The sequence below is a fragment of the Ruditapes philippinarum genome, unplaced genomic scaffold (genome assembly GCF_026571515.1).
Source record: "Ruditapes philippinarum isolate M1 unplaced genomic scaffold, ASM2657151v2 ctg685_1_1_1_1, whole genome shotgun sequence".
Taxonomy (NCBI): domain Eukaryota; kingdom Metazoa; phylum Mollusca; class Bivalvia; order Venerida; family Veneridae; genus Ruditapes; species Ruditapes philippinarum.
This window is the reverse complement of record NW_026857381.1, coordinates 58450-202628: the sequence shown is the minus strand read 5'-3', so window position 1 is coordinate 202628 and position 144179 is coordinate 58450. Positions and strand designations below refer to the sequence as shown.

Here is a 144179-nt window from a genome sequence, read left to right as displayed (position 1 = left end):
GCGCGCCTTGTTAGTTTTTATTTACCCTGCAAACAATTGTTGCACGATATATCTTAGAAAGTTTTAAAAGAGACAAAAAGTAAGGACATCATATCTTGATAATTCATTTTAAAACAAACATTCATTTAGTGAGTTCTACCTGCACCAAGCTGTCCTATTCACTACATGTTAACTGTGTAAATATATCTGTGTGAAAAGTGATTCAAGGCAAATGTTAGGTCACTGTTGTCTCATGAAAACTGTAAATTGTACTTTTATGTATATTTGGTAACTCTTAATATATGTTGATGTTTTAAGAACCGTTTTGAGTGGAAGAGTAGCTTTAAAACATGAAATTTGAGTTTCCTACCAAGATAAGCTGGTGCACTTACAACAGAAAGATGTGTATTCAGAAATAAATTGAAAATCGTATTATGTGTTATCAGAGAATGTTCATCATACAGTATATTACCTTTTCAAGCTTCAATTAAACAAAGATGCGATGGATTATTGTAACAAACTCTGTCGGATGACAAGTGTAAATAATGGAATATGTGAGCAGAATTGCGCAACTGCTAGTTGTGAATTTGACGGTGAAGATTGTATAATCGTTGAACCACTTCCTGATTATATTGAACCAGATAAAATCCCAATTAATAGTTGGCAGGCTTCTTTAAGACATACAGGTTTTATTTTCAACAAGGTGCTTGGACCAAAAGACATGATTATGCCGATACCTGGTCCTTATATGCTGGACAGAGACATCGTCTCCGGGATGACGAATAGGTAAATTATGATCTTGTTGTTTTGGTTTAGGCTTTGATTTAAAACCAACTCTGTCGGTGATTTTATATTGTTGTCTGTTCATGACCTATGCTTTTCTATGTTAAAAGTTTTTGTCCAAGATGTTAAGCATTCAACTAAAAACAAAGAAGTGTATTTTTTCGGTTGAATGTTGAATTCCGTATTATTCAATCTTATTTCATTAAATAAAGGCTAATATGCAGTATATTGTGAGTCTATTACGATTTAGGTTGCCAAATTGAATGCTTAGGTGCGGGTAAGATTTTTGTCATTTGTTAGAGTTCGCCCCCTTAGCTAATAAGGAAAGCGTCGGATTTGTAATTCTGTGGTTGTTTCTCAAAATTCGGACGAGACGAAATTATTCGTGAAAGTTGATCTTGGACTTAAGTCAAATCACCATTTGTCTTCTTCGGGCCGCTGATTCAAAAATCATGTGGCATTTCAAGTCGGTCATTTGCGTAACATTTGGTATTTACAGATTAGTTATACTTGAAAGACGGTAAGTTTGACCAGCCGCCGTGATATGACTGACATATGAGCCGCGCCATGACAAAACCAACATAATGGGTTTGCGACCAGCATGGATCCAGACCAGCCTGCGCATCCGCGCAGTCTGATCAGGATCCATGCTGTTCGCTTACAACTCTGTAACAAGTAGAGGAACTGATAGCGAACAGCATGGATTATGATCAGACTGCGCTGATGCGCAGGCTGGTCTGGATCCATGCTGGTCGCACACCTATTATGAAGGTTTTGTCATGACGTGGCTCAAATGTGTTAACATTGGTGTAAAAACCAACCAAACGATTCAGTATGGAGCAGATGAATTGTAATATGTAACCTTTGTTTAATCATTTCTTGAAAAACAATATACATGTAAAGCTACTAAAAATTGAACAAGTAATTTGATTTTTATTGAATTATTTTAAGCTTTGAATACGTAGACATGAGAATTTACAAGTTAAATCGGACGCTTCAATTAATTTCAGTTTTACACGTGAATTGAAAACTACATCTTCTGCAAAAATTGAAAACAACATGACATTTCAACCAGTGTTTGCCTATTACAATTACTTGAGAGATGAAGAACAATCAAGAAATCTTAATATAAAAATGACTACAGAGTAAGAAATGTTGATTATTTTTATTTTAAATCATTTTAAATAAATAACATCGTTCTCTTTTTTACATATTCGTAATACAAAGCATATATATAAGGTTAAATTCATATTGAATTTCACATTTTACTACTAAAAAAGAGAACAATGAATAATCCTACAGAACGCGCCAAACGGTAAAAAACATGCAGCCCCCGTTTGAAACATGTACTCGTACTTACATAGCTTGCTGTATAAAATAATATAAACAGTGATGTTAACAATCAGAATAACTATAGAATATTATCTTTACACAGGTGGTCTGTTCTAGAAATTAGCCATACTGATTTGTCCATTCGTCAGAAGGACCCTGTCGTTAATTTACTTAGAAACATTATCAAAAGGTAAATGTGCATTTTTTGGTACATACGTTGTCAAGATATCAGAAATGTTTTTATTTGTAAAGAAATACCTTTGTTAATAGTTGACTGAAATTTAAATGTATCGTTAAAGAATGAAAAATATACCAAAATTTTACACAAACGTTCCTACGCTTTTTGAAATTGTTCACAATTTTGTTATTGATATATGGATGTGCTATTCTATAGATATGACAATGTGTTGTGAAGTCATGACGTCATCAGTAATGCAGACGTTACATTGTTTCTTTAAAGGAATATCGTAGTGAATTCATCTTGTGGTATAATATATGTTTAGACTTCGATTAATGAAAAATACAGTTCGTGAATCTGTTGGTTTCTTTTGTCACACTTTCTACAGTATTTATTAAACATGAAACGATTTTTCTATAGAAATGGGACATTTTTGGTGTTGTCGAATGATTTTCCTAAGAATGTAGACAGAGAGTCGAGAGAACGTATTTTCACACAGGTACTTGAAGACATATTGCCAAGACCGTCACAGTTTGAAGTGATGAAACATAAAGCAATTCAGGATCATTCTATACCATATCAATATTTTGTGTAATAATCACTTTTTATACGCCCGTTTGAAAAACGGGACGTATTATGGGAACGCCCCTGGCGGGCGGGCGGCATCCAATTTTGTCCGGAGCATATCTCCTACATGTATGGAGGGATTTTAATGAAACTTCATAGAAATGTTCATCACTATGAGGAGCAGTGTCGCGCACATGAACCAGGTCTCTAGGTCAAAGGTCAAGGTCACACTTAGAGCTCATTGAAAAATGCTTGTCCGGAGCAAAACTTGCACATGTATAGAGGGATTTCAATATAACTTGGCACAAATGTTTACCATTGTGAGGCGGAGTGTCGCGCGCAAGATTCAGGTCCTTGCGGCCAAGGTCAAGGTCACACATAGAGGTCAAAGTTCAGATAAAAATATGAAGATGTGTATATGGACCATTTAGTCATCATTTATTGAGGGATTGTAACACAAATGGTCATTATCAAGACTATGGCTGTGATGCATATAATTAAGGTCAATATATATAAGGTCAAGGTCACTAAAGATGATGAAATATCCAGATTTTGTCCTGAGCATATCTCCTACACGCATGGAGGGACTTTAATGAAATTTCATAGAAATGTTCACCATTATGAGAAGCCATGTCACGCACATGAACTAGGTCTCTAGATCAAAGGTCAAGGTCACACTTAGAGCTCATTGAAAAACACTTGTCCGGAGCAAAACTTCCACATGCGTAGAGGGATTTCAATATAACTTGGCACAAATGTTCACCATTGTGAGGCGGAGTGTCGCGCACAAAATTCAGGTCCCTGCAGCCAAGGTCAAGGTCACACATAGAGGTCAAAGTTTAGATAAAAATATGAAGATGTGTATAGGGACGATTTAAACATTATTTATTGAAGGATTGTAACACAAATGGTCATTATCATGACTACGGCTGTGACACATGTACTTTAGGTCAATATATGCAAGGTCAAGGTCACTAAAGATGGTGAAATATCCAGATTTTGTTTGGAGCATATCTCCTACATGTATGGAAGAATTTTTATAATACTTTATGGAAATGTTCACCACCATGATATGTATTGCTCCATGCATGATCCAGGTCTCCAGGTCAAAGGTCAAGGTCACACTTAGAGCTCATTGAAAAACGCTTGTCCGGAGCAAAACTTCTACATTCATAGGGGGATTTCAATATAACTTGGCACAAATGTTCATCATTGTGAGGCTGAGTGCCGTGCATAAAATTCAGGTCCCTGCGACCAAGGTCAAGGTCACACATCCTGTGCATATCTTCCCTACTGATTTGTTTTAAGGTTCATTTAACAACACAGTGCCAAGAATAAAAACTTGCTTGCTAGATAACACTTATCCATAATGCCCCCATCTCCATCTAAAGCTTTCGTAAACGGGCGTATTTTGTGACTATGGCACCCTTGTTGATATTGAGTTTCTACGCAGCAGTAAATGTCTAAGAGACAATGTTAATTTTCTTTATAGAAATAATATATTTGCACAAAGCAAATGTATTAAATACTTGTTTGACTAAATGATTGAACAAAAATGTATAATGATTTAAATCTAAAAGTTTTTCAAATGGAAACGATGTGCATGTATATACATGTATTTATGACTCTAAGCACTTATTTTCTGTTCTCGTTTCACGCGATAACGTTTTGTACTTCTTAAAACGTGCACCAATAAATCAAATAAAAACAAAACAAGAAACGTAAGGTTTAGGTTTTTATTCTTCACAACAGCACGTTTCAAGAGGCGTATGGCAGCTGTGAAAAGTTCCCTCGTACTTCACTTCAGTGTTATTATATTTGTATTGTATTGCCCAGCAGTATAATTGATTCAACCACATTACATGTTCAAAGTTGAATAACCGTTTAATGAGGTGCTAGGAGGTATGAAATAACTGTTAAAATGTCTTGAAAAGGAGATTCGTTTCAATTGAGTCTGTTCATTAGAGATCATAGAAAAATGCTGCATCTCCTATACCTGTTTAATAAGGTTCTTGGGGTATAGGAGATGCAACATTTTTCTATAATCTCTCATTAACAGACTCGGTCAAAACGAATCTCCTTTTCAAGACATTTTAACAGTTATTTCAATGAAATACTTTTTCTGTTCTGGGTTTATTCATTCATTCATATGTTTGATGAATATTAAGATAGACCGTAGTATGAATTACTGATATTTAAGTAGTTCTACTTACAAAGCAATTTGTGTTTCTCATATTTTAGTTTTCATGTCATTTGATTAATAATAGAAAACTTAAAAAATATGTTAAAGACCATACGTATTTTAAACTTAATATTTGGTTTGTATAGATCTTAGTGAATAGGAATAAGTGTGATTAATTATCCAAACAGAACGGGTGAATTTAAATATGTTAGATAAGATAAGGTTTCATTTGAATATGTTAGATTAGATTAGGTTTACTTATTTTGTATACGTGACTATGCTTTTTCTTACCCGTTCTTTTCTTATAACACACGCCAAGGTATGACACAAGTTTTTTTAAATGACGCCCTGTCGCCGCATATGAATGGTGAACATTATAAAACATTATGTGTATTGGAAGATATTTATAAGATAAAATTAAAAACTGCGAGATGTTATTTACATATGATATGATATGAACTAAAGCAATGGAACATATCGATAAGAATGCTTTGTTAATTTTGCCTCTGTGTATCGACTTTATCGGAGGTAGAACATGTTTATTATAAAATAAACAACCTGAATAAACACCAAGTCCGTACGCAGTTCTAAATTGGTAGATTAACACCGGTTACTTTCTTTTTGTGTATAATGACAAAACAACGACTTATGTTGGAAATAATTTCAATATCTCTTTTATTAAAATCACTCAATTCAATGGCATAATGTTGCTCTAGTTAAAAGGAAAAAAAGTATTTTTGAAAATTCATTGAATGAAATTCATGTTTATTCTATTTTTTTTTTACACACTTGCTTGTTTAAGCATATTTTTATTTGTTGTGTGTTCCCTTTTCTACTGCAATTACGAAGAGCATTGCCCAACTGTTTACATATCACAGTTTTCATTGGATCTTGTAAAACACAAACCCTAAATAATGTATTAGCACATTTTTGTAACTTTTTAAATTGTTCCTTACGTTTATCATCGTATAAGTATACATCTCTTTGTGGCTTCTCGAAATAGTTCATCCTTTTTTGGAGAACTGAAATATCATTCCTTTTATCTATTTGCATATAATCTGGAATAAAAAAATATAACTGTTACATATTAACAAAAAAACAGACATCTGTTTTCATTAACTTCAAGAAAATGTACGGTTTTAAAGCAAATAATCTAAAACACTTAACAATTAAAGTAAACCTTTTTCGTAAATATATATGTATATACATTATTTTGTTACATAGGGTGTCCATATATTCTGTTAAAATATTGTTTGAAAGCTAAATAAAATAGGTACGAATTTGATATTTTGATATGTTATCAACCAATATAATTAAAACATTTTCACAAATTTACATATAAAGATATCAACAAACAACAAAAGTATGTCATAAACACCATGGCAACTATCTGACTCGCGGCGCACGTCAGACGTCAAAGACGGCGTCAAATCTAAAGGTGCCTTTCTCAAATACTCTTAATGTATTATGTATTTCTGTCTTTGCACAATTTATATTTTTTGTACTGAAGGGTGTTATGATTTCAATGTCCTGCTATTGCCACAACAACAAGAAGATATATCTTTTTATTCACTCAAACATGCATACAACATGTAACATGAAGATAACTGTCAAATTGTTTAACGAGGCATTTATAAAAATGTAAATACAATATTGAAATCAGACAATAATTATTAAATAATATCAACATATCTATTACATGTTATTTAATTAGAAGCGTATTGTTCTTAGAAACATTTTTTTTACTTCTTTAGAAAGGGCAAATATGAATTTTATAACATTAAATAATGTTTTAAGATAATGTTAGATATTTGTTACCAGAAGAAAGTAGCGATAAATATGACATAATTTGTCATTTAAGTAAAATGTAAACAAAGTAGTATTATGACTTCCATACAAAATGCTTATTCACTATATTTGTATTTATTGCTAAAACAACAACAGATGAAAAAGATGGTCCAGGTAATAAACCAGTGATTAACCTTTTGGACACTATAAAAGTACATCAAAAAATTAGGCCTTTGAGATATGAAAATAAAAGTATATCTGAGGCATAAAGGACGTTTAATGTATAGTAAGAAAGTGATAAGTGAATATCAGTAAAACAAAAACATATCTCAGAACATTACACAATCACTACTGACTTTAAAATGCAAACATAAATATGTGATTTCATTCTTCGTTTCTTATAATTATAATTAAGAATTTACATAGTTTATAAAATGCTGACGAGTCTTTCATTGAAAAAAGTTGTTCTAATTTATACATATAAGGACGTCTATCAAAAGGACACAATTATTTTATAGTATGTAAGCCATTGATTAAATATAATGTGTTATTCACAAAGGAATGTGATATTGACAGAGGCGCGATCAATGGATCAATAAATGTTAACAAACTCGACGCTTTGGGTACGGAAAACGAATACGAGAGACGTTCAATGATGCAAACAAAAGTTATCAATGTACTTTACATGTGGTGTAACTTATAACTATCATTGTGTAGTATCAAGAAAATGCCATAAAGAATCAAACGTATGCACACGCATAGTTAATAGTCATTGAATATGAGCCTCATCCCATTTTTAGATTGGAAAATCCAATTAAGCCAGAAATTATGATACTTCATCCAGTGATATAATAATAGTTGATACCTTACAATCTTTCTTAAAGAATGATCGATCCTCAACAAGGTAAACGGTGAAACTTTTACGAATACCACGCGACGAACCATTAAAGAGTATTTGCAGTGATTATTATTAAACATAAACACGAATATGTCAATCAAATATTGATATTTCTTTGCCAGAGAGATGTAAAAAAATAGTAAACATAAATTTCATACATTCAAACAAATTTATGTTGTCATGAGTTTGATATTTGAAAACAGAATAAAATACTCCGGAACATAATACCATGTTTCTATTTCAATAAGGGATTTTAAAGACCCTGTTACACAATTTTTTCATGGTTTTATTTAATAAATATGATGCTCAAATTAAGATTTGTCAATGTTATAAGTTCCAATAAGCATTATTTATAAAGATATTACCCAATTTAACATTTCATGTAAATAAAGGGAGGTAATTAAAAATTTATTTTCTATAAATTCTAAGTCAAATTTTCAAATAAGAAATGAATGCATGTAATTTATCTGCACAAATTTTTGTAGTACACATTTCACATATTGTTCGATGTTTGAAAATTGTTTTATTTGCATAATTATATACATATATAATTTTTTTGCAAGTGTGGTATACACACAGTTACAATATCATCACAAAACATACAGGATCTTTAACCGTTTAAAAAAAATTCAGGCACCCGCTACTCGCTTTTGCCGAAATATACGAACATATTTCTTTCAAACAGGCTTTTTTCTAATTATTCTTCAATTTAAAAAAAAAGAAGAAATTTTATTTAACTTTAAACAGTTTCAGTAAATTTATGTTTGGTAACTTTATGTTTATCTTTAAAAATATGCAAAAAATGATGACGTTCAACAAACACAAAAATATCAAGTTTCATAATAGCCCGAATCAAAAAAAAATTAGTACAAAATTTCATATCGAAATAAAAAAAAATAATTAGTAAAGAAATTGATTAATTATTAAATGATATGAAAACAGTCAAAATAATTATTCAATAGGCAAAATAAAATTCAACAATAAAATGAAAGATAAATCTACTTACCTTCTTGCGCCAATACGTGAAACGAAAACGACAATAAATGGGCAAAAATGAGCAGCCAATAAACATTTTGATTCATCGTAAGTATTTTACAGAAACTTGTCGTCAACAAAATATGTTACCTAAGAGCAATTTGATTATTTTGTTTTGACTAAAATGGTTGATAAATATAAGTATATATATAGCTTTTTAGCAACACCCATAAAAATGTATACAACACAGCTTCGAAACGGAGGAAGGAATTTTTATGTTATTTGAAATATTGCCACGTAAATATATTTTCTAGCATTACTTAGAATGTTAAATTATTTAGTACATGTAATTGCGTGGTGTAATATCAAATGCTATTTTAAAGTAATTCATTGTCTTATTCAAAGCAGGTGTGACTGAAAATGTATTTTAACGTCATTCATATAGGGAATTATTTCACATAAAAAGTTCTCACTAGTACCCGTATTCTTCCCACTAGATATGTATATAACGCTGTTAGTAATGGCAAAAAAAGATGTCGAGCAATTACCAGCTCAATTAAAATCTATATTTGTATATTCGTGTCTTCCCTTTTATCAATTAAACATGTACTAGGATTGATCAAAAGTTCTCGGCCCGATGTACTTCTGGTATTCAGAGGATCCAACTAATGGTCTTACTTTTCAATATAATCGCCCTCTACATCAATGCACTTTGCCCACTTGTGCTCTAACTTGAAATAGAACTCTCTATTTTGGTCCTTAAAGAACTCATTGACCGCCTCCATGCCATGACACCTTCATTGCTTCCAAAACGTCTACCACAAAGCTTGTGTTTCAGTTTCGGAAACAGGTAGAAGTCAGAGGGGGGCCAAGTCCGGAGAATATGGGGGACGGGGAAGAATTTCAAAGCCGCAGTCAGTTTCAGCAGCCATCGCAACTTGGGATGTTTTAGCTGGCGCATTGTCGTGCAGGAGCAGAACCCATTGAATCACTTTGCCCCTCCTTTTACACGCGATTTCTTGACGCAGACGTCTAAATTCATCTGCATAGAACGTACCGTTTATGTAGTGGCTAAAAGTATATCGGGCCGAAAATATTAAAAAATCTTTTAACTGTTAAAATTGCAAATAATATTTTGAAATTTTTCATTTCTTTACTATTTAAAGAAATATCATGTATCTGAAATAAAAAATTAATATATTACGCACAGAGACTCATTTGCAAAAGCAAAGTCATTGAATTCGATGGCAAAGGAAATATTAACAAAATGATTAGTGTAATTATCATTTACTATAAACTAAACATTTTTCTTGCCCATTTACTAATATGAAAGCATATGGAACATAGAACTTCTTCCAGGATATCCGATACATATTATTATGCTAGGATATCCGCCCGTACATTTTATGCAAGAGAAATGGTCATATATATCTTACTTGTTTTGAATTTCCCGCCAGAAGCCTATAAAATAATCATATATATTAGCAAAAAAAGTGATGGTATTGCTAGTTAAACCTCGGGATCGCGACGACCGTTAGCCACTACGCGAAGCCACCGTTTCATTCCTGGCCAGGTTGTCAAGCAGTTTACCAGTACTATTAATCCTCACTCTTGCATTGAATTGATAACATTATAACATGCCAGAGCAGAGAAACATTGCAAATAACCTTCATAAATCACAAAGGTAGCCTGCAACGTCCGGTAAAATGAGCCTCACATTTACGTTAAGCATCATAGGTTGGGAAAATAGTTTTGAAATTTTTTAATTGATTATGTTGCAGATTCGATTAAGTCGAGCCTGTTCATGAACAGTACTGGAAAGTGCAAGCTAGCGTCCATGCCACGAGCATCGGCTTAATCAGTATTAAACATTGAATATGAAATGGTAGAATTTTGCATTTAGAAACAACCGCAGATATGTTCATACGACGCTTATCATGGAACCTTTAATGTGATGCGTTTGTGCCATTATTTTAATGAAAAGCGGCGTATGGTCCCCAAGTAAAAGCGTGCATGTGCCCTAAACGAGCAAATAATGGGCGGAATTAAATATCATGGAATTTTGAAAAGTGATCAGAGGTCATATAAAGGATAAGTTGTCAAATGCAAATTCAAAAGGCGGACAACATACCTTAGGGTGATTAAACATATTAAAGTAAGAATAGTTACACAAACCGACATGTTATGAAAAAGCCAAATAGGGATAAGTTCCACAACACAAGATTTATGTTGTGTTGAACGATTTTCAAGGGTCGGACATATAACACCTCTGATTATGTATACCGTTGACATTAAACTCATGGGCATATAAATGTGTCAATATTTGTTATATCATCAATTAAAATGCCACAACTTAACAGGGGAGTAATAATTGATTGCCGTGCCTATATCGTTACAAATGATACGTTCTCTAAACATTAGTTTTTAATCAATGATTGTTTTGCCAGTGATAAATGCACGGGGTGCGCCCTGTACTGATATCATATCTAAATAATTCAGCATCAGTAAAATCCACTGATCAAGATATTCACTATAACGTGCTACTTTTCTTAGAAGATCGACATTCCTTAAATTTCAGTATTAGAAAAACTTTGGGGTGCTCTAAATGAGGTATCAGTACGCTTTGGGGTGCTCTAAATGAGGTATCAGTACACTTTCTCGCGCATGCCCGTTTTTTTTTTAATTTCAAATAAAAAAGTGAGCATACTTGAAAAAGAGAAAAACAAAATCGAAAACAGTTAAAAGAACTTATTTTAATTTATCAAATTAACAAATCATGTCTATTTTTTTCTTCAAAACTTGAAAATGCAGTTATTATAAACATGTTGGCCTCCCCCGGTTTCAACGCGATTAATTGGTTGCTTTTGGATTCGTTTGTTTTTCTAAGAAGACCACATATTAAATGGTAGAAGGGCTCAGGTAGAAAGTAATCGCCATTCTGCTTCCTGACCTAAACGGCAAATCTAAAACAATGATCATTTCTTTAAACAATGCCTATGTTGATATATCTCTGAAATATACATTAGAGGATTTCCTAGATCATATTTTGAAATAGAGCTAGAAATTTATATTTCACACTGACAAAGATTCATGAACTTACCTCGACAAATGGATATTTATGTTTAGTTCCTCCAACACTGGTATTCAAGGCTTCGTTTACTTCACTGCCTCGAATGAATTGTAAAATAGAGAAAAACAGAATCCCTAAAGAAAGCCAAACACGACAAAATTGAAATGTTGTAGGCTCGTTTTGACTGAGCCTGTTCATGGACGGTACTGGAAAGTGCAAGTTACCGTCCACGCCTAGCACCGGCTTAAGCAGAATTAAACATTTAACACGAACTGGTACAATTTGGAATTTTGAAAATCCGCAGAAGTAAGCCCATTGCGTGTTACGGTCCGTGTTCTTTGACCTTTGACCTTGAACCAGCGTGTCAAGATTAGAGTCGGACACGCTTTCTCCAAAACGTTCTCTCTTTTCATTAATGAAAGGGTTTTTTTCCTGCTTAAAATCGTGGTCAAAGTCAATCAATTGGAAGTTGCCGAGATAGTTCGGTTGTACACCATTTTCAATGTATCCATTTGACTACTTGTCAGTAGGCCTATTTCATTAAAAACACCACTACGCTTTCACTCAATGTCTGTGAAAGTAACAAATCATCCTGTGTAATGTTTTCACTATTAAACGTAGTGCTCATTTGAAACAAGTCCAAAGCCTGCGATAAAACAAAATCATCATTATCTAAAATGTTCATATTTGTCCCACGACGAGACAAGAATTTGGCGCTAAATAAGGTAAACTGCTAGGGCTTAGCGCAAACGAATGTGATTCGTTCATTTTTGTGTCGCCTTGAAAAGGTGACATATAGGGGTTACTTTTGTCGGCGGCGTCGGCGGCGTCTGTGTCGGCGGCGTCGTTGTCGGCGTCGTTGTCGGCGTCCCCTAAAGCTTGTCCGGAGCATAACTCAGTCACTATAAGTCTGATTGACTTCAAACTTGGTATGCATGCTCCTTTCAATAACCCAAAGTGCAGTGCACAAGGACCGGTACTCTGTATTTCTTATTTTTTGAGTTATTGCCCTTTGTTAATTTTCATACTTTAATTTTGTCCGGGCCATTTCTCTTCAACTAAAAAAGCTATGGACTTGAAACTTCATAGGATGATAGATCTCATTAAGAAGAAGTGCAGTGCACAAGAACCGGTACTCTGCACTTCCTAATTTTTGAGTTATTGCCTTTTGTTTATTTTCATACTTTATTTTTGTCCGGGCCATTTCTCCTAATGTATAAAAGCCATGGACTTGAAACTTCATAGGATGATAAGTCTCATTAAGAAGAAGTGCAGTGTTTAAGAACAGGTACTCTGCATTTCTTATTTTTTGAGTTATTGCCCTTTGTTTATTTTCATACTTTAATTTTGTCCGGGCCATTTCTCCTTAAGTATAAAAGCTATGGACTTGAAACTTCATAGGATGATAGACCTCATTAAGAAGAAATGCAGTGCACAAGAATCGGTACTCTGCATTTCTTAATTTTTGAGTTATGGCCTTTTGTTAATTTTCATACTTAATTTTTGTCCAGGCCATTTCTCCGAAAGTATAAAAGTTATGGACTTGAAACTTCATAGGATGATATATCTCATGAAGAAAAAGTGAAGTGCATAAGAACTGATACTCTGCATTTCTTATTTTTTGAGTTATTGCCCTTTGTTGATTTTCTTACTTTATTTTTGTCCTGGTCATTTCTCCTCAAGTATGAAAGCTATGGACTTGAAACATCATAGAATAATAGATCTTATTGATAAGAAGTGCAGTGCACAGAAACTGCTGCTCTGCACTTATTATTTTTTTAGTTATTGCCCTTTGTTATTTTTCATATTTCATTTTTGTCCTGGCCATTTCTCCTAAACTACATTGTTCACAAAGCGACACATCCGACTCGCGGAGTTCTAGTTTTCTAGGGGTTCACTATATCTCTGACAGCGAAGGAGCAGAGGCACCGAATGGGTGTATTTCTATGTTTATCTCTAAAATTATCATTTGGTTAAATGATGCGATAATACGAGAGAGCGAAAATCTCCAAGAAAAAGTTGTGATGGTCATACGATAAAGCACTTACAGACTATTAACTCGGACTTCACAGGCTGGTATCAGCGCATGGGGCGACAAAAAGGGTCAATCATGAAAATTAATCTCGACGTTCTGTCTCGATTAATTTCCTATGTTTGACCCTTGTTGTCGCCCCGTGCGCTGATACTAGCCGGTAAAGTCCTCGTTAATTTTCTATAACTAATATATGTTTGTATCGGATTTTATGGTCTCCGTCGAAGTATTCTTTCCGTCGTAAAATCTGAAAAATTTGGTACAAAATTGACATTTGACCTATTTTCTCTCTCGCATATGGTAATACAGTGCACATATGGATCAGCAGAAATTCACATATATTTTTACTGATGTTCAATTTTGAAATCCATATGGGGTTCAATCCCCTTGAGATATTTCTATATCTTCTTACATACAGACAGGAACCTTAATTAATGGGCAATTTAGGTGAAGCAATTCATTTTTATTGCATATATAAAGTAAGAACGTTCTTTTTTAAGAGCGACTGTTACTTTGTTCATAACTATATATTCTTTTCATGTGAAACATAGATTTTTACGTTTTAAATTTGAGTTGACTGTGAAAAAAATATATTACAGCGTGTGGTTTAAACTACGTCACAAATGTGCATGATAATGTGCTGAAAGTAATCTACTGAAAGTAACTAAGAGGCAGTTCATTTTTTTATGATTGTTTATAATAACTTGGAAGCAATAATGGATCAACAAAGTAATAGAAATTGAAACTTGTCTATGAATATACGGGAGAACATAGCCTTCTCTTTTTGTTGCCTTTCTACACACCCACTTCAACAGAAGAGACGAAAGTTGCTGTCTTTCAAAGTTCCGCTGTTTTGCCGTATAATTTCTTTTCAAACGGAGTGTTATGTGTCTGTGATAGTTGATTTTCAGTATCACAGGATTATTGTGGTGACAGACACGGCTTGTGTTTATCACGCATATGTGCAATAAGCATGTCTTATTCGAAGCCTTAAAACTATAATATTTCTCAGATCTTTAGAGTAGACGGTAGTCGTCATTGACTGATAAGATTCTTTATTAATGTATTATCAGATTAAGTTTCTTCTCCTGGCTAACGTTATTTTTAGACGTGTTGCCTTCGGTTCCATGTTTTGCCAGCTTGCATGCTCTTTCATTTCCCGGAATCAAACAGTGGGTGAGAATTGTTGAAGTTACAGCTGTAGGTGTCACTAGCCAGGGCTACCGAATGAGTTTAAATGTTTGTATGTCTAAGGGTTTACAGGACGGACAGAATATCTGTCTGGATAACCATCTTGCAACTCTTAAATACCGGTATGATGTCATCAAATTCTGCCCTATAGTTTGTATAATGAACTTTAGTTGGGCAACTAAAATCCTGACTAAAGTTCACATCAACTTATTTCTTTTATGTAGATCTGATAACCACCGTATATGTTTCGCGCTTTTTCAAAATCTGATTTCCCATGCAAATTCAATTTTAGCTATGCGATCAACCCGATTTTTTTATAGACAGGCATTAGAAAAAGTATCAAAATATCGTTATCCGTTTTGCCGATTTGTCATGTGCCCGATTTTCATGTACTGGCTGCAACTTCACAATAAGCTACAAAAATCGACATGTCTTGCCTCGCCCGTCACCTCGACATATTTTTCGGGCTGAAATGAACCTTTGGCTTGATTATATATGCATCATACATATTTAATATGTTCATATACATATCATCTTCGGACAAATGGCAGTAATTTGTCAAAAATAAATGTAAAATTCATAAAAACACCCTACTTTCGGTTTTGCAGCGGCACGGGCTGTAATATTTACATAAAAGTAAGAAATATTACATACATACTTTGTTGGAATAAAGTGAACTTTTTATTTGGAAATTATAAAATGATACTGGTTCCGTAAGTAATAAAACATTTTTACTGTTATTTTGCCTGTTTTCATTTCAATGAACCTCTTTTTTTAATTCTATGCCATAGTGACGATTTACATGTGCGTGTACAGAAAAAACATGATGCATAAATATTGATTAGTAGGAGTAAACTTCAAGATCCCTGCACATGCGTATATTGCACTTTAGCGCTCTTCGAAACTTAGCTCCGCCCACTTGCGTTTTATAATATAAAACGTCCAGTTTATATAAAATCTGTTCTATTAAGATTTGAAACCTGAAAATTTGAAAAATCCTCGTCGGTGATTGGCTTAAAAAAATTGGCGAGCACTAAAGTTAATTTTTAATAGACAAGATGACAATTAACATGAACCTGGAGGCGTGCTGTTTAAATGGTTTATATGATTACACATTCATTTCAGGTGATTATAATGCTCTAACCTCAAATCTGACAGATTATACTGTAAACGATTAGTTTTGACTGATTTTTTTTTCAATCCTGACCAGAAGGCAGCCGGTGCGTGGCTTGGATAGTATACATTTACATGATAACGCCCACTTATTTTTTATAAAAAAAATAATTTTACTAATAAAATATTTTTCACTCAAAATGTTTTTAAAATATCTCATTTTTAATAAAACAACAAATGAAAGTTGTTTTTAAAAATTTCCTCCATTTATACTATAATATAGTAAAGGTAGAAAGGTTCGCCAACAGAACTACCATAAGGCCTTATTTTACCTCCAAGATCTTTATTAATTGTCAACCAATTTTTACCAAATAAAGTGCAATCTACGCAGAAATGATTTCTCTTTCGAAACATATACAATTTTAGATCAGTTGGTACGACAAAAGATGGAAATTTCAAGCGAAAATGCACTTTTGTCTAGGTCGGACATCGCTTGACCGAGCCGAAAGAAGGCGATTTTTCAAGCTGAAAAAGCTAAACTTAATCAAAGTCAATAGGCGTATCCCCACAGAAAAAAATGACATTTTGAGACACTTCTGGCATTGATGATGTAATTTGTTTATTGCAAAGTTAGAAATTTCTTAATAATTATGAAATAAGAGAGGTAGATAATCTTCTGTCAGATGGTCATTGCATGGTAGAATTTTATTTGAATATAGGGAACTTACAACAAGAAAGTTCCAGTTCCATTATATTTATTAATAAAAACCAACATTTAAAACAACAAAAGTGGCAGATTTGAAAATAACATTGATACTGAAAGTATTCACACTATTATAAATGACATTTAACCAAAAAAGAATAGATTTAGTCAAATTCAAATGGATAATATTTACTCAAACATGGCTCAGATCTATCTAGGGAATGCCCACCTTAGCGTTATACGTAATAGTTTAAATAAAATTGAAAATATGAAACCAAATTTCAGGCCATGGTACGGCATTGACCTCATAAGGTTTTTTTTTTGGTAATATTAACTGTTATCTCACATTCTTGTTGTAATGGCTTGAGCAAAATAATGTTTATATTGTTGTTGTTGTTGCTGCTGCTGCTTCTTCTCCTGCAGCTGCTGTTGTTGTTGCTGTTGTTGTTGTGGTGGTTGGAAATGGTTTATATAACCTTTTTAGAATCAACACCAACCAGGACTCAAAGTCGTCTTACTTATTTGGTGCAGTGACGTTATTCTTTTCGCATTTGAATAATTTGCGGGGACTTGAGTATCGCGATATAGGCTAATCATGCGTTTCAATTCTTCTACGATGTCAATATTTTTTTCAGCGATGTCTTCCTGTTCAAACGGATCTTCTAGAATTTACAACATTTATAACATCATTATTATTGTTTGAAATTTCGAATACATATAATTCATTGATAATAAGATTTCATTACTTCAAATTTCGTTGCTGAATATATTTCTACTTGCTCTATTCATTTTAATGTTTTGGAAAACAAAAATTGCAAAGAAAAAGAATCAACATTGTATTACAAAAGTTTAAATGACATTGTGTAAATACTTACTTTCTATGTCAAATAACCGCAGTACTTTCCATCGATTATCTAAGTCAGGTTTTTGGCCATACATAAGCTTGAAATTTCTAAACCTGTAACAATAACGATTATTATAATAGCAGTTATGAAAGCTACTAATATTTTCCCCTGCATTTCTTTATATACCTTCCTATTTAACAATTATATTTAGCATTCTTTATTAAAACACTGTTTCATTTAAAGTCTTATATTTATCTATCTGGTAAATAAGTTGATAAATAATGCGGATTTGGTAACAGCTTTATTAGCCTTTTTTAAAAGACTTCTTTCCCTAAAAAAATTAACGTTTTTTATTCATGCTTAATTGTAATAAACGCCTTTAGCTTATTGGACAACTCTTGAGTCCACGTTCTAGAACTTGTACTTGTGGCCAATTTAGCATGCTTATGACCCCTATAGGGATTGAATGTTAGCTCTCGGGTTGCGGTAAACATGTTAAAATTCTTGACCACCACTCCGCTTTATTAGCAGTTAACAGGTATTTTAAGTTGTTTCAATTCGCATAATTATTATGCTTTCTCATGTTATGTATTGAAATTATGAAAATAATTGTATTCAAGTTATGTGATCGTCTTACTTGCACATTTACCTGTCTACAATATCTTGTCACAACACTAAAGTTGTGAGCTTTTGGTTCATTTGCAATGCCATTTTCTTGACGAAAATATATATATATATATATATATATATATATATATATATATATATATATATATATATATATATATATATATATATATATATATATATATATATATATATATATATATATATATACATACACTAACCTATAGGCCCACCTATCTTGAATGTCGTCTATACAGTACACAAAATCTTCCCGGGAAGATCTCCTCCCTTCACTGATGGTCTTCCATTGGTTCACACCATCCAACGAACGATCTATCATTTAAAACGATGTTAATTTTCTTTATATATTTAGAGATCCAGTTAAGTTCAAACATGACTTACCACAATTTAAAGAAATGGTAAACAAAAATAAAGAATATACATTTAGGCATGTTCACAGGTTATTTCTGTTACCACGGCAATCGTACGACAATACTGATAAAACAATTTAATTAAACAATCTACAATTAATGACACAAAATAATTAGTGGCGTAAAGAACATTCCATATGATAGAAATTAAAGGTCATTAAAAGTTTTAAAAAATCTTGATGTAAAGATTTGTTACCTGGTATACCACCAGCAACATGCAAGAGTGTAGGGAACCAGTCAACTGCATGTATCATTCTGAAGAAAGCGCAAATATAACAAACAACGAAAACTATTCTAAAGCAAGAATAACAAGTTTGAATCGAAATGTACAATGCGGTATCATAAAAACATCTTATCCTTGACATGTGCCAAGTAAGCACACTGTTCCATTGTAAATGAAGGTGGAAGATGTATGCAAATAATTTTGATTTTTTTTCTATCATGCAACTGTCCTGTGGTATATAACTAATGGTAAAGCATGATTATAATTTGTTAATTTTTAAAATGTTAATATATATTTATATTTGATTCTTACCTTTGCTAGATGGAAGTTTTTTATCTATGATTATTGGAATTTTAGAATGAACACAATCTTGGTTTAATTTTCTGAATGAAAGATATACCGTGTAAATTTGTAAAGCAGAAATTTGAAAATAACGAAGACATTGTGCAGTAGAAACGCAGTATGTGTGTAAAATGTGGCTTACAAAAGAGCAAAACGGTAAGTTACCTGACTAGCATATATTGTTTTAATTCAAAATGTAATCAGTAAATTAGCGTAAACGGCTGCTTAGACACAATATTTTTACCTCATTAAAAAACTTTTTCTTCAAAAGACAACCGTGAGGATAACAACGTTCGCTACAAGATAATAGATTATGTTTCGTCGATATTTGTTAACATAAAAACGCATGATTTACGTAATTATTTTCATATTACGGGACATTTACCAAATTTTGGTAAGAAATAATATATACCATAATATTGCATAATAATACACACTTTAGGTCCTTCTATGTAAAATTTGAAAAAAAAAATGCGGGTCGTGTTAGAATATTAATCTAAAATAATTTTGATATTAGATGTAGGAGACAAAAGTGTGGAGTCACATTTTCGAGGCAATGCCAATTTTGAGAATAATGCACATTCGGGCAGCACATATAACATCATTTTAAGTTTCTGAATCACATTTTATTTTCTTTCCTTGAGTGTTATATGACACCAGTAGATCGGCAAAGTATACCGAAAATTTCAGACTAAATATTATTATGCGTTTTTGTACTAATTGATAACGTCGAAGCACATGCTTCAGAGCGGTAGCCAATTTGTAATTTTGACGAATGATTTTTGAAAAGTAAAAACATTCTTTGCAAAATGTGTAATGCGGTTAAAAATATTGTTTTGGCAGCTGAGTCATTTTTTTAATAATAGACTACGTATGAATATTGCGGTGCTATTTTCGGCTATAAATATCGTACATATTCGGCGTTATTAAGGCACGATTCCAGTGTTATTTTCACATGTAGGCTTAATGGGATATGCACAGTGATACTGAAATCATGTAATGTGATATTTTCAATACAATCAATTGAAAATAATACAAAAGTTCAATAGGGATTTCAAGCATAAATAAGAGGGTCATTCAATAAGATCTGATAATGGCTTTATTGTAAGGAAACTATTATAAGTAAATGACACGTACCGTATCTACATTCATTCAAAGTAACTATCCGTGTTTCTATCTGTTCGAAATATCGGCAACTCCCGTTGCTAGACTATTGCATGTAATGCGTTGAAGCTACGTGGCCATGGCAACTTTAAGTTTCTGTAAGTCATTAAATCCGACACCCTTGAGCGGCATTTTGAATTTAGGAAAAAGGTCATAGCCACAGGGACTCATGTCCGGCGAATAACTGGGGTTAGGTAACATTTCCTATTCCTCATATTCCTTGAGTTTTTACGTCACCGGATGTGATTTATGCGGAGTTGCATTGTCATGAATTAACAGAACCCCTGACTTCAAGAGCGCTGGTCGTTTTTTCCTGATAGCTGGAGAATTGTTACTTTAATTCGGGTTTATAGCTACGAAGCCATGTCTCATCTATTCTCACAATGCGGATTAAATACTGTTTGCCTACATCTTTATATCTTTTTGAGCAATTTTCTGCAATCACTAACCAGTCCGTCATTTGGTCCCGCGTGAGAAAATGTGGCATCCATCTTGCAGAAACTCGGCGCATTCGCAAATGACGTGTCAGAATTGCATGAATTGACCCAACAGAAATACCAAGACTTTCATCTAACTCTTCATTTGCGTGTTAAGCGCCTATCTTCATTCAATAGGTTTAAATCTTTCTCAACATGGAACCTGTCTGTAACCTCAACTGGCTGTTCGCTACGGGGGTCGTCGGACACTTCAAATGTTCCATCTGCAAATCGCCTAATCCATCTATAAACTGTATTAAATAAACCAGGAGATTCGCTGCAAGCTTCACATAACTGTCCATAGATTTTCTTTCCCTTTTTCCTTTTAAAAACTATATCTTTATATATGCACACTGTCCATCTAGGCTTACCGCGGCCATGACGCTTGAGCGACGTTCAAATGACGTCATAGATATGTGACGTCATATGTCGCACGAGAACGTGTTCTACGTCAATTAGTAGTTCAATAATTTTGTCACTCATACAAATTTTCATAATTTTAAAATGAAAGACAAAAACGTTATTGGGTCATTATCAGAACTAATTGAAGACCCTCGTATAGGGAATACAATTTTAGTATATAGAATCATGTCTTACTCTGTATTTACATAACCCGATCTTTTTAAGAAGGTTGGACTGTAAACGAATGCTACACCCCTCGTTCCACCTTCCCATAACGATCCTTTATGGCCACGAAGTGGTAAATTGTTTCCAGCAGATTGCTTCCCTCCATTCTGATTATTTTTGCAAAAAGCACAAAGGCGACATTTAGAGCAAAAAGTGACATTAGGCTCAGCTTCGATTGAATAAGATAATATAAAAAATGTGGCTATTATAATAGTGATTGACAAAATAATTGACGATGAACTATTTTATGGATAAATTATACAAAAGAAAACACTACATAAGTTATAAGTAGACTGTCCCAGCCAGTCCTTTAAACAAACGAACGTTTACGATACATTCCTAATGATATCTATAGAAATGTCCGCATGTCACGTGGACTATTGATTATTTTTGCACAGTAAAATAAATTTATCACAATTATGGCAAAATGCAAAGATAGTTTGACTCTTACCTCTGCACTACGGTGGGCATAATGTCACTTTAAGTTAAGAATTTAACGAATACAGTGTCGCTTTTTTAATTTATTTTTTGCGATTTACATATCATAATCATTATGACATAAATTTAGATATAAGTAAACAGCTCATTATTTGCAATTGACAAGACCAAGCTGTTCTTTATCAAAACTGAGTAAGCAACTTTCAACTAAAAAAACAACAAAAATATGTATTTCGGTAGTTTTTTCGCGGAAAAGTGCATTAAATCACTATTTTTAAAAACATCGTCCGGAGAGCTATTTATAACTTGCCAGTGACATCGGGAAAGACATCGTCCGCTTGACTTATTTAAATATAGAGATTAGAGATCGGCAAATTTCATTTTCCACATGAATTCTTTTGATTTTAAAACTACTGTAAAAACCCGCTTTACGACCACCCCGATTTTGAGACCACCCCGTTATTCCGTAATACGACCAGTAAATTCAGTCCCGTTTCGTAAATTATGTACATTTGGAAACCCATAAATACGACCGCGGGCACTTTCACACCTTGATATTGATGTGCATTATATATTGCTGAAATCCTTTTGACACGTGATGTAAACAACAGTTGTCCTGGTTTTACGACATTTAACGACATCCAATTTATGACAGAGGTCATGGTTAATTTGTGTCAAACCCGGTACTAACCAATAATTGCCGATAATTTCTTAATTTCACACCTTTAATGTCATAATTGTAGGTTTACAATAACAAAATATAAGTTTTTAGAGGTGTTGTCGCTATCATTACCTCTTTTGTTTCATAATTCTAAACAAACATAACTGGATGCAATTTTTTTTTTGAAGTTGTTGTCGGCGATAAAACCTGTGGAAATAAATAAAGGTTAATTGGTCGTTTTGTTTTGTAGTCAATTGGCGATTTTCATCAGTCTTTAATTGAGTAACTTGTGTCATTCTTTTAACTAGAATATAAAAATAAGTTTGTGTTCAAAGACATTCGTAATACATTTTGTATCTTTAGAGAAGTTTAAAAAATTCATAAAATCTACTTGAGCTGCACTTTGAAATAATGAATAGGAAACGTAAAGAACTTTGTCTTCAAGAAAAAATGCATTGCCTGGTTTTCAGTTTGACCGAACTCATTAAAAAGACCAACCCGCTATTAAGACCAGATTTGCAAAGTCCCTACAGTGGTCTCATAAGCGAGTTTTTACTGTATATGTAACGATTTATCTAAAAATAACATAATTAGTTTAAAAGTAGAAAGGCTATTAAAGGCCGCTTTTTGAATATCATTTTCTTGTTGTTGTTTTTTTTTTTTTTTTTTTTTTATGTAAGCGATTGAATACAGAAAAACTGTTTTTATTCGCGTCAGACATGTTAGAAAGTTTAAAGATTTAATCGGATATAGATATGTAAACAGAATATAGGCAACAGTTCGTTGGTTTGTTTGTTTATTGTGTGTTTTTTTTGTTTTTTTTTTTTTTTTTTGTTGTTGTTTTTTTTTTTTTTTTTTTTTTTTTTTTTTCACGTCATATAGATGTAATACTTACGTCTGTAGTGAAAACAATAACAGCGTTGTCCATTAGGCCCTTTGCTTCAAGAGCAGCAGTAATATCTCCTATCGCTTTATCTAATGCAGATACCATCCCTATAATATTTATATTGAATTTAAAGTAACAACACCGAAATGAAAATCATACGGTACCTTTTAGTTCTTCTTGTATAGAAAAAAAATTCTAATGTAATTTCTGATGACCTTTCATAAAGCCAATCATCGGTGAGTTTCATAATTTTGAAAGCGATGGTTTTCTTATTCTAACCAGGGAAAACCAATACTGGGTATATTTCGAGAAAAGCATGGCGTTGCTCAAATAGCCGACAGGTATACTGGCAAAATAGTCTTGCCCATTAACAATTGACACTATTATTCTCAAGTAAAGTCTTCAAACAAGTTCTTTCTAACGAAATTCTACGATTGGTTTAACTTCTCGGGAAATCCGAGCTATAAGAAGGCGAAACTTATACGGTCGTCATCAGATCTACAGGAAAGACATAAGTAGATCAGGGGTGCGTTTTATAAAGAATCGCAAGCGTAAAATATAAGATTAAAGTTAAGACTGGAATGAAATTGCACTTAGGAGTGTTTCAAGAAACCCAGAGACACCCCTAGGAGTAGTCATAACTTAAGGTATTACCACCCTTACGGGCACTATAAGGAACTGAAAAAATTATATCAAAGCGTCAAAAAAAAAGGCCTTTAAGAAGATTTATAGATATTATACGTTTACATATAATATATGTTTACGAATGCATTAATGTTCTATAACTAATAGATTGCTTTAAAGTAAACACATTTTATAGCAAAGACAGAAGGAAAAAAATATTCTTATACGTATATTTTGTTTGTCTTGTTATTTGACTTTGAATTTCAAAATGAATATTTATAAAGCATTTTGTTTGTAATGTTTTTGAACACGAAAAATCTTTAAATATGACATTTTTCAAATATAAATCATGCCTGCTCCACCTTTAAGGTCTTTCCTAGGAGATATGTTTTCATTGCCTACTTAAGTTTTTACATACCTTCAATTAGAAGAACGTCTTACCAACACAAACAGAACGTGTAAAGCGCATAACAAAATAATTACTACTATTTCATACTTTTATTGGACCATCTTTTGAATTTTCATCAAAAAAATCTTGAAAGATTTTCCAGCATTCTAGAAATTTTTGAAAGTTTTCTATTCCCGTTTGCGGCTATAACTTTCTTTTTTCCAGACATTGAATCACATTGAATGTGGCCAAAGTTATAAAAATAGATAAAATGTCTACAACATTTATGTGGGTATTTTATCTTTATTCATTTAAATTATTTGTTTAAATGTCATTTAATAATGTAATTGATTTAAGGATTTTAATAAGATTTCGAATGTCATAGTTCACGAAGTTAAAAATATGGTCTAAGAAATAGTGTAGTGTCAAAGTCAACTAATCAAAGGATTATTAGCCGAGAGCATTTTTGGCAGCCTTTTAAAGATAAAACATACGGTTTTATATGATATAAATCAATTCAACTTAAAAGACATAATGTTCTAAGTCACATTGAACATTCTGATTTTAACAATTTTTGAAAAAAAAATACGAGGACTGTTCTATCTCCAAATGTTTTTTTAGTTTTTTAAGCAAGGAAATATTAAAATCCACATATCTTTAACGATATTTAGATGTTCTCTCGACATCACGTTTAGTAGTTTTTAAATTTTCAAAATCCGACAATAAATAAAAAAGTTATGCAATACTAAATCTTTACATGCTTTTTTCTCCAAAACAACAAATTGGCACTTAGAACAAAACGTTTTTCAAGCGATGATAGGTCAGATATATACTTTAAAGTACACATGTATGCAAAATTTAAACATACTTAACCGTACGGAAATCGAGTTATTGCTACTTTTATGAACTGAAGCTAAGGTGTATGATGGCCCTTTTTCAGAAATGAGTAACCTTTAAATAATCTGCAATACCATTCTAATGAAAAACGTTTTCCCAATAATTTTTGGTAAGAAACAAAAAGTACTATTCAGCTAACAATCAACATAAACAAAATTATGGTTTCTACTCAAATTTATAAAATATGTATAAAAATGTTACCCTACCTCATCCATTTTCAACACGTTTTTGAACATTTTCCTACTAATGGGGCCTAATTTAAAAAATACTTAAAATTTACCCAAATGTTTTCAAAGTTTCCCTAAATTTTCAAAAAAGTATATTGTTTGATCTTGTAAAATATTAAATACTTTTACAGTCTAGTTTTGATTTAATTACACTTTGAAAATATCAGGTACCATATTTATAACCAGATTTAGCATTATTTAGCCAATAAATAACAATATAAATTAAATAATAAAACATAAACACTTTTTTCCAAAATGATAGAAAGATACATAAAAAATGTTAAAAGAAAAAAAGAAAGAAAAAAAGATGTCCTATCTGAGGTTTGAACACATGACCCTCAGTTTCAATGCAGTTAACTGTAGTTCTAGCCTATTTGAATACTCTTCAAAGCGGAGGTAAGGCATTAGGATAGTAATACCTTAAGTCTTAAGTTTGCCCTGAACTAAAGTCAGATTGGTAGTATCTTTATCTACACATCTTATGACTCTTGTTTGTTTGTTTGGATTTTACGGCACGTCAACACATACATGGCCATATCGTGCCGAATGCTATAATAGGCTTAAAATATTATGTAAAACTTTGTAAATGATAATAACAAAGAGCCAATCAGATCCTTGAATACAAGTTTATCTCTTTCAAATAATCGGTGATGTTTTTTGATGGAATTGTATTAAAGAGTTCTTTGAGTGAGTTTACATCATAAAATCTGCTACGGGTCTGTGAAAAATCATGACATTTCAGAAGAAAATGCTTGACAGTAAAATTTTCATTACAACCTACACAGAAAGGGGCATTGTCATTCGTGAGGAGATAAGAATGGGTAACTTTAGTGTGTCCAATTCGGCATCGAAGAAGAACTGTTTGATCATGGCGGTTTGACAAAGACAGAGATGGTGACACATCAAGAGATGGGTTTATATCATGAAGTTTATTAAAGACGGCATTGTCCCAATTTGCTTTCCATTCAGATGAAACGAGTTTATATATAGCCGTTCTAAAATCACAAGCAGGTAACAATAAGTCAGTTTTTTTGAAAATTTAATGCTTGTTTAGCTAAAGCATCTACTTTTTCATTTCCTCGTATACCTACATGACTTGGAATCCAATATAATTTAACAGATTTTATTTTAAGTATATCATGAAATCGTAAAAGAAGTTTCTTTATCATGATATTGTCAGATTTTTTATTTTTAATGGATATTAAAACAGAAAGCGAGTCAGAAAATATCACAAATTTATCATGGGTATGCTGTTCTATGTATGACAATGCTAAATCTATAGCTTTTCTTATGACTCTAGCACCACAGAGGTACGTTTCTTTCATGAATGTTGAGATATTTATTTAAGCTGTAAAATGAACTGAGATTAATCAATAAATATTTAATTTTATTTATTTTAAGATTAAATTTTAACTATCAGAAAATGATTAAAATCATTTACTTTAAATACATTTTATATGTTTATATGTTTAGTACTAGGTCAAAACTTGTCTTAGTGAGCGTGGACTGTGAAAATACATTTAAAAACTGCCATCTATTAAGATGCAAAATCAAATCAATTTTTTTAATGTAAGGTTCTAGATGTACAACTTTACCACAAAACGTCCTCCTCTTTTTGCTCATATCGCCCTGATACCACTTTTTGTAGCGTTTTGGAACCTGCCAAAACAGATATAAGTATGGTTATCATATAAATTACTAACACCGCATTTGTCCTAATCTACGTTTTACATGGTAGAAAAAAATAAAAGGTCCTATAGATTTGAAGTACATATTATATATCTTCATCATTCTCAAACTTCTGAAACTTCATATGGCAATTGTGCAGGCCTCGTTGCATAATTTAAGAAACGGCGGCATATGTGTAGTCCCCCATAGCCTCCGTTAAGCAAGATAGATAGCTTCATGGCTTTACGTCCAGAATGACTTAAATATTGGGACCCAACGTTATGCCTTGTTGAATATTATTTTCTAACGGGTAAAATAAAATTGTACCACGTGTATTTGACAAAATCACATCTCACACAAACCATTCCTGTGTCATTTGTCAATAAATTTGTCGGCATTTGTCAGCTTTCTAATTACCGTTAAATATATTTTGTTGCTAGGGTAATACACTTCCACATTAAATTGTGCTATTTAGACAGCCTCCCAATTGGTTTGGATTAAGCTAGGGATAAGATTAATAGTTATTAAACTCGTATTTACCTGGAATGGATCATGCACAGATTGGAAAGCAATGTATAAATACAAAGGTTCAGTTTCAGGATTTGATTCATTGATAATATCAATAACACGGCTAGAAAAAAGTTTCTGAAAAAATAGCATCATATATCTTTTATAAAGTACAATAAAGAAAGCGTCATTATATAGTCTGATACACAGTCTCTTAAAATTTGATAATGCAAGAATATTACATTTTCCACAATTGAAAACGTTTAATGCAGTCAATGCTAAACCTACCGGTTTGTCATTTAACCAACAAAACTAAGGATATGCGTAGAATAATTTTTAAATCAGCACATTCAAAATAAAAAATAATGTTGTTTTCAGTTATGAAAAATTAATTTATCTAAGGATTGTCATATTCTGGGCCTGCGTAAAATTGACTCAAATAACTAAGCAGGGTCAAGGGGTCGTGAGGAACCTGTTTTTTTTTTTTCAACAATTATAAAACACCAGGTCATAGGTTTTCACTTTTCCAGTAACGGACTAAGGTGTATTTGATACAAATACATCTCACATAAACCATTCCTTTCTCTCATTTGTAAACATATTTGTAGCAATGATTAGGTTTGCCTACTTACCGTTGAATATGTTTTGTTGTTAGGGTAATACACTTCCTCATTGAATCTGAAATCGTACCATTCTCCTGAAAATAGAATGATTAATATAGTAGCACAATTAACAGCATTGCAGTTTGATAATACAAATCGTATATTTGAGAAGTAATAGTTTATATATATCTAGATATATCAGACCCTGATTTGACATAATATTAATGGGGAAAATATGATAAGTACAGGTCTTACAGTGTTTAAGTCTTGTCAGCTGATTGTTCTATATTTGATCTTAAACTTTGTTAAGAAAATATAAGGTCCTACACTTTACTTAAGCCAGCGTCATCAGGTTAACGATTTGGATACTGGTGTCTGAACGGCCTGAAATTGCTAAATATTAAATGGTCTCTGGCCGGTGACACTCCGGTGTCAACTCAACGGTAAGGCACCGTGCGGGTCTCTGGATATTTGTCGCGGAGTTATTTAATTGCGGCATGAGGCACACCGCTAGCTCACAGAAGATAAACCTCCGATACTCGGATGGACACCTTTTGGTATAGATTGCATGCCTTGAAACGTTTCACACACTGGGTGCCATATTACCCTCCAATTTCCGAGAGGTTACCGAGGGCGACGTGGCAAATTAACCGCCAAGACCACCGTTAGATGCCTTACGTTAAACGTATGGTCTTATGGTGCCCGGATGAACACAGCAAGGAAAGCGTCGGTGGTAAAAACAGGCCTGACAGCAGGTAGAATAGAAAAAATAAGAATCCTTAACGAAAACCCAACACGATAAATTGAAAATGTTGTAGGCTCGGTTTGATTGAGTCTGCTCATGAACGGTACTGTCAAGTGCAAATTACCGTCAACGCCCCTTAGCACCAGTTTAAGCAGAATTCAACATTTAACATAAACTGGTATAATTTGGAATTTTGAAACATCCACAGATGTGTTCCTATTGACCTGTAAAATAGGCGACCCGGGTTCATTTCTATGATGGTGAAGGTCATTTTCGTTAAAGGAGTTATCGGGGTTTTTTACGAAAGTGAAATACGGGTTAACTGCAGGAACAATGCGGTGGTAAATTCTATGTGGGTTATTTCCGTGATCTGGAATGTATACTACCTCCACCACCACCATTCTGAGAATCATCAGCCAGCTGCTTAGTTCAATCGAACAGAACGTGAAACTAGTAATCTCAATATCGTGGGTTTGATTCCAAGGATGACACTAAAATAACTAATAAGTCTCTCGGAAAAGGCTTTAAATAGAATGCTTAAACAATTAAAATTCTAAAGAAGCAGATGAGGCTTCTTATCTTACATTTTCCTCAAGCTTCTAAACTGACGAATACTCTTTTTTTAGAACTCATGAATAAATGCAACCAGTGACGACTTTAAATTAGCTGACACGCTTATTCGCACGCACACACACACACACGCATGCACACACACACCTGACTCACACAAACATGTTTTCTTTACATTTTCAAGTTAATTTGTATTTACAAGCATTTTAAGAAAACTTTGATTTCAAAATGTAATGCGCCGCAAAGAAAGGGGATGAAGTCGGGGGGGGGTATATATGATAAAAACAGATCAACAAGGAAAGGTGCCGTTCACCTTTTCACCTTTGGGAAGACAAGAACTTTACTCAGAAAGCAAGGAAAAGCACGGCAAAAGAGGGGTTGGGGAGAAGAACGGTATAAAGAGGAAGAGGAAGCAGACATGTCATACGAAAACCGTCCGATAATCGACCGGATAGCCGACCGGATATCGCATGGCTTTTGTCCATTTACTTTACATTCAACTTACGATAGTTGCAAACCGGAGGGAAAACGGATGGTAGTTGGACAATTGGTCGTTCTGTAGTCGGCCGGTTAACTTAAGAATTGTTTATAAGAATAGTATCATTGAAAACACATTTTAATTTTGATTTATGTAACATTTTAAAAGCAGCAGTTGCCAAATCATCACTTAACCCAGGAAAGAAAATAGCAGTAATAATATTTCAGCGAAAAACATATTTATATTTTACGTGCATTGATTATTTTATCATAATAATTATTATTATAAATATATTGTGTTTTTTCTAGTTTTATTTATAAATTGATCCATTGAGTATAAATTAAGTTTTTAATGTTCATTACTACCATAGTCGGTGAAAGTTGGCGTGCGATTTATTGTACGTTTCATTTCCTGTCGTGAAAAAGCTCATTTTTTACGAAAAACTATGATTACTATGCTTTCGTGGTATTCCCCTTCCTGGTTGTGAAAGAGATTGATATAGTTATCAATTTGTGTAAAATAAATGAATTACTCTTATATTTGTCAAATCAATCGATGTCTAGATGGAGACACAACGGTCACACATTAAAACAAGAAAATAAAATATCTGAGTTAAAAAAAAAGATAATATTGATGAAAAAAGTCCTTACCAAACTTATGACTGAAGTATCCTTCGGACCCTCCATAGAAACCATAGAAAGAATCAAATCCACGATACGTTGGTGTATACTTCCAGTTACAGTACCCCAAATGCCATTTGAAATATTTCAAATATATTTCAAATAATATGAGTTAACCTATCAATAAAATTAACAAATTAAAAAAAAAAGAAAATGATAAAGGGAACGCTATCATTAGGAAGCTTTATCAGTTACAGTTTTCATAGTGGGATATCAACACATTTTTCAAACAGCATAGTGCTAGACCTATTGGCAAGTACCTCATCGGCTTGTCAAATATTAATTTGCCTGAAGTCACGCCCAGTTGCCTTTAATTTTGAGAAAATAAGATATATATATAAGAAAGCAGACGACTTTTGAGCAGACAAGAATTTCCCTGCATGCAAAGGGTAAATAATGTAATAAACTTAATATGTTAATAATCTGTTAGATAATCAAGTATTGGTTGATACTTACTTTCCTATAATGTGTGTTGAATATCCTTAAGTCTTCAGTTTTTCAGGCAATGTCTCAAATTGTTCAGGAAGAGCTCTAGCTTCGAAGTTTTTGATAACACTGTGCTGTTTAAGAAATTATAGTGATGTATTACTACGCCTTTATACGCTGTATAGCTGTAACTATAGGGAACGCATTATTCGGGTTATTCATTCACCTGTTACTATCTGATAATAGTGAAATATAGCACTGTAAAATCTTTCTTTAAAAATTCATGTTATTAAAACAATTGCTACACTAGATCTTGAATTTTAAGTATTAGAAAAGTTACCTGCAATCCTGTGTGGAATGGGTATAAACCAGTCATGAAACAATTTCTTGATCTGAAAAAAGTTTAAGTTTATAAATATTAATAATTTGCAATCTAATTCAAACTGTCAATACACTTTTGAAACATAGTGAATATCAACATTTCTAAAGAAAAAAGATTTATGGAGCTGCCACAACTATGGCATGTTAAACGTTGCAATATTCAATAAATTTACTTTTTGGTCTATATCCAATATTTATATTGTATTACACCAATTTTATATGCTATACCATAATATTTATTTTATCCTACTAAAAATATTTGTTCATCAAAAAATATTTGTGTGCAATAATTTTCTATATATATGTTCTATATTTGAAAGCATATTTATTGGATACAGTACTGAAAAATATTTATTCGATAAATTGAATCATGGGATAGAACGCTTAGCATAGTAAGCCCCGCCTATAAGGTAAGCACGAATTTCTGATAAAGCGTTATCATCCTGATAGACTATAGTGTAGTGGAAATGATCAGTATCCCTGTGAAAGTCACTTGTAAATAGTGCATATGCTTAATCCTCCCGATAAATATATATGTATGTCTAAAAATGGAAAAGATTTTAAAGTCTTCAGGACATACGAGGGATGATCAAAAATAAACCGGACTGGGGCTGTCAATTGAAGAATTTTCAAACTATCACTTATTGTTATATATCACAATTAATCGGAAAACTATACCATATCTAATTTGATAACGCAAATAGCTTGTACGTAACAGCGAATTAAAAAACCATGGCAACGCACACCCGGCGCACTGCAAAAATTTACGCTGACAATAAGCGCTCTATGAAGAGTATATTTTACAATATGACACAATTAGATTTCAAAATACGCCGAAAAGTGATGAGCCATATTTGACGTTGTCGGAAGAAATTACTTCATTTAAACCACATTTATCTTTGCAATCACAATTCATATGTCACTTGTAAAAGAAAAACTCGCGTTAAAATTATGCCGTCGGAACGTCACGAAATTCATCAATTAGAAATTGTGTCAATAGTAAGTCGAGAAACTGTCTAAAACATAGAAAGTGATAACGGAAAAAGGGAAAAGGTTAAGGTAGCCATAGCACATTTCTTGATTGAAATAAACCATTAAGAAAGGTGAACTGAGAAATTGAAAAAATGAAAATAAGGAAGAGGCAGAATGGAGAAATATTTTACGGACGTTGGTGACGCGTCAATCGCCAAGAGAGACGTTGAAAAGTGGCAGACGATTGACTGCGGATATTATAAACGATGTTCGACAGTAGCTACGGTACTTTGCAATCAACTATAAGTAAGGAATTTAAAATGATAAATATTAATGCTATTATTATCACACTGGCCATAGCTTTTGCAGAAGCGGTTGGTTCATTGCAGTGGCGATGGAGATTTCGCCGCAGAAGCGGTCGATAAAATATGGCCGTTTGCTGCTGTCGGTAAGTATATGACTAAATTTTACTTTATGTTTTAATGTTTTTCTGGAAACACCTAGTAAGACTGGAGCCCACATATGTACGTTTCTAACTTATTACACGCACACGGTGCAATTCATTGCCATTTTTGCTAACACTTATGTACAGTTTGGTGTGGGGACGCCACTTTTGCCTATTGTAGGTTAAAACAGGTGCAATTGTGTGCAAAACAACCCCTTAATGCACCAACAGTACATCATATGTATACATTGTAATATTTGCACCAAAACAACCATAATTTGGATTTTTTTAGAATTGTTGTTGCCTTTTTTATAAAAGAATTTACAAAAAAATGATTACAATGCAGATGGCGGTGGATTTGATTGCAACGCAGTGCGGTGGTCCAGATACCATTTATGTCTATTGTGAGGGTTTGACTTGACATAACGCATTTTTCAATTTAGAACAACCATTTTCTTACGTTGACATCGTTTACGTTAAATTCTAAAGTTATACGTGCGCCGGATCGTTTTACATGCATATTGCATTAACGATTAACGGCCTAACATTTTCATTTGTTAAGGTTTCTTGTTTGTATTTTTCGTTTCATATAGTGGATTTATTCCGATTTATGTTCCGTGTATTTTTATGTCAATGCATCTTACATGATATCCTTACATAGGTTCATATCGTGGTTAAATTATTAGGCACATAAGAAAAACATTTTTATACGATTGCATGTCCTAAAGACTTTAAAATCTATTTTCATTTTTACATATACATATACATTTATAAGGAGGATTAAACATATGCACAGTGTCATTCACAGGTGATAGAATAAATATAATGGTATAGCATATAAAATTAGAGTTATACAATAAAAATATTGGATATAGAACACAAAAATTTAATTTATTGAATTTTGTAACCTTTAACATGTCATACATAACATAAGAATTACATATTGGCATGCTTACTTATCAATAATACTATATGTGAATAAAGCAGGGAGTGTGAATTTAATTGGAAACATTTTCGTCAGTTGGAAAGGATGTCAAAATAAAGTATATGTAGTATAAGAATAAAGAAATAATCAGATAAACAAACTATTGAAACCTAGTAGCATGCAATAATAACTTAATAAACACACAAAAAGACAGTTGTATGTTAAGTAAGTCAAGTGATCGTATCACATAATGCAAATCGTTATTTGGGTTAAAACGATTAGGCGTTTTTGAAGCCTCAATGCACAAGGAGTCTCGCATATCAAATGCTCGCGTGTAACACCTAAGACTTTGACTGCAGGAAAGTTAAATCAAAAGAATAATAGACAAAACCTGACTTGGCTATATTTGTGTTTTCTCTGTTGTCTGATGTTATCGCATTGTTTAAAATGAAAGGAAATTATAATTATTTACTGCATATTTTTCATTATTTTATGATCTAAAAATAACTGAAATCTCATTGGTGAAAACAGTAGTCAACATAACTATTGATAAAATCATATTCACTGAGTGAAATATCAAATTCACTGGGTGGGGTATCATATACACTGACTGAATTAGATGTTCCCAATAAAAATAGATTGTGACCCATATTCAATTGCTCTTTATGTCATCTTTCTGGATTAAAGTATCATTACCATACTATAATATTTAGAAGTTGCATTGGAAACAGACAAATGTTGTGTTTTGTAATTCTTGACAAGAATTAACTTATCACTAGTCAATAGTTGTATAATAAAGCATTTATCGTACATTTAAGTGATTCATTACTGCAAGATGAACACTGTTCAACTAGACTTCTAACACTTACGGCGTACAAACTTGTTGTACATATGATGAATCAAGAATGACACCTTGTCTTGCTAAATTGTCTAAATTCGGTGTGTGCATTTCCGAATTGTGCCATCCAACATCATTCCAACCTAAAGTAAAATATGAAAATACCATGACTTGAATTCATAATGAACATATTTCCTCAGTCATAGCAAATTGTCTTGGCCTAAAACTAAGTTATTTGTATAGTTCATATTGACTTACTTCTATTCAATTTTACTTTGCCAATTTAAAATCATTTTGATACCGAATAAGTATCTGAGAGGTTAATTTATTTACTTTAATAAAATAAAAATATCAAATTATATAAAACGATATATGTTTTTGCATAATAATCTTTGTTTCTTTACATTTTATATATTTGTAAAAATATTTATATCTACAATAAACACAACGGTGAACCAATTTGCACTTTTTCTTTATTAAAACAGCGTTCCTAGACTATTTTTATCCAGAAAAGTAGAAGAAAAGAAGTAAGTAAAAGTAAAAGAAACTTTGAATGAAAACATTTAAGTGGAAAGTGAGCTAAATTACGACAGATTTTTGCACAACTTCACACACTTCAATTTGGCAACAAAGCGGTTCAAAATCTTTGTCAAAAGATCAAACGATAGAAATAGCTGAAATGAAGATGAAGTGCATTATTTTAAATACTTCATACAAAACGACGTCTTTGCAGATACAACATGTATGAACTGGTTTGACTTCCATGTATGTTTTATTACCAAAGTTCTAGTCACGCTAATCTTGTCTAAAACATCTTCTTTATTTTTGTAAACATCCGAAAATATTGTAACAAACGGACTGTTAATGTGTTGGTTTCTGGAAAGCTACATTTGATCAAAAGGCATTAGACTGCTTGTGATGGTATCTTTGTATTTTTCGCCCTAGAAAGGAAAAGAATATCAGCCACCAGTGGATTCTTGCATAATTTTATTTACAAATATAAGTCGATTTATTGTCCCATCATCTATATTTTTCAAAATTCAATAAATGCCAGCGAGGTTTTAAATGTAAGCCTCGAGTCTATTAAAGGTACCCAAAATAAGTTTGAAATGATTGTCATAAAGTGACATGAAAGTGTCAAATTGAAGAGAGCATGATCACCGCTGTTTGAATTCATCTGAGGGTGTTTAAAAAATGAAAATTATACTATTTACAAATATTTGATTCTGCTTACCACTGCCGTCCATGAACAAGCTCTATAAAAAAAGTGCCTTTAAAATTAATTTTGCTGTCTTTAATTATAAATATTTTAGGTTTCTCTTTCTTTTCATATACTCTGCACGTTTTTTCGGTGATTTATACATTTGGCGTATTGTTCCAGTGGTGGCACAGATACATCAGGAATGAACAATTGTACATATTATGCACCAGTCAGATATAATTTCGACAACCCGTCCTTAAAATAATATAGGAGACTTTTCCTTTGGATAATCAATTATCAATTTCCTCAATAAAGATCCTGCTAGGATAGCAAATTTCCTATTAAGTGACCAATCGCACGTTCTCTCTACAACTTTGTCATATAACACGTTAAATCGTCAGGTTATTCCGTTGTTTCAATGAATTTTACAAAAGTGATTTTTTTTTTTCATTTGTATTTTCATTTGAATCTACTCATTACATCCGTCTTACTGTACTCACAAGCTTCAAAACGAATATAGTCCTTTGGTGAATGAAAAATAGTCTGAGGGCATTGTTTTGATAAAAATAACAAGTCTAGTCACTAATAGAACTCGTCGTTTTAATATACTTTTTAGAGGTTTATTATATTTTTGGCACTTAATTAACAAGAATTTGTAACAGAGTTACCAATGTCACGTCCCCCGCCCGGGAAGTTTTACATGCAGCACAAAATTGTTCTATTTCAAAGATTTAGGTATGGATCTGGACTTTCAGTTAATGCTAGATCTGAACATGCCAGTTTCAATAAATTCATTAAATAAATATAATGACATAACATTAACATTTATATTCTTATCTTGTTATCACTATTTCAGAGCCACAAATGTGACAAATACAAAGTCAATTAAAGTTAAAGGGTACATTTCGTGTCCAGTCATCGATCATCAACACATGACATTTTCATACTCGTAATAGATTATTTGACAAGTGGGACCTTAACGTTTGAGGTAGGGGTCTAGGTGTTGCGCATGACTTGTCGTCTTATTATTGTTATTAAGTTATTTTGAAACCCCTTGATTGATGAAAACGTTATATGCCACACACAAAGTAAAACATTGACCAGACCATGATAAGTTTTAGCACTCAAATGTGGCATTGGCATTGAAGTTAGGAGACTGGCTATTGCATACAACACATGGTCCTATTATTAATACAAATTAAATACACCCTATTAAAGACTCTGTCAACATTTGACCTCTGGGACATTGACCTTTGAGGTAGCAACTAGCTGCTACGCATGATAAATTGTCTTATTATCGTGAATATCTGTGCAAAATTTTTCCAATGTCCCTTGATGTATGAAAAAGTGTTGGCCGGGACACAAAATATACCCTGTAACAGACCATGTTAATCTTTGACCTTCAACTGTGACCTTGACCTTTGAGATAGCAACTGGTTGTTGCGCATGACAAATTGTCTTAAAATTGTGAAAATTTGTGTCATGTATTTTCAAAACCCCTTCATGGATAAGACAGTTAATAGTCCAGACACGACATATACCCTCAAATAGACAATGTTGACCTTTAAACACCAAGTGTGACCTTGACCTTCGAGGTAGTGTTCCGGTTGTTGCACATGACACATCGTCGTGTTATAACAAACATTTATGCCAAGTTATCTAAAATTCATTTGGTAAATGATATAGTTATGAACTGGACACGAACGTGTGACGGACAGACAGACAGACAGACAGATTTTTTGTATATCTCCCTTTTCTTTGAAAAGACGAGGGACATAAAGTACTACAATAAACGGCAGCCACGCCATAAATAAATCTTAAATATCACTTTTTGTAATGCGTGTTTCAAATATTGGTAAGCAGTTTAATTAGATATAACATAAGATAATTACATTTAAATTTAGATATTTTACACACATTTCTGTCAGAGCAAAGATTGCATGATACGATATAACCGAACCTATGTCCGTATATTTTTTTACTTAAAAAGACGTTTGGAATACTCAAATATTAAAATCATTGTAAAATGTCATTGTAAATAATCATTAAATAGTTCCACAGGCCCAAAAGCCTAAAACCTTAGAATTTGAATATCATACAAAGATTAACTGATGTATTTGAAACGGAATGATTTTAAAAAAGGGAAATAAAGAAATATACTCAAAACGAAATTGAAAAAAGATAATAAGTGCAATTTTAACTGATATAAGTTATACGCGTTTAAACTTTTTTCATTCATGTCATTTTGTAAAATAAAAATGGTTTTTGTTAGAGAATAAGGTAATCAAGTTGCTATAAACCATCATCACAAAGAAAAACCCAGTCACGTCATTTTTTAAAAAAAAACAACGTCGGTGGAGTTTATAAAGGATAAAAAAAACAGTTACTTACCAAGGTCGTCAGCGACTATGAAAATGATGTGTGGTGGAATTTTTGCCAAACATTCAGTCATTAAGATATTTAAAATCAAACTTGAAATCCATAATTTCATATTGCAAAACTTGAGTTTGATCTGTCTAAAAGTAAATGAATATACACGTAAGCCAACATTTATGCATAACCATGTCAAAATCAAATAACGTCATAAAGTAATATTATATAGAAAAACATATGTTGTTACACTCTTTACCGCATTATCGCGGCCATGTAACATCTTGGTTTTTCAAATTAACGGCAATGTAATTGTAATTTATGAAGTAAGAAAGATATTTCAATGCAGAACTCGTTGATGTGGAATTGCAAATTAGAAAACGGCCACATACTGCTAATATTCCATTCACTATTTACAATACTGTAGTGTCCCACATATGGAATAATTCTGTGTACCTTAGCCGAAGTATTATGTTTTTAATGTAACTCGCGTAATTTAACAGGTCTATTTATAAAACTAATTTATGTCAATATAAGTGTAAAAAGTTATATGTTTTCATCACTTAATCATCTTTATTTAAATACATGTTATTAATTCAAACTAGTATCTTTGCATCATATCATTGGGTAACCAATGTTAGATGCATTTATTTTAATAAGTTTTTGTTAACATTTAATCTGTCAACCATTACTCGCTAGGTATTATGGGTGATGACGTCGTATGAGCAAAACGTTTCCATTATAAACTTTCTGTTAATATTTCGATTTGATTAAACTTCAATTACTTAAATGTTTTCCTTTAGCTCAAACGACATTCACAATAATAGAAATAAGGAATAACATGACGGTAAACATGGACTTAGACGAAAAAAAATGAGTACGAAACAGATTGTTTTGTGCATTTGATTTTGATATTTCAAAAATTTAAACGTAAAGTTAAAGAATAGACTCAATATTATAATCCTTATGATTCTATTTCCATGTTTCGTAAGAAACGATATGCAGATAAGCCAGTTTCAGTTTGGCCGAGTATCTTTTTAAAAATACTTTTTGCTTATTTTTTTTTGTTGTTGTTTATATGTTATTGTATGTTAAAGTTTAATAATAATAAAATAGATTTACATTTGTCAATTTTACATTCACCTTAAGTAGAAAAACGTTTTAGAAGACCTACATCTATACTACATAAGCAATTATACACAAAGTTGATGCTCGCGGCAAATATATCTGTCTCTTTGCTCATGTCTCAAAGTAATTGTGTACCTGTATTTTGCTTTCCCTAATTCCGTTTGTTCACTTAGGATTGTGCTAAAGTACGGTTGTTGATATATATGATTTTTACAGTGTAAAGTTTTTGGATAATGATAGGAATTTAATTTCATCAAAGAAGTACTCCGGTGCAATGTATTGCATAATAACAACAATCAGTTAATTATTAATTTTAATCTTACGATATCAAAAACATTCGGATTTCTGTGGGTTTTTTTATTTGTTGCAATTTATATTAGAAATTGTTCTTCATAAATTGCAAAAAAAATCCATAGTGTCACGATCATGTCACACAGTCATTGGGTGTATATAAATTTCATTGTAGTTATATAACGGTACGGTAATTTTTCTATATTACAGCATAATACGACAACGTTAAAGAAACCTTGAAGACCAGTGTAGGTATTTCTTATTTGTATTAAATACAATATCATATTCATGATTATGAAAAACATATAATTTTATTTTTCAAACATTACTTGAGTATTTGTATATCTATATATTGTAATTGTGATGATTTATTGTAGCTTTGATTTAGTTGAAAGCTTTCTTATATGCACCAGGGTATACGTTACTGAATTGTAAAACATCTTACTAAAGAACTTTGAACACAGATAACATTCCAGTTTATGTTTCATAATAAAATATATTTGTAGAATCAGTATGTTCTAGTTTGATAATATGATCATTCATAATAACATTTTGGCCTAAGATATTAAAGGCACATTGTTCGTAACCAACAGTTCGGTTTTTTCTCTGGAATGCATTCTCGCATAAATCCGCATCTTCTTGAGGGTCTCATGAATGGAATCTTTCTACAGTGATCTACCAAGTTCATGGTTTGTCGAAAACATTTTTTCAAATAAGGTTTTTCAAGAAACCCTCGCTTTTCAATGTTGCTGAAAATGTCTTTATGTTTGTTTAGGCTTTCAAAAGAGTTTGCAATCCCCGGGTTCCGGTTGATATTATTCCATTCCAGATCGTCATTTCTTGTTTGCCATCCGAAATGGTCTGCAAAAGACATTAGAAACAAAGCTAAACTGAAAACTGGTAAAAACGCAGTATTTTCCTCTTTATTACAGATTAAAGAGTAATTATATGCACAAATTTATGTATAGAGCATATCTTGTACCGGATTGTTACATTTTTGGCAGACCAATCTTACTATATGATAAACACACATGTTGTTCAACCTACAGACATGCTATATTCTTCATTAATACTTAGTTGGGCTATTTCCTTGAAGTAAATGTTTGTTACTTTTGCAAGATAAGCAAGTACATTTGCTGTCTCTTTTGTGAAAATGGAAACTTTTTGTTTTGTTAATTGAAATAAAAAGCCTATGCAAGGATAAAACCAAATACTGTTAAGTTTTGTATTTGAATAAATTATCAAGTGTAATTTTTGACATTCTAGAGAATTTACGTGTATGATATAAGACACTCATAGACACTTACAGTGTGGTTTTTAATTTACAAAGATTTATTACTACTGATAACAATGAGACTTGATAACGATCAATGCAATGTTTGTCTAGCCCATTCTATACGTATAATGATGCTTGGGTTTTTCCATATTGTTCAAGACTATATATATTCAAAATAATATTCAATAGTTCTAGACATTTTATTTCATAGTGTTGTAGTTCATCTTAGACAAGCAATGTTAATAGTAAATTATGATTTGACAAAAAGTTAATATTAATAAAAAATCAAATGTGAACTTTGTTTAAGGCGAGACAAGAGTTGTTGAGGTGTTCTTTTTGTTTTTTTCTCCCACCATTTATCTAATAAGCTGTACATTTTTACGTGTTTTTATAGCTTAACATTATAATACATTGTGTAAAATTGTAAAACTTTTAGAAAACACCATTCAAATTTTTCTTTCCTTTCTTGACCTTATGATCTCCTTTTTATATGTATTTTGGCTTAGTGTTTTGTCGTTTTATCATACATAAAATAATGTATTGATACTATTTAAATTTTCATAGTTTTGTTGTTTTTCCCCTTATTATTGCAAGAGTGTTAAGGTATGAACCTCTTACCCTTAATGAGCTTTTTTGACTGAGGTACTAAACAGAGTAACCTTCGGGTCTGAAGGAATAAAAACCATTTAATAAAAAAGGACATAACGCTAGTGTAATAACACTTTGACGTAACGTCATTTGCGCTATATACGAGTATAAACATAACGTTATAGCGCGCTAATGTTAGCGTTACACTTTAGGCGCATCAATGAAAAATGGCTCTTTTTAACAGTTTACAGATCTTTTTCATATATGTGATAAATATAACACTAAATTTGTGTAGATTCAATAATATATTGAATAAAGCAACATTTTTCTCGCCAGAGCCTCGCATAATATGATTTTATTCAACTCGTTCAATGAATTTAGTATTAAACCTACACTCATTTAATATCCTGTATTTCTTAACATTTTATTAGCATATAAAAATGGCGAAAATATATTTGTATATTGTTTCTTCAAAAGTGATATAAAAATGTTTGTAATTAATCACTCAGACCTGATGAGATTAATTTGCTAATTGGCTAGCAACAATTCATGACGATAACTACTTTGATGTTTTTGATATTTGATATAAAATAAATTCTATTGTATGTTATACATTTTAATTACGATACTATTAAAGATAATACTTTCTATACCCATTTAAACTTTTATTGAAATCTGGTGGTTTTATCCTAATTGATTTTTTACCCATTCTAATCATTATTATACATGTATAATGGCATATGTGTAATTCAATTAATTGTATATAAGCAAATGATTGTTTACCATATACAAATCCTTATTTTTGTTCTTTCTTCTACTCAGCATGTATTTATTAAAATGTATGTGTGCGTTTCAAAACATGTATATATATATTCAGCTTTTAGCCATTTACTGATTACTAGTAATAAGTTTTCAATGCTGATTATGATTAAAAGATAAAGTGTTCATGCTCTATGAAGCAGATTTTTTTCCAACTCGATCAGCCATGAGTTGTGGTAGATTTGTTCATATAAGATAAAGATTATCTCTTAAACATCACTGCCCTAGAGAAATTAACTTTTTAATTATTTAAACTGTTGTCTTCGAGTTGAAGTATTTTGACGATTTGATATTCAGAGATAAGGAATTATTTTTCGTGGCGTTTTCAAATGTGTATAAGTTTGTCTATAATAAGACTAAAATCAAACATACGAAAATAACAAAATATATTTATTATATGACGTCGCTCTGTTTTCCATATACTTAAGCCATTTTATTTTTTCTAAGTGTGTAATAAAACATCGTCTTGACGTTCTTTTTTAACGTAAAAAGTGTACAAAAAACGCATAAAAGCACAAAACATTTTTAATGTTATTTAGTTTCATGCGTTTAGTCACAATATAAATAAACAGTCACTTACTTTCGTTGTCATATATTTTAGTATTAATTTAGTATTAAATATAAAATAACATTTTTAACGCAAAGTCAATTATGTAACCAACATTCTGAAAAATAATCTATTTCGTCAAAAGCCTTTTTTCAAACGATTTAAAAAAACGTGATATTTCATTGGAACATACTCTATTTTTCACTATAAATCGCGCAATTTAAAAATTACTAGGAACAATTAAATCAAATCTAATATAATAAAAAAATGTTTGCTTTTGACAAATTGTAGCGAGTAAATTTTTTAACGATATACAGTAGGCCCGTGACAAAAATTTCGCAATTGGCTTATTGTGGAACTTCCTAGAGACAAAACTAAATTTTAGTTTGCATAATATTATAATATAATGGACTGTTACCGAAAATAAAGTGAACCAATGCAAATCAACAAGTCATCAAGTTTGTTACTTTTCCTTACAGAATTAGGAATCCAGTTTAAAAGGTGTTCGTTGTTCCTGATCATACAAATAGTTGTTTAATTTTCAAAGATCACGAAAAGGAGTAACGATTAAGCCAATTTATTACAAAATTTATGACTATGAATCAATTTGTTCAGACGTGACAAAAATCTGGGGGGAAAACGGCCCAAAACTGTCTTGCATAGCGATTCAACTACTACTTTTGTGGACCAAAATTCACACTTTTTCATCTTTGCGAAATTATATTTCATAACGGCAATGATAATATCAGAGATCGTCTTAACCACAAATTTCATATATAAAAAATATTTATAATAATATATATTATTATACAGTTAATTCAAATGACCAAATTTTCTATCACCATTATAAGCGATGCATATCTACCCTGTAATCAGCTATTGTGTAAATAAAATGACAGAAAATCATATTTATAATTATTTTAGTAGTATACAATAAGCCAATTAAATTGCAGGTACAATGAATTACATGTATGTTGTTAAAAGTAGCATAATGTTAAGATAATCACTGACAACTAAAACTAATTAAAAAATTATCTTATAAGTTTAATATTTGGAACATCAAGTGTTATCAAGCCTTTAGTCATAAATTTCAAAACCCTATATTCAGTGAAAAAAACTAATTTATTACCTATCATCATTTAATTATTTTATAACAAAATCACAAATAAAAAGGTTAACATACCTGTTGTTAAATATCTTCGCATATTTAACTCAACTGATAATACCAATAAACGTAAGAATATAGCTAGTAAAAGTATGAACGATTTCATTGCGACCATTGACGACAGACAAAGCACATATGAATCTTAGTTACTTCTTTAGTTTATGTAGTTTACAACATACAAAATCCAATTAAAGTAAAGTATGTACAAACAGTAAATAGTCTCTTTTTACTGCCGCAACTCGTGAGGGAATATAAATCTTACTTTTTCAGGAATGAATAAAAACAAAGAGTTGATGTTTCGTTATCAAAGAGTTATAAACGATCATCATATAATATATCACAATGCGCATTATATTTTGTTACATTTTCACTTAATACATGTTTCAGATTATTTTCCGTCTGCATCTTTATCTCTGCAAGGATATATATTACGTAATATCATATTCATATGTTTTTGGATAATATCTATGAATATCCATAGGGAAATTAAAATAATTAAATGATTATGTTATTGAACAGAAAAGAGAAAATTGTATTTTTATCCATTTGGAGTATCGTTAAATATCTTAGTACCCAACGTCCTTACATACGAAGTTATGAGAAATGTTTTAAAGAAGAAATTTGCTTGAATCCAGCAGGGAAGTTAAGATGAATTCTTTTTTGAAAGCTTCTCAGCTAGCTTATAGAAGGCCGATGATAATGCTAATGACCAGCGTTAATGCACAGTGGGGCACATTGGGCTTTACTAACCTAATTTAGTTTGAAAATCGACAGAAGGCTTTATAATGATAATGTAATCTAAAATGCAATAAGAAAAATAATAACATTTCTTTTGTGTTTTTAAAGGCTTTCCCCATTAAAATACGCTTAATGTACATTGCAAATATATGCAAAAGGGGTCATGAATATGGCATGTCCTTAGCGAGATTTAAAAACCTTTAATTATTGACAGGTCCTATCATTTTCCCTACACCATGTAACTCCTTTGAAAAGATCGTGGTTCGATCGCTTTTAAAGTTGTAGCACCGCAACTTATGCATTAGTAAGGATCTTTAGTATTGGATTTGACTGACCAGTCAGGCCGATGTTCATGTTTACAGAACATGCTGTCAAATCAATTAGCTTATTAAGTAACATTGTTTTGAAACGACACGTCAAAAATTAGCATTGCACTTGTTCTTATAAATTGATACCATCATTAATACAAAAAATTGACCCGTCACTTGTTTTGGGAAATTGTCATGGAAACGGTAAAAGCAAAGACACTATCATTTAATATATCTTAACTACCCTTATGATGGCAGGCCTATATACAATTTAATGTAAATGGCAGCAGTAGGAACGCAGGAGTTATAATTTTAAAATAGTTTGCGTAAATGAACACATTGATAAAAATGAACATGCTTTACTAAAATATTTTGTTTGAAAATATAGAAAAACAAATTTGTAATCATTTGTCAGATGCTTGCCATATCAATTCGTGTTGTTCTTTCAGCAGTATGGGTGTATATTGATTTAAATGAAGTTTTACACTAAACTATTGCAAGCAATAGCAGATGATAGACTTATTTTCAACCTACAGTTAAGGATCGTGGATGAAAGAGTGCTAGAGTTCTTAGACTAGGGACTGCAATTTAAATGGCTTCTTTTGCTCGTGGACTACGCTGTTCCGTTTGGACAATCGTGGTTCGTGGATTGTTAAATGTAATCTAAAAGATTATTTGGTTGAAGAAAGGAAATAAAAAATGATATCCATAAGTATTATATAACGAATTAGCGGTCACTTCGTAGTCGTTTTATGCAATAAATAAAGGTATCATTTCCTTAACTATTGTGCGTTTTGCTAGTGTTTTATATTGATTCCTCGTACTGTAGATTTTACTTTAACCTTTTCCCCCATAAGCATATTGTGAAAATGGCCGTTTTCATTTAAAAACCTCCTGTTACAAGTTCTAACTGCTATGAAACTATGACAACTGATTCAATACTGACAAAACTTGTCACGAATGTTGACTGAATCATAGCATCTGTAACAGTATGCTCAATCGTAAATTTCCTGTTATAATGGCAACGAGTGGAAGTCTCAAAATTTGGAAAAATCACTATTTTGCATTGTTTTTCCATCAAAATTGATTTCAAAGTGCTGCAACTTCTCTGTTATATGTCCACAATTTTCTTGGCGATGAGGGGGACTACCGGCCTCTCAACCCCCCCCCCCCCAAACAGATGGTGGCACATCCCCCATGGCAACGCCGTGATGTACCATTTTGATGGGGCGGCGTCGAAAAAGTGGTCACGTTTTTATAAATAGGGCATTTTTTCACTGTTTGAGGCCTCAAGAGGGCAAAAAGCCGTCAAAACACGTCTGTATAACGTAAAAGGTTAAGATCAAACTAATCTCCATGAGTACGTATTGTCATTTTAGAAAATATTAAATGTGATGATTTGTTGATAGTTCGAATTTCAGGCTGCAATTCAAAACAAAAGATTTATCAAGGAAAGAAGAAACAATTTGTTGTTGAGATTCTTGATGACATATCAAACAGAAATAATGAATAATCAATAACGCTATAGCAACGTGTGTATTATGTAAAATTATGTGAAAAGTATATTTTATACCCAATGATTTGAAGCCGCTTTGGAAATGCAATCAGTAAAACGTCGAGTTATGGAGTCGCATTAATGCGCACCAGTCGAGTTTTTCATTATATTTCACTTTCTTACAGAATAAAGTAACGGGAATATATTCACTGAGCTGCAAAGGTGGCGTATAGAATAAACCTTCGTTAAATGATTATATCTTTGTAAGTTTGTATAGTTAAGTAAGTTATGCCACGTTCTTTGTATAGTTTCTTCTTAAGTAATAACCACCTAAATAGGCACTATATGAAACTAAACAACTGTCAACTTAGGTCAGTTACAGGCCTTAAACAATTTTAACTAAGATCTAAACATAATCTACAGAACGGTTTATGGCTTATAGACACATTCATTTCCGAACTAAATGTTCATAATTAAACACATTAAAAGGGCTTTTTTCAGAAATGAGGAAACTTTATCAAATGTTCTACTCGTAGATTATGATAATATGTTTCCCATTGATTATTGTTTAGATTAAATAATAACAATCAGCTCAAACAAATAACATAATTGTTTCTACGCAAAATGTTTGAAATATTCATAAAAACTGTACCCTACCCCACCAATTGTAGACATTTGTTTGACTGTTTTATTTTTAAGAGTGTCTCATTTAAAATATACCTAAACTGTATCAAAACGAGAGGCTGTTTTCAAACTTTGACTAAATTTTCTAAAAGGTATCCATGGTTGATCTTTTTAAATATTAAGTACTTTTATCATGTATCTTTGATTATATTAGACTTTAATAACATAATTATATTAGACTTTAATGATATTAGGTACAATATCTGTTATATAATTTAGCATTATTTAGCCAATACCTTAAATTATTACATCATTAAAATGAAACGCTTTTTTCTTTCAAAACGGGATTTGCAAAATAAATGAATACTGCTAAAGTAAAAAAAATACGAAAGAAAAAAGTTGACCCTTCTGTGATTTTTACCCACGCCCCTTAGTTCCAATGCAGTGGACAGTATTCTAGCCTTTTTTAAAATTCGTTTCATTGCGAAGGTCATTTTTGTTAAGAGGGTTACACCTTATAGTAATTCTTTATCTATGCTGATATATATTTTATATACCACAAGGTGTATAATAGTGCATTGATCAATGTAAACCCTAGCTCTAATCGCTTATATGATGAAATCCACTATCTATAGACACCATGATGTTTCTTGTTTAAAATTCTGGAAATTTAAAAGTCTTTCGAGACCGATAAAAACAAAACATATGTGGACGCTGCAGATTATGTTTGATTGGGGGATTTTACATATATATATATAAAAAAATATATGTAAACTGCAACATATCTCACCGTTCATTGGCACTGGCATTGATACCTTCAACAGAAATATTAAGAAATGCTTTAAACGATTATCCTGTCCGTGCTCTGCCTTGTGTCCTTCCTGATTTTTTGTTGGTCCTCCTGGCCGGTGGTCCTTGTAGCTGGGTCGTGTGGGGGTTGTGTTCATTGAACGCCGCTTTTCATTGTTCAACTTGTTTATCATATTTTTTTCTGGACCGGTAACTGAATTTCACTTTATAAAGAATTATATGGTTGAAGCAATCATGAACACATTGAATAACGACTCGAAAACGTAAAGTTTGCTTAATCATTAGGATAATTTTGGCCTTCATGTCAATTAATTTGACATACACATGTATATTAATGGCATTGGCGATATAAACAGGTGCAGAAGGTATTACAACAACCTTATGAGCGTGTGAGTCTACTGGCACTTTGGGCTCAGACCCTATCCACCGGCTAGAACCGCCGCTGTTGTCGGTCAATAAAAATACTGTGAAAATAATTAACATAGATGGATTATCTGTCTTAATCATTGTTTTAAACTATTTTCAAAAGAATGAAAAAATCTCATTTACCGTCAAGTCTCAAAAAAGTAAAGATTGCAGACCCTAAAAACTGTAAACACAAATTCCTGGCATAATGTTTAAAAGGATTTATTGACCGTTTACATGGCCGGTTGGGTCTAACCGGTGGATAGTGTCAGGCAAATATCTAAACCGTAACCAGAATTAATGTATATATAGTATTACGTAGACGTAAGCATTCACTTTTACTCTAACTCATTTATTTTCTCTATGTGTTCAAATACAATGTCAATGTATCCATAACTTTTTATCGTTTTTGAAAACGCAAATATTAACTTCCTTTGTATAAAAAACAACGTGAACATTAAGTGTAGAATAGCTTTATTTTTTAAAGAAATAACAAAGAAAAATACATGTACGAAATACAGCAATTGAAATTATACAATGACACATTATGCATATGCTATCAAATAAATTTTATTTCTGTTTTGATTCAAGAATTTTCTGGTGCTCCTGTTGTATTTGTTGTTGTTTTTGTTGTTTTTTTGTTGCTGTTTTTGTTGTCATTTTTTATGCTATTGTTGTTGTTATTATTATCATTATTATTATTATTATTATTATCATTGTTATTGTTATTGTTGTTGTTGTAGTTGTTGTTGTTGCTGCTGCTTCTGCTGCTGTTGCTGTTGTTGTTTTAACAAGCTAATAAGTAAAACAATAGATACACCAGGTAAATAAAAAGTCAGGAAAATATAACAATATATAACAACATATTTTCTCGGTCAATTATCTTTCAGATCCGATTCCATTCATTTATCAGAAACATTACTTCCTACTTCCTTGCATGTTTGAATTTGAACCCTTGTTTAAATCCTTGTTTGAAGCGCTTCTGTCGGTCATCTTGGTACCCGTCCATGTACCCGAAGTCGTCACTGTTTGCAAAGCCTGCATTGTACTCATCCGCCATATCATCAAGTGCCCAATAATCTGAAAGAAATCAGAAATGTTCGGATATGTACAAAGACTATCATATAAGAACAACTATTATCAAAAGGTATGTATCACGGAACACGTACGAAAAACAAATGAAGATTTAAAGAAATTCAACCAGTGGCGATTTACAACTCTGCTAATTCTTAAGTGTGCTATACGATTAAAATAGTCGGAAAAAGGGAAAGAGTTGTTGTCTTAATCACATATACAATCAATCAACCAGCCGATCTTTATTAAGCAATCGGCATTAATATGCTTTTGGCCAACACATCTATATATGATAATAATTCAAACGGGTAATCAAACACATAACACATAAACATTGCAATACGATGTCGGTATAAATAAACAGCCTGTGTAAATTCATTCTGTTCAATAGCCAGTGTTCTTACTTTAAAAGCCTCTTTGATATACCAAGCTAATTTACTTAAATAGTTATACTAGTTTTTCGTTAGTGTAACAAATTTATTAAGTAAAGGCCATGCTGTATAATGTTTTTGCAGTCATTCTTTTCGGATAATATTATATTTCGAAATGATATTCAGATTCAAACAGTTTCAGATTACAAAATAAGCACGATCTTTTATTTATCTCTATATTATTAAATCTACCTGCTTCAATTACAAAATGCGAAGACAAACGCAATCTAGTTTACTGCATTCTACATAAATCATTAAGAATATTAATTAGATGTAGTGCAAATTCTTAGACATTTATAAAATTTGCATAACACTCTAATTTGCGTGATGTATTCAAAATTGAATTTCATTCTTGAATATACTTGTCACGAAATTGTTTTTGTAAAATAGGAAAAAATATATCAGGATTACAGAAATCATACATCTGTGAAAGACCTAAATTATCAAGAGTTTGTCATTCTAAACACCAGTTTAATCGTGATATTGTACATTGTTGTAGAAAAATGTCATACAAAATAGAACTATCATTATTGTTCTTGAGTTTAATCCAAAAAATTCAATATCTATAATAGATAACGGGAATCTCCCGAGTTCTCCTAATACAGAGGCATCTTATTCCAGGTATGATTTTACAAAACCGTATATGTTACTTGTCTATCTCTCTTAATTATTGTATATTCCCCAAAGTTCAGAACCAAACATTTAAATTTGAACAACATGACTATCAAACAATTCTTATTTGGATTTTTAATCAATGTTCAACTTCTTAAGAAGAAATCATATTCTAGTTATGGCTTTTACTGCCTGGTCAAACAGGGCATTAACAAAAAAACGAAGATTTCCTGTTTTAACAAGTTTTATACCTAGATAAAAAAAACTATCAAATTCTTCAATAATTTCATTATTAAAAAAACCATTCAAAATTATGTCTTTGTTTTTTTTCTTCAAGTACCCTTATTTTTTGCCTCACATTTATTTTCTATTTACATCTGACTGAATACAAGTATTTACGATCTTATACAGCTCGTAAACTATGTTTATCAGTTGTAAAAACTGCTATATCATCGACAAAAAGCAACCGATATACTGAAAGTTGCTGAAAGTCATTATCTGTCAAATTATCAAAATCAGGTGAATCGCTTACATTATTAACAAACAGTATCAACAGCAACGGAGTGAGAGGTTGCATTTTTTAAACCCAGAGACATCTTTAAAAAATCAGATTATTTCAATGTAGATGATATTTTAATATTTGACGTAACTCACTTGTGTCATGATTTAACAATATTCACAAATTTACAACTTACACTTATATCAACTAACTTTGTACACAATGAATTACAGAAACATGTACAAGTTAATTTACCTCTCACTTAAATAAGCTTAAAAGATAAACATTTAAAAATAAAATATGAAGCATTATTTATTTATTATAATTATTTGTTTACCAGTATAACAGTTTAAGTTACCAAACCATAAAAGATGAAAAAAGTTTATCAAAAAAAACACAACTTGAAATACACATCATTGTTTTGTTAAGTTACAATTTCTTAAAAACTTACTTACCGTCGGGTAGTGCCTTGAAACCTCTTTGACTTTTTAGAATCGGTGGCCATGCAAATATTTGCGTAACTGCCAACAAAAGCGCAAAACACACTTGCATTTTCATTTTGAGGTGCTCAAACTAGTTATAATTTCAGACTGAGTATAGCTATCTAGATTTTTTTCTCAAATATATAGTATTTTGGTGATATCTAATGGATCGTTTAGAAATTATTTATTTCTAAATTGACAGTAATTGGGGCTTTTTAAATATCCACAGGGACAATAAAAACGAAATTTATACATGTTGTCCATTTTACACATCTATAACTCATTACATTCACTTTTTTAAATTAAAATAGTATGTGTTCTTGTTCTTAAATTAATCAAACTCATTTCATCACATTCAATATTTATTATTTAATGGACAGCAAAAGAGCTCATTAAGTTAGCACTAGGACATAAAAAATAAAATTCACTTAACACATTTATAATTTGAGATCACTCAGGTTTATTTTCATGTAAACGGAATGGTCCATAAATTATAAATCAAACTCACACTGTAATTGCTTTAGGCAATTAGCAACTATACTGGATCGGAATATCGCATGAAATCTAAACTGTTATATTTATTACAGTTACGAAACTTTATATGTCTGTTATTACCTTTGCTGTACTTGCGTTTTAGAAAATAATTTTTCAACTTGAGTATTTTACTAAAGGTGACATTATGCCCATCCAAAGGTATAAAATGAGTGAACATGTGAAAGTCAAAGTAAGTTTACATTTTGCCATAATTCCTTTCAATTTTATAATTTTCTTATGATTGATAAAAAATTCACATGGTCCAAGAAAATTTCTGTAAATATACTTAGCAAATCCTGTGATAAAGATAATACGGCAACTTGACCACATACATTTTTATACTTGACACCTGCTGTTGTTAAGTATAAAAATCTGGTAACAAAGTGATCCCTCGGAAGCATTAATCACAACAAAATTACAAGAGAATTGCAGACTCGGTTTGATTGAGTCTGTACATGAGGGATAATGAATTCGTGCAACATCCCTCAAAGCCCATATCACGGCTTGAGCGGTACTCAATTCTCAACACTTATTAGTGCTGGCATCAATGATCCCGAAGGACCAGAAAAAATATGACAACATTGAACTTTTTACAGCTGCCACACAGCACTTGACACCTGCTGTTGTGAAGTATAAAAATCTGGAAACAAAGTGATCCCTCGGAAGCATTAATCACAACAAAATTGCAATATAATTGCAGACTCGGTTCGATTGAGGCTGTACATATAAAAACATACCAAGTTGATGTCTGCCCACTTCTTGAAAAATTTAAGACGCAAATAAATGCTGCTGTGTTCTTTTTTTGCTAGAACAATTGCAACAGAATCTAAATTGATGGCAATTTGCAAAAAAACGTAATTATTAACTCACTATTTGAATTTGCTGCAAATGTTGAATTATTAAGGTATCATTTTACAAACATGAAATAGAAACCTTTTTATCACAAAATACGTTTTACTATGCACGATGAGCTGCAAAAATTTTCAACAATTGACTGATATAATGTAATATCAAATTCAATTAATGTTATAACTCCTTGATTGAAGGTAAATGAAGGAATTGCTACATCTTAGGATCTACAATTACTTATGTATATGAAAACAAATTCAAATTCAGTTGTTGTTTAGTTGTTGTTGCTTTTTTTATTTTGTTTTGGTTTTTTCTGTGTTTTTTTTTTGGGGGGGGGGTTGGGGGGTTGGGTTTTTTTTTGTTTTTTTTTGTTTTTTTTTGTTTTTTGTTTTGTGCGCGTATTTGTGCGTGCGTGTGTGTGTGTGTTTGTTTTTTCTGCCAAAATATAAATCAGATCGAACCCGATAATAACGTATGGAACACCCACGCCTCATATCGTGCACGCGTTTTTTTCCACCAATCACTTGCTATTGTCGAAGATACAATTACTAGCCATTTAGATTTTAAAACAGATTTAGATTTACAAATAACCAGTTTTCGGCCTGTTAACAACCGATTTTACCATAAACAACCGACCAATTAAAACTTATCAGAATTAAAATACTTATAAGAATTAAAATATGGGATTTCGTCAAGTTTGATCAATGGTTAATAGGGATTAAATCTGTGATCAATTAATGCAGTCGGCGGCTAGTCCGAGACAAGTCGACGAATCGGTGCTGCACAGTATTATAAAGGTCTTCAGCAGTAGTTTTGCTTCAGGTTCTCTAACAATTTTAACTACTAGCAACCAATGAAATGTTTTAACTGATTGAATACTTGTTCATTACAAAGAAACCACATTTAGAACCATGCACGACAACCGATCAAAGCAGCATGCGAAATTGACATGTAATGACAGACCGTTTGTGTAACTGCACCTTCAACAAGTTTGCGTCTATTCCGCGTCATTATAGTTTCCTCTGCGTCCTTCAATTATTTAGGTTCCCATTTGACTGTTTAATTACAAAATTATTTCGTTTATAGATAGTTATTTATGATAACTAACATATGGCAACCATCAATTTATTTTTGGTTCAAAATGTTGTTTTGGTGCATTATTATGTATATCAATTATTATATAATTCATAACAAAATTAATAACTGAGTTGAAATTACGCTATTTTTATAAAAATAGATTCCAAAGTAGGAAAAGTAATAAATTGTTAGATGTTTTATGACGCGTGACTGCACTCCTCGCAAATTGGTCATGAAGAAATAGAAAACATTCATACGTGTCAACTGGCAAAATTAATGTAAAGTACATTTGTAATTAAAAAAATAATAATTTCAGTGAGAAAAAACTTTACAAACATATAATTATATTTAGGAGGACGGATTAATATGTAATGCAATACAGTCAAACATAAAAAGAAAGCAAATGTTTTACAATTTTCTATTTCAACCCTTCAAAATTAATTACTTCTACAGAAATGTAAAGTTTCAGATTTAAATGTTTCCATAATCCTCCTTAAGAATACCTTTCAATAACTGAAAAATAACGGACTCGTGTTCATTTCTACTCCTGTAGTGCCATTTTTATTTAAAATACCTTATATGACAGAATTACATCTAGATACAGTCTCTATACAGAAATTTGGAGGGTTTTCAATTGCTACAACAAATTGCAAAAGTTTTCAATCATATAACAACTTTCATTGCAAACATTTTATGCCCGGTCAACGCCTGATTCAAGATTCAAGTCTAATTCTGACATTGAAAATTAGTCGGATATGAAAGTGTTTTTGTCATAGGGATATGAAAGTCTTTTTGTCATAATCCGACCATTTATTCGTTGTTCTGACCACAGTGTAACCAGTTTCTTACCACAATCTAAACAGTTTCTGACCACAATCTAACCATGAAGCTGAAGCTTCTGACCACAAACCAACTAGATTCTAACCAAAATTTGATTGTTTCTGCCCGCATCTCATTATTGTTTCAGATTTGACGGACTAAACAGGTTTTCGTGGCAATTTACCTGTTTACTATTACATAATAGTAAAAGAAAATTTCAGTTATCAAATTTTGACAATTTTGACAACCTACATACTCAAGTGTACAAGTGTTATCTCATTGAATAATAACTAAAATCACAAATGGTTATGAGCGTTCCAAAACTTGATGTATTTTATAAAAAGCAACGACAGAAATTTATAATGACTCAAAATATTATATTTTCAATAACCGCTGTCTGTATATGAGCCGCGTCACGACAAAGCCAACATAGTGCGTTTGCGAACAGCATGGATCCAGACCAGCCTGCACATCCGCGCAGTCTGATCAGGATCCATGCTTTTCGCTTACCAACTCTATTACCTTGATTTTTACCTTACAAAATATCACTAACAATAGTATCAATAACCAGGCAAATAATGACCGCTTATGTTGTATTCATTAAATTGAAGTATTATAGAATGTATAAACAATGTTTTGGTTTTAAAAAAATATTTGAAATGTGTTAATAAAGATAAATTTCAAAATGCATGTCAGGCTTAAGATTTATACATTGGTGAATACTTAGGCTTTAGATGAAGTTCTCAACGTTTAGAAATTGAGGTCGGTAGACATCAAGATATGCGTGGAATTGAACGAATCTGTAAAGCTTGTAATACCAATTTAGTTGAATCTGAATATAACTTTTTGTTAACGTGCCCTATATATTCAGAAATAAAAGCAAACTATTTAGGTGATTGTTCATGGCCTAGTAGGGAAACATTATGTCTTGTAAGAGTAAGAATAAGTTATGTAAAACTGCCAAATATTTGTATGAGGCATATCAAATAAGGAATCGATTTGTCGATGCAGACGCTGCTTCTCAATTTGCATAATAAAAATTCATTTCATTATACTGTATGTCTATGACAATGTTTGTAGGTTTTATGTATATCTATTTTTGCAAGCACTGCATTATGTACTGTTTAAATGTTTATGTTGCCATGGCCATATTCTTCACTTCGCAATAATTGTTAAATTGACCAAAGGCATGATATCATGCCGATTTGCTGAATAAACTGAACTGACTAAATTGATATATCCGCAAATAGTTGGTATTTAATTGTCAAATTTTATTGGTTTAATATCAGCAAGTACCGTCTCAGGCGTCCGCCTTAAATTACAATTGACACGCCATAGCGGCGCAGCTCAAATACACCAAAGTGCCTGATACAAAAAGATGGATCTTATCCGTAATTTACCAGAGCTTGGTGTAAAACGCGAAAATATGATACTTAAATTCCACATCATTTGAAAATTGTTGTTTTTTCTTATGTGTTTGTGTGTGTTGTTGTTGTTGTTGTTGCTGTTGGTGGTGGTGGTAGTGGTGGTGGTGCATGCGTGCGTGCGTGTATGTGTTTGGCAGGATTGTTTTTCTTTTCGGGGCAGCATAACGTTGACGTTTTCCTTTGCTTTGGCGCTTGAAAAAAAGACAAATGTGCTGTCATTTGTGGCCTTGTTGCAGAAATCTGCGAAATATTTTAGTATTCTACGCTGATAACGTGGTCAAAACGTACATACTGCCCGTATGTTCATTACTATGTTTGCTTAGATATGTATGCGGTGACAATAATAATTATTCGCTGATATGTTATATTTTTTAATGTAAAGAGGGCATATTACACACAAATATAGTGTTTGTTATATGAAAAACTTATAAAAATATAATTGAATTTATGGCACTATTCTGGATATTTCTTGATCATCCCTGGTAGCCATATACTGTGACTATTTCATTACCACATTTGCCATATTATCTATCAATTTAAAATGTGTTGTGTTTTTTATGAACGTTTCTATTAGAAATTAGCTACACTGTGGAATATATAAAATTAAGTAACTCTGAATTCCTACAAGAAGAAAAAACCTTTTCACATATCTATTTCTCTATCATTCTCTGATCACGATGCTATGTATGGTCTTAAGCCTGTTAGTTTTGTGATATATTTATGCCTATTGTTTCACATTTGTATCTGACTACTCTTAACACTAAATATAAACGCAAGCAATTAAATACAATGTATATCACTTTATTATAATTATAATCATCTTAAACATTTGTTTTGTTATTATAATAGTAATTAATATTCATCAATTCATAAACAATATGTGTACACATAAACACAAAGAAGAAAATTATACCTCCGATCCGTTAAATGTTTGCAGACTCTCAGTGTTGTTGACTATTTCTTAAAGTTTGACAGTCTAGCTACAAGTCAATTTACACAAATAATATGCTTATGTGAATGAATGTACATACTAAAATGTAAAATAAAAACAGGAATGAAAACAAGTACTATTATAATTAAGACAATCCCGCAGAAAGCAAATGCTAAATCATTAAAAAAAACACAAAGAAACACTGGTCAGCTGGTTGTCTCTCAATTATAAATGCAGTCAGTTTACAAGCAAAGCACATATTCCTAAGTAACATCTTAAGATTGTTGTAATGTATGTTTAAATTTTCGCCAAAAATATAAATATGCATGTTCTGATTATGTGCACATATTGAGATATTTGAATAAAACATTCCCATCAAACTTAAAACATTTTTCATGGTCTAATTCTTTACTTAATAAACTTCTTTTTCTATTTAATTGATTTTCTTAACTGCTGGCATGCTATTCCGAGCGGAATTAAAGGTGTTTGTTTTTTACATTTTTTCCTTAGTCCATTCCTGTACTTTTTTCTTTTGAATACGTCAAAACCATTATCATAGTGTGGTTGGATCTCTGTTTCAAGTAATGTATCAGAGTCCCGTCTAATGTCTACCGGATCTTCTATAGTCATTATCCAATTGTCTGAAATTAAAACTGTAAATTATACATAAATGAAATGTAAATAGGATACCAAGGATAGAAAACCAATATTATTATATTCCTCAGCTAGTGTTATCAAGTCTTTGATGATTCTGATTATGTAAAATGTATCTCTTCTTCATTATCATATAAAATACAAAATGTACTAACAATAAACATACCCTCTGGTGTTATATACATTTGATCTGATATCCGAACCGGCAGTGCCATAATTTGCGAAACACTTACTAAAAGTGTTAAAAACGGTAAATTCATTTCTTGCGAAATTTAATATGAGCAAGTAAAAATCCTATTTTTCAACTATTTGAAAGTCATTGCAATATTGCCGATATAAATAAGAAATGTTCGCCTTTCTTTAGCTATTTGCAATCACAACAAATACGAAGCTAACACGTTTCATTTAAGCTCATACAATATTTAAATTACTTTCTATATTTACAAATAAATGTGGTTATTTTTTCCTGATTACATCAAGTTCTTCGATCTGTAAATAATTTAGATGTTGCAGTACCACGTTTCTATTTTCACTTCATACGTAGTTATTGTAGCCAGTCCCTTTCGGTAATGAAAAAAAATCGTTTCACATTACAAGAAAAAAATATTAATGAAACTAAATGCATGCATAAAAACAGGTATACATTAACGGAGAATCAATCATGCAGTACTATACAATACTTTATTTCGCTTCAAAGCTCCCGGCCAATGCAAAACATATATACAAAGAAACAATTTACACAATGTTATAGCATGTGCACAGTGTAAAAACATATAGTATATATATATATATTTAACTGAAAATAGCTTAAGGGCCACTCGCCGTTTTTGTCCGTTTTTTACATGCTTGACTCAGGGCGCAATAAAATACCAGCATAATGCAATGACGACTCTGGTAGTTTTATTATCACAACACAACTATCAAATATCATCACATTATCAAGTGATAATCATGGTACAAGCAATTGTTTCTAAGTACGGAATGTATCAACCGGAACGCGGAATTACCATTTATACATACACTTTGTGCAAGAATAACACTAGTGTCCATTTTTGTGCCCCTAGCAAATGAATTCAATTTTCAACACTTAACATTCTAAAATCAATGATCCCGAAGGACAAGCAAAAATAAAACGCTGAAGTGAAGTACGTGGCAATTTTCTACAACTGTCACGCAGCACTTGATACCTGCTACTATGAACTATAAATATTTGGAAAAGGGGAGATTCCTCGGAAGCAATGAAATCATTAAAATTGCAGACTCAATTTGATACGCCCGGAACACAGTAATTGAAAAGTTTATAAACGGCCACCGACAGACAAGCATGTCATGGTAACCATGACGAAACAGAGCTAAAGTGATCTAAAAACAGTGACCTTTAAAAACGAAATATTCAGATGGCGGGGTAAACATCATTCGTCCTTTGCAATACGTTCTAATCAATTAGGCCTTCACGTAAAAGAATATTTTCGAAAACCTTAAAAAAGATCCAACACATATTCTTCAAAATTTCAAAGAAGGTGTCCCTCCTTGGACTAACATATCACAAAAAGTTAACATTTGTATTTAAATTTCAAACAAATCACCCAATTTCCCAAGGATTTAAGAATATACATGCATTTCAAAAGTCAAAGAAGAACAAGATGTTTTCGAAATTTACATAAACGGTTTAAAGGATGGTTGCAAACTAGTGGCAGCCCTTTTTGAAAATCATTTTCATATGAACTAAGACTACCTGATAATGCATCTACATGAGTATTAACTGCAATTGATCTAGCATTGTCATACATTTCACAACAAAATGGTAAAAATTTGTTAGATTTTATGGGGCTTTTTTTTCAGATTCACTGTCGGTGCTATTATCAATTATAAATCAAAATTCCGATAATTTTATCATTAAGAAATTCTTTTTGCGATTTTATAATATTTTTTATCAACTAAATCAGTTAGAATTGGACATACTAGAGTTACACATTCTTACCTTTCAACAGAAGAAAATGCTCTATTTTGTATAGCTTACAATGATTATTTTACTGTCAATCGTATTTCTTGAAACGCCATGATCTTGCATGATCACATGTTATTGGTAGATATTTTCGAGTAAATTCACTTAGAGAACTTTTTGCCTCGGTTCGATCTAAAACTCTAATCGATTACTTAAAGGAAGTTAACTTGCATTCTACTATTTAACTTACTCAATAGTACCAACTCATTACAGACCACCTTACTATAGTATTCGTCGCAGTAATGTGCCAGTGTCGCCGTTAAACGTAGGCAAACAAACGATTCACTTCCAAGTTATGTGATGGTGTATATCGTACTGACAAATTTGACGCGATTACCATGTTTACCGGCGCCGGGCCTATTACGTTCTCAGCAGAACCGTGGCTGCCATAACAAGTTTAACCGTTTGAAATACTGGTACGGACAAATTGAAACTGGCAATAAGATTTGTTTCAGATAGCATTACATAGTCAAAGTACTTTTTGTCATTTAAGTGATTCCATAAAAAGTTTTTGTTCAGTGCATAACCCTTGTTTACTGAAGGTGATAACTTTCAATTAGATTTCATTACACAAACAATTTTTCTATGCAAAACGATTAAAAAACATTGAAATTACCTAGGTATAAGTTGCTGAAATATATCGTTATAAGATGACATGCAGTCTCGAAAGGTTTGACTTTCATCAGAAAAAGGTTATATTTATTAATTTATATTTTATTTATTTATTTTTCAAATATAAACAAAAATGTCAAATACTGCTATAAGTTTGTCCTTTTTTCCTAACCTAAATAAAACCGGTCGTATGAATAGACCTTCTTGGGCATGAAAACCAAAAATAACCAAGAGAATTGCATTCATCTTTTTATTTTATACCTAATGGATTTAGTGTGTATTCTTTATGAAGTTATATTGTGATTTAGTGTAAAACACGTACAGTTTAAGAATGAAATCATTAATTATTTTTCTGCATGCTTCACTCATGTCTCTTTATAACGCCAGTTCAAAAATGTTTGGTATTTTCAGTCATGAAAGTTCACATTGTTTTGTATATTTGAATCTTACATAGATGCACTGTCTACGTTTAATATATCCATCTATCTTCTTGTTATGTCTATGATTCTTTGTTTTATTTGTACAGTATTTGATTAAAATGTACATTTGAGACATACGTTTCATGTAAAATATGCAGGTTCTTACTTTTCAGATCTTATTTCTGTCGAAATGCTTCAATTGAAAGTGGTTATACATTGCTTTGTCACACACAATATATCTTGCGTTATTTGTGTTCATCAACAATGTAAGAATACACTGTAACAATAATTATCTGCTAATCTTTGCTAGTGCTGTGGTCACATCATGATAATATGTTTATTCTAACACGTTTCACATTATTCTGATAAAAATAGATAGAACAGTTGAGTACATTATATAAGAAATAATTAATACACAACACTACAGGCCTCAAAGCGTTGTGTGCAGTGACCGATCTGCCAAATGGCAGGACACTTCAAGTCCAACTTCGGTCCTTTCAATATTTGGAGCTGACTGAGAGGTCACCATAAATTTATGAGATTCAAATTAATGTGTACTATTTCTTATATTATACCGCACTTCACTGGGAAAAAATGGTAAAAGTACGAGACAATAAAAAAGCACTCATATTGTTTAAAAAAGTATTTGAAGTAAATTGTACTAAAAACTTTTGGAATTCAGATTGTATAATACGCCTTTACGCTCAATGTAGTACAGCATTGTTATTTTTATCAATTCTCTTTTCAAATAAGCATTTAAGTATGGAAATAGGAATGCTTTGTAATTAGTAACTTAGGATCTATCGTCTTTCATGATAATATACCTGCGCCTTTGAACTTAAACCGCGCAATAGTCTATCACAATGCAATCAAAATCTATTTCCTACACATTCTTTAAGATTTGACTCAAAATAATTTTCAAAAATACTAGTCAAATATAGTATTTGTTTTTTTATTTCTGAACAAAATTATCATAACTACCTTACTTTAGTCTTTAGCTTCGTCTCTCTTTTTTGAGTTTTTATTTAATGTATGAATGTATTATAACTGCATTTAATGTATGAATGTATTATAATTGCATTTCTTACTGAGATTATAAATTGTGTTGTACAATTATGTGTATAGTTGAGTCATAACCGTATGAATTCCTATGTTTTTTCATCAGGAACATATAAATGTGTAAAAATAAGACTAAATCATTATTTATGTTATTAACGCATTGTTTATGTGTTGTGTCGGTTGCAATGAAGTTACATCCAAATTATTCAGTAGTTTACCTTTTTTTGTTTGATTGGTTTTTAATTTTAAAGAATAACAAAGCAAAAAGCAATCTATTTTTTTCTATTTTTTAAGCGGTCGCATACATTGACCTTCTCGAACAGGAAATAAATTAACACTAGTAGCTAGAAAAGAAATTGTATATCGTTTTTTTAAATAAAGTCATATAGCGATAACATATAAAACTCGTACAAGAATGAAGCAAAACTAAATGAATTAATTTTTCATTTTGTACTTAATATATATCTTAAACATTATCGTTCATAATTGTAAGTTATTTGCTGTTCTCTTCTGTTACGATGGTGATATATACGGGTTTATATATTTGATTAGATGGGTATGTTGTCTATGACAGAGATATCAATCAATCTCCTCTTTTGAAGAAGGATTAATGTATGACATTTAAATCGTTTAAAATGGTTAAAATAGGGAAGTTGTTTTCAAAGATTCTTGGTTTTATTTGTACAATATTTGATTATAATGCACACTTGAGACATACGTTTAATGTGAAATATACAGGCTATTACTTTCCGATCTTAAATAAGGTTAGGTATTCCCATTGGAGACTTCAACTGTGATGTCAAACCCCTATATTAAAGAGAACACGTGATGTTTCTGTGGAAATGATTCCATTGAAAATGGTTATAAATTGTTTTCACAAACACTGTATATCTTGCGATATTCGTGTGTTTATCAACAATGTTAAAATACATAATAACACTAGGTATCTTCGGATCATTGCAAGTGCTGTTTGCTTTCCCTGCTAACATTATATTGTTTGACTCTATCCCTGAAGGTAAGATATTTGTTATCACATATATGTTGTAATATTCATTCATTTTCTTCATCTTTCGGAATGTATTCGTTCTTTCAGAATTTTCTTAATATTGAAGCTGCACATGTATTTTTCTTACATCTGATTTTTTGTTATATTGTACATTTTCAAGTTTGTCACCTTTAAAATGTTAATGATTATATGATATCAAAAAGCGTACGCTTGTTGCTTGCAACAGCGCGACGTCATATATTACGTGATGTGGCTACATTTTATGTTAAACATTGTTTAAGATTTGGTTCAAGATTATTAACAAAGCAGTCAAATATTGCAAATGTTTACTAAAAAGCGGTCCACCAGTGTAGGTCGGTAATAATAATCAGATATATCAATACTAAATAGTATGTAATAGTGGGCCGCCATTGAAGTAGGTATTTTTAATGAGATATATTAAGGCTTAATAGGATTTAATAGTGGGCCACCAGTGTAGATAGCTATTATTGATTGGATATGTCAATATTATCAACGCAATGGTCATGTGTTGTGTACATAGTTATGAACTTACAAAGAAAAAAAATACATTAACATAATTATGTGTATTGTTCCTTTCATATTAAATGGAAGGTATTTAAACAAGTTTCTCAGTTTTAATCACTATCTACTAGGTATTGAATTCCCTGAGCTTTAATTTGTTATGACTTGACAACGAAAATAACATTAACATATGTGCATTGTTCCTTAAATAGTAAATAGAATAAACTTAAGCAATTGTTTTTTAGCAAGTTATTCTTCATGTTTTATTTATGACATCATATTACCTTTAATTGTTTCAGAACTGTTGAAAGATGACTTTATTACCTTTGCTACAGAATTTTCAAAACTGCTCAGCAACAACGGAATCACCTTACGTGAGGAAAAGAAAAATGACGATATAAATAGATACATCGCATTAAACACACTGACCACTGAGATTTTACTTCTGGAAAGGGAAAAAGCCGAACATGCTTTTGGAGAAATGATTAATATCAATACCGTACATAAAAGAACGGATAGGTGTTTTCATTGTCACAAGCCTCTACATAATTCACTTAATCCATACTGTCGTCAAAATTGTTCTGAGTCGAGAAATGGAAGTTGATATTTACAATAACTGGCAAAGGAACAGTACTAACAGAATACCAGCTGCAACATTTCTGACTTTAATCTAATCTAAAAGAAAAACCGCCGTACCTTTCTCCAACAGTTTTAAATATGATTTGTTCATCAAAAGAGTTATAGGTGTTTTTTCTTATTTGCGGATATTCATTATATGAGTTTTGTTTGTCTTTTTCTCAATCTCAACACAAAATATACATATATGTGTCTTTGTATATAATGCTTTCCAGTGTTTTACTGTAATATATTAGATGATTGTATTCTGATAAACCACTAGTGAAATTTATGAAATAAACTTTTCACTGTAGCCGGACAATATCTGAATGCGGATGAAAAGAAAATCACAACTAAATGGAATAACAGGCAGAAATAGATGCCGCATTACGCAAATGTTGCTTCTTTAGGAAAAGAAAGTCATGACATAATACATCATGTAAAAAAATGTAACAAAATTAGAGAAAGTTTAACAGAAATATATTTCAAAATTGATATTGTGACGTCATGATGTGATGACGTCACAAAGGAGAATGCGCGACGTTACGCGACAAAATCAGTAAAAAAACTGAAAATCACTTAAAAAGCATGAAATAAAAAGAAAATTTATTTGTTTTGCATGTAACATTGAAATTTATTTCATTCGTGAACACCAGATATTCTATTTTCACTCGTGGCTAAGCCACTCGTGAAAATATTGCATCTGGTGTTCACTTAATGAAATTATATTTCAATCAATCTTACATGCAAAACAAACAAATATCCTCTTTATCATTAACTCAATGATGCGTTAGTTTTTTTTTATCAAAAATCCCATCAAATGGAATGACATGCTTTACTATGAACCCTTAACCAGATGTAACCAAAAAAAATTGATTAACGCGTATATCAATGCATTATGATCAGGCTCTATATTGTTGGCTAAATATATAGTAGAGTATCTGGGTTGGTTTCTGTACAGTATTTTATAGTTCAGATTTATTAGCTATTGTCAATTAATATTTACTAATTTTCTCTAATAATATCCATTGTTTCTTTTTCTTAATTTTTCCATTCAATGACATATGATTCTATACTATATTTTCTCGTGGTTTAATTCTCCCAACATATTCACTAGTTGATGACATACCTTTCTAGTTCATGCTTTCCACGTGATCAAATTCTCCTAACATTATTTAGTTTTCTCACCACGCTTTACCCGGACCGGCCCAAAGTGTTTTACTGTAATATATTAGATGATTGTATTCTGATTAACCACTAGTGAAATTTATGAAATAAACTTTTCACTGTAGCCGGACAATATCTGAATGCGGATGAAAAGAAAATCACAACTAAATGGAATAACAGGCAGAAATAGATGCCGCATTACGCAAATGTTGCTTCTTTAGGAAAAGAAAGTCATGACATAATACATCATGTAAAAAAATGTAACAAAATTAGAGAAAATTTAACAGAAATATATTTCAAAATTGATATTGTGACGTCATGATGTGATGACGTCACAAAGGAGAATGCGCGACGTTACGCGACAAAATCAGTAAAAAACTGAAAATCACTTAAAAAGCATGAAATAAAAAGAAAATTTATTTGTTTTGCATGTAACATTGAAATTTATTTCATTCGTGAACACCAGATATTCTATTTTCACTCGTGGCTAAGCCACTCGTGAAAATATTGCATCTGGTGTTCACTTAATGAAATTATATTTCAATCAATCTTACATGCAAAACAAACAAATATCCTCTTTATCATTAACTCAATGATGCGTTAGTTTTTTTTTATCAAAAATCCCATCAAATGGAATGACAAGCTTTACTATGAACCCTTAACCAGATGTAACCAAAAAAAATTGATTAACGCGTATATCAATGAATTATGATCAGGCTCTATATTGTTGGCTAAATATATAGTAGAGTATCTGGGTTGGTTTCTGTACAGTATTTTATAGTTCAGATTTATTAGCTATTGTCAATTAATATTTACTAATTTTCTCTAATAATATCCATTGTTTCTTTTTCTTAATTTTTCCATTCAATGACATATGTTTCTATACTATATTTTTCTCGTGGTTTAATTCTCCCAACATATTCACTAGTTGATGACATACCTTTCTAGTTCATGCTTTCCACGTGATCAAATTCTCCTAACATTATTTAGTTTTCTCACCACGCTTTACCCGGACCGGCCCCAATTCTCCTAACGTGCCTATTTACCATTCAGTTACAAATAATGAGGTTGACAAGATCTACATAGTTTTATATTTTTTGTTTAATTGATAGACATGTGACTTACTTATTAACAATATATATATATCTGTCCCCATCTTTTTACCCATATTTAAGTAGAAAACAAAATGAGTCATGTGATTACATGTTTATAATATGATATCAATAAAAGTAATTATTGTTGTTATTGTCGTTGTTGTGTGTGCATTGAATGTCCACTAATGATTTGAGAGGAATAAAATATCAAGGGTGATAGTCTCAAATCATGGAGCGGTCCAAGAAATCCAAGATGGCGTCCAATAAGGTATTTCATATATTTAATCTTACAAACTACGAATGAGAGGCTATCATGCTTTTTGTTAAACTTGAAATAAATAACAGTATGTTCGAACACTACGTATGTTCTTTTCCAGCAAGATTACCATTTGCAAATGTTTTCATACTATTTCCTTTTAGTTAAGCTATCAGTTATTTCTGATAGTTAAGCTATCAGTTTAAAAAATCACTTGATTATAAGGGATATTCTTAAATCATTAAATGGTGAAAAATCAATCGTTAATAAGCTAAACTAAAATCTGAAATTGCTTATGCAAAATCATAAAAAACTTATGTCTGAGACCGATGGTTTGTGTTGAATATGTAAAAGTTTATTGACCTAAAAACCTTATCAATGACCAATGGTACACAATGGGCACAAACCTACAATTAAGTATTAAACCGTCATTTTAGATAACATTTTGAAAATTAAATGACATATAGCAATGTAAATTATAAACTCTCTGCTCTTTGAGTCCAAAGATCAAAAAATGGATAGACATAATTATGCAACATTGGGCAGACCTGTAATTATTTTGAAGGCAAATTATGCTTCAGAAACAAATAAATGTTTAAAAACCTTTGATTGCAATGCTTGTGTAAGACAGTTTGCGTGCTTTAAATGACGACATTTCGTCGCGCCATTTATAAATAAATTGCGTTCAAGATTAGGATGACGTTTTTTTTTGTTGTTGTTGTTGTTGTTGTTGTTGTTGTTGTTGTTTCATACGCTACTATTAAATTAAAATATTGGTTTTCAAAATTTCTTTTGAAACATAATTTATAAACAAGAGCTGTCGGATGACAGCAATGCTCGACTATTTGATAGAGTCGTCACAAGGATGTTTCATTGAGTATAAAAAGGGGTATAAATATGTATATAAGTAAATCAGAGTAATGGGACCTTTGCCAATCATGTTAAAAAATCACAGTGAAAATGTATGTTAAGTTTCATTCCATTTCCTTCAGTAGTTAGGGAGATACCAGCTTACAAGCAAAACGTTAACCATGAGCGTCATTGAGTATAAAAAGGGGCATAAATTTGGAAATAAACAAATCAGAGCTGTCCGATGACAGCATGCTGGACAATTAGAACAGTGTTAGAGAAGACTTATGTGATTTTAAGTTTCAACTTGATACCTTTACTAAAAATGTAAATAATATTTGTGACACAGTTTACTCCTCTGGATTAAAGACACAGATCTTTATCGTTAAAAAGTAATGTAAGTATCATGGCTATATCTCAAAGAATATGTTATTAAATACATGAATAAAATAAATATATAAAGTTCGAAAGGTTAGGAAAAACAACCTAAATGCAAGATAGAATTATGAATCTTGGTCAGTGACCTACAATTATGACCCTAAATGCATATGTGAAGTTTTAAATAAATATCTTTGATAGCTATTGAGATATGTAAAACTTGCATGTAAATATTAACAAAGAGACTAAGTAGAAAAGGGGAGATAAATCAGCCTTAATGCAAGATAGAGTTATGGAACTTAAGGTTAAGTAAAAGAAGGGAGATAAATCAGCCTTAAAACATGACACATATATGAGTGTTGTTCAGTGATCATTATTTATTATCACAAATATACAAATGAAATTTCAAGTTTGTATCTTTAATAGTTTCAGAGATATGCAGAACTTGCATGTTTAACTTAACCAAGGAGATTTTTTAGTACAAAAGGGAGCATTATTCAGTCAAAATACATGACAGAGTAATGGATCTTGGGATGTGACCTTCAGTTATGACCCTTAGTACATGTGTAAAGTTTCAAGTAAATATATTTGATAGTTCATAAGACCTTTAACCTTTAACCAACATTTCTAAGATTCAAAGGGGCATAATTCTGCAAATATTGCAGGCAAAGTTATGCAACTTTGCAAACTGATGTACATTGTTACTATAAGGAAATATTGTAAATTTCAATTGAATAACTTAAGCAATGATTGAGATATTTGACTTTCCAAAACTTTTAACCAAAATTTCTAAGTTAAAAGGGAGCATAATGCTGTAAATATTGTAGGCAGAGCTATCCAACTTGTCAATCTGATGAACATTGTTACTATTAATAAGTATTGTAAGTTTCAATTGAATATCTCAAGCAATAATTGAGATATTTGACTTTACAAAAAACTTTAACCAATGCAGACTTTGAAATATTTCAGTGTGGTATAAATAATATGACACATTGTTACAAATGGAGTTACATACTACTCTCATTTGAAAGTAAAAAATACACGCAAAGCTATAAAGGATTTTAATGATGTCTGTTTCGTCATATGTATTTACGTTTTTGTACAATTTTCGATAAAAACGTATCTAGGTTCTCAAAAAAAATAATAAAGACTACGTATGATGAAGAGAAAATTTAATTGATTTCAGTACTAATGAAATATATCTATATATATATATATATGGCTATTTTGAACTTCGCAATGATTGTTTCAGTCAATATTTTTTTAAATGGGGGAGGGTCTTTGTAGTGAGGTACATTATTTAGTATCAACATAATCATGAAGAATTAAAAACTCCGGTTTTTTGTTGTTGTTTTTTTTGTTGTTGTTGTTGTTATTATTTTGTTTTTTTTGTGTTTTTTGTTATATTGTTATCAAACGATATGAATTGATATATGTTCACGCACATTATCTTTATAATATTTTATTATTCAATGTGTATATCTACTTTGGCTCAAATATGCTATTCTTTGGAGACGAAAGAAACCATAAAATTATAATTTCAAAATATTCCTGGCATTATCTTGTGGAATCAGGCGGGTATGTGACTTGATGATGAAAAAAACAGATTTTATAATATTTATATATTTTAAATACTACATTCCCTACTCGATTAGGCCTTCACGTAAAAATAGTTAAGAAAACCTTAAAATAGACACAAAACATATTCTTCAAAATGTCAAAAGATGTGACTCCATTTTCAAAAATTCAAAGAAGACCCTGAATATGTTATCGATATTTACACGGACGGCTAAAGATGCAAAGTAGTTGTTAAACTAAGACTACCTGATAATGCATCTATATGTGTTTTTACTGCAGAAGCAAAAGTCGTTGATCTAGCATTGTCATACATTTCACAACACAACTAAACTTGTTACTTTTCGGGTGTTTCAGATTCACTGTCCGTGCAAGTATCAAATATAAATCGAAAGTATCAATAAGAAATTTTATTATATTTTAAAAACTAAGTCAGTCAAATTATGTTGGATCCCAAACCACGTAGGAATACGGAGAAATGAAAAAGTAGATGATTTGGCTAAAAAATCCTTAAGTTCTCGATCAGTAGATGTAACGTTAGAAACGGTGAATTTAAACTCTCAATAAGTAAACTTATTTCATTTGAATGAAAATTAAAGTAGGACAAAGCTGTAATTAACAGACTTATAATATCAACTCTTGTCTTGATTATCATCTCTATCTCTCTTTAACTGTCATGTTCAAGGTGATCTTCTTAGATGTAGAATTGGACATACTAGAGTTACACATTCTTACCTTTCAACAGAAGACAATACTCCATTTTGTATAGCTTGCAATGGTTAATTTACTATCAAACATATTTCTTGAAACGCCATGATCTTGCACATATTAATGATAGATGAGTCAATTCACTTAAAGAACGTTCGATCTAAAACTCTAATCTATTAAAGGCGGCATGGCCGAGTGGTTAACGCGTCGGACTAATAATCTAATGATCGCTCATTGCTCAGTACTCGTTGGTTCCAGGAACGGATTCGAATGTGTGTCTATAAGCTTATAGCTTCCTACACAATCGAACTAAAATAAATTCTGTATAAACCAATCGATTAAAGGAAGTTAACTTGCATGCTAAGATTTTACTCACTTACTTGTACTAACTCATTTTAGACCTACTTACTATAATAGTACTCGTCAAAGTAATGTACCAGTGTCGCCGTTAAACCCAAACAAACAAACAAAAGGACCACTTCCAAGTAATGTGGCGGTGAATATCGTACTGACGCGCTTTAAACTCAGTTAACCGTGGCCGGGCCTATTGTGTTCCTTATCAGAACCGTGGATGCCATCTTTTGACCGTTTAAAATTATGGCACTGTCATAAATTGAAACTGTCAATAAGATTTGTTGTAGTAGGCAGTCGTTTATGTGATTCCATAGAAAGTTTTTATCGTGTTCAGTATATAAATCTTTTACTGAAAATGATAATTTTCAATTAGATTTCATTACACAAACAATTTTCCTATGCAAAACGATTAAAAAACATTGAAATTACCTAATTCTAAGTTGCTGAAATTTATCGTTATAAGATGGCAGGCAGTCTCGAAAGGTCTGACTTTCATCAGAAAAATGTTCTATGAATTTATATTTTATTTATTTATTTTTCAAATATTCATGAACAAAATGTCAAATACTGCAATAAGTTTTTTCCTAACTTAAATAAAACCGGTCGTATGCATAGACCTTCTTGGGCAGGAAAACAAAGAACAACAGAGAGAATTGCATTCATCTTTTTCATTCATTCTTTGCATTCATTATTTACCTAATGGATTTTGTGTGTATTCTTTGTTAAGTTATATTGTGATTTAGTATAAAACACGTACAGTTTAAGAATGAAATGATAAATTATTTTTGTGCATGGTTCACTCATGTCTCTTTATAACGCCAGTTCAAAAATGTTATGTATTTTCAGTCATCAAAGTTCACAATTGGTTTGTATATTTGAACTTTACACAGCTACACTGTCTACGTTAAACATATCCATCAATCTTCTTGTTATGTCTAGGATTCTTTGTTTTATTTGTACAATATTTTATTAAAATGCACATATTAGACATACGTTTCATGTAAAATATACAGGCTCTTACTTCTGTCGAAAAGCTTCAATTGAAAGTGGTTATATATTGCTTTGTCAAACACAATATATCTTGCGTTATTTGTGTTCATCAACAGTGTTAGGATACACTGTAACACTAATTATCTGCGAATCATTGCTAGTGCTGTTGTCATATCATGATAATATGTTTATTCTAACAAGCTTCACATTATCCTGATAAAAAAAGAGATAGGCTAGTCGAGTGCATTATTCAAGAAATAATACTGAGGGTCCAAATTAATGTGTACTATTTCTAATAATATACCGCATTTCATGAGAGAAAACTGGTTAAAGTACGAGACCAGAAATAATATTGTTAAAAGGTATTTGAAGTTAATTGTACTAAAAAGTTTTGGAATTCAGATTTATAATGCTCCTTTACGCTCAATGTAGTACAGAATAATTTTTTTTATCAATTATCTTTTTAAAAAGACAATTAAGTATGGAAATAGGAATGCTTTGTAATTAGTAACTTAGGATCTATCGTCTTTCATGATAATATACCTGCGCATTTGAACTTAAACCGCGCAATATTCTATCACAATGCAATCAAAATCTATTTCCTACACATTCTTTAAGATTTGACTCAAAATCATTTTCAAAAATACTAGTCAAATAAAGTATTTGTTTACTAAAATTTTATTTAATTTCTGAACAAAATTATCATAACTACCTTACTTTAGTCTTTAGCTTCGTCTCTCTTCTATAGTACAAAAATAAATCATAAAGTACAATACATGCATGGTAATCTGAGTTTTTATTTAATGTATGAATGTATCATATAATTGTATTTCTTACATGAGATTATAAATAGCGTTGAACAATCATGTGTATAGTAAATTAATAACCGTATGAATTCCTATGTTATTTCATCAGAAACTTAAAAATTCGTAAAAATTAGACTAAATCATTATTTATGTTATCAACGCATAGTTTTTTTACTGGTCGCATACATTGACCTTATCGAACAGGAAATAAATAAACCCTAGTAGCTAGAAAAGAAATTGTATATCTTCTTTTTATTAATAAAGTCATATAGCGATAAACATATAAACCTCGTACAAGAATGAAGCAAAAATAAATGAATTACTTTTTCATTTTGCACTTATATTCATAATTGTAAGGTATTTTCTGCCCGAAGCTGATATATACGGGTTTGTATATTTGATTAGATATGTGTGTTGCCTATGACAGAGATATCAATCAATCTCCTTGTTGGGGAAGGATTAATGTATGACATTTAAATGGTTAAAATGGTTACAATAGGGAAGTTATTGTCAAAGATTCTTGGTTTTATTTGTACAATATTCGATTATAATGCACACTTGAGACATACGTTTAATGTGAAATATACAGGCTATTACTTTCCGATCTTAAATAAGGTTAGGTATTCCCATTGGAGACTCCAACTGTGATGTCAAACCCCTATATAAAAGAGAACACGTGATGTTTCTGTGGAAATGATTCCATTGAAAATGGTTATAAATTGTTTTCACAAACACTGTATATCTTGCGAAATATTCGTGTGTTTATCAACAATGTTAAAAAGTACATAATAACACTAGGTATCTTCGGATCATTGCAAGTGCTGTTTTGCTTTCCTGCTAACATTATATTGTTTTTGACTCTATCCCTGAAGGTAAAAATATTTGTTATCACATATATGTTGTAATATTCATTCATTTTCTTCAACTTTCGGGAATATATTCGTTTTTTTCAGAATTGTCTTAATATTGAAGCTGCACATGTATTTTCTTAACATCTGATTTTTTGTTATATTGTACATTTTCAAGTTTGTCACCTTTAAAATGTTAATGATTATATTGATATCAAAAAGCGTACGCTTGTTGCTTGCAACAGCGCGACGTAATATATTACGTGATGCGGCTACATTTTATGTTAAACATTGTTAAAGATTTGGTTCAAGATTATTAACAAAGCGGTCAAATATTGCAAATGTTTACTAAAAAGCGGTCCACCAGTGTAGGTCGGTAATAATAATCAGATATATCAATCATACTAAAATAGTATGTAATAGTGGGCCGCCATTGAAAGTAGGTATTTTTAATGAGATAGTATTAAGGCTTAATAGGATTTAATAGCGGGCCACCAGTGTGAATAGCTATTATTGATTTGATAAGTCAATATTATTTAACGCAATGTTCATGTGTTGTGTACTTTTGTTATGAATTACAAAAGAAAAGAAATACATTAACATAATTATGTGTATTGTTCCTTCCATAATTAAATGGAAGGTATTTAAACAAGTTTCTCAGTTTTTTAATCACTATCTACTAGGTATTGAATTCCCTGAGCTTTAATTTGTTATGACATTGACAACGAAAACGAACATTAACATATGTGCATTGTTCCTTAAATAGTAAATAGAATAAAACTTAAGCAATTGTTTTTTAGCAAGTTATTTCTTCATGTTTTATTTATGACATCATATTACCTTTAATTGTTTCAGAACTGTTGACAGATGACTTTATTACCTTTGCTACAAGAATTTTTCAAACCTGCTCAGCAACAACGGAATCACCTTACGTGAGGAAAAGAAAAATGAGACGATATAAATAGATACATCGCATTAAACACACTGACCACTGAGATTTTACTTCTGGAAAGGGAAAAAGCCGAACATGCTTTTGGGCAGAAATGATTAATATCAATACCGTACATAAAAGAACGGATAGGTGTTTCATTGTCACAAGCCTCTACATAATTCACTTAAATTCCATACTGTCGTCAAAAATTGTCTGAGTCGAGAAATGGAAGTTTGATATTTTACATTAACTGGCAAAGGAACAGAACTAACAGAATACCAGCTGCAAAACATTTCTGACTTTAATCTAATCTAAAAGAAAAAACCGCCGTACCTTTCTCCAACAGTTTTTAAATATGATTTGTTCATCAAAAGAAGTTATAGGTTGTTTTTTCTTATTTGCGGATATTCGATATATGAGTTTTGTTTGTCCTTTTTCTCAATCCTCAACACAAAATATACTTAAATGTGGTCTTTTTAAATTTATGCTTTCCAGGTTTTTTACTGTAAATATAACAGATGATTGAATTAAGATAAACCCACTAGTAAAATTTAAATAAAATATTAATTTTCAACTATATCTGAATGCGGATGAAAAGAAAAATCATAAACTAAATGGAATAACAGGGCAAAAATTGATGGCCGCATTACGGAAAAAATTTAGCTTCTTTTAGGAAAAGCAAAGTCAATGCCCTTAATACATTCATGTTAAAAAAATGTAAACAAAATTAAAGAAAGTTTTAAACAGAACTATATTTTCAAAAATTTGATATTGTGAACGTAATGATGTTGATTGACGTACAAAGGAGAATGCGCAACGTTATGCGGCAAAATCAGTACAAAAAATACTTAAAATCACTTAAAAAGCATGAAATAAAAAGAAAATTTATTTGTTTTGCATGTTTTATTGAAATTTATTTCATTCGTGAACACCAGATATTCTATTTTCACTCGTGGCTACACCACTCGTGAAAATATTGCATCTGGTGTTCACTTAATGAAATTATATTTCAATCAATCTTACATGCAAAACAAACAAATATCCTCTATATCATTAACTCAATGATGCGTTAGTGTTTTATCAAAAATCAATCAAATGGAATGACATGCTTTACTATGAACCCTTAATCAGATGTAACAAAAAGTAAAGAAATTGAGTTAGCGTATATCAATGCATTATGATCAGGCTCTATATTGTTGGCTAAATATATAGTAGAGTATCTGGGTTGGTTTCTGTACAGTATTTTATCGTTCAGATTTATTATCTATTGTCAATTAATGTTTACTTATTTTCTCTAATTAAATCCATTGTTTCTTTTTTCTAAATTTTTCCTGTTTTCTATACTATGTTTTTCTCGTGGTTAGTTTAATTCTCCCAACATATTCACTAGTCAATGACATACCTTTCAAGTTCATGCTTTCCATGTGATCCAATTCTCCTTTCTCACCACGCTTTACCCGAGCCGGCCCCAATTCTCCTAATTACAAATAATTAGGTTGACAAGGTCTAAATAGTTTTAAATATTTTGTTAAATTGATAGATGTTTCTTACTTATTAACTATGTATTTATCTTTCCCCATCTATTTACCCATATTTCAATAGAAAACAAAATGAGTCATGTGATTACACGTTTATAATCTGATATCAATAAAAGTAAGTAATGTTGTTATTGTCGTTGTTGTGTGTGCATGGAATGTCCCCTAAAGGTTTGAGAGGAATTTCTGCATTGTTAAAATATCAAGGGGATAGTCTCAAATCATGGTGCGGACCGAGAAATCCAAGATGGCGTCCAATATGGTATTTCTTATATTTGATCTTACAATCTACGAATGAGAGGCTATCACGCTTCTTTTAATAGAAATAACACTATGTACGAACACTACGTATGTTCTTTTCCAGCAAGATTACCATTTGCAAATGTGTCATACTATTTCTTTTAGTTAAGTGTAAACCAGTTTTTTTCTGATAGTTAAAGCTAATCAGTTTTAAAAAATCCACTTGGATTATAAGTTGATATTCTTAAAATTCAGTAAAATTGGGGGGAAAAAAAAATCGTTAATAAGCTAAAACTAAAATCTGGGGAAATTGCTTTATGCAAAATCATAAAAAAAAACCTTATGTCTGAGGACCCGATGGGTTTGTGTGTTGAATATGTTAAAAGTTTATTGACCTAAAAAAACCTTTATCAAATGACCAATGGTACCACAAATTATCAAAAACCTACAATTAAAATCGAACCTTCTTCTTTTCCCATCCCCCAAAGGGTATTAAATTTATAGTTTGTGAACAGGTGAAAATTAAAATTTAATTTTCAAAAATTTTGCCATAAAATTCCTTTTTTTAAATTTTATAATAAAGTTGCAATAAACAATTGAGTAACGCAACAATCCAAACTCAAAAATTTCTAAAAAATATCTATTTAGAAATTTACCTATAACGCCCTTAGTTTTATAAAAAAGAGTGGGGCAGTCTTTTTAAATTTTAGGCAGATCTATAATTTTATCCTAACCATTTTCCAATATCCATTGTTGGTCAAACACAATTTTGACAGTCAATCTTTTGAAATATAAAGTCAATTCAGCTCATCTTGACTATGAAAATATGAGCATAATGTCGCTTTAAGTATTAAACCGTTATTTTGAAAATTAAATGACATATAGCAATGTAAATTATAAACTCTTCACTCTTTGTATCCAAAGATAAAAAAGGATAGACATAATTATGCAACATTTGGGCAGATCTGTAATAATTTTAAAGGCATATTATGCTTCAGAAACCAATAAATGTTTACTTTTTTAGAAAAAGGCAAACATGAGTTTTATTATATCGAAATATTGGTATTAGAACATGCTAGATGTTTGTTACCTGAAGAAAGTAGTGATAAATATGAAAATATTCATTTTGAAAGTAGCAAAATGTAAACAATGTATTATTTTGATTTCCATACAAAATACCAAATCACTATATAACTGCTTTATTTGCCAACAGCAACAGAAGAAAATATGGTTCAAGTAATTAACCAATGAGTTACTACATAAATCTATAAAATAAAATAAAGACTTTTAAGATTTCAGAAATAATAATAAAAGCATTTCTAAGACATAATGGGTAGTCTATGATTAGTAGACGATATTATAGGTTGCATAGCATGTTTTTATCAAGACTAAAAATGTATCACAGATATTCACTGTAAATTTAGTGTACTTTTTCGCTATCGTATTTGAAATGCATTTCTAATGGGGTAGATAAATTCTGAAAGCTTAATTAGTTTTTTCTTATTTGGTTTAGAGTAGTAGTATTTGTACTTTTCTCAAAAAACGGTTTTAAATATTTACTGCAAATTTGCAATAGTTGTTGACTAAAATGGACGACAACCTCCTCACGTCTTATCAATCCGGTTTCATCAAAGGTGACTCCATAGTTAATCAAATTACATACATATATAACGCTATTTGCAAGGCTCTTGACGAAGGCTTGGCGGTGCGCTGTGTTTAGCGATATCTCTAAAGCATTTGACCGAGTATGGCATCGAGGTCTCTTACATAAGCTTACCTCTATTGGAATAAACGGCTCCCTTCATAACTGGTTCACTTCCTAACTCTCTGATCGCAATCAACGCGTTGTATACGCTAATTGTTCTTCAAACTGGTCATCAATTAATGCCGGCGTACCCCAGGGCTCGATTCTCGGACCTCTGCTTTTCTTGATATATATAAACGATATCGTTGAGGATGTAAATTCGAGTATTTGTTTACTGAAATTCTATTTGATTTCTGAACAGAATTATTATAACTACCTTAAGCTTCGTCTCTCTTCTGTAGTACAAAAATAAATCATAAAGTAAAATAAATGCATGGTAATCTGAGTTTTTATTTAATGTATGAATGTATTATATAATTGTATTTTTTACTGAGATTATAAATTTTGTTGTACTATAATGTGTACAGTATATTTATAACCGTATGAATTCCTATGTTATTTCATCACAAATTTATAAATTTGTAAAAATTAGACTAAACCATTATTTATGTTATTAACGCATTGTATACGTGTTGTGAATGTTGCTATGAAGTTTCATCCAAATTTTTCAGTAGTTTACCTTTTTTGTTTGATTGGCTTTTAATATTAAAGAATAAACAATGCAAAAAGCAATCTATGTTTTTTTTTCTATTTTTTTTACTGGTTACATACATTGACCTTATCGAACAGGAAATAAATGAGCACTAGTAGCTCGAAAATAAATTGTATATCTATTTTATCATTAACATATAAAACTCGTCAGAGAATGAAGTAAAACTAAATGAAATACTTTTTTCATTTTGTACTAATATTCATAATTATAAGGTATTTGTTGTCATCTTGTTACGAAAGTGATATATACGGGTTTATATATTTGATCAGATGGGTAAATTCCTACGACAGAGATGTCAATCTATCTCCTTGTTGGGGAAGGATTAATGTATGACATTTAAATCGTTTAAAATGGTTATAATAGGGAAGTTATTGTCAAAGATTCTTGGTTTTATTTGTACAATATTTGATAATAATGCACACTTGAGACATACGTTTAATGTGAAATATACAGGCTATTACTTTCCGATCTTAAATAAGGTTAGGTATTCCCATTGGAGACTCCAATTGTGATGTCAAACCCCTATATTAAAGAGAACACGTGATGTTTCTGTGGAAATGATTTCATTGAAAATGGTTATAAATTGTTTTCACAAACACTATATATCTTGCGACATTCGTGTGTTTATCAACAATGTTTAAATACATAATAACACTAGGTATCTTCGGATCATTGCAAGTGTTGTTTGCTTTCCCTGCTAACTATATATTGTTGGACTCTATCCCTGAAGGTAAGATATTTGTTATCACATATGTGTTGTAATATTCATTCATTTTCTTCATCTTTCGGAATGTATTCGTTCTTTCAAAAAAATTTAATATTAAACCTGCACATGTATTTTCCTTACATCTGACTCTTTGTTATATTATACATTTTCAAGTTTGTCATCTTTAAAATGTTAATGATAATATGATATCAAAAAGCGTACGCTTGTTGCTTGCAACAGCGCGACGTCATATATTACTTGATGTGGCTACATGTTATGTAAAACATTGTTAAAGATTTGGTTAAAGATTATTAACAAAGCGGTCAAATATTGTAAATGTTTACTAAAAAGCGGTCCACCAGTGTAGGGAGGTTATAATAATCAGATATATCAATACTAAATATGTAGGCATTTTTAATAAGATATATATATAGGCTTAATAGGATTTAATAGTGGGCCACCAGTGTAGATAGCTATAATTAATTGGATAAGTCAATATTATTAACGCAATGTTCATGTGTTGTTTAATAATATTTTATTGCATATTTTGTACATGATTAATTTACACAATCTAACATCAATATCTTAAGCATGAATATAATGTACATACAAAAGGGTTGGACCAAAAGTTATACCAACATTATCTAGAGATCTCCCCTGGAGGCTTAATGGTAACATAGTAAGTAAATGTGGTTTTTAGAAATTCTGATATATTTATTTATATGATAAGCGATATTAATTTCATGTATTTTAACTGGTAGAAAAGAATCGCTTAACCTAAAAAAAACAAAGAAAATTACAATATGACTTAATGAGGTAAAATGGAAAAAAAATATACATGTATGCCATTAACAATTTGCCACTATAATAAACGCAGCAAACCTTGATTTGCAGCACTATTTTAATAATTTTAATATGAAAATAAATATAGTATATGTGTAAACAAAATTAAGTAAATCTGCTACTACTTTTGATGAATTTATGCACGCCTTGAAATTGTCTTATGTTTTCGACTTCTGCAAGTCCATCAATACCGTGTAATAATTTCTGACTACTGAGAGGATGAAATGACCTGGTATTTAAAAAACTATACGTCTTTGCATAGAATATAATTTACATCGGAAAAAATAGTGCTCCGCATATTCGATGTCTGCGCCGCATTGGCATACTGGAGTTGAAACTAAATAGAAACTAAAAAGATCATTATTTAAGTTGCTACAATTGTTTCTAGTTCGGGTTTGGTGGGCATTTAAGAAACGATCTCCTTATAAGAAAAAAAGATGGAACTACTGGAGGTTTATATAATTGTTTAATCTTGTTTTTAAGTGAAGCTAGCGACTGTGATTCGCGAATGTTTGTCGGAAGATTATTCCATAATTGAATAGCTGATGGAATAACTGATTTGAATAAATTTCCGTACGTCTGGCAAAAGTAATATAGTCACTATTATTTCTTAACCAATAATGGTATTCTAACGCCATCTGGACAGATTGTGGAAAAAGATGCATGAGATATTGTGGTAATAAATTATATTTTCCTTTATACATTAAAACTAGTTTTTGAATTTGTCGTCTGTCTGAAAGTGAAACCCATCCTATCTATTGCTACGGATCTAGTTAAACCAGTTACCACGCGAGCTGCTTCGTACTGAATTTTTGCTAACATTTCTTTTTCAAACTGTGTACAATTATCCCATACTAAAGATGTATATTCTAAATGTGGACGTAAATAAGATATGTAAATGTTATTTAGATGATTTCTTTTTACCTTGAATTTTAGCATTTTCATAAAACCAAGAATTCTTGCAGCTTTGGATACTATAAAAGATATATGTTCATGTCATGACCCATCTTGACTGAATGTTACCCCTAAATGCTTATGGTGGTCTATGTACTTAAGCTGTACCTTATTGAAAAAAAGATTCGGTTTATTTCGATTACAAAATGAAAAGAACATGACCTCAGTTTTTGCTGGATTGAAATTAACAAGCCATTGTTTTGACCATGATGTAATTGTGATAAGGTCTTTATTAAGAATTTCTTCCATATACGAGACATCTTTAGATGAGACTGCCAACGAACTGTCGTCGGCAAAAAGTCTAGTTACACTTAGAAGGGATTCGGCAATGTCATTAACATGGATTAAAAATAAAAGAGGACCAAGGACGGATCCCTGGGGGAATCCTCCAAGTAATGTTGTAGTATCAGAGAAAGAGGAAGACACAAAAACTTTCTGAGACCTATTATAAAGATAGTTGTTTAACCATGAGATCAATTTTCCTAGAATTCCATACTGTTTTAATTTGAAGATAAGACCTTTATGCCAAACTCGAACAAACGTTTTTGAAATATCCCAAAATATAATACATGTTGATTCTTTAATTGTTGTCAAAAGCTTTACAAATTTGATTATAAATATCAATAAGCTGGTAAACAGTTGAGTGACCTGGCAGAAATCCAGATTAATTTTGAAATAGTAATGAGTTAATATGAAAAAAGTTATACATATGTTTAAATATAATACGTTCCATCACTTTTCCAACACAGCTTATCAAAAAAATCGGTCTATAGTTTGATGGTTCGTTATTATTCCCTTTTTTAAAAAGTGGCATTACATGAGCTAGTTTCCATTTATCGGGATATATTCCCTCATTTAATGAGAGATTAAAAAGTAAACAAAGTGGAACACATAAAGATTCTGATGTTTCCTTTAACATTTTATGGCTGATTTCATCTGGGCCGAAAGCTTTATTGATGACAACATTCAATAAGGTATCCTTAATCTCTTGCTCATTAATTATAAAATCTTTAAGACGTGAATTAGTTTTAAAAATAAATAGTGGAATTTTATTTTTGTATCATCAACACATGATATTGAACTAAAATACTCATTTAAATGCCTTATCTATATCATATAAGGAGAAAGTGTTGTTACAATTTTTAAGAGGAGGTATGATTTCATTTCGTTTGTATTATCTTTTACTAGCATTTTAACTATTTTCCAGTATTCACGAGGATAAGTACTGCTCATATCGTGCAATGAAAATTCTTAATTATTATAAAATATCTCTTTAGCATTTTTTAGCTTTATTTACTTGATTTCGAGGAGAGTGCTTATATTTTATCCAATCAGAAGCTTTATTACTATTTAATGCTTTATGAAAGAGCCTATCTCTTTGTCTTTAACTTTTTCGTATACTACTGTTACACCAAGGTTTATCATTCGGCCTTATAAGTGCATAATGTGATGGAATGCATTGTTTCGCTAGATATAAAAAATTGTCCGTGAATAAACTGCACGCCTCATTAACACTACTGTTTTGAATAAAGGACCAGTCTGTATTTCTTATCAATAAATTTAATTTTACAAAGTCGGCTTTTTTATAATTCCAAAACTTTCTTTTTAAAGGTTTGTTTGAATCAAATTATACCGATAAATAAATATTTGTTCCTAAATGATCGCTGATTTCGCTAACAGTTTCGAAAAAACGCCAGAGTCAAAAACATGATATTATTTGTTATGGCAATTGGATCGAGCAGTGTTTGCGTATTTGGAGTAATTCGTGTAGTGCATTCTATAATGTTAATCATATTATTTACTAAAAGAGCATATTTAAATTTATGTGTTGTGAACATTGTTATGAACTTACAAAGAAAAGAAATACATTAACATAATGGTGTATATTGTTCCTTCCATATTAAATGGAAGGTATTAAAACAATTGTATCAAAGGAAGTTTCTCTGTTTTAATCCCTATTTACTAGGTATTGAATTCCCTGAGCTTTAATTTGTTATGACCTGACAACGAAAATAACATTAACATATGTGCATTGTTCCTTAAATAGTAAATAGAATAAACTTAAGCAATTGTTTTTAGCAAGTTATTCTCCATGTTTATGACATCATATTCCCTCTTCTTTTTCAGAACTTTTGAAAGATGACTTTATTGCATTTGCTACAGAATTTTCAAACCTGCTCAGCAACAACGAAATCTCCTTACGTGATGAAAAGAAAAATGACGATATAAATAGATACATCGCATTAAACACACTGACCACTGATATTCTACTTCTGGAAAGGGAAAATGCCGAACATGCTTTTGGAGAAATGATGAATATCAATACCGTACATAAAAGAAGAACGGATATGTGTTTTCATTGTCGCAAGCCTGTACGTTTTATACTTAGGTCATACTGTCGTGATCATTGTCCTAAGTCGAGAAATGGAAGTTGATATTTACAATAACTGAAAAAGGAACAGTACTTACAGAATACCAGCTGCAACATTTCTGACTTTAATCTAAAAGAAAACAACGCCGTACTTTTCTTCAACAGTTTTAATCACACGTCTTGTCGGCGAGTTGATGCATATAGTTATGATATTATTTGTTCATCAAAAGAGTTGTTGGTGTTGTGTTTCTCTTTTTTTTTCGGATATTCGATACGATTCTTTTTTATATCTTTTTAACACATTCTCAACGCAAAATATACTGAAATGTATCTTTATCATTAACTCAATAATCCGTTCGTGTTCCATCAAAAATTACATCACATGGAATGACAACATTTACTTTGAATCTTTATTCAGATGTATTGTCGTTGCATGTTTATTGTTCGCTAAATAGTAGAGTATCTCAGGGGGTTTATGTGTACATGAAATGTCCCCTAATGATTTATGCGGAATCTGTAAGAGAAGTTCTGCATTGTAAGAATATCAAGGGTGATAGCCTCAAATCATGGTGCGGTCCGAGAAATCCTAGATGGCGTTCAATATGACCGCCAAATTATGACTATTTCATCATTTTTGTCTCAAGTAATTAATATCTGACAGTTAAAACTGCTGCATATAGTATTTTAATGGATTGTTTTATCAAATACATGACACAAATTGTGAAGAACAAAAAAGTAGAATAAATAATATTCACAAAAATATACACAAAAAATGTGCCATTGAAATTTTTCATTTTGTATCTCTTTTATGTTTCTTTTAAAATTTACAGGAAACAAACATTTTAGACACCAACTTATTGTACAAATTTTGTCGAGTGAAATTTGTAAGAATTTCACATATCTTAATGGGTAGGGCAAACCACTTCAAACATGAAAATCAACAAGAACTGTAGATAATTTGCAGCTTTAATGGTTACACTATATTTTCTATTTTCATTTTCGCATTGAATGTATCGATCAATACTTATCAGTGAATATTTATTTCTCATGTTTTTTATTAAACATAAAACTATAGACAGAAGTGCATTTTATTTTCTAATTACAATAATGTCATTGTGATTCATTTTATATTTCCGGTTTTTTTCTTACATTTGATCTTACAAACTACGAATGAAAGGCTATCTAATTGAAATAACACTTTTCCAGCAAGATTTTCATTTGCAAATGTTTTCATACTATTTTCCTTTAGTTAAGCTATTAGTTGAAATATCCTCAGATTAATCACAGGAATATTCTTAAATCATTAAATGATGAAAAAATCAATCATTAATTAGCAAAAATAAAAGGTTAAATTTCTTACACAAAATCATAAATAACTTATGTCTGAAACTGATAGTTTGTGTTAAATCTATGAACAGTTCATTGACCTAAAAAAAAATTATCAATGACCAATACATAATTCCAAATTGACACAAATCTACAACTAAGAATTAAACCGTTATTTAAAATATTTTGAAAATTAAATGGCATATAGCAAGGTAAATTTTCAACTCTCCTCTCTTTGTATCCAAAGATAAAAAAGGGAAAGACATAATAATGCAACATCTAAATAAGTTTAACAATAATTGTAGACGATGTTAAAGGTTGCATTATATACCTTTTATTAGACTAAAAATCACAGATGTTCACTGTAAATTAAGTATTTACTACAAACTTGAAATAGTTATTGACTATCAAGGGTTAGGTAATTTTAGCACCTTTTGATGAATTTTTCTCCCTTTTCTATGTTGATATAATAAAACTACTAAGCACTGAGAAAAGTTGAGCGTGCTGTCTGCAGACAAAATAGATAGCAAAAGAATCCCGAAAAAACATCCAAACCGGTTTAAAATGCAAGGTACCGTCTGTGCCATCAAGCACCGGTTTAGGCAGAATTGAACATTTTAGATTTGAATTTGGAAACATCTGCAGATGTATCCATGTGGCAGCTTTTTTTTAACTTTCAGAGCGACACTTAGCTGCCATTACGTGAAAAGCGGCGTATGGTCACCAAGTAAATAATGCGTGTACCCAAAACGAGAAAGCAATGGGCGAAACAAAATTAAATGGAATCAGATGTTATGAAGCCTGCACATTACTGAAAGTCTGAAGACTAGAAAGCAACTTAAAAATAAAGTACCAAAACGACAAATTATAATAAAGTGTTCAAAGATCATCAAGGATCGGAACATATCATCTAAGATTATATGTACGGGGCGACATTTTACGGCCTCTACACGACTTAAAAACGATGATGTGACGATAATATAGAGAGAAAAAGAATCCCTAAAGTACGTACAAAACGGCCAAATTGAAAATATTGTAGACTCGATTTGATTGAACCGGTTCATAAACAAAGTTTAATCCTGATAATCATTATCAGTGAAATAAATAAAGGTACTAGCAAGTGTGTGGGTTCAGTATACCTGGACAGAGTAGAAGAAAGAAACTAACCATGTCTCCATAGGACACTGATGCCCCCACACGCCACTGTTCTGTCAATCTTATGTCTCTAGGTCAAATATTTTTTGGACTACATGTGCCACAAGTTGAAACTAAAAATCAACAAAGAGCCATAATTCTGTTAAATTTGTTCGCAGCAAAAATTCCTTCCTTTACTACCATCTACACATTAAGGTTGTTAATCCCTGGAAGATTAAGCAAAATCTGCCATCCGGTTTAAGAGGAGTTGCGTTCACAACATTTCTACATAGTAATTAATGAAAAAATCAACAAAGGGCCATAATTCTGTTAAATTTGGTTGCAGCAAAAATTCCTTCCTTTACTGCCATCAACACATTAAGGTTGTTCATCCCTGGAAGTTTAAGCAAATTCTGCCATCCGGTTTAAGAGGAGTTGCATTCACAAAATTTCTACATAGTATATAGTGAAAAAATCAACAAAGAGCCATAATTCTTTTAAATTTGGTCGCAGCAAAAATTCCTTCCTTTACTACCATCTACGCATTAAGGTTGTTCATCCCTGTAAGTTAGAGCAAAATCTGACACCCGGTTTAAGAGGAGTTGCGTTCACAAGATTTCGGGACGTACGGACGGACGGACTGACGGACGGACGGACGGACAAGTGCAACGCTATATGCTCCCACATTGTGGGGGCATAACAAAAGCGAGCCAGACTCTCCTGTATACCCCTCAGGGTCAAGCAGATTCGAAAGACTGGGACCAGTTTATAAGAGCAGAAAGTTACTTTGGATAATTCTTAACTTGGACAATACTACATCTAGACGTTTTGATGAAATAATGTAAATCAAATTTGTTATGTCTTTCTACTTTTCATAGCAGCATATGTTCAACAGATAAGTTTCAAGTATATATAAATATAAACTGGATTTTAAAAAGACTCCAGTGAGGGTTTTTGACATAATTGGACTGGGCATACTTTTTTCGATATTTTTATACCTGTATGTAGACATATACCAATAACTTGTGTACAAAATTCACAACATTTGATCACTGTTTTCTGTTGTTTACCTTACAACTTAAATATTTGGAGACTGCAATATGGAGATGAATTGGAAATGTAGTAAAACTTGTATTATTCCAGGTTGATTTGAATATCATATAAATTGATAAGGTCTCATGATATCATTTAGTGAAATTTCTGGCGAAAATATTTATTTTATAATTAGATTGGTTTATTGTTAAAAGTAGAAACTTGAACAGCATGATGACTCTAAGGTTTTTAATGCTTTTTTTTACACAATATACATGTATGAATGTAAAATATCCAATAATATATGCCACCAGAATGAATCATTCAATTAACCATTATGTTCAGCATTTTATGTATATTTTCCTTTGATGAAGATAATTCATTGATCAGAATGTAAAAATACTGAAAGTCTAGAATACTTCACAATAAAGTAGCAATATTTTAGTGTATTTTTTGTTTAACTAGATGATGAAAAAGTCATCTTCAATGACTATCTTGATATCCAACAATATTTAACATGAACAGTTCCTTAAACGGAATCTGAACTGTCCGTTTAAGTAATAAATTCAGCAGTCAAGTATTCAGCTCCCTCGGCAGTTAAAGTGTTTTAAAGCATACATTACATTGTGTTGAAAATAAAATAGAGAAAATAAGTATCCCTAAAGAAAGTCCAACACGGCAAAATTGAAAATGTTGCAGGCGCTCCGTTTGATTGGGTACTGTCAAGCACCGGCTTCAGCAGAATTCAACATTTAACATGAATTGGTACAATTTTGAATTTTGAAACATCCGCAGATGTGTTCATACGACGGTTATCATGGAACCTTCAATGTGACACGTAAGTGCCATTCCATTAAAAGCGGCATATGGTCCCCAAATAAAGAAATACATGTGCCATAAACGAGAAAACAATGGGCTGAACTGAATAAAATTGAATTTTGATCAGAGGTTATGAAGCCTGCATATCACAGATAAGACGTCAAAAGACAAATTTAAAAAGCAGGCCACATATCCTAAGGGTGATTCAACAGTATTCGAGTGAGGAATACTGGAACCACCCAACAAGAAAAAGCCGAATAGAAAGAAGCACAACAATAATGTCGTGCTGAACGATCTTTAAGTATTCTCTGATTGAATGTACGGGGCGACTTTTTACAGCCTCCACACGGCACAAACAACGCTGATGTGGCGATAAAATAGAGAAAATAAGAATCCCTAAAGAAAGCTAGTTTTTGAAATGTCTTTTCTTGAACACAAATTACATGTATATATATGATATGCCAGCAAAAGAATCAAACACAGGCTGTCGTCACAGAAGAGAACGGTAACCGTTTAACTGCCATTACTGGTCAAAGTCACGTTACCGTCAAAAACAGTTGCCCTCAAGCTATATTTTCCTGTCAGTACAAAACAGTCAAAACACTGGCATCTGAAAAACATCAAGATTAAAATAGAACTGAAATAATTATATACACTGTGTTAACTGTGATGGCTCAACGTGTGGTGCTCTACTAAAGTGAAGTAAGTCATGCCTCCCCCTCCCCCCTCCCCATATTGATTTTTTTTTATTTTATAGATTAAAAAAATATTTGAACAAATATGTAAGTCTTCTGTAAAACTAAAATTCCCAAAAAGCCCACTTATCTGGCATGTAGCACTGGATAGTGGATCTGTACAAAAGTGTCACCTGTCAAATCGTGGGGTTAAAAATTATATGATTAATATGTCCCTTAAATATTTCATTATTGTAGATGGAAGAATGAAAGAAAGAGTTTTATGGAACGCCGTGACTGTCTTATGCTATAAATATTTTTGCTATCTTCTGAAATGATGGTACATGTATTATTTTGTCATTTAAGCATATTAACATGTGCAATTTACATCATATCTTGTCTAAAGACAATGCTGACTTGTCCAAACAGCATGTTAACTTAAATAATCATTATGACATGTGCAGGCAACATGTTAACTTGTCAAAGTATCATGATGACTTGTGCAAACGACATGTTAACTTGTCAAAATAACATGATGACTTGTGCAAACGACATGTTAACTTGTCAAAATGTCATGATGACATGTGCAAACAGCATGTTAACTTGTCGAATTATTGTGATGACATGCTCATAATACCTAAACAAGTTAACATGTGTTTTGCACAATACATCACGATTCTTTGACAAGTTCACATGATGTTTGTACAAGTCATCATGATAATTTGACAAGATAACATGGCATTTGCACAAGTCATCACGATACCTTGACAAGTTAACATGCTGTTTGCACTTGTCATCATGAAATTTTGACAAGTTAGCATGTCGCTTTCACAAGTCACCATGATACTTGGACAAGATAGCATGTTATCACGATGGTTTGACAAGTTAACATGGCATTTGCACAAGTCATCATTACACTTGGACAAGTTAACATGCTGTATGCACATGTCATAACGATAATTTGACAAGTTAACATGCTGTTTACACATGTCATCATGGAATTTTGACATGTTAGCATGGTATTTGCACAAGTTATCATAATACTTTGACAAGTTAACAGTACGTTTTGACATGTCAGCATGATACAAGATAACATGTCATTTGCACAAGTCATCACGATTCTTTGACAAGTTCACATGTTGTCTTCACAAGTCATCATGGTAATTTGACATGTTAACATGCTGTTTGCACAAGTCACCATGATACTTTGACAAGTTAACATGCTGTTTGCACATGTCATCACGATAATTCGACATGTTAACATGTCGTTTGCACAAGTCATCATTATACTTTGACAAGTTAACATGGCGTTTGCACAAGTCATCATGACACTTTGACAAGTTAACATACTGTTTGCACATGTCATCATGAAATTTTGACAAGTTAACATGGCATTTGCACAAGTCATCATTACACTTGGACAAGTTAACATGTCGTTTGCACAAGTCATCATGATACTTGGACAAGTTAACATGCTGTATGCACATGTCATAACGATAATTTGACAAGTTAACATGCTGTTTACACATGTCATCATGGAATTTTGACATGTTAGCATGGTATTTGCACAAGTTATCATAATACTTTGACAAGTTAACAGTACGTTTTGACATGTCAGCATGATACAAGATAACATGTCATTTGCACAAGTCATCACGATTCTTTGACAAGTTCACATGTTGTCTTCACAAGTCATCATGGTAATTTGACATGTTAACATGCTGTTTGCACAAGTCACCATGATACTTTGACAAGTTAACATGCTGTTTGCACATGTCATCACGATAATTCGACAAGTTAACATGTCGTTTGCACAAGTCATCATTATACTTTGACAAGTTAACATGACGTTTGCACAAGTCATCACGATTTTTTGACAAGTTAACATGCTGTTTGCACATGTCATCACAATAATTCGACATGTTAACATGTCGTTTGCACAAGTCATCATTATATTTTGACAAGTTACCATGTCATTTGCACAAGTCATCATTATACTTTAAAAAGTTAACATGTTGTTTGCACAATTCATCACGATACTTTGACAAGTTAGGATGTTGTCTGCACATGTCATCATAATCATTTGACAAGTTAAAATGTTGTTTGTACAAGTCAGCATGTTCCTTTGACAAGACATGATGTAAATTGCACATGTTAACACGCTCAAAAGACAAAATAATATCATCGTTTCACAAAATAACAAAAACTTTGATTACATAAGACAGTCACGGCGTTCCATAGAGTTTGCTCAACAAAACGGTGACGGTAACTACGATAAGTGAATCATTTATCAGTTGTACAATAGACAATGACACGTTTCATGTCTATGTGACGTTCCACTGAAACTAGTATGGGTGCCAGTTCTGATTATTTTGAGCAAACAGTAATCAGTATATTCTGTAACTTGCGCTACGCAATATGTCTTGGAATATTAACGGGTTTCAGTTCAATGAATAATATCAAAATAAAGCAATTCACCATGATATAAAACATAATGAAATAGCTCTAGGTTTTGTAAAAGCAAAATTTTATTCAAAATACAAAATGTATTATCATTCACAAAATACTGAAATTCAAACTTTTAATAGTAACGATAGCGACAGCCGACGTTTTACATACGAATAGATTCCATGCAATGTTACGTTACTAAAACAAATTTATGAGCATCGAGGTTTTTGAAAGTTTACGATATGGTGATAGACTTCAACATAATGTATGAGAAAAAAATTAAAAAACCATACGCCTGAATATCGCCGGAAACTAGATCCCAAATGCACAGCCTGATCGAACTTGTGGCTTTATCGCCGCTTGTTTCACATTTTCTCCCCTATAATTATAGTGAACAGTTTTGAGCCGTGGCATACTTCCCCGCTATATCATAATTTGTTTTTGTTTTATGTGTTACATACCATTGAATTATAAACAGTTACGGTCCCCTGTCTGGTGCCAAATGTCACAGGGTGAGAAAAATGTACAGCCAGACCGGGACTTGAACCCGGTGCTCTCGGAATATCGTTTTGCGGCTTTACTTACTGAGCTATCCGGCCGCTTCCCCATATAGTGAACAGTTTTGAACCGTGACACATTCATAACAACAATGAACGAATCATATTAAAACTGTAACATCCTTTTAGCTGACAAGAAGTGTAACATAAAGTCGTGAAAATGATTCAGACACTTCTCTCTTGTATTAATCTCAGATTTATAATATCAGCAACTGGTGCACGGATTTTATTCGATGTTTTACTCTTGTTTATTCTAACAATAAAGCAATAAACCAAAATTAGCGTAAGGTTGTTAAGTTTTAGATAGAACAAGAGGACATAAACATTACAGAAAATATTTTTCAAAATAATTACATTCACTTTAAGAGTGTTTATCATCAAATGAATATTTTCCTGAACATGCAAAATATATAATGGGCTTTCATGAAACAAGACAAAATCGGGGATGAGTTAAATTATGATTATATATGGTAAGCCTGCTTTAATGTTACGTATTTTCTTGTTTTGATTTATAAAGCATCATTCAGTCAAAGTAATATATTTCTAAGTTAAAACTTCTTGCGCTCGAATTACATCAGGAACGTATTTTATTAGAGAGCAAACAGGACTACCAACGCTGCTAACGTACAGGATATTTAAGTTAGGTGTCAGATTTAGCCGAAGCCTGCTGTATGTATGATTTTCTAGAAATAACAGTATTTTGTGATTGTAAGTGAATGCTGTTTTGTTTTGTTGTTGTTGTTTTTTTTGGGGGAGTTGGTGTATGTGGCGGGTATCAATTCTATAAGTACGCCTTGTCCATTATAAAACTGTATCCGTGTAATGTGTAATATGGTTTTGACTACAAAGTATATAAATACTAGTAAGCCTGCTAAAAGAAAAGATTCCGAATGAATAAAATATATGAAAATTACAACATAATGTGATAACAAAAATATTACAACAGCACTTGCAATGATCCGCAGATAACTAGTGTTATAATGTAATGCAATATTGTGTTTGCGAAAAGAACTTATATAACCATTGTCGAAGGAAGCATTTTCACAGAAACATCGCGTGTTCTCTTTTATAGAAGTGATCACACTCCAGAAGCTTCCAATGGGAATGCAAAGATCGAAAAGTAATGGCATGTTTATTTTAAACTAAATGACTACGGACAGTTACCCCCAAAAGTATTTCTAAATATTTTTGACACAAAAATTAGTCCTATTTAACTTTATGGATCAGAAATTTGGGATATACACATGTAAGAACAACTAGAGTTAGTGCATAACTATGCATGTAAAAGATATGAATGTGTGAAAGAAAAAAAATAATGCAGGTGTCCTATGTGACCGTGGCAGATTCCCTATGTTTATAAATGCTGCTAAAAGAGCTGTAAGATATTGGTGTAAAATACTCAAAATGAACGGGCACAGACTAGTTAAAATCAAAATGCTGTCTTATGCAGTTGTTTTGGATAGTACGGGACAATCTAATAGGTGTACTGCATACGTAATTTATTGTGTAGAATGGTTTTGGTTACGTTTAGTATAATCAAACAGTCAATAATGAAGATATTTTCTATATATTCCTTTGTAAAAAAATTAAGGGACCAATATCTACAAAAATGGCAAGGAATTATAAATGATAGTTCTAAATTGTAATCGTATAGACAGTTTAAATGCAATATCGAAACATGAATATTACTAAACAGTAGTTACAATTAGAAACTTCAGAAATGCTGTTGCTAAACTTCGGTTGTCCTCCTATGATTTAGAAATTGAAAAAGGTAGATATCAGAATATTTTAAGAGAACACATGATATGTAAATTATGTCACGAAGCAATTGGAAATGAATATCATTTTGTTTTGGTTTGTAAAAAGTTGTCTTTGATAAGAGAAAGATATATTGACAAAAAAATCTAATCTAAACCCTAATTATCATAAATTTAATGTTCTATGCGCTCTCGCTCTGAAAATGTTATAACAAACTTAGCTATGTATGCATATTATGCATTCAAAACGAGAAATGAGCTATTAAGTGATACAGATACAATATGTACTGACTGTTAGAAATTGTTATTGATAAATATTGAGGATATGCATATTTTATTGTCGGTATTATATGCACGAATTCATTTTATGTTGTAACACAGATATTTGAAATTGTTTCTATAACATATTTGAGAATATTCTTATAACATCATTAATGTTACTTTTAAAGAATCGTTTAGTTTGTTGTTTTTCAATTTTGAAACTTCAGTGTTGAATAAGTTTCTACAGTGATGTCATAAATGGATTTACTTTTCATTTCGGGAAATGTTGTACGAAGCTTAAGTCTGATGAAAACACTATTGCCTTTGGTGTTAAGGCTATAGTATTTATTTCCTATTTTGCAAAGAATAGCCATAAGTGAAGATCTTTTTCTTTTTTGTTTATGTTTTCTTTAAGATCGACACGCACCTTGGTAAACTATTCAACAATATGTTGTGTGTTTTAAAATAAACATTATTATGAATCATTGTACATGTTATATTCCAGTTAATATGATATATTTCGATGTGAATGGTACGGAAGTATAAAGTCTTATATTTATCGATTAATGTCTTAAAGCAATGTTGTAAATTGACTTTTGTCTCGTGAGTAATTGTCTGCCATCATTCTAGTTAAAACATTTTTATTGTTAGTTGAAAAGGTATTATTTGCATAGTAAAGCTACAAGCTAGTTAATAATATTTCCATTCCATGCTATATTATCAAAGATGATTTATTATTATTGTGATTTATTTTATTCTTTTCAGTGGATTACTGATTTATCCGTGAAAATTATATTTGATAATTTCACAGTGAAAATTATCAAAATATAATTTCACGCTTTTCAATGATGAGGCTACTTTTTTTAGATTTACCCATGTGGTACCTCAATTTTATTATTGTTAATAATTCTGACATGGTCGGGCTGTTTAAAGAAAAGCAAAGCTGAAATTTCAAAGTAATAAAAAAAGAAAAATTACTTCAATTCATTCAAATTATCAATCACCAAATACCGTCTCTAAATTTTTGTTTCATTTTTATAGTCTGAAAAATACAATTCCTTTCACATGTAAATCTGCTCTTGGTGACATTTGGGCATATAAAAGTACTCAACGAGACTGGATTAATAACTGCCTAATAACTTGAAAAGCAATGACAGCCATTAGCCATATGTAACCACTAACCAACCCAGCTTTTGTAAGACAGCCTTTCACAAATTCCATGTTTTCCAATTTCCTAGCCGCTTTTTGAATGTTTACACATCTGTCAACACTTATCTATTGTCTGTCACAATCCTCAAATACGTTTTTTTTCTTCTAAAAAGATGTATGACTAACAAATCCAAATGATATCCTCCGAATCAAACACAATTATTTTCCTCCGGTGAAATACACAACTTTTAAAAATGGCGGCCGCTTACATTTCACAGAGCCATGTCTAATATAAATCAGCCGTAAGTAACAGAAATAAGGATGGATGGTTTTTAATGAACTGTGAGATTGTAGATGATAATTGCCTGAATGTATCACGACATCGGCCTGTACGAGCGTCATTGTGTTTCCCGTTATATGATAACGATAATACCGAGCGATTACAGTACGCTCTCAATGAACCAAAGATTAACTGGAAACGTGTGACTGATAATTGCGCTAATCAGTACAAACAGGTATTAAAGGATGATACTGAATTAATGTCTTTAGAATATTGTGAGTTAGACAAAAAAGGAATTGATTTTGCATATGGAAAATTAACTAAATCAATTACAAATGCCTCTAAGTGTCTTCCAGAATCAAAATTTAAGAAGTTTCTCAAACCATACTGGAATCATGAACTTGAAAACGCGCACAAAATTATGATTGAAAAAAGAAAGGCGTGGTGTGCGGATGGAAGACCTCGAAATCCGTCGGATAATATATACTGTCAGTACAAAATTGCAAAACGTGAATTCAGGCGCACACACAGATATCACGTGCAACAATACCTTATGAAACTAGACCATGAGTTAGATCGCACGGCTGAAGTTGATCAAAAACAGTTCTGGAAAATTGTCAAGAGTCGCAAAAACTCAGCTAAAATATCCACAGGTGCAGGTATAAAATTCAACGATCATATCTACAGAGATGCACAAGATCTGACTGAGCAGTGGGCGTCATATTTCAAAAATTTGTATAGTCCATGTGAGAACCCATTATATGACGACAACTGGTATGGTGTAGTAAATGAACTAGTCTCTGATACTATCCTAATAAATGCCCCAGATAAACATGTTACAGTTACACCAGATAGTGTGACAAAATTAATAAAAACGTGTCCAAAGGGAAAAGCCTGTGGAGCAGATAAAGTGTATTACGAGCATTTAATTTATGCATGTGAAGCTATTTCTCCCATTATTGCAAACATTTTTACTTTCATGTTGAGAAATGCTTACATCCCAGACTCAATGAAAAGTGGCATAATTATAACCTTACATAAAGGCGGCAATAAGAGGAAAGATGATCCGAATAACTATAGAGCTATTTCCTTAACTTCAACTATTCTTAAACTATTTGAAATGGTTCTGCTAGAACGTTGTAAAGATAAATTACTTTCGACAATAAACAAGCAACAAGGTGGATTTCAAGAACAATTAGGGACATTAATGACGTCTTTTATTTTGCGCGAGAGTGTATTTTATTCACGTGAGCACAGCAGCAAGCTTTACGTTTGTTTTTTAGATGGAAAGCAAGCGTTTGATCGAGTGTGGCATAACGGCCTTTTGTATAAACTGCTTGAAACTGGAATTGACATGACATCATTCCTTACATTCTCAAATTTATACAAAAACATAACTAGTTGTGTGAGGAACCAGGGATTCCTATCAGCATGTTTTCCAATTATGCAAGGTACCAGGCAAGGTAGTAAGTGTTCACCAACTTTATATCTCATCTTCATAAACGGGCTTATCAACGAATTGACAGATAGTAATTTTGGTTTTTGTATGTTTAATATGAATGTATGTGCACCCACTGTGGCAGATGACATGATTCTAGTATCTTTTTCTAGGAAAGGTTTGGAGGAAATGATGTCAATTTGTCATAATTACTCTGTGAAATGGCGTTTTGAGTATAATGCGAACAAATGTGGTGTGATTGTGTTTAACGAGGCGGGAAACAGAAATATGGAACGCCGATGGAAATTAGGTCCTCAAACCGTCAATGAAGTAGTGGAATATACACACCTTGGTATTAATTGTAATAGTTTTTTATCAACCAAGAAATCAATCCAGGACGCTTGTATTAAACTACGAGGAACGTATATTAGTGTCCTTAACAGCGGTTTGCATCCGAATGGAATTAATCCGCTTACTTTAAAAACAATTTACAAATCCGTTGTGATTCCGAAGGCATTGTATGGGAGTGAACTCTGGCACACGTTTGCTGAGAGGGAAATACGTCAACTTGAGATTTCCCATCGTTTCTGTGTAAAGAATATACAATCTTTGAAACCTGGAATAAGTACAGACTTTTCACTTTCTGCATTAGATATAGACTCTATAGAGACAATCATAGATTATAAAAAGCTTGTCTTTTTCGGGCAGCTGTGTAGACTTCCGGCCCATTATTTAGCCAAACAAATATTTATACAACGTTTAACTAGGTACCTGAATAGTGATGGTCAAATATCTGGCTTTATACCTGATATATACAGACTTCTCAAAAAATACAATTTACTTAATGAACTAGATATATATATAAGTACCGGCATATTTCACTCAAAACAACAATGGAAAACACTATTACATCTACATGTGATAATTCCAGAGAAATTTCAGAGGAATGAACGATTAAACCAAAACTTTTCAGACACTATATCAAATGTTGATTATTTGCCAAAGTCCGGGCACCCGTGTGATCTTTGGATTATTGCAACAGTGCATCCAGAGTTACGTCCCATGTGTGCCGTAGCTGTTATGCTTGCCGGAAAGAGAGTTTCACGTCAGTTTACAGAACTATGTAAAAAGTGTGAAAATATTTGTGACGATGTAAATGACCATTTATTGAACTTTTGCCAAGTCAACAATTCAGTCAGACAGTCAGTATGGAACACTATAATTAATGACGTCGGCTTAAACTATTATTTGAAATGGATAAATCAAGCAAGAGCTACTCAAATGGACATGCTCTTAAACTTAACATACGCGAGTGCCAGAAAATCACGTTTTCTACTGTTGCGTTTGATTTATCAAATGTTCAGTTGATTAGGTGTAGCAACAGTGACACAATGACGCTATGTTTGTTATTATCACTTGTTTGTTCTTGTTGTTTGCGCTATTTGTCATGCATATTTTGATCTGAATACGCTTTAATCGCTAAAGTTGTTATAACGACAACTTGTTTCATAAACGTAAACCTAAACATTTGTTTAAAGTTCAGATGGTTATCCATCATATATCATCAGTTGATAATTAATGAATAATTCTTATCTATATTTCACATACTATTTTATATTACATGTATATATATATAATTTAATATTGTAATGTCGAGTGACTGTTCGCTAAACATATATATAATAATTTATTTGATAATTACAGTTTTATGTCACTTATATTCAGATAACTTGTCTAACTTTTCGAATAATAGACAAGTGTTGTTTTTAAGTGAAGTATATATTATTCATTTACCAGAGAGAAGTTTCTAGAGTTTCGTTTCGTCTAGAACTCGCACTCTAAAAAGCTTTACAGTCACTCACAATTATGCTATATAAATTCTTTTCATATATTTAGATGTCACGAATATTTGTATTGTTACATTATGTACATTGTATGTAATTGCTGTTATTGTTTGTTCAGCTCTTCAAATATTGGAGGAAATAAAAGTATCTATCTATCTATCTATCATTAATGTTACTTTTAAAGAATCGTTTAGTTTGTTGTTTTTCAATTTTGAAACTTCAGTGTTGAATAAGTTTCTACAGTGATGTCATAAATGGATTTACTTTTCATTTCGGGAAATGTTGTACGAAGCTTAAGTCTGATGAAAACACTATTGCCTTTGGTGTTAAGGCTATAGTATTTATTTCTTATTTGCAAAGAAAAGCCATAAGTGAATATCTTATGTTTTGTTTTTCGTTAAGATCGACACGCACCTTGGTAAACTATTCAATAATATCTTGTGTGTTTTCGTAAAAACACTATTAGAAACCATTGTACATGGTATATTCTAGTTAATATGATATATTTCAATGTGAATGGTACGGAAGTATAAAGTTTTGTATTTTATGATTAATGCCTTAAAGCAATGTTGAAATTGACTTTTGTTTCGTGAGTAATTGTCTGCAAGCATTGTAGTTAAAACATTTGTATTGTTAGTTGAAAAGGTATGATGTGCTTAGTAAAGCTACAAGCTAGTTAATAATATTTCCATTCCATGCTATATTATCAAAGATGATTTATTATTATTGTGATTTATTTTATTCTTTTCAGTGGATTACTGATTTATCCGTGAAAATTATATTTGATAATTTCACAGTGAAAATTATCAAAATATAATTTCACGCTTTTCAATGATGAGGCTACTTTTTTAAGATTTACCCATGTGGTACCTCAATTTTATTATTGTTAATAATTCTGACATGGTCGGGCTGTTTAAAGAAAAGCAAAGCTGAAATTTCAAAGTAATAAAAAAAGAAAAATTACTTCAATTCATTCAAATTATCAATCACCAAATACCGTCTCTAAATTTTTGTTTCATTTTTATAGTCTGAAAAATACAATTCCTTTCACATGTAAATCTGCTCTTGGTGACATTTGGGCATATAAAAGTACTCAACGAGACTGGATTAATAACTGCCTAATAACTTGAAAAGCAATGACAGCCATTAGCCATATGTAACCACTAACCAACCCAGCTTTTGTAAGACAGCCTTTCACAAATTCCATGTTTTCCAATTTCCTAGCCGCTTTTTGAATGTTTACACATCTGTCAACACTTATCTATTGTCTGTCACAATCCTCAAATACGTTTTTTTTCTTCTAAAAAGATGTATGACTAACAAATCCAAATGATATCCTCCGAATCAAACACAATTATTTTCCTCCGGTGAAATACACAACTTTTAAAAATGGCGGCCGCTTACATTTCACAGAGCCATGTCTAATATAAATCAGCCGTAAGTAACAGAAATAAGGATGGATGGTTTGACTTTTTTCCTACTAGAATTGTTTGTTTTATTATTAAAACACGCGATCATTCATATCATTTGAATAAATGGAATAATATCATCGCCATTTAACGTTGATTGTCAAACTTATTTTTCAGCCCAAGACTTCTTGTATTTTATGAGATATTCGACTAAATAAGGCTAATAAAGTAAATATTAAGGCAATTTCACTTAAACTTGTTTTTAAGCATAAAATAAAAAGAAAATTTGTTTGTGTGTAAGATGTAATTTTATTTCATCTCGTGAACTTTAAAAACAGTATTCTGACGTGACTTGAGTATGGCATGTATGAAAGTATGATCTTTTAGTAGCATCTTGAGCGATGAATGTTAAATGATAAAAATGAAAAAATATATAAATATCAACAATTCGATGTAAAGGAGGTATTTTTATATAAAACAACAGGACAGAGAGCTCTACACATATGTTTCTAGCTTAAATATCAATTTAGATAGAAATAAGTGAGGATTAGTTGAAAAGTAGTGTGTTCAGTTAATAAGCCTTTTGAATAATTTATGTTTATCAAAATTAAATTTTCATAAATTAATATTTTTATCATTTCAGAAGTAACAATTACGCATTTTGCATTAGTGTCGCTGATTAAACTTTATTGTCACGTGATATAAACTTCCGGTTTTTGGAAAATAAATTATTCCCGCCAAGTTACAGTATTTTGGTAAATATAAGCATATAATAACCATAATTTCCTTATTTATGGTGATATTAACATTGGCAATGCCATAATCGATCATATGCAATTCATGCTTGTTTGATTTTATTGCAAAAATGTGCTAATTTCCCTCTTGAAAATTGGCACACAAAAAGACAAAGTAGACAAAATAAATTTCTGTCCTCTAAAACAACTTAAAGACGATAATTATATAGTTCATATTGTTTTCATTTTAGTTGAGTTGTTATCTTTCATGTATAACTTTGATTTAATCATTAGAATTTTATAGACGATTTACAAAAATGCACCATGTGTATGCAATTTCGGATATAAAATTTGGATAAATGTCACCAGGCAAAACAACTGTTGACTTATAATTTAGATTCGATAAAGTTATGATAAACAAATTATATACTGTCGGAAAATAATTATTGGGTGTCAGCCCTTGAGGGGGTTACAAGAGATTTCTGATCTCGCGACCCTACCCTGGATTGGATGAAGTAAGTAAAGTTAGTAGGAGAGAAGATGTGTAACAGTGTAAGCGGCGGATATCTCAGTTGGTAGAGCCGCGAAACAGTATCCCAAGGGTGACACGGTCCCAGGGTCAAGTGCCGATCAAGCTTCCCCTTTTTTCTTACCCAGTAACATAAATACATGTACCATACAGAAGTTGGGCATGTTTGTCTTAGCAATGATGGTCAAGTTATTATTAAATAATCTCCCCTTGATCATCAAGAACAAAATAAGTATCCAGCACCAGTTTACTATATAATATATAACTTGCCATATGTAGTGTATTTGCTGGACATATAATACGCAGTTAAAATATTTACAAATCAGATGAACTAGAGGTGACAATTCAGCAATTCAGAGCGCATTTAGAGTGTCCCTAAGAATAGGTAGATAGGTAGACTTTTATGTGATATCCCGGCGGTATTAAAAAGAATCCCAATATTTGGACCCAGATCCTGATTCCCAATACAGGAGGTTGACTTCCAGATTTTAGTCTCTCAGTAAAAATGAATGAATGTCAGAACACAGCACCCAGGCCTCAACTGATCCACTCGCTGCTTGCATTTGCTAGTGAAAGTTGTGGTAAGGCGAGAAAGAAGTTAATCAAACTCGCCCAGCAGAGCGAGTTAGATTCTCCCAATCCAAATGATGTTTCTTGCAACATAATTGAAGATTACAGACTATGTCGAAAATTATTTATTGAAAGTATATAAACAAATGTAATTAAGTAAAGCAAATTGTAATAGACCAGTAAATTTTTATATTAAAGGGAAAAACAAGGTTAGAATAAAAACTAAATTTCAGAAAAAGAATACTATAAATAATAAATCTGCAAATTTTCTGCCGCCAAATAATAATATTAAACAAATTATTACAAAATTTCAATCGCTAAATCACCGATTTCTACAAATCAGTAAGCGCAGCCATGTTTGTGTATTGGCCGTGTAAAAACAGGTGCGCGTGATGTCATTTCCCCACATCTTTATATTCATGATCAATCTAGTTGAATCGTAAGGAAATATTAATATAATGAAGTATTGACCAGACAATTTAATTTTCACAGGAGGTGTAGAGGAGATTTTTTATGGTTCAAAATACGTAACAATATAAAAAAAAATAATAATAAAAAATAAAGAAACGTACGGCTAGCTACGAAAGTTCTAGCCGTACGTGAGTCACGAACGACTAGCCAGGACGCACTGTATTGTCTAGCCGTACGGCACCTTTCAAAATTATATGGAAGTCGAACGTTATAAAATTGTTGATTTTCATGCTTATCATTTGTTGTTTAATTTGTATGAATTATTTAATCATTTTTGTTAATTTTAAGCACATTGATCGAATAAAAAATGATCGGAGTGGAATAAATAAATAAAAAGAACATTGAATGAAAAAAACAAAAAACGGTAAAATGCAAAAATAATTATTTAATTTTAAAAACAGTAGATAAATATCGAACATTAAGGCACAGTCAATCAATTAATTAGCCTTAATTAAAACCTATCCAGGGACTGACAATAGAATTTTAGAATGCCTTTTACGGAACATGCAAACTTTCCTTGATGGACAAACTTCTATACAGTACCTTCGGTAATTGTCGCAATTATCAAGAGCCTAACAACAATCATTTTCAGTGTTTGTTGGTTTTTTTTTTCATATTAAAGGTGTTGAAAATTAAACTTAAAAAAATGAAACAAAAAAGGATTATTATCAAAATTTTGTAAACTATTTCAATTGGTGTAAATGCAAGCAAAGGCTATTTTTTTCTCGACATCTTTCGATGACAAAGATCGATATATATATATATATATTTATATAATATATATATATATATATAGCGATCAAGGCGATTAATCTCTAAAAAGTTAACATCCGAAGACAATTTATACTGTTTCTTGGTTAAAATCCTCGCTTAAAGTCATAAAATAACATATGCATTTTCGACTTCCATACAGTTTTAAAAAGTGCCGTACGGCTAGCCAATACAGTGTGTCCTTGCTAGTCGTATGTGACTCACGTACGGCTACGGCTAAAACTTTTGGCTAGCCGTACGGGCCCGTACGCTAGCCACTTCCATTATAAAAACCCTACTAAAACGTGTTCTAAATAGTAAGTATAATTAAATTTTGGCAGTTTGATTCTGACTTTCAAATTTAAAGGTGTGAACATATGTTATAATTGATGTACACATTTCAAAAATATAAGCAACTCTTTTCAAAAGTAAATTGTTTACATGTCTGTCAACGTATGATGCTGCGCATCGTAATTGTAGCCTAATATTAACTGCAGGCAAATCATTTTTATTGGCTGCTCAAAAATCTAATTTGCATAATTTATTCACACAATTGTTGGTTCTTACTAGTTAATTATGTCTAATATTGCGCATTGTCCATTTTAATTGATCCTAATTCCTGTCACACTGTGTACTGACGAATTTTATTGCTCCTTAATTTGTATGCCTCTGTGCCGACAGACCTTTTGATCATGCACAATGTTGCCCTGATTGGTTAATCACCCTTGTCATACATTCTTATGACGAAATAGACATCTATTTTTTTACGATTCATCAGTGAACTGAATGACCTTAGGGGGAATTAGGTTCCACACCGTAGTAAATTACAGCACGTCATAGAATAGCAACACATTTTTTTCAGTTACCAATAATCATTTTAAATATTAAGATATTAGATATAGATTTGTGATTTTTTGTTTTATTGGATTAAATTTACGGTAGTAGAAAGGAGTTTGGTAAGTAGATAACGTGGAAAAAAGCTTTAGGGAACTGGATAAACCAGAGAATATGCGTAATTATAGGGGAATGGGCAACCTGTTGCTGTTGGTACCAGCTTTGACTAGGTGCCTAAATAACCTAATTAATGGACAGTTTTGTTTTCATACGATATTAGTCTGGCTGCCGATTTTCCTGCGCCATTCTCATTTTTAGCGTCAATGGCGGAAAAACGCGTCCTCAGCATATTGGATTTAGTTGATATTTTACCTGAAAAAAAGATACATGACCGGCGATGTACCCTATTTGGACAGCTTGTCTAGCGACAATTAAGTACAAATAAAAGGATATATCGTCAATTTGAAGAAGTTTCTCATAGTACCCAAATTAAATTTATGGTTTAACTTTGAAAATTAAGCTGTCATTGCTTAAATCATGTGGTGGGATCATCAGCAAGCTTGAATATCGGACAAATGATTATTAATGTCGCAGCGTCTTTAATTAATTAATTAAAGCAATTCAGTTCCATATGATGTTTTCATAAATAATATATAATGTACGCAATAAAATTAATAAGTTCTTCATCAAGATATATTTCAGTTGTACCAGCGTGTACACCTATACCGGAAGTGGGTATAAGACGTCACAATCTCGGTCTCGTCTGTCTCGCGAGAATGACAGAACGCCAAAATGGCGGCGCCCATGAACTTATTTCTCAAGTAAAAAATAGTGTCTTAAAACACGAATTTCTCTCTTACAGGGTTGACGTCAATAGGAAAACTGTCATGGTTCCTCTTTTTAAATGATGAATATTTATATTAGACAGACATCAATCCATCCATTCCTATTCCTTTAAATTTGAGTCACTGTGTTTTTGGTATTAACTATTTTTGTCTGTCAAAATGCATGGCAAATGCATTTTTTGTGATTTTCCACCGTTGTGATGATTTTTTTAACCAGTCCAAGGTGATTTGCCACTTTGGCTATAGTATGTTCACTTGCAGTAAAAGTGTTCATGGTGACAAAGAGGTAAGTGTAAAAAATGCTTCAGCTGTACTGTATCAGTGTTTTTTCCCTGCTATGGAATGGTGCCGTTACGGGACAGATTGTGAAAAATCCATTGGTTTGACTCAAATTGGGAATTTTACATAAGATGGCAGATTTTGCTTAAACTTGCAGGGATGAACAACCTTAATGTGTAGATGGCAGTAAAGGAAGGAATTTTCGCTGCAACCAAATTTAACAGAATTATTGCCCTTTGTTGATTTTTTCACTACATACTATGTAGAAATTTTGTGAACGCAACTCCTGAAACCAGATGGCAGATTTTGCTAAAACTTGCAGGGATGAACAACCTTAATGTGTAGATGGTAGGGTAGTTAAGGAAGGAATTTTTGCTGCAACCAAATTTAACAGAATTATGGCCCTTTGTTGATTTTTTCACTACCTACTATATAGAAATTTTGTGAACGCAACTTCTCTTAAACCAGATGGCAGATTTTGCTTAAACTTGCAAGGATGAACAACCTTAATGTGTAGATGGCAGTAAAGGATGGAATTTTTGCTGCAACCAAATTTAACAGAATTATGGCCCTTTGTTGATTTTTTCACTACATACTATGTAGAAATTTTGTGAACGCAACTCCTCTTAAACCGGATGGCAGATTTTGCTTAAACTTGCAGGGATGAACAACCTTAATGTGTAGATGGCAGTAAAGGAAGGGATTTTTGCTAGGACCAAATTTAAGAGAATTATTGCCCTTTGTTGATTTTTTCACTATATACCATATATATGTTGTCAGTGGGGCATCCGTGTGTCCTTTGGACACTGTCACTGTATTTTACAGCCGAATAAAAGGCTGTTTCCCCTAGCCCAAAATATGTATATTTTCCCCTAAAAATGCTAATATTTTCCCCTACAATGTCTCATGCTCTTCCTTACCAGAACCATGACTTAAGAGCATCTGACTTATATCAGCTTAAAGACAGAAATTTGTCCCTATATATAGCCTCTGCTATGTACCATGCTGTCCATGCATGTTAAATTGAATTGAGATTAATATTTTTCATAAAATGTGTGGGTAAATCTCATTTCCAGTTGTTGGAATTTGATTTCAGGCTTCCCCCTTTTCTAATATATTGTGCTATATTTTCCCCTTTAGTAAGCCTCAGGTTGTTTTGAAAATTTGGAAAAAAATCGCTGATTTTTGCTACTTCAGGTTGAAAAAAAAATTAATAGTCATAACTAATGTACAAAGATAATGTTAAGGTGTGAAACACTAAAAGTACGAAATGAACTGGGAACAAATATCACTCATGTGACAGTGGTTATACTTGGTTTTTATCGTATATCACTTATCAATGGCTTTACTGTTTTTGTTTACCTTTAGATTTGCGGATTTTTGAGGAAATTTTCATCGTTAGTTTGGGAATTTATCAGTCATCATTTATGAATTGGGAAATTTGCTGTCTATTTTCTATTGGGAACGGTGCCGTTTTCCGGTACCAGTTATATAAGGGAAAAAAAACACTGTATCTTCGATTAAAATGCTGTTAAAATCGGTTTTATTTTCAGCCTGTATATCAAAATCTCCCACTTGACCCTTGGCCAAATTGGTTCAATGTTTTCTTTGGCACATCTGTTGCTTCAGATAAAAATGAAAGCCTTGTCAAGGAGTAGTTTTGTTTATATATTCACAAAATATAGCATGTTGTAATAATAACGTTTTTATATGATTTTAAGTGACTGATGATGCCTGGGGTACGACCCAGGAGAGCTGCCCATGATGCAGTACAAAGTATGGCAGAGCCTGGATCTGAATTATCCATGTAAGTAGACTGATGCTGTTACATTTCGTAATGAGCTATATTTTCTCCCAAATTTTGAAGAAATAATTGTCAACAACTGGTTGTATTTTTTTTCATGTTTTTTTTTTTTTTTTTTTCCCAATTTTGAAATAATAGAATGTCTTATACTATCATAGCTAAGAGTGCAATTAGCAATTAGTGTTCTCGAAAAATTAATTCTAAATTTTATACTTGTGGAATTGAGTAATCTTTGATTTTGAAAGTTGACTTTTTAATAATTTCTTAAAAAATTAGAACCATAAAATTTTTGTAATTTACCATATTACAGGGACAATGATCATGATAATGACAGTGATGAGGAAATGGCAGTTGTACGTCCTCTGACCAGCGGCCGTGGCAGGAAAAAGAAAACTGATGGAACTACGGTTAGTTTCAAACTACTACTGACTGTCAATCTGTCATTGTAAAATTTGTGCTGTAAACTCTGCAGATACATTTACTTATTTATTTCGTATATAAAACAGAAGTTGGACATTTTGTATATTACACACCAGCTTCTTGCTAAGTAGTAGATACCTGTTAAAGGAGGGAACAAAAATATTTTTCTTTGTTCAATACCGCCGCATTTACTTTTTTGTCACCAAAATTCTCCCCTGCTATAGTATTACAGGAGGTAAAAGAAATTTATTTTGCTAGGTTTAATCTGTGTAGGTGTAATATATTTTTACTCATTGTAACTATTTTTAAATGGTATTATCCTATATCTATAATCTAATGAAATATCTTGTATAGAATTTAGTAACAGCAAAATCAGATAGTTGTTGATTCTCAAAAGAGTTGTAACATAGAATGTCTCAGTTATTTATCACACATAAATATTGTACATAGATAGAATAGAATGATTCAGAACTAACTTATGCTGCTATTTTAAATAGTGTTTCAACCATTTAGATATTACTTTATGAATGGACGGGGACTTTTTCACACTTAATTGGGAAGAGGCCTTAGCCTCTTCTTAGCCTCATGATTTTGGGAAAAATTGTTGCTAGCATTGCTAATTTGGGGACCGGAAAGAGTTCAGGTTTTTGAGAAAAATACATGATTTTATAGAAAATTTCAATTGGGAGGCCATTGTTGTATTATAAGGAGGAAGATCATTGAGGGGCCATTCGATTTTAAGAAAATATTAATTTTTCCAGCATATATATAGCTTAATACAGCTTAATACAAGTTTTCTTAAGAATTTAATAAAAACTTGGGAGGCTTGCTGCTTTAAACTGATGGTCAATATGTTTTTATATGTTTATATTGTTATGACAGGTATCAAGACGTGGTAGAGGTGGTGGTAGGGGTAGAGGTCGTGTAGCTGCTCACGTTGAAGAGGAAGAAGGTGGCGGATCTTTGTTTGAGATAGTCAAGGCAGGGAGGGCTTCTCTACAGGTTTGTTATTCACTGATTTTTTTTTTGAATTACCTACATAAGCTCCAGTAAGCTAGTTAAGCTAGCCACGCTTAAATTTTCACTGGGCACTTTGAAAATTCTGGATAGCATTGTTTTTTTTAACTCTAAATTAGTATCATTAATTAGTATCATTTAAAACCAGGCATAAAAGAAAACAAACTTAGTAAGTTTTCCATTTTCTACTGACAATATTGGATTTACAAGATTGAAATAATCTTTTTAGCTCACCTGTCACAAAGTGACAGGGTGAGCTTTTGTGATCACTTTTCGTCCGGCGTCCGTCCGTAAACTTTTACTTTAAATGACATCTCCTCATAAACCACTAAGCCAATTTCATCCAAACTTCACAGGAATGTTCCTTTGGTGGTCACCTTTAAAAATTGTTCAAAGAATTTAATTCCATGCAGAACTCTGGTTGCCTTGGCAACCGAAAGAAAAAACTTTAAATATCTTCTTTTAAAAAACCATAAGAGCTAGAGCTTAGATATTTGGCATGAAACATCTTCTAGTGAGTGTCTACCAAGTTTGTTCAAATAAAAGCCCTGGGGTCAAAATTGGCCCCGCCCCGGGGGTCATTGATTTTCCCTATATGCATATAGTAAAAACTTAAAAAATCTTCTTTAAAAGAACTCAAAGAGCTATGGCTAAGATATTGAGCATCAAACATGTTCTAATAGGTGTCTACCAAGTTTGTTTAAATAAAAGCCCTGGGGTCAAAATTGGCCCCGCCCCAGTGGGTCATTGATTTTCCCTATATGCATATAGTAAAAACTTAAAAAATCTTCTTTTAAAGAACCAAAAGAGTTAGAGCTAAGATAATTAGCATGAAACATGTTCTAAATAAGTGTCTACCAAGTTTGTTCAAATAAAAGCCCTGGGGTCAAAATTGGCCCCGCCCCGGGGGTCATTGATTTTCCTATATGCATATAGTAAAAAATTAAAAAATCTTCTTTTAAAGAACGCAAAGAGCTATGGCTAAGATATTTAGCATCAAACATGTTGTAATAGGTGTCTACCAAGTTTGTTCAAATAAGAGCCCTGGGGTCAAAATTGGCCCCGCCCCAGGGGTTCATTGATTTTCCTTATATGTGTATAGCAAAAACTTAAAAAAATCTTCTTTGAAAAAAAACCAAAATAGCTAGAATTTAGATATTAAGCATGAAACATCTTCTAGTAAGTGTCTACAAAGTTTGTTCAAATAAAAGCCCTGGGGTCAAAACTGGCCCGGCCCCAGGGGTGTCATTGTTTTTAACTATATGTGTATAGTAAAAACTTTAAAAAAATCTTCTTTTAAAAAGCCCAATGAGCTAGAGCTTAGATGTTAAGCATGAAACATCTTCTTATGGGTGTCTACCAAGTTTTGTGCAAATAAAAGCCCTTGGGTTAAATTGGCCCTGTAACGTTGGGGGGGGGGGGGGGGGGGGGGGCCTATATACAGGTGAGCGACCTCAGGGCCATCATGGCCCTCTTGTTTTTGTTTCAGTTGGTTAAAAATAAATCCTTATTTTGTTTCAATTGATAGAGATTCTTATTATTTGGTTTAAATTGACTAAAATTTTTATTATTATTTGACTAGACTGTTGTGGATGATTGGATAGAGAACTATAAATCCGACAGAGATTCTTCGTTACTTGAGCTTATACAGTTCTTCATACAGTGCTCTGGCTGTAAAGGAAAGATAACTCCGTTCATGTATTCCAACATGGAACATGCAGAGATCATTAGGAAAATGACAGAAGAATTTGATGAGGTAAAAAAAAATGTTTTTATATAGTTCTTTTTAGTCAATGAATTTCATGGGATTGAAATTTCAAGGTTTTGTCAAAAAAGAACATTTTCGTGGGTTCTTAAATTCATTGACTGTCTATCCAGTAGGCAAAATGTAAATAATGTGATGCAAAATAATCTCACAGCAGACAAAATGAAATTTCTGTGAATCTTAAATTTGTGGATTGACCCATCGAAAACCACGAAAATTAATTCCCCACAAATACAATAATTTGGCAGTAAACTATTGAATTAGTGTTTTAGGATTAGCCAAGCTTTGAATTTAGAACAGTCCATTTAAAGGATAAGGGATTTGAATATCATTGATGTAAAAATAAAGTAACTAACAGTAAAGAGCCTGGTCAGACTGCATGGATGTGTAGGCTAGTCTGGCTGTATACTGGTGAATCACTCGGCTAATCACTTTACAGGGTATGGTAAAGGTATGGTAAAGGAGAAATGTCCGACTCACCACAATATTTGCATCTAGATATATGACTATAATTCTGGTCCAGTAATAAAAAAACAATATTTGAAATACCTATTAAAAATGTGCCCATTGTAGGCCAACTCACTTTAAGTTCACTCAATGTCATTGACTTTAACATAGTCTACTGGGTTTTAAATAACACAATTGACAAGCATGTAGGCTTTTGAGGATAGGAAATGTTTTCATAAAATTGCTCGTTTAAATGTTAATATGGAAGATGCAGGACTTAATTGTGTATTGTTTTAAATGCGGAAATAGATATTTAAATTGCTTATTAACTGACTCTTTCCATCCTTGTTCAAAATGCTGGTATTTACTATCACGATTATGTTGGAATCTATCTAACTTTGAAACTAATTATGTTAATTAAACATCAGAAAATTGATATGTATTTGATACTGTAGAGATTAGTGTTGTATTTAGTTTATCATGGGAATTTATAAAGTTTAGGAGTTGAATGTGAAACTTGGAATATGCTGGTATTCATATGATGGTGTAATTAACCAGACATATCACACAGTTTCTATTTGATTAACTTACATTATACGTCTTAATTGGATGTATGTATTGAATACGCAGTGTCTTCACTAATTCTTGATGAAATTTTTTTTCAATTCATGCGAGGAATAATAAATATGTTTATACCAACATCCAAAAGTCAAGTTAGTCTGTTGATCTGTTAAGTTTTGATTGCACTGATAATCTGCTGAATCTGCAAGCTTAGCTCTATTAGCAGAGCATTACATTTATTATAATTCAAAGGCTAGCCTTTTGAATGGGTGAAGCTACATTTCTTCCTGACAATTAATCTCTAGTGGTCATTTATCTGTCACCACTGATTCAGAAATCATGTGGGATTAGTAGTCTGTCACTTATGGAATTTGTTCGATATCCAGGAAAGCTTGTAAGGTAGACCTACTGTCGAGATATGAATCTTACCAGGGTCTTTGGATTCTTTTGTGTGAGATAGCTCTATTTGTCTAGCTGACAGACAAAGATTCTTCTCCGGATCCTATTGTGCCTGAAGTTCATGCACATGTTATGCTTGGAGGGGCATCTTAGAGTTACTTCTACCAGATAAGATCGAAACTAGCCATATGACCTTGGCAGTGTCTGTGTGACTTCGTGCAAAGAAAAGCTAGAATTCAAACAACCTCTGTTATGCATCAATATATATGTCTTAAAGCATGTTTGTTTAAAGGATTCAAATTTTTTTTTCAAAATAGGACAGTGGAGATTATCCCCTCATTATGACGGGTCCGTCATGGAAGAAATTTAAGCCCAATTACTGTGAGTTTGTGCAGGTTCTTGTACGACAGTGCCAGTACAGTATCATTTATGACCAGTACATGATGGATAATGTCATATCATTATTAACTGGACTTACTGACTCACAGGTCAGAGCTTTCAGACACACAAGCACATTGGCAGGTAGGTACAAATGCCAATAGGTACAAGTCTTTGTAATGTTTGTTAAATAATGGTTTTAATGTGGGGGGGGGGGGTCTAAACTGTATCGCTTAAAAGTAAAAAGGGGTTTGAAATCTAAAATGTATCATTTGATTTAAGAAGCATATATTCCTTTCTGTTTATTTAAAAAAAATGATGATTTACCAACACCTTGTCTTTGTTTGCATTATGAAATCAAAACTATTTGATGAGAGCATTAGCTTTAAATTTCTGCAGGTTTTCCTGTTGTTCCATGAAGAAATATAAGAATAGTTTAAACTTTAATCATTTGTTAAAGTGATATCAAGTTGCAATCAAATTGTGTTGAATTATTTAGTAATATATTTCAAAATATTGACTTTTTTCATGGTGATTGACCAATAATTGATAATAAACAGTGTTTAGGATAAAATATGAAAACTACTTGAACTGAAAAAAGACTGCTCCACTCTTTAAAAATTGAATGCTTCCAATCATTCAAAACAATATTTATAGAAATTTCTGTTGGATCATGCGGATTATTGATTATTTTTGCATTTAAAAAACAAAAGTGATTACAATAATGGCAAAATTTAGAGTTATTTTGACTCTTATCTGTGTACCCACGATTTACAGTTGGATGGCCATAATGTTACTTAAATGAAGAGATTTTAACAGTCCTTAGCGTGCTATTAGTGTAGAGTGACAATAGATTTTAATGAATATTCATTTTGTTTGTCATGTTATAGCGATGAAACTAATGACGGCCCTCGTAGACGTTGCTTTAAACCTCAGTATAAATTTGGACAACACACAGAGACAGTATGAAGCTGAACGACAGAAAACCAAAAACAAACAAGCCACAGAACGTCTGAATTTACTCCTAGTCAAACGTCAAGAATTGGAAGAAAATCAAGCTGAAATTAGAAATATGCTGACATACATTTTTAAAGGAGTATTTGTCCATAGATACAGGTAAAGAGATACAAGGCCAAAAACGTTAAAATCTAGAATTAAAAACAAAAGTAAATTCAATCCTCTGATATTGTTGTTTGATGTTTTGTGGTAGGAAAAGCTCATATCTTACTGTCTATCTTTACCTTCAGTTTAGAGCCAAGCCATTCTGCATATCCATACACACTGACCAGGCTCTGTATTGTTTGCTGAACAGTTCAATGTTTATATCCCAAAACATTGATAATGGGATCTAAACAAGGTTATTTATGAAATAACGCGGGTTCAGGGTTAACCCTTTCATTGCTTAGTTTGTGTTATGGACATGTCTTGCATTGTATTTCGATTAATCGAATGTTAATGGGAGGTGAATTCTGTATCAAAATACTAAATTGGGAAGATAACAAAATAAGTATGCATATTTCATGGAACTTCCTATCAAGAAGCAAAGGAGCTGATTTCATAAATTTTGTAGATTCCACTTAGACACATTCAAACTTGCTATACAAGTAATGCATCAAAGATCACCTTAGGTCTTTCCTCACATAACAATCACAAATTTTGGAATGTTGATATTTATAGTATCAGTATGACTGTGAATTAAGGTAAAAGCATTGGTAACAAAAAATGTTTTAATCAATTTATATAAGAGGCATCTGAGGCCAAGTGGTAAAGGATTGTTAACTTCAAACCTCTTGCCCTTCACTGCTATAGGTTTGAATAAAGCCAGGGACTTTCAATTCTTTCATGTGAGAAAGCTTTTAGCTATTTTACTGTGACTCTATTCAGGTGCCTGCTTGTGCTTCCTCCAACAGTAAAGCTGTAAAATTGCCATTTCACCTCTAATGTTTGTGCAATGTAAAACCCATGGAAAAAAAATGCAAAAAGTATTAATATTTTTTGTAGGGATACACAGGCGGAGATCAGGTCAATCTGTATGAAGGAGATTGGAGTATGGATGAAGAAATATCCCAACATGTTCCTTGATGATGGTTACCTCAAATATGTTGGCTGGACTTTATATGATAAGGTTTGTTGTTTATAAGGTTAAACCATTTTATCTGGATTAAATGATTTATCTCACATTTGGGGCGAAAGTTTGATCCAATTAAATTATTAGAAAATAATTTTAAACAAAAATGTAGGCAGTTTTACTGTCTGTATAAAAAAGAATTTAACAGTAATAAAATTTGTCAATAGTGACTTATTTTATTTTATTAAATATGGAGGCAATTCTTAGAGGATGTGACCGCCTCCATGGTCGAAGGGTTAAAGTCGATGACTTCTAATCCAGTTACCTTTCTGGGGTGGGTTCGATCCCCGGGAGATGCTTTGGTAGTTTAGCACGGAGGAAGGTAGTCTAGTACTGGTGTAACTCTCCAGGAACGATGGTTAGGAAACTACCTATATGCCTATATGACTGAAATACTGTTGGGAAAAGGCGTAAAATGAAACAAACAAACACACAAACTTAAGAGGATGCGAGGAATTCAATTTTTATTATGAAGGAGAGATATTTATTGTAATATTGTTACAGAAAAACAATGTTTTACAGTTTATGAGGATTTTTAACTGTAATGTTATAAGGAATACAAAAAGTGATGGCTATAAGGGAAACAAAATGTTACATTTATGAGGTGTAAACACTAGTTTAACATGAGAAAGATAAATAATGTTGTGACCACCGTGCCTTTAACTTGAAAAAGCACTGTAAATAATGTCAATTGAGTAATCTTTGTTCTATTTTTAGGTTGGGGATGTAAGACTTGGTTGTCTAAAAGCGTTATATCCTTTGTATGATACATCAGATCTCTGTCATAAATTGGAGTACTTCACAAACAGGTTCAAGGTATGTTCGCTCACTCCGCATATATGGATCTTTATAATCTTATAACGCTGTATGTTTGTGACGACAATTTTCATTGGACAGTAGGGATGTTTGTATTTTCTATAAACGTGGCTGCTGCAAATTTATATATTAAAAAAGCAGTTGTGCAGTATATGGACCTTTCCGTTTTTTCGTAGCAGAACATTTAGCCACTACTTTAACATTCATTGCTAGGTCAACTGCTCACAAACAGTATCACAAACATAACCATGTGTTCTTTTGTGCAAACCGGGTCTACCAGTAACTATGTACTATCTCAGTGTAGCAATTGGATAACAAGTTAGCAAATGTACATAAATCTGTAAACACTGGAAAAGTCCATTTAATTCAAGGGCTGGGAATGAATCAGGATTTTAATGTTTGAACATTTCTTTTTCTTTTTTGAATATATTCAAATACTATTTTTGATGTCTGTTTCTCATATTTTGTTTCTGATACTAAAAATACTCAATGTTTAGATATAACAGTTATCATGATATGTTATATTCTTGTAGGATCGTATAGTGGAAATGACACTTGATAAAGAGACAGAAGTGGCGGTACAAGGTGTAAAATTAGTCATCAGTATTCTAAAGTAAGCAATCTTAATACATGTCAAAAGTTGTTTGTCTTATTATATGGTTGTCATCAAGGTTTTCATATGATCTTGCCCACAATATGGAGGGATCCAAAAAATCGAGGTAGGAAAATCTTTCCGAAGGCAATCTTGTTATTTCTGAGAAACAAGAAATTACATAATAATCTCTCCCTCAAATTGTTTTAGTTTTCTATTGTTTATAAACTTAATAGTTATCATCTTATTTTGGCATGATTAAAATAAGTGCATGGTTCCTTTTCCTAAATTGATAGAATTTAAAATTACTAATTGCTTAAACTTAATTCTTGCTGAATATTGCAAAAACTGAGCAATTTGTTTCAACTAACCATCAGTTATATATGTAATTGCAGTAGTTTTGGTGATGCAGTGTTGAGTGACAAAGATTGTGAGAATGTGTATGAACTGGTGTATTCATCCCATAGACAGGTTTGTACAACTCTTTACATGTTAGCCATATACTGGTATTAATCAAAGTTTAGTAGAAAAATGCAGGCTATTTTAGAATAAAGCTGGATTTCAGATAAAAAAAAAAAATGAATATATTAATTATGATTAACCAGTGAATATTGGTATTTTATGCTAATAGGGTGCATAAAGATTTGTCCTTGTCCATCCTAATAACTGTGTCTATAGACTGATAAATACAGTGGTGCATCTAGAATTTCAAAATTATGGGGGATTGTCCCCCACTCAACTGAAAAATGTGGGGGATTTGAAAACAATGTGGGGGACATACATTTACCTTACAATATGACATACCGAAAAGAATTCATCTATTTTGCGTTTAGGCATTTTTGACATCTATCGTCCGCTCAACATCGGATATAGAAAAAATAAGATATTGACTAATACTACAATACACACAAGAGTTGACCCAGTCGACTGCTACACGTGATTTAGTACATATTTTAGTCATTATCACAAGTGAAAACAAACATGGGTGAAGCGTTCAAGATACAATGAAGATAAACTGAATAAAGTTAAAAAGATCGTCAAATTTGCAACTTGGCTAGCATTGACTTCATTAAAATGCCCGATCTTCATAAAATATGGGCAAATTGCGCAATCGTGCAGCCTAGGTGCAACTCTGCAATTAGTGGAATCTTTTAGACACTCTTGTACTATTGACACATTCCTTGTTTATCATGCAAAATGAAAGATTCCAAATTTGAATCCGTGATAAATTGAAGGAACCTATTTTTCCTTTTGATTCTAACAGAAATAGTTTATTGTAAAAAGTAGGCAAACCAAGAAAATAAATTGTATAATTTATTTAACTTTCCTAATGCTTGCACCATTGAAATTATTGACAGGTTGCGCAAGCAGCTGGAGAGTTTCTGAATGCCAAGTTGTTCAGACATGAGGACGATGATGCCACTGTTGCTAAAACAGCGAAGGGGAAAAAGAGAAGTCCAAATACACCTCTCATCAGAGATCTGGTTCAATTCTTCATTGAAAGTGAGGTAAGAGGAAAATTTTGTTAAAAAAATACTACATTCTGGATTGAACACCACAGTGAATTTCACAAACCATTAAATTCAAACATTGGCCAGTATCCATTAAAAGCCCTTTTTTAAGTATTTTAAACTTTTTGTATTACTGTGCCTCATAATTAAATTTCAGTCACTGCATATATGCAAGTAAGTAAATTGTTTATTAAATTGACATTTGTTATAATCAATACAATATACAATAATGAAGACAATTATTAGAACACCCGGCTCAATGGGCCTATATGTCACCTACCTCATTTATACGTCTTGAAATGAGATATATATAATAATAATGTTTACAGGTTGATATTAAAGAGAAATTTTGTACACGAATGATGAAACACAATCTATGAATCAAGGCAGTCTAATTCATGTATACATTTTAAAGATCGTGTGAACTAATTATTAATATAAGAATTCTTTTATGATATGCTTGCACTAATTGTTAGCAACTTTTTAAGCAATGTTCTTAATTTATCATGTAACAGTAAAATAGTATATGCTTCCTTTTGCCAAATATGGTAAGTATGATTCAAAAATAAAAGTGACTAGTGTAATGTATGTTGTGCTAGGTTGCCATTTGGGTTAAAAACATCGCAATATGTTATAATATGGGTTTGACCATACAGTCACACCAAGCTTTGGATACACTTCTACTTCACTATGGTATTATTTCAGTTACACGAACATGGAGCATACCTTGTTGACAGCCTGTGGGATATCAATCCAATGATGAAAGATTGGGAATGTATGACTGATCTACTCCTTGAAGAACCAGGCAAAAATGAAGAAGGTATCAATGTGTATTATCATAATATGAGCCACGTCACGACAAAACCAACATAATGGGTTTGCGACCAGCATGGATCCAGACCAGCCTGCGCATGCGCGCAGTCTGATCAGTATCCATGCTGTTCACTATCAGTTTCTTTACTTGTTATAGGGTCTGTAAGCGAACAGCATGGATCCTGATCAGACTGCGCGGATGCGCAGGCTGCGCGGATGCGCAGGCTGGTCTGGATCCATGCTGGTCGCAAACCCATTATGTTGGTTTTGTCGTGACGCGGCTCATTTGTTTTATTGAAAGTCTAATCATAAAGCTGTTGCTATGACAGATGAAATTATAAATTTGGATAATAGACATTGAAGAGAAACTTCTGGTTTTTTTTGCCAAACAGACAATTTAAAAAAAACAAAAATTAAGCTTACACAATTTACTTACTTTATAAAGATCCTGTAACACAATTTTTTATGGTTTTAAGTCATAAATATGATGCTCAAATTAAGATATATCAATATTGTAAGTTCCAAAAAGCATTATTTATAAAGATATTACCGAATTTAACATTTCATGTAGATAAGGGGAGGTAATTAGAAATTTGTTTTCTATAAAGTTTCTATAAAGTAAGAAATAAATGCATATATTGTAATGATTACATATAATATGCACAAATATTTGCAATACATATTTTACATATTCTTTGATGTTTGAGTTTTATTTGCATACTTGTGTACTTATATTTAATTTCACTTAGTATGGTTAACCACTTTGATCCCAACATACATGATCTTTAAGAGCAGAGCACCTAGTAATAAGAGGTAAATACAGGGCAGTGTAGACCCACAAGATGATAATCTACTAGTCATTTAAAGTGCCCAGGGATTTACAATAATAAGTATAATAATAAGATTTTTATTTCACACAGCCCTAGATGACAAGCAGGAAACTAGTTTGATAGAGATCATGGTATGTTGTGTAAAACAGGCAGCCACTGGTGAATCCCCTGTTGGTAGAGGGCATGGTAAACAAAAGGTATGTCCAGACATAGAAAGTTAGTTTTAACTTGTTTAAGTAAGCTGGATTGTGCTGAAGCATATTTGCATGTCTCTGAAGTCGGCTCCCCCAATATAGCTTAAACTAAAAAATGTCCATGTGTTGAGAGGAAGACACGTTGGCCAAATGGTATCGGTTGTTTACTTGAACTCAACCGACAGAAATCCAAAGAAGTCATCTAGTATATGTTTTGATTACAGATTTCTTTTGAGATCAACTTTAATAGAAGCTTGCCAATTTGATTTCTTATGTAAAGGGGCATGCCTCCAGATGAGTGAAATAAATCTTCTAAAAATCAAGGTCAAGATAAATGTAGCTTAAGAAACATAAATAAATAAATTCACATCCAGTTTTCTGCGTAACTGAATTATGAGTATCATCATATCTCTTCCCAGTTACAAACAGATTGGGAGAAAATTACCTGAAATTTGTTGGTATGTTGCTTTGGAAAAGAAAATAATAAATAAATGTTTGTTTTGCTTTTTATTTAAAAATTAGTTAACAGCAAAAGAGAAGCAGTCAGTACAAGATGACAAGACAAAGTTGACAGAACATTTTATTTCAGCGCTTCCACAGCTCTTATTGAAGGTTAGATTGTTATTTCCCTGTCATTAAATTCAATATCTGGGGGAGGGGGGGGGGGACAAAATGTTAAGACAGGATTTCACATAGCTAAAAAAGAACTTACCTAACATTGTATGAAGTTTAAACCTGTTTTCTGGGGAAAAAAGATATATAGCATTACATTGCTTTTACTATTCAGGAAAGCTGGTTAGGTTGACTGACTGAAGATTTGACCAAAAATGTGTTTTAAAAAGTCAGCATATACATGTAACAGATAAACAAAGTTTAAAAATAATTTTATTAATCACTTTTCTATTAATTTTGATATCGTGAAAGTTGATTCTTACATAATTATGCTTCCTAATGAAAGTTTTGTAGTCAGTGTTATTTTCCATCTTGTTAGAATTTTGGATTGTTTTTACATTGGAAAATAGGGATTGAAAATAGTGTTGAAGAATGATATTAAAACAGCATGTTATTATAATAACTATTTTTTTTTTTAATTCAGTACTTGATGGATCCAGAGAAAGTTTCTAATCTACTACAGATCCCCCAGTACTTTGATCTAGAAATTTACACCTCCAGTAGACAGGAAAAGGTAAATTATTTAGCTTATTATAGTCTTGATAACCTGATTCGAATTTGGGATTATCCTACTGCTATATGTCAAGGTTTAGAACTGAACACTTTTTATGATAGAGGATGTATAAGTTGGCGGAAAGCTCAGTCAAGTAGAGCCACGGAATGGTATTCCGAAGGTCCAGGGTTCAAGTCTCAGACTGCATATTTCTCTCACCCTGTGACAATTTGTGTCCAACGGAGACCATGGCAATGTGGTTCTACTCAGGTGACTGTGCCTGAAATGATGCACAGAGGGGCACCTGACGTCTTCATCCACCAGTAAAGCAGGAATGTCACCATATGACATCTACTGTTTGTGTGACTTAAACCCCCCCCCCCCCCCCCAAAAAAAAAAATAAAAAAATTTAAGAGATTTTAAAATAAAATACAAAAATTGAGCTGATATCAATTTGAAGCCCTGATATGATGGCATAAATGTGCAGGCTGGTCAGGGTCTATACTGGTTGCATAGGCATTACTTCGGTTCGAGCAGGTTAAATGTTAAAATAAATGTATTGTGTTTCAGAATTTAGAGAGCTTATTGAGATACTTACATGAGATAGTAGAGAAGCATACTGATCAGGAAGTACTGGAATCATGCTCTAAATGTTTTGAGTGTTTGTGTGACGAGGCTTACGCTATCAGTGGTAAATGTGATGTTGCCAGAAAAACACTCATTGACAGCCTGGTGGTGAAATTCAAAGAAGCAATGCAGGACTTCTTTGCTGAGGTAAATTAAAATGTAGCTTTAATAAATGGTGAAGATACAATTGATTTTATAGAATGAACTGATATAGAACTAATTTTCCAGTTTAAACTTAACACCTTTTGTGGTTGTTTCTGCTGTATATGGTTTGCATTGACACACCATTAGAGCTGATGTCCTGCGATGTATATTTTCAACTAATTCTGATTAATATATACTATATATAATATTTTATCAAGTACGACTCAGGGTTCTCCGTTGCCGGGAGGGTTATGTTTGCTGACTTCAAATCCAGTAATGCGCTCTGTAATTTAGTCTTTGAAGAAGTTAAACATCCCAGCTTATGGAAGGTCACAGGTTTAACTCTGGTGCTTATGCCTGAAACTTGAGATGTCACCTTCATTTCCTATACTGGTAAAGCTTGAAAAGTGTCATATTACCTGAACGGTGTCTTAAAACTTGCGACTTGAAACCTAGTTAAAATTGATTTTATTTGATAAAAAAAATATTTTTTCTTTTGACAGGGAGAGCAACCTGATGAAGATGAAGTTTATGCATTGATTGCAGCCCTTAAAAGACTGTATGCTTTCTCATGGTAATTATCCCTTATCTGAAACTTGTCTGGCTTCATATGCTTAATGGCCGTAATAGATCAAGAATTTTATCATTATTTAGAATAGGGAGAGCTATTGTACTCACCAAGGTGCCAGCTTTGGTATCTCCAAACAGTACTCCAGGGAATGGTTTGAAACTTACATATTTATTTAAGAGCATGATAGGTCATTGACCAAGGACCGCCTCCGTGGTCGAGGGGTTAGAGTCGATGACTTCTAATCCAGTTACCTCTCTGGCATGGGTTCGATCCCCAGGAGATGCTTTGGTAGTTTAGCGCGGAGGAAGGTAGTCTAGTACTGGTTAAACTCTCCAGGAACTATGGTTAGGAAACTACCCGCCTATATGACTGAAATACTGTTGGAAAAAGGTGTAAAATGAAACAAAGACACAAACAGACCAAGGCCCATAACTCTTACATGAATTTTGACAAAATTAGAGCCCTTTATAACCTTTAAAAATTCTATATTATCCAGGCTTCTGTTCTTCTTGCCCTCCTGATTTTATGCAAATGGAATTTCATTGCATTTTAAAAGTGTCATTTGTACATTAAAAGGGAAAACAAGTTTACATATACTGATAGCTTGAACAAATCATTACTATAGCTAGTAGGTGTAGATGATGATATATATACATTGTATGTGTATTTATAAAAGAATCTGTTTACCTTGCAGTTGTCACGATCTGAGTTCATGGGACCTTTGGGATGACATGTTCCACATTGTACGTCTCGCTTCGGAGAATGTGGAACTGGCCGACGAGATTGTTAGTAAAGCTCAGACAACCATACACATGTTGTTACTGTGGAACTTGCGACTCATCGAGGAAAACTCTAACCCAGATTATGTTCAAACCATTAAAAAACATCAAATGACTTTCATGAGATACCTACATCAGTTGTTATACCATAGTAGAGATAGAATCAGTGAAGATGTAAGAATATTATGCTGTTGGTTATGTAATGATTTCAATATAATAAAAAAAAAACATTTTTCCCCATTACTTTGTACCGTTATGTGAGTGATGGCATTTGTTTTAGTAATTTATCTAAATACATGTACTATTCAATCTTTTATGTGGTTAAAGACGGTTAAAGAATTATTTCATTATTGTATTTAAACAAAGGGACTATTTCCATGGTCCATGATTTAAGTTTATTTACACCATGATTTAAGTATATAAACTCCTTGATAAAAGTTAATATACACCTTGATATAAGATAATATACTCCATGATTCATGATTTAAGTTAATATACATATGTAATTAAAGGTTGATTGACAGCTTACTTTCTAAGACAACAGTCGGGGTTTGTATGAAGTTTTATTTAACAGCAGTAACTTCTGTTATTACAGGCATATGTTACCATATGTGACTCACTAATCATCTTCAGTAAGAATTTAGGAGAGAAGGAAATGTTGCGACCACTTGTATTTGAACCAGAGAAAAGTTTACAAAACCAGCTGAGCTCATTTCTAATGGACAAAGTCTTCCTAGAGGATGATGATGGTTAGTATTTGAAACAAGAAGTCTTCATTATTATGTACATGCCCCAAGTTATAAACTGATTTATGTTTTTTTATGGCCATTTCAAATTCTTAACTGAAAGATGCAAATGCATCATGATAAATTTCGCTGTATATTGGATTTGAATTTACAACTACCAGCACACATACATAATGCTGTTCACCACGTAGCCAATGAATCTGTTCCCTGACATAATTGTCAGAGGTTGTGTCTAAAGTAATTGATATTCATATGTATGTATGTAGATAACAGATAGTTTGCAAAAAGAAAAATGCCACATGTACTTAAGGTGCAGATTGGCATTTATTTGACTACAATTTTATCTCTAACTCCAAACCATTTGCCTTTCACATCTGTAGGTCAAAGCTGTAGGTTCAGATACTTCATTTGAGAAAGCTATCCATCTAGCTTATGGAAACTAGTGTAAAATTTCAGATTTTTATCTTGATTTCACCAAAAATGAAAGTGGTCAGTTCCAAAAATGGCAGTTAAGAAATTTAGCAAGTTAATGGTAATTATGCAAACCTGTATTGTTATAAATTGAACTGTAGTTATATTGTTGTAATCTTTATTACATATTAATTGTAGATGATGTTGATGAGAATATAAAGATTGAAGAACTTCACAAGAGAAGAAACTTCCTGGCTTGTTTTTGTAAACTGATTGTCTATAATGTTCTTAATATCAAGGTGGCAGCTCCCATGTTCAAACATTATATGAAGGTATACCACTTTATTTATACATACTGTGCTAGCTCTGCCGAGCAGAATGTTGTAGAGCAATTACTCCTTTACATTAACAGTATCAATGCTGAGCGGCATTCTATTGAGCAATTACGTCTCTACAACCACGTAACATGTCTTCTCATAGTATCAATTCACATGAAAGATCCTGTTTGTTTTAATTTAGGTTGTAACCACACTTAAGTCAAATTTCATATATGTATATAATTATTCTTCTAAAACGATTTTCAAACATCCAAGAATATGTAAGATATGGACTGCAAACATTTATAGGCATTATATGTAATCATTGAAATATATGCATTCATTTCTTATTGAAAAATTTGGCTTAGACTTAATAGAAAATAAAATTCTAATTACCTCCCTTTATTTACATGAAATGTAAATTTGGAAATATCTTTACAAGTAATGCTTTTTGGAACTTCCAATATTGATAAATCTTAACTTGAACATCATATTTATGATATAAAACCATAAAAAAATATATTGAGTAACAGGATCTTTTAACTTTAACTATTTTAAGAGCAACACCCATCAGCAAAAGCCAAAATAATTGTCTTCTTAAGGGGGAATGCTGTGCAGAAGTTGTACTGTCTCTTTATATCTAATATTCAATAATAATTATGAAAATTTTCAATATATCTTGCTATTAGCTAGTGTTGGGAATCGGAAGACAAACTCATAATCGATTAATCGGAACAATCGGACAGGCTCTCCGATCAATTAATCGGAATAATCGGACTGAATGTTTTCCAGCATAACTAACTAGAAAATAGAAATCATTACAATTTTAATTCAATATAAATTAATGTTTTTATCTAATTGTCTGTTTAACGTATTACAAAATACAAATTCTTCAGTCAGGACACAGTTTACATACATGTAATGATTTTCATATTCATATTCAGGAAAATCAATGTGTCCTTATTGCCAGCATTTACTTATTTAATCAAAAATAAAGTTTTTATTTAAGTGTCTATTTCACAATCGAGCTAAAATAAATATGGTTAAACTAAGGAAATTTTGAGATTCAGGGTTCCCATTCCTGTGGGAACAAGTCATAGTCATATAAATTATAATAAATTAATAACTGCTACCAAAAATTGATAAAATGTATCTATGTGATTAATTAATTAATTTAATATGCATGATCAGGAATAAAAATGTAAGTTACCATTCCACATACAAAATTAATTATTTTATTTCATTTTTAATAACAGAATCGCCGTACCATAAACGGTGTCATGGTAAATATAAGTTTAGAAGCCTTTTAAATTTATTTTTTAACATTATAAATGGACAGTGTAACGAAGATTGTTACAGTAAAATACAGTATCAGAATCCGATTTTAATTTAAACGGGTGCATATCCTTTACCACAAAGCTTGCACACAACTTTAGCCATGTCCAAGTTATCACGGTAGCGGGCCCTTCAATATTCAGCTTGTGGAAACCAAAATGATTCCAGACATTTGATGATGTTTTCCCTGTTTAGAATTATTATTCAAATCGTTCTGGGTTTTTTGTTTTCGTGAAGATTGAAGAGTATTCAAATTAAATAGCGCAAAGCTAAAAAACTACGAAAAATAACTACCACAAAGGAACAAAAATTAACACTAAGCGACAATCGATTCTGTTCGACCACAATCGATGTCGGCGACATTATCAACATACCGATCTATAATCGAATAGCGGCGACAATCGGACCATCACTACTATTAGCTAACATAATATTTATGTCCTATTGTGAGTTGTATTATATTTTTTTATAGAGCAAACTGTATTTAAGATGTTTTATTTATTGTCGGGTACATTTTGGAAATTAATCTTACTGCCAAGAATCAAATCAAGTTTCTGCTTAAAATGCCCATGTGCAATATAAGTCATGTGTTTAATTGAATGTAGATTGATTTGAAATATGTATAAGAACTTCTGACAAATTTGGATATTGTATCAGTGTAAACAGTAGTTGATCTGGTAATTTCAGTTTTACAACGATTATGGTGACATCATAAAGGCGACTATGAGTAAAGCACGAGAAATCAACAAAGTTCATACAGCTAAAACGTTAATCATGAGTCTCACACAGGTATAGTAAAATATACTACTTACTTCTTTCAGACAAGAAAATTCCTTACATGTCGCCTTGCTTACAAATGTTGGTGGTTCTACTCAGGTACCTGGGTTTGCCTGAAATAATGCAATGAGCACCTTGGGTCTTTCGAGTTTATAACAGTGTCTGTAAGAAAAATAACAAGTAATGGTTTTGAAACTTTGAAACACACTTGTTAACAATTTAATGTGGCCCATCACTCAAACAATTTTAAATGTAAAACTTGGAATGCTGCTTATCATGGCAAGGATTTATATTTAATTTTAACAAAATAGAAACAACACAAAATGCAGGTCAGGATTTGTCAAATAAACATTAAGACAACATTGTTATGTTTTGTTTATTTTTGTTTTTTTTATACATTATAATAATTTCTGTGTATTTCTATACATGTTGTTGGTTTTTTGTGACAGTTATTCAAAGAGCTACAAGATGAACAAAGGGGCATGATAGACAGATCATCAGACGCCTTTCAATCCATCAAGGAATTGGCACGAAGATTCTCACTCTCATTTGGACTGGACCAGGTTAAGAACAGGGAAGCTGTTGCAGCCATGCATAGGTATAACCTTTGTCTATATAGAGATATTATTGCAAGTTTTGTTTGTATTACATCTTAGGTGATTGGTTGATATTTGAATGATATTTAAATTTTAATAACTCTTACCTTACTGAATTTGTGTAACATATTTTTCTTTACTTTGCCTTGAGAACTGTCCATCACTAGTAAAAAGGGAAAATGCTAAAGTTGAGCAATTCTTGCTTGATGTTATGTTAAAAGGATTTTGTCTTTTGGAATAGTTGTTTTATTATCTGTGCTTGAAATTATAGGAATAAAACAGATTTAAGGTACAGAAATCCATTGAAATAAAGGAAAAATTTCATATATTTCAGAGATGGTATATTGTTCAGTATCAACAATGTTGACCCTAATGACCTCAGTAAAGCCCCGCCCAATATATCATTTCTGGAGGTACTGTGTGAGTTTACCAACAAACTTATGAAACAGGATAAGAAGACAGTGTAAGTGAACGTTGTTTTCCTGTACTATTTATATATTATACAGACTTTATTTAAAGCTTTTAGCTTCATCTCTCATGATATAGGGGTAATCTTTTAGGAATGGTTGATTTATTGGGTAAGTTATTATGCCCCCCTTCGAAGAAGAGGGGGTATATTGTTTTGCTAATGTCGGTCTGTCTGTCTGTCTGTCGGTCCGTCCGTCGGTCTGTCCGTCGGTAGACCACATGGTTTCCGCTGATTATCTTGAAAAGTATTTATCACAAAGTCTTCATATTTTACATAGTGATTGGTCATAACTAGTAGATGACCCCTATTGATTTTGGGGTCACTAGGTCAAAGGTCAAGGTCACAGGGACCTTAAATGTCAAAATGGTTTCCGCTGATTATCTTAAAAAGTATGTATCACAAAGTCTTCATATTTCACACAGTGATTGGTCATAACTAGTAGATGACCCCTATTGATTTTGGGGTCACTAGGTCAAAGGTCAAGGTCACAGGGACCTTAAATGTCAAAATGGTTTCCGCTGATTATCTTAAAAAGTATGTATCACAAAGTCTTCATATTTCACACAGTGATTGGTCATCACTAGTAGATGACCCCTATTGATTTTGGGGTCACTAGGTCAAAGGTCAAGGTCACAGGGACCTTAAATGTCAAAATGGTTTCCGCTGATTATCTTAAAAAGAATGTATAACAAAGTCTTCATATTTCACACAGTCATTGGTCATCACTAGTAGATGACCCCTATTGATTTTGGGGTCACTAGGTCAAAGGTCAAGGTCACAGGGACCTTAAATGTCAAAATGGTTTCCGCTGATTATCTTAAAAAGTATGTATCACAAAGTCTTCATATTTCACACAGTGATTGGTCATCACTAGTAGATGACCCCTATTGATTTTGGGGTCACTAGGTCAAAGGTCAAGGTCACAGGGACCTTAAATGTCAAAATGGTTTCCGCTGATTATCTTGAAAAGTATGTATCACAAAAGTCTTCATATTTCACACAGTGATTGGTCATAACTAGTAGATGACCCCTATTGATTTTGGGGTCACTAGGTCAAAGGTCAAGGTCACAGGGACCTTAAAATGTGAAAATGGTTTCCGCTGATTATCTTGAAAAGTATTCATCACAAAGTCTTCATATTTCACATAGTGATTGGTCATCACTAGTAGATGACCCCTATTGATTTTGGGGTCACTAGGTCAAAGGTCAAGGTCACAGGGGCCTTAAATGTCAAAAGGGTTTCCGATGATTATCTTGAAAAGTATTCATCACAAAGTCTTCATATTTCACCTAGTTATTGGTCATAAGTATTAGATGACCTCTATTGATTTAGGGTTCATTAGGTCAAAGGTCAATGTCACATGGGCCTTAAATGTCAAAATGGTTTCCTTTGATTTTTCCATAATTGAACACTTCCATGTACCCATTTTTGGCAAGTTTCTTTAATAAAATTACCAATTATGTGAGTCAATGGCTAGAAAGGGGGGTATATGTGTCGTTCGACATTCTTGTTGGTTATTGGCTCTGCTTAAAGTAACTTGCCTTAAGATATTAAGCATGAATTATCTTTTAGTGAGTGTCTACAAAGTTTGTTCAAATAAAAGACCTGGGGTCAAAATTGGCCCTGCCCCGGGGGTCATTGATTTTCTTTATATGTGTATAGCAAAAACTTAAAATCTTCTTTTAAAAAGCCCAATGAGCTAGAGCTTAGATGTTTAGCATGAAACATCTTCTTATGGGTGTCTACCAAGTTTGTGCAAATAAAAGCCCTTGGGTTAAATTGGCCCTGCAACGTTGGGGGGGGGGGGCCTATATACAGGTGAGCGACCTCAGGGCCATCATGGCCCTCTTGTTTTTCTTTGGTAAGAAAGGGAAAGTATAAGTTAAATCATTGCCAATGAATTGTAAGCATTGCCAATGAATTGTAAGCATACTAAATTGTAAGCTTAAATTTAAAAAAATGTTTTGTCCCAAAAGTGAATGCTATTAACATATATGTGAAATAAAATGTTTGCTGTTCCTGTCTGACAGGTTGAACTATTTGGACAAACAGTTGGCAGGTGTTCCACCAATATCGAGGAACTCGGAAGACTGGCAAGCCCTGCTTACATATCGTAACAGCTTGGTACAGGGAGAACATGAAATACATCCTATCACCCTGAAACAGGCCGCACAGAAACGTTACGGCAAGAAGAGAAATGTCACCAATATTGATGGTATGTATATTTATATGTGTCGGCAGTAGACTGACAGTTTACACATATTATATATATATGGTTGATATAAATTCAGGCTTAGAAACTTTATCTTTATTTTACACAAAGAAAAAGCTGGTTATTGTATTAGTATATGTCTATGGGAAGGCATTAACAAGTCTTTGTGTGAACCTTTTTTTTTACCCCAACATATTGCGGGGATTTCAACAGGAATTATTGTCACCAAGTGCCCTAGGGTTTTGTGCCAATATCATTTTCGGCAGAATTATGACCCTTGTTTTTTCACCTTTTCGATATCAGCAGAAAATTGTGTTTGTGACAACATTATGTCAGTTGTTTGTTTGTTCTTAATTCAGTTTTGTTTATGGAATAAATCAAGTGAATCAATTTTGACACTCTCAGTATCCTTTTTTTTCTACCAGGAACACTAGCAGAAGAATCATCTAACCAAAGTTGGGACACGGCAACCCCAGCACCTGGTCTTGGTATGCCTCAGCATCAGTCCACGGCAGTGAAACGACGTAGAATGGATGAGGAAAGTGCGTCAGAACAAGGTTCTGAAGCTGATTTCACAGAATCTTCGTAAGTGATCTGTTTGTTTGAGTGTTTGTGGTTGTTAGTTTAATGGTGTTTTTGTATTAAATGTTTGTGTTTGTCATCATTTTCATGTCTTGTTTTATTTTTTATTTTGAGGTTTAAATTTTAGTCTCAGCACCATTTTTTGTGGTATTTTTTTTTTATTTACATGTGTATGTATTATTTTTATTGAAATAGAAATATATAAAACATCTTTCTGAGATTAATTGCGAGAAATATGGCTAAAACTAAGGTCAGTTAAACAAAGATCATGTTATTTAATATTGACTAATCTAAGAGAAATATTGTTATGGCTGTTGCCTTGGTTTAGTTTAATTAATTTATCAGGACAAAAAAAATCTTAGTTTAAAAAAACAATTAAAAAAAATATGGCATCATGATATATTTCTGTATCAAGGAGCAACTATTGATTATAATTTTTGTTACATGCATGTTTCTCTATTTTCAATTTAGTTTATACATGATTGATTTAGTGTAGCAATTATATTATTTGAGTGGTGTTGTAACTATAGTTTGTCCAACTTTTACTAGAAAACTTGTTGTCTGTCAGTCTTGCTCTCTTCTTGATCAACTTTAAAACCAATGCCATCCACTTTTATCTATGGTAAACATACCATTCAGTTTGTAAACATGTAGTCTTTGCTGTTTGATATATAAGTGTATCAGGTAAGCAGAAAAGTTGCCATATGACTTTTACAGTGTTGGTGTGAGTTAAAAACCTTACAAAATGAAATACATGCCGTGATGAGCGTCATAGATTTATGGCCATTTGTTGGTTTTATGCTGATAGTACAGGCAAGTTGTTTCTGCCCCAAGTAATTACATAGCCAACAAATGGCCATAAATGATGCTGTTTATGGCATGTTTGTCACTACTTGCCTGTGCTATCAGCATATAGCCATTCCAGCCTTCTTATCTGTTGTCTGACCATACTGTATATTTTAGTGATAATATTAGCATTTTTATATCAAGACCCCTCTTATTTGCAATAGTTAGTTATATTCAAATAAAGCCTGGTAAAGGTTAACTTTATTCACTGGCATATTTCTCTTCCTTGAACAGCACACCATAGATTTTGGTTCAGTTATTTTTCCACCTTTGGTTAAGTTGAAAAGTCCTGTAATCTGACCTCATCGAATTAGTCCAGAAATTTGTGTTGAAGAATGTTAGTGCATCTGTGTTGCAGAAATATTGATTATTATGTTGGTTATGAAATGAGATGTATTGTATAGCTTTGTTATAGAAGTGGATGTATAGCAATAGAAAAAAAGCCACCTTACCAATTTCCTAAAACATATTAAGTAGAACCTTTTAATGTGTTTGTTTGTTTATTGTTTTTGTTTCTTGTTTTTTGCTTTTATGTTTCATTTTATTTTATTTTTTCATTATTTTGTTGTTGTTTTTTGCTTTATTTCTAGTGTGTGGGGATGATTACAATACCAGACTGACCTTGGCTTTGAGTGGAAACCTGCGCTTGTTCAGAACCTACATTGTATATTTTCAGTGTTTTAGGGATTTAAGTTTAAAACCTATTAGTCCATTGGTATATATGATAACAACTCACATCTGTGTGTTCAGTGATAAAAAAGTGCCTTCATTTTAAATAGGGAGAGAAAAACTCAGAGTTTTAAACTATCATATTTGAGAAAAAATCATATCCCAAAGATTTGATGTGACTAATGTTCCATACTTTTGAAAGACATGCTAGAGACAGAATTTTCAGTAAAAAATGAGGAAAAAAGAACTTGATTATGGTTTTATCTGAACATGGTGAATATTGATTATAAACCAACAAGTTTGTTATATAAGATGAAATAGTAAAATAAAACTGTAAAAATTGTAAAATTATATTTTAATCAGTTCCTCAGCTACAAGGCAATTGTTACCTTTTATAAACAATACTCTGGTTATGAGAAAATTGACAATGAGGAAGACTAGGTTAATTACACCCTTTAATAAACGTGCTTAAAATATGTTTATACAATACTAACATGTCTGTAAATGACCAACTGTGGCTTAAATAAGACCATATTGTGTGTTAAAATGTCTCGAAGTTCTTCAGTTTATTGATATCAAGTTGCAATTACTTACATTAAATGTTTTCTTGCTTCATTATGAATAGGTCATACATTTCAAATATCATTTCAGATAATGTGCCATGTCACTCCTACATAGTTTTAATATTAAGATATCATTTGCTACATAGTTATAATTATCACCAACATCTGTATCATTCTACATTAAACATTGTGTTCTGGTTTGATGATTGGTTTTTTTTTACATCTTTTAAGGTAGAAAAGCCTTTGACAGGTCAACTTTCACATCTATGCAGTCTGACCAGGCACTTGACATTCCCTAAATCGATAATACACAATTCTCAAATTGAAAGTTAGACAAAGCTATGTAAGAAATCTTGCAGGAAACTCAAAGGAGTTAATTTTTATTGTAATACTGCACATTTTATAACATCATTTTTTCATTGGATAACTGTGATGCTTATACATGTATAATCAATATACACAACTCCAGTGGATTTAGGAAGTAATTGACAGGATATTTGGCTGTTTATAAACAGTTATTTGCAATATACCCAGTGCCTAACGGCTTGGGTTATGTATACTAACAACAATTTATATAGGGCCATATAACCTGTTAAAGATCTTTAACATGTTATTTCCATTTGTTGTAATTTAAGGAGAAAATAAATGAGACTTCAGTTCAGAATATAAAGATCTGATTTAAAAAAACAGTTTTACTTGTACATTAAGACTCCACTTCCATTGTTTTAGTGTCAATGTTGTGCATATTATATACTTAGAAATAGTGTATGCATTTGTGTAGCTGATTGAAATAGTTTATATGTTATGTAAATATTGTAACTTTCTCTATGTAGATTGTTTTTGTGAGCAGAACAAAATTTTATCATGTATTAAATTTGCATCATTTCTCTCTTGTATGAAGTTTTGCTACTTTGTGTATTGAGAAAACCAAAAAAATAAATTTATTAAAACATTCTTTGTTCTTTCTCTTGCTTTCTGTATATTTTTAGTTGGGCAAGTTGACCTACTGGCAGCTCTTTTATTAGCTCACCAGAACCAAAGGTTCAGGGTGAGCTATTAGTATCAAAGGGGAATGTTCCGTCGTCATGCATCAACAATCGTCTTCTCCTCTGAAACTGCTGGGCAAATTTACTTCAAATTTGGTCTGTAGCATCCTTGTGACAGTCACACTTGAATTTGTTCATGTCATTTCAATTGGCCCTTTTAAGGGGTCAACAGAGCTAAAAATAGAAAAAGCTTTAGACATCTTCTACAGAACTAATGGATGGATGATCACCAAACTTTGTCGGTAGCATTCTTGGGTAGTCTTTTATCAAGTTGGCTCATATAAATTTGATTGGCACCTTTTAGAGGCCGCTAAAGCTAAAAATAGAAATACATTTAAAAATCTATTTCTACAGAACTAATGGATGGATGATCACCAAACATTGTAGCATTCTTGGGTAGTCTTTTATCAAGTTTGCTCATTTTAATTTGATTTGCCACTTTTAGCGGCCGCTAAAGCTTAAAATAGAAATACCTTTAAACGTCTGTTTCTACAGAACTAATTGATGGATGATCACCAAACTTTGTCTGTAGCATTCTTAGGTAGTCTTTTATCAAGTTTGCTCATATTTATTTGATTGGCCCGTTTTAGGGGCCACTAAAGCTAAAAATAGAAAAACCTTTAAACATAATTTCCTACTGAAATAACTGATAGATGATCACCAAACTTTGTAGCATTCTTAGGTAGTCTTTTATCAAGTTTGCTCATATTTATTTGATTGACACTATTAAGCCAAAGCTTAAATGCCCCAGGTCATGGCATTTATTCTGTTATACTGTTTAAACATATTCTATGCTCAAATTTAATATTAGAATATACAAATGTATTGACATTCCAACACTGAAAAGCAGTTGTTTCTGGTGAGCGACTCAGCCATCATGGCCCTCTTGTTTAGTACATTATCTCTATAACAAAGGCCTTTCTTTGTCAGGCTTTTTCCTAGCCATTTTTGGAAAAAGTACTTTGCCCAGTTTGGGAAATTTTATGTTGTAAAGTTGCTTAATTTAGAAAAATATTTTGTATCTTTTGGAACCTCCTTCATGCTCTTGTCATAGTATTTTGTTTATTCCAACCAATGCAAATATCATTCAAAGCATTAAAAATTTGACAATGAAATGTATGGAAATATCTGTTTGATACCATGCTGGAATGAACTTGTTTTGTAATCGAGAATTTCAGTTTGATTGGGGATGTTTTTTTTAAAGATTTGGAAAAAATAAGCATGTTTGCCTATTTGGGAATGGGTCTAGTAATCTGACCTGTGGTGACACTGGGAAAGTGCATGATTTATTATTGTGGAATATAATATTAATCACAGTAAGAATTATATAGTTTTGAAGATAGTCTGCATACATGATAAGCTTAATAGAGAGAGTGTAGGATTTTTATCCAGCGGTCACGGAATCAATCCTTCGATGAAGGCGAAATTTCACTTTGGCAAATGATCTTCTCCCATTGCTGATTCAGAAATCATATAGGATTAGTGTTCAGTCACTTGTGAAGAAATTAGAAATTACTGGTTAGTTATCCAGTTTGATGGACTGGCCACCAAAATACGACCAAGAATTTGTTGATATCAGCATGAAGAACAGAAAAAACAAAGCCTTGAGTATAAGTATAGGAGTAAACAATATCCTCCATACTAAATGTGGCATGGACTACTGATATAAATAAAAGAAGTTGTTTGAATTTTTGCTTAAAGTTCAATAAGTAACATCATTTTTAACTTTTTTAAAATTTTAGTGAAAGTTTTGTTTACAGACAGGTTTTATCAGAAAGCAGGAACAAATCCTTTCTAACTGCTTGTTTTATATTGACAAATTAAGTTTCAAAATTATAACTGGTATTCCATTTAAAATTAGCTAAAATGAAAAGATTTAAAATGAGTGGACTTTTATTAAGTTGATAACTTCTCCACATGTAAGACATTGCATGTGACCATGATAAATTTTGTACATCTAAAGACATTAAGGTACGAAAATGCATATCCTGAATTTAATTAACTTAATTGCTAATTGAAGATATTTATATAAAGATAAGTATGTTTGTACACATTTCAATTTGTTGGTACTGAAATATTTCTGGATCATCACTTGCTTACTTAACAATATAAATTCAGAATGAAAATATTACTTAAAATATTTTGAGATAAATGTTTAATTATTTGATGTGTTTATACAGCAACGCCGGGTACCAACATGCCCAGGCTGCATGGATGAACCAGAACAAAGGTCATGACAGGCGAGTTGAGGTTGGGTACCAGGGTCAGAGACATCCACAGGAGATGTAAGTTTTTATGCAGTTAAACCTATGGAGTTGTATCCTCTATAACACGTCTGGCTGTACCAGAATGTACACCCATACAGTCTGACCTAGAGGGGTCCCGCACACTCGGGTCTGTTTATATATAGTGTAAAGTTGCTCAAGCAATTTGAGGTGAAATACCTGGGACAATAAACTTAAAGAAATCTGAGTGTGTTGGACCACTTTGGTCTGATCATACTCTTCTGTTGGCTACATAACTTGGATGCATTTTAACTTAAAAAATGTCATTTTCATCCTTGTTGAATGTTTGATGCCAGTTTGCAGTTCAATGCCATCAGATCAGACTCAGGCAATGGTAGCCTCTCAGTTGACTCTTAACCTGCTGAATTTGTGTACTAATTTTGCCCTGCTTTGAATGGCGAACAGTCCATTAAAAGTTCAAGGGATTTTATTATCAAAAAAGTTAAAAATAGACTAAGAGCCACCGACAGTATAGAACATGATCAGACTGCACAGATTGTCAGATTTGTCTAGTATACTGGTGGCAAACACTAAACACCACGAGTTCCAGCTGGTTAAGGATATTGAAATTTCCTTCAACTACTAAATTACTACATGTATTTCGTTATCACAAGTCTGAGACACAAATTTAGCCAGGAAAGGCCATAAGACAATGGCTGTGTGATGTATAATTGTCATGCAAATGTTTTTGTATAGTTGAACATCTTTAGTGCTTCAGTTTAAATCATTGGGCAATTGTGTTCCTTTTGCAACAATTTTTATGTTCAAGACTATTAATTTTCTTTCTCCACTATTTATTAAATAGCCTGTGATAAATGATATATAATGTAGGGTATACCAATTAAGATAACTTTTCAAAAAAACACAGCAAGAGTCCTAAAAAGCTATCTTGTCGTTAAAATATCTGCCTCTCAACCCCTGGGGAACCTTCTAGGGGTCATGACCTTGTGACACTGGCAATGATTTGGAGTAGTAGAGGATCAATTACTAGTGTAAGCTACAAACTTCCCTCAAACAAATATTTAAGTTAAAATAAATATGCTCCTGGAAACAACATACATTATGTTATTAAAGGGACACCACTGAGATATAATGACATGGCAAGACTAGAAATATTTTTCAGACATTTGTGTACCATTTGATGTAGATTTGGGCCAATAACTTTTGAACATATTTCTTTATTGTCCTTTGTAAATTTTTCAAATTAAGGTGCTATACTTGATCTTTATAAGAATTTCAAATTTAATGTTATGAGGCTTTATGACCTCAGTGGACTCCTTTATTTTTAGGTATAACTAAAGCATAGTTTGCCTGTAACATTACAAAATACTGACCTTCGAAATTTAATTTTATTTGTTTCCAGGCCTCAGTTAGAACCGGAGACGAGTGAACCGAGCATCTCAGAGTACGAGAGTCCGCAGCTGTCGGCTCCGCCCCCACATTACCGAAACATGCGACACCTCCCGCAGCAGATGATGTATGACGACGGATCACAAAGTATCGATGATGCCTCTGTAAGTATTTGTTGACTGTAGACTCTGTAGTATACTAATAAATGCATTGTAAAATAACATCAAGAATTTGCAGCATAATATTAGATAACTAACATGTTAAATAACTAAATATTTGTACTGTAAATGTTGCCAATGTTATTTTAATTCTTGTGTAATTGATAACATTAATTATACATGTAGAATGATCAGTCAGCTATTAACACATGCAAATGCAATTTTTCTGCATATTTTTCTATATTTCTTTAGATAAAATGAGGCAAATTCTAGCTTGAAATTCAATTTTATTATGAAAGGTTATTATTTAATTAATCTAAATCATGATTTATATTAAAGGGAGAGAATTCTAAAAATCTAAGGGAGACTATGGTATACACTAAAGGGAGAGAATTCTTGATACTGAGCTATATAAGCTGTCTGTGTTGGCAGAATTTTTTCATCCATCTTCAGAAAAGAATAATATTATACAAAATTTAGTAGAACATCTTTTGGCATGTCATTGTTTGCCTTATTTTATTGCTTAATATTGATACTTTATTGATTATATATAAATTAACTGCCACCTGTTAACTATTATTGTTCCTTGTTTTAGCGACACCATGCTGGAGTTATTCAGCAAATGCAGCATCAACATCCCCTCCCTCTCTCACCCCTCATCCCCCACCCTCTCTTACACCTCACCCACCCCAACCCCCTACACCTCTCCCCCCTCCACTAACCCCTCAAATTCCTCACACTCCAATGACCCCTCAAGGTCACATGAGCCAGGGTACAGGCCATATGTCACAGGGACCCATGACCCCACTTGGACCATGCCCCAGTCCTTTGACCCCACACCCTCATACACCAATGATGCCCCATACCCCACAAAACATGGGACAAGGTCATTCAGTAAGTAACTGCATGGGATTAAAACTAAAACTCATTTTAGATACATTTTCTTTCATTGAACAGATGGCTTAAAGAATACAAAACTTCACCATATTTTTATGACATTAGTAACGCTCCATTTAACTCTCTATAATTAAACATGATATTTTTTATCAGTATATTTTTTCCATTACAAACGTATTTCACATCAGTAAACACAATGAAAGAAAATGTGATAAAAACTTTGTCTTGATATTTATAATATTGATATTTTAGGTCTTGTGGCTAGATTTATGCTTGACTAGATATTTTTACAAATGATGTATTTCTTTGCTTGCAGCAGCTTTTGTGATATTATTTTGCTTTAAATGTATGTGTCTAGGCGTAGCTACAATGTATAAAGTAACAATATATGCCCTATTGTCCTCGCAACATAAATACTGATACAAGCTTTATATTGTCAATATCATTTTTATTCCTTTTGTACATATTTCTCCTGTTGAGTGTTAATTTTACAGTAATAAAGTAAAACCTTCTTTTCATTTTTTATAGTGTATGGTAACATCAATTCAATGCACAAAAAGGGCAAATGAGTGTATTTTATAGTAAAACCTCTGAATAGTTGAAAATTACTGTTCCCCCCCCCCCCAAAAAAAAAAAGAAAAAGAAAAAAAGAATAAAGTGTTGTTTCCCCTCCCCCACTACCTATCTAAAAAAACTCGGCTATATAAAAAAAAATTGCCCAAAAAAAACCAAACCTCTTTTCAATGAGAATCACATTGTTATACATCTGAGCCGCGTCATGACAAAACCAACATAATGCGTTTGCGACCAGCATGGAGCCAGACCAGCCTGCGCATCCGCGCAGTCTGATCAGGATCCATGCTGTTCGCTATCAGTTTCTCTACTTGTTATAGGGTTTGTAAGCGAACAGCATGGATCCTGATCAGACTGCGCAGATGCGCAGGCTGGTCTGGATCCATGCTGGTTGCAAACCCATTATGTTGGTTTAATCATGACACGGCTCATCTTATGCCTTTGCCTTGTAAATGGAATTCATATTTTATAAACCTTTTGAAACTTTGGTTCTAAACTTTTGACAGATGCTTTAAAGCAGTCACAATTTCATTATTTCTCTAAATCTATATAATTCAGATATAAATAATATATAGTCAATAAAAAAAAAATATTCTAGATGAAAAAAAAATTTTACCTATGCACCTACTCTACCCAATTTGTTGTGGATTGCAGGAAGGTAAACAAAGATAATTTTAAGGCTGGCCTAAATTGGTAGCTAAGATTTGTTTGAATCTATGGCGTTGGTTTAAAGTCTTAACATATAGATTATTGAAATTCTTTAATTATAGGGAACAAAATGAAGAGTAACACACACTAAAACCAAGTGACTACAAAATGCTTTCCTCAGATCTTTTTTTCAGGCAATTTGAGTTCCATCATGTAATTACTGGATTCTAACATGTAAAAAGCTAGCTGGCGAACTTACAGGTCATTAAAGCCACTTAGATACTGAAATGATGTACAGACCTGCATTAGTTGTATTATAAAGTGCTGTATTACTTAACATTGTCTGTGTAACCTTAAACACAATCCCCTAAAATTATATCCTTATTGCTTTAGTTGTATGTTTTATTCATTTTATTTGTTTGGTAAATTTGTACTGAACTCAAATTTCTGCTTTAAATGTGCTTGTAATTTTCAGTAAAGATGAATATAATTGTATACTTTTATGGTTGTTATGAAGTATTTATGTGGTTGTTAAACATGATATAGTGGGGGAGCATTTATTTTATTAATATTTTTCATAATTATTTTGTATATTTTGGTATTTATTTAGGTTTTTAGCTTGAATTTTCTGATATTCTCTAACACAACATGTTAATGGTTCGGCCATGGGTATCTCGGGATGTCCTGGCATATGTGAGAGCATAACACTTGGTTATGGTTTTTGCATGCAACTTCCATTGTCTAAATGACCAGTATAGATATTCAATTTACTACTTTTATCATAGGAGGCTGTTTAGTTTTAGCTGGTTGCAGATTCATATGATATAAAGTTAAATATGATCTTTCCGAAAAATTAAATGTAAGAAAAAAATGTATACAGCTTGTAAGAAATCATTTGTAGAATATTGATACTGCTATGCAGATTCTGGGGAAAACATGGATGAAAATTAAGATTTGATTTGTTTTTAGAATTTTTAACAGACAAGCTTGCTGTGGGTGCCCTTATTTCCAATTATTCATGGAGTAGAAGTTGGTTTTACTGTAAATATGTTTTATATGTAAAACTTTTACATGAATATGTATTTACACATTTATCTCTGGATTGTGAGCACCTAAGATTACTTTGGAAGCTATTTTGACAGTATCTGTACTAATTAAAACCCTTCCTAAAAATTGCATTGAAATTACTTGTATCAAAATTCTGCATTACATTGTGTTAGAAGTGTGAAAATATTTTCATCTATATTTATGTATTCAAAGCAAAAATGTTTTAGGAAATCAATACTTTTTTATATAATTACGTATATTTATTTTTTACAGTCAGACTATGGCCAGCAGGGATATTAAAGACTCCTGGAGGTGAAAAATGAGGATATAAATTTGGTTGCTATAGAAACAAGGGATTCATGTTGCCATAGAAACACAAAATTCAAGTGGAAAATGCCATATAAACAGGAATTGAGGGTTGTTATAGAAACACGGACATTAATGTTGTAATTCTTCCAATACTCTTTTTAAAAACTTGACTTTATAAAATTTATGTGTACTGTGTTTTTTCTTCACAAGTTTTTTTGTATTGTGATAACAATGCAAAGATTTCATGGTTGTTTTTCCGTGTTTTTTTTTCCCCTGCAAATATCACCTCATTCATTTACAGTAAACTCCTCTTATAACGAACTCATTGGGACATTTGAAATCTGTTCCTTATATCCGGAGTTCCTTGTAAGCATATAGCGAATTAGTTCCTTGTATCAGGAGTTTTTATAGTGAACAGATTTGCATATAACGAACTGATTGTTTACCATCATCCTCCATTTTGAAAAGCATTTGTTTTAGAAAAATTAGTCACTTATATCTTTTTTAGACACAATACCCAAGAGCGTCCTTTTCTGGAATTTAAAAATCCTTTGTTATTTCAGTTTTACTCCCATTCACAATTTCTCATAAAATACATTATTTTGTTTCTAAACTCAATGCTTTTCTTTTTCTTACCATGATTAAGAATAAACAAGATTTTCGATTTTTCTTCCTTTTATATTGAATATCTTCTATTATATTTTAAGCGTGACTTTTACTTATAAAAGATATAGATTTCTTTTCATTTCAATCAATTGTACTTTGTGTGATTATGTTGAAAACCGATTATAAATGATCATAATTATTTTACTTGAGGAAAAACTATTAAAGAAAAGAAATATTAGAATAAAAGGAATAACCGTTGTTTTTTTCTTGGTTACAAAAACTCGTGCTAAAATATTCTATATAGAAAACTATTATGTACTGCTATAAAAATTCATTTTTACAGCTGTTTACTATAGAAGTACATTCAACAATAAAAGGTACATCTGGCGAGTTTTTATCCGTGCCATTATGAAAACGAAAGTTGAAAATGCGGGATCTATTTACGGATAGCCAATATTTTAGAGTTCATTATAAAAGTGTAATTTTCTGTACTTGTAACTAAATTGGGACTAAGAAATGAGTTCCTTATAAGCAATAATTCCTTATAACCGAGTTCGCTGTAACCGTATATTTTATATGAAATAAAGAAGGGCAAAATTCGGGCCAAAAAAAATTGTTCCTTATAACCGGAAGTTCGCTAGCTATAACCGTGTTCGCTATAAGTGAAGTTTACTGTACATTATGTATATTATTAGGTTCCATGTATTCTCATATAAAAGCTCCTGAGGTGCTGTTACATTTTTCAGGGGTCATTAAAGTACCAAAAAAAAAAATTCTTCAAAATAAAGTGATACTAAATGTTTACTGATTTGTGGGGTTTTTTTTCTGCTTGCTTGGTTACTGTATATACAACAGAAGCAGCTGCTGTGTTAACTAGAAATGTGTCCATAGGACACTGATGCCTCCACACGCCACTGTTCTGTCAATCTTATGACTCTAGGTCAAATATTTTTTGGACTACATGTGCCACAAGTTGAAAACTAAAAATCAACAAAGGGCCATAATTCTGTTAAATTTGGTCGCAGCAAAAAATCCTTCCTTTACTACGATCTACACATTAAGGTTGTTAATCCCTGGAAGTTTAAGCAAAATCTGCCATCCGGTTTAAGAGGAGTTGCGTTCACAAAATTTCTATGTAGTATATAATGAAAAAATCAACAAAGTGCCATAATTCTGTTAAATTTGGTTGCAGCAAAAATTCCTTCCTTTACTACCATCTACACATTAAGGTTGTTCATCCCTGGAAGTTAAAGCAAAATCTGCAATCCGGTTTAAGAGGAGTTGCATTCACAAAATTTCTACAACATGTAGTATATAGTGAAAAAATCAACAAAGGGCCATAATTCTGTAAAAGTTGGTCGCAGCAAAAATTCCTTCCTTTACTACCATCTACACCTTAAGGTTGTTCATCCCTGTAAGTTTAAGCAAAATCTGCCATCCGGTTTAAGAGGAGTTGCGTTCACAAAATTTCTACATAGTATAGAGTGAAAAAATCAACAAAGGGCCATAATTCTGTTAAATTTGGTCGCAGCAAAAATTCCTTCCTTTACTACCATCTACACATTAAGGTTGTTCATCCCTGGAAGTTTAAGCAAAATCTGCAATCCGGTTTAAGAGGAGTTGCATTCACAAAATTTCTACATAGTATATAGTGACAAAATCAACAAAGGGCCATAATTCTGTAAAATTTGGTCGCAGCAAAAATTCCTTCCTTTACTAACATCTACACCTTAAGGTTGTTCATCCCTGTAAATTTAAGCAAAATCTGCCATCCGGTTTAAGAGGAGTTGCGTTCACAAAATTTCTACATAGTATATAGTGAAAAAATCAACAAAGGGCCATAATTCTGTTAAATTTGGTCGCAGCAAAAATTCCTTCCTTTACTACCATCTACACCTTAAGGTTGTTCATCCCTGTAAGTTTAAGCAAAATCTGCCATCCGGTTTAAGAGGAGTTGCGTTCACAAAATTTCTGCATAGTATCTAGTGAAAAAATCAACAAAGGGCCATAATTCTGTTAAATTTGGTTGCAGCGAAAATTCCTTCCTTTACTACCATCTATACATTAAGGTTGTTCATCCCTGTAAGTTTAAGCAAAATCTGCCATCCGGTTTAAGAGGAGTTGCGTTCACAAGATTTCGGGACGGACTGACGGAATGACGGACGGACGGACGGACAAGTGCAACGCTATATGCTCCCACATTGTGGGGGCATAAAAATTATGGTATTTTTGGGGGGAATTATAGTAAACTGCTACTGTCTTGTGGGATTTTTATTAGAAATTATACAGTATTAAAGTAAAAATAAAAAGTTTCTTTTGTGCTCAATCATGTTGTAATGAATTTTAATCTAAAACTACCATTACTTATCATTAAATAGTCATAAAAAAATGTTGAGTTTCAATTTTTAAAAGGGTAAGACAAATTATCACATTTTAAGTTTAACTCTTTAATTTAAAAGTATGATCATATACATTCTGTGTGAACGTTATCCTAAAATCACTGAATTTTTAGTGTAAAGGTTTTTCCACCTCAATGTTTTTTTTAGTTTATAATTCAAAATATTTTTTTTTTTAAATCATACCCTACTTTATCACCCATAGTCTATGTAGTGATACATCAGTGACTCATCATCATGTAAAATATAGTTGCACCCATAATTTGTAAACATGCTATAACCTTAAATTTATTTCCTCTTAATTTATATGTTTAAGAAAGTGTTAATCTAAGGAATAAATTAACCATGCCAGGGGTGGAGGACTGGTGTAGAAAGTGATTTTGATAAAATAAGATTATGTCTTAAAGCTACATGCCTCCAGAGGAGTCAAAATATTTCAATGAAATTAAACTTGAGAAAAATGTACTAAGATGTAAGGAAAAGTAAAAAAGTTTCAAAATTCGAGTAATATATGCCCAATTAATGACTGATTTTTCAGTATTAACAACTATATTTCTACTGCGTTGCTAACACAGTAAAGGCTATTTATGCATATTTTGACCACTATTTGGTAATTAACATGGTTTATAAGTGCCATTGCTAATGTGTAAAAAACTGCTTCCTTTTGGTTAATTCACAATATTACACATTCAAATACATTTTCAAAATTTTCATGAAAATAAGCATGAATCTGGAGGCATGCTGCTTTAACACCATACCTGTTGAAATGCATTTACCATGCTTTGGATTGTGTTGATGGGCTAAAACCAACCAAACAAAACAGAGCAGTCGTTTCATATTTAATTTTAAGAAAGTTCAATTTCAAAACACCAAATTTGAGCTAACAATTGCTAGACTGCACAGATATGCTAGTTAGTCTAGCGCTATTCTGGAGGCAAAGGCTTAAAACTTGATCCAAGCCGGTCGAGGGTTAAATGTACATAAATATTTATTTTTTATTTCAGTCACAACACTTTCAATTATTGGGTTTATATATTTGTGAAGCCAAATTTCTTAAGGCTCTTATATAAAATAAATATTGTGCATAATATATATTTGATTAATTATTATATTGACATTGTGGTTTATTTAAAATTAAAATTAGATTTAAATTCATATGGTGTATTAATAGTTTTACATTTTATACTATATTTTGTTCTATGTTGTATGTATTTTTACTGTGTTTGATTTATTTATTTGATTTATGTGTGAATCGTGCTCAGTTTCTTATTTACAGAGGAAATAAAATGATGGTAAAATATAACCCTGGTTTGTTTATTGATTTAACTTTTCTGTATACAAAAGAATGCGCATGTATCCATTACTGACTAACTTAAAGGCAAAAAATGATATTTCTGTTTTTGGTTTCCTTTACAAAAAAGGAGGAGATAACTATCAAAGTTATAAGTGTTTTTCACATTAAGCATCACATAATCTTTTTCACTATATTTACTCCCCTAGGCTGGGTTTCATAAAGAAAGTTCATGGTTGAGTTTCGTTTTAAAGATAATGTTTTATTTCTTAATTTATTTATTCCTGTCTTTCATGTTATAAACTTAGCTTATAATGCAGATCTACATTAACATATCTTAACTTTTTCAGGAGAATAAATTGATCCTAAGTTACAAGATAAAATGTTTTTCATTGCAAACATATGCAATCCTTAAGTGGATTACTAATGTCCTAGGACTTTAGACTCACTTTCTATGAAACACCATCCTATTATACAGGCCATTTTAAGACCACGTCAAAATTCTTTACTTAAGTCACCAGTATATCAGGTTCTCCAGAGATCCTCGGGCTTTTTCTAGTTTTCTTACCCCTTAATCAGTTGAATTTGTGTAATGGATTCTCCCTGCTTTGGATTTAGAACAGTTCATTTGAATTTAAAGGGATTTCAACCAGCATATTATATAATAGGCAGACCTGACTGCACTAATGACCAGGCTTGTCTGACGAGTA

At 32.0% G+C, this 144179-nt stretch overlaps 3 protein-coding genes and 1 long non-coding RNA gene across 6 annotated transcripts in view; 2 read left to right on the top strand and 2 right to left on the bottom strand.

Annotated features, from left to right (window-relative positions):
- The window catches only part of LOC132749550 (uncharacterized), a 9369-nt gene extending 6502 nt beyond the window's left edge, over positions 1 to 2867 (top strand). The window contains exons 6-10 of the mRNA XM_060739359.1: positions 461 to 765; positions 1262 to 1282; positions 1773 to 1907; positions 2198 to 2284; positions 2693 to 2867. Coding sequence (XP_060595342.1) covers positions 461 to 765; positions 1262 to 1282; positions 1773 to 1907; positions 2198 to 2284; positions 2693 to 2867 — 723 coding nt within the window. The remainder of the gene's footprint in view (positions 1 to 460; positions 766 to 1261; positions 1283 to 1772; positions 1908 to 2197; positions 2285 to 2692) is intronic.
- Positions 2868 to 16886: 14019 nt separating this feature from the next.
- LOC132749549 (arylsulfatase B-like) lies at positions 16887 to 38637 on the bottom strand. The gene is made up of 13 exons (XM_060739358.1): positions 38477 to 38637; positions 34916 to 35027; positions 31664 to 31715; positions 30868 to 30970; positions 28455 to 28519; positions 27856 to 27960; positions 27243 to 27306; positions 23521 to 23618; positions 21497 to 21633; positions 18891 to 18949; positions 18485 to 18596; positions 17667 to 17749; positions 16887 to 17453 (listed from the first exon to the last, which is right to left on the bottom strand). Exons 1-13 carry the CDS (start codon positions 38574 to 38576, stop codon positions 17278 to 17280), a joined length of 1266 nt encoding a protein of 421 aa, XP_060595341.1. The 5' UTR covers positions 38577 to 38637; the 3' UTR covers positions 16887 to 17277.
- Positions 38638 to 57238: 18601 nt separating this feature from the next.
- Positions 57239 to 58503, bottom strand: LOC132749543 (uncharacterized). Its single transcript, XR_009628434.1, has 2 exons — positions 58205 to 58503; positions 57239 to 58025 (listed from the first exon to the last, which is right to left on the bottom strand). It is a non-coding gene; the product is annotated as an uncharacterized LOC132749543 (long non-coding RNA).
- A 41512-nt stretch (positions 58504 to 100015) lies between these two features.
- Positions 100016 to 139178, top strand: LOC132749547 (cohesin subunit SA-1-like). Of its 3 annotated transcripts, XR_009628435.1 has the most exons (30): positions 100016 to 100121; positions 106100 to 106185; positions 106493 to 106589; positions 107485 to 107604; positions 109202 to 109375; positions 111109 to 111313; positions 112060 to 112285; positions 113171 to 113294; positions 114015 to 114113; positions 114647 to 114726; positions 115101 to 115176; positions 116064 to 116213; positions 116922 to 117036; positions 117950 to 118056; positions 118576 to 118665; positions 119150 to 119239; positions 119789 to 119992; positions 120493 to 120563; positions 121255 to 121513; positions 121935 to 122088; positions 122695 to 122828; positions 124836 to 124937; positions 125375 to 125523; positions 125856 to 125984; positions 128022 to 128206; positions 128629 to 128788; positions 134090 to 134194; positions 135558 to 135708; positions 136298 to 136596; positions 139141 to 139178. XR_009628435.1 is itself a non-coding variant. In XM_060739356.1 (29 exons), exons 2-29 carry the CDS (start codon positions 106106 to 106108, stop codon positions 139165 to 139167), a joined length of 3663 nt encoding a protein of 1220 aa, XP_060595339.1. In that variant the 5' UTR covers positions 100016 to 100121; positions 106100 to 106105; the 3' UTR covers positions 139168 to 139178. The 3 variants fall into 3 exon arrangements, 2 of the variants coding, with proteins under 2 accessions (XP_060595339.1, XP_060595340.1); XM_060739356.1 differs by lacking the exon at positions 136298 to 136596; XM_060739357.1 differs by lacking the exons at positions 134090 to 134194; positions 135558 to 135708; positions 136298 to 136596; positions 139141 to 139178 and adding an exon at positions 130222 to 131818.
- The last annotated feature ends 5001 nt before the right edge of the window (positions 139179 to 144179 follow it).

Excerpts from the sequence above, each read along its gene's own strand:
- LOC132749547 (XM_060739356.1), top strand. The coding sequence starts at position 106,106 with ATGATGCCTGGGGTACGACCCAGGAGAGCTGCCCATGATGCAGTACAA. Across the intron at positions 119,993-120,492 it reads TGCAGGACTTCTTTGCTGAG|GGAGAGCAACCTGATGAAGA; the intron begins GTAAATTAAAAT and ends TTCTTTTGACAG. Across the intron at positions 125,985-128,021 it reads AAACAGGATAAGAAGACAGT|GTTGAACTATTTGGACAAAC; the intron begins GTAAGTGAACGT and ends CCTGTCTGACAG.
- LOC132749549 (XM_060739358.1), bottom strand. The coding sequence starts at position 38,576 with ATGAAATTATGGATTTCAAGTTTGATTTTAAATATCTTAATGACTGAA. Across the intron at positions 27,961-28,454 it reads ACAACAAAACATATTCAACG|AAACTTTTTTCTAGCCGTGT; the intron begins GTAAGTAGGCAA and ends CTATTTTTTCAG. Across the intron at positions 23,619-27,242 it reads AAAGAGGAGGACGTTTTGTG|GGATGGTATCTGCATTAGAT; the intron begins GTAAAGTTGTAC and ends TAAATATTATAG.